The 138,295-nt window shown below is 37.2% G+C and overlaps 3 protein-coding genes and 1 pseudogene across 7 annotated transcripts in view; 2 read left to right on the top strand and 2 right to left on the bottom strand.

Annotated features, from left to right (window-relative positions):
- Nucleotides 1–344: 344 nt before the first annotated feature.
- On the top strand, nt 345–10,094 carry LOC308653310 (splicing factor 3A subunit 3-like; annotated as a pseudogene). Its single transcript has 2 exons — nt 345–393; nt 8,648–10,094. The product of its transcript is annotated as a splicing factor 3A subunit 3-like (transcript).
- An 8,752-nt stretch (nt 10,095–18,846) lies between these two features.
- On the bottom strand, nt 18,847–61,383 carry DCUN1D1 (defective in cullin neddylation 1 domain containing 1). 4 transcript variants are annotated; one of them, XM_081302795.1, is made up of 8 exons: nt 61,234–61,348; nt 54,541–54,606; nt 48,557–48,773; nt 46,642–46,810; nt 43,611–43,741; nt 23,896–23,978; nt 23,605–23,701; nt 18,847–21,198 (listed from the first exon to the last, which is right to left on the bottom strand). In XM_081302795.1, exons 3-8 carry the CDS (start codon nt 48,729–48,731, stop codon nt 21,119–21,121), a joined length of 735 nt encoding a protein of 244 aa, XP_081158921.1. In that variant the 5' UTR covers nt 48,732–48,773; nt 54,541–54,606; nt 61,234–61,348; the 3' UTR covers nt 18,847–21,118. The 4 variants fall into 4 exon arrangements, with proteins under 4 accessions (XP_081158921.1, XP_081158922.1, XP_081158920.1 ...); XM_081302796.1 differs by lacking the exon at nt 61,234–61,348 and adding an exon at nt 60,194–60,210; XM_081302794.1 differs by lacking the exon at nt 54,541–54,606 and having other exon boundaries at nt 61,234–61,383.
- On the top strand, nt 61,240–64,577 carry LOC308653311 (uncharacterized protein; the record flags this gene model as incomplete). The annotated part of the gene is made up of 4 exons (XM_081301913.1): nt 61,240–61,649; nt 62,094–62,208; nt 63,858–63,910; nt 64,458–64,577. Exons 1-4 carry the CDS (start codon nt 61,284–61,286, stop codon nt 64,575–64,577), a joined length of 654 nt encoding a protein of 217 aa, XP_081158039.1. The 5' UTR covers nt 61,240–61,283.
- Nucleotides 64,578–93,812: 29,235 nt separating this feature from the next.
- Nucleotides 93,813–138,295, bottom strand: part of MCCC1 (methylcrotonyl-CoA carboxylase subunit 1) — a 69,623-nt gene continuing 25,140 nt past the window's right edge. Inside the window, 15 exon segments of the mRNA XM_081300612.1 lie at nt 93,813–94,156; nt 95,302–95,373; nt 102,841–102,948; nt 104,294–104,431; nt 107,534–107,583; nt 111,989–112,075; nt 113,809–114,025; nt 115,677–115,786; nt 118,496–118,679; nt 125,349–125,476; nt 127,147–127,228; nt 128,493–128,604; nt 137,796–137,917; nt 138,008–138,009; nt 138,012–138,154. Of these exon segments, the coding sequence (XP_081156738.1) occupies nt 94,028–94,156; nt 95,302–95,373; nt 102,841–102,948; nt 104,294–104,431; nt 107,534–107,583; nt 111,989–112,075; nt 113,809–114,025; nt 115,677–115,786; nt 118,496–118,679; nt 125,349–125,476; nt 127,147–127,228; nt 128,493–128,604; nt 137,796–137,917; nt 138,008–138,009; nt 138,012–138,154 (1,684 nt within the window). The 3' untranslated portion in view covers nt 93,813–94,027.

Genomic DNA, 138,295 nt, shown 5'->3' on the forward strand with positions numbered 1-138,295 from the left:
TCTTGGATATCACACCAAAAGCACCTGCAACAGAAGCAAAAATGGACAAACAGGGCTACACATCAAACTGAAAAACTCTTTGAGCATTGATGGACACAAAAAATAGTGAATGGGAAAAAATATCTGTAAAACATTTATCTTTCAAGGGGCTAGGAAAAAAAACTCCTACAACTCAATAATAAGAAGAAAATCAACCTGAGTTTTCGAATAAGCAAAGGACTTAGACATTTCTCCAAAGATGATAAACAGAAGACCAACAAGCATGAAAAAAAAGTTCCATATCACTAATCAGGAAAGAAATGCAAACCCGAACCACAGTGACATATTACTTCAGAATAAGTAGAATGTCTACTGTTAAAGAAAAGAAAGAAAAAGATAACAATAGTTCAAGAGGTAAGGAGAAATGGAAATCTTTGCATACTCTTAATAAGATTATAAAATGGTAAAGCTGCTATGGAAACAGTATGGCCATGCCTCCAAAACTTCAAAGCAAAACTACTATATGATTCAGCAGTCTCACTTCTGGGAACGTATCTCAAAGAACTGAAAGTAAGTTCTCAAAAAGATACTTGCCATATCCACATTCATAAAAGCACTTTTTACAAGAGTCAAGAGGTGGAAGCAACCCAAGGGTCCATCAACAGATAAGTGGATAAATAATAGGTGGAGTATATACATCCAATGGAATATTATTCAGCCATAAAAAGGAAGAAAATCTTATCAAATGCTTCAACATGAACAAAGCTGGAAGACATTTTGAAAATAAGCCAATCTCAAAAAAGACAAATACTCTATGATTCCACTTATATGGGATCTCTAAAGTAGTAAATTCTATAGAAAAGAAAAGATTGGTGTGTCAGGCGCAGCACTGCACACCTGTAAACCCAGTGACTCAGGAAGCTGAGTGAAAATTTCAAGTTGAAGTCCAGCCTCAACAACTCAACAAGAGACTATCTCAAAATAAAAGATAAAATAGGGGGGTGGGGTTGCGGCTCAGTGGTAGAGCGCTTGCCTCGCATGTGTGAGGAACTGGGTTCAACTCTCAGCACCACATATAAATAAATTCTATTGACAATCAAAAAACTAATTAAAAAAGATAAAAAGGACTAAAGATGTAGCTCAGTGGTAAAGTGTCACTGGGTTGAATCCCCAGTACCCTGCAAAAAACAAAAAAAAGGAAAGCAAGAAAAAACAAAGGTTGGTAGTAACCAAGGGCTGGGGGCAGGGTAGTAGGGAGTTTCAGTTTTGTAAGATGGAAAGTTTTAGAACTCTGTTGCACAAGTTTGAATGTACTTAATACTACTGAACTGCACACTCCAAAATGGTTAACATGGTACATTTTACGTTGTTTATTAGTATAATAGAAAAAAAAAACTTCATGGACAAAGATTTAAATAGATATTTGCTAAAGGCAAATATGCTAATGGCCAATACTTAATCACTAGGGAAATGCAAATCAAAATCACAATGAAATTCTTCATATCCACTAAGATTGCTTTAATCAAAAGATAAATGATAACAAGTGTTAACAGGGATATGGAGAAAGTGGAACCTTCATAATGTAGCACTGGTAGAAATGTAAACTGGCGCAGCTGCTTTGGAAAACAGTTTGATTGTTCCTCATTTAAAAGTTAAACATAGAATTACTGTATCAGCAGTTCCAATCCTAAGCATATATGTAAAATCAGTGAAAACAGGAATGGCATAATGATGGTGCACACCAGTAACCTTAGCTGCTTGGGGCCAAGGCAATAGGATTGCAAATTCAAGGGAAACTTAGCAAGACCCTGTCCCCCCACCATACATACACAAAGTGAAAACAGGTACTCAAACAAATACTTGTGGATGGATGTTCACACCCCCATTATTCAGCAATTTTCTGCACTACATTAGGGATCAGCTAATTCTTTATTGTATAGGGTTGTTCTGTGCATTGTAGGATGTTTAGCAACATTGCTGGCACAACTAGATGCCAGTAGCACCACCCCATTCCAATTGTAATTAAGAAATGTTTAAAGACATTGTTGCAAATATCCTCTGGGGCAAACTGGCCTCTCCTTGATCTACAACACTATCCATCAAAATCCCAGCAGGATTTTAGGCAAAGCTTTTTTTTTTTTTAATAAGAAAATTTGATTCTAAAATTCATATGGAAATGCCAAGGACCAAAGCTGAAGAACTTAAAGCACCGATGTCAAAGCATAAAGCTGCAGTAGCCAAGGCAGAGTGGTACAGTATGTGGAAGATGACACATATTGTAAAAGACACGTGACAGTTGTTAGAGCAAAATGGAGGCACCTAAAACAAAAGAGAGATAAATAAAGCAGGGAAGTGACAAAAGAAGGGTTCTTACCCAGAACAACTATAGTAACTGATAGTAACCACAGTAATCAAAGAGCGCCAGAACCACACACTTCCACAGAGCCACCACAACCTTTGTGGAAAAAGTGCTTCTACAAAGACATCTGCCCAGCAACTGTCTGTTTAACCTCAGACTGATGCCACTGCTGTTATTATTTATTGAAGCCAAGGAGATTCTTGTTTCAAAATATCTGATGCAGGCTCTCCTATAATCCCAGCAGCTCCAGAGGCTGAGGCAAGAGGATTGCAAGTTCAAAGACCTCAGCAACTTAGTGAGACTCTGTCTCAAAAAATATATATAAAGGGCTGGGGATGTGGCTCAGTGGTTAAGCACCCCTGGGTTCAATTCCTGGTACCAAAAAAAGAAAAAAAAATTAGAAATCTGATGCAATCCTGCTCATTTTTGTCCTGGAGGCTGAAGCAGGAGGATGGCAAGTTTGGGATCAGCCTTGGCAACTTAGCGAGATCCATCTCAAAATAAAAAATAAAGAGGGGCTGGGGATGGAGCTAAAAGCAGCCCTGGGTCAATCTACAGCACTGAAAAAACAAGACAAAATAAAAACCCTTGCCCTTTGCCCCACGGTCTTAAAATATACCCATGGTTTACTTATAGCACATGTATTTTCACTGCAATGTTCTGCTATTCTCAAATAAATATCATTATTCCTTGGAGAATCTCTATTTTTTATTGAAGTTGACAAAATCACAGAAGAAAGTCCAGAAATAAATCCACACATATATGGGCTATTGATTTTTTTTAAGTACTAAGATAATTAAATTGGGAAAGAATAGCTTTTTTAACAAATGGTGCTGGAAAAATTGGACATCCCTAAAAAAAAAAAAAAAAAAAAAAAAAAAAGTAGAGGGGCTGGGGATATGGCTCAAGCGGTAGCGTGGCATGCGTGCTGGGTTCAATCCTCAGCACCACATACAAATAAAATAACGATGTTGTGACCACCAAAAACTACAAATAAATATTTTTTAAAAATTCTCTCTCTCTAAAAAAAAAGTAGAAAATTAGACCCTTATTTCACATACCATATGTATACATTAACTCAAATCGAGTCATAAACCTAAATTGAAGACCTAAAAGTATAAAAAATAAAAATTTTAGTGACCTTGAATCAATATTTAGTGTGTTTAGATTCAACACTAAAAGTGTTTCCTGTTGAAAAAGATTTGATAGAACTTTATCCAAATTAAATTTCAATCCCCGGAACAACAACAACAACAAAAGAATAGAAAGAAAGAAGGAAAAGGAGGGTGGAGAAGGAGCCAAAAAAGTAAACACAAAATACATATCTAATAAAGGACTTGATCCGGAATCTCGTTAAAGTGTTTGATAATCCAATAAGAGGAAGGCAAACAAATCCTATTCTAAGGATTTGAATCTTCAAGGATCTGTAAATATAAAGATGGGTGTTTTTTCACAGAATTGTAACAATGAGATCAGGCCCACTGCTGTCTCAAAGTACTTTTAATAATATTCTCTGTAAAGCAGTGGTATGTCCTGCTTCTTAGAAGTCAGGAGAAAGGCTGGGATAATAGAGACAAAAGGGATTCTGCCAACTACCTACAACAGATATAAAACCTAGCCTGTTCTAGTCATATTTTCGAAAGGGTTCCATTTCGGGGTGAATTGTCATTTTATGGATTATTTCTTCAAACTGAATAGGATCAAAAGCTCACCAAAATGGGTATCTCATGCTGAGCCAGTTGGTACTTAAATTGGAAACAGCCAGTTGTGATCTCAGAAGTGATAAGGTTCTATCAAAAGGACAAAAACAGTCTTTGAGAAGAGTCTGCATGCCAGAGCTTAAGCGGTTAAATCAGCTAGGTTGAGAGCTGGTACCCTGCATGATTGGATAAGCCCTCACAGCCATATCCTGGCACTAGCATCTCTAGACCAAGGGATGGCTCCTCTCCAGCCTGGTCAAAGGGAAAGGCATATTCCAAAACAGTGGGGTCTCTCATTCTAAAAGAAACCGACAAATCAAACAGGCTCTCTGAAAGGATCTGACATAAATAAACTAACTTTAGAAAACATTTTAAAGTAACTACTTTCTAGACCCCTCTTTCTCTATAGGAAATGAAAGATCTTTTGCTATGAAGAGAAGTTATCCTTCCCTTGTAGACGTAAAACACTTCATGTTGTAGTAACTCATAGTGGGCAATGGGTTTGGACTGAATTTCTATTTGTCTTCCTGATATATAAAATGAAGATACATTCATCCAAAACTATGCTGTTTATCTGAGCCTCTGAGGGATCAGGAGAGAAAGAGAAATCCCCAAAAAAGTCCTATTTCAGCCAATATGATTCTTCAGCCTCTGCTTTAACCCTTACAAGGAAAGTAACCTGAAGTAACCTGAACCAATCTGCATTCAGTGTAATGTTTCTTCATTCCTGTTAGTTCAAGTTTTTTTTTATTGGTTGTTCACAACATTACAAAGCTCTTGACATATCATATTTCATACATTAGATTGAAGTGGGTCATGAACCCCCAATTTTACCCCAAATGCAGATTGCAGAATCACGTCGGTTACACATCCACAATTTTACATAATGCCCTATTAGTAATTGTTGTATTCTGCTACCTTTCCTATCCCCTACTATCCCCCCTCCCCTCCCCTCCCATCTTCTCTCTCTACCCCATCTACTGTAATTCATTTCTCTCCTTGTTTATTTTCCCATTCCCCTCACAACCTCTTATATGTAATTTTGTATAGCAATGAGGGTCTCCCTTCATTTCCATGCAATTTCCCTTTTCTCTCCCTTTCCCTCCCATCTCATGTCTCTGTTTAATGTTAATCTTTTCTTCCTGCTCTTCCTCCCTGCTCTGTTCATAGTTGCTCTCATTATATCAAAGAAGACATTTGGTATTTGTTTTTTAGGAATTGGCTAGCTTCACTAAGCATAATCTGCTCTAGTGCCATCCATTTCCCTGCAAATTCTATGATTTTGTCATTTTTTATTGCTGCATAGTACTCCATTGTGTATAGATGCCACATTTTTTTTATCCATTCATCTATTGAAGGGCATCTGGGTTGGTTCCACAGTCTAGCTATTGTGAATTGTGCTGCTATGAACATCGATGTGGCAGTATCCCTGTAGCATGCTCTTTTAAGGTCTTCAGGGAATAGTCCGAGAAGGGCAATAGCAGGGTCAAATGGTGGTTCCATTCCCAGCTTTCCCAGGAATCTCCAAACTGCTTTCCAAATTGGCCGCACCAATTTGCAGTCCCACCAGCAATGTACAAGTGTACCCTTTTCTCCACATCCTCGCCAGCACTTGTTGTTGTTTGACTTCATAGTGGCTGCCAATCTTACTGGAGTGAGATGGTATCTTGGGGTGGTTTTGATTTGCATTTCTCTGACTGCTAGAGATGGTGAGCATTTTTTCATGTACTTGTTGATTGATTGTATATCCTCCTCTGAGAAGTGTCTGTTCAGGTCCTTGGCCCATTTGTTGATTGGGTTATTTGTTATCTTATTGTCTAATTTTTTGAGTTCTTTGTATACTCTGGATATTAGGCTCTATCTGAAGTGCGAGGAGTAAAAATTTGTTCCCAGGATGTAGGCTCCCTATTTACCTCTCTTATTGTTTCTCTTGCTGAGAAAAAACTTTTTAGTTTAAGTAAGTCCCATTTGTTGATTCTTGTTATTAACTCTTGTGCTATGGGTGTCCTATTAAGGAATTTGGAGCCCGACCCCACAATCTGTAGATCGGAGCCAACTTTTTCTTCTATCAGACGCAGAGTCTCTGATTTGATATCAAGCTCCTTGATCCATTTTAACTTTTGTGCATGGCGAGAGAAAGGGATTCAGTTTCATTTTGTTGCATATGGATTTCCAATTTTCCCAACACCATTTGTTGAAGATGCTATCCTTCCTCCATTGCATGCTTTTAGCCCCTTTATCAAATATAAGATAGTTGTAACTTTGTGGATCAGTCTCTGTGTCCTCTATTCTATACCATTGGTCCACCCGCCTGTTTTGGTACCAGTACCATGCTGTTTTTGTCACTATTGCTCTGTAATATAGTTTGAAATCTGGTATCGCTATACCGCCTGATTCACACTTCCTGCTTAGAATTGCTTTTGCTATTCTGGGTCTTTTATTTTTCCATATGAATTTCATGATTGCTTTATCTATTTCTACAAGAAATGCCGTTGGGATTTTGATTGGCATTGCATTAAACCTATAGAGAACTTTTGGTAATATCACCATTTTGATGATGTTAGTTCTGCCTATCCATGAACAGGGTATATTTTTCCATCTTCTAAGATCTTCTTCTACTTCTCTCTTTAGGGTTCTGTAGTTTTCATTGTATAAATCTTTCACCTCTTTTGTTAGGTTGATTCCCAAGTATTTTTTTTTTTGAGGATATTGTGAATGGAGTGTTTTTCCTCATCTCCGTTTCAGAAGTTTTGTCGCTGATATACAGAAATGCCTTTGATTTATGCGTGTTGATTTTATATCCTGCCACTTTGCTGAATTCATTTATTAGTTCTAGTAGTTTCTTTGTAGACCCTTTTGGGTCTTCTAGGTATAGAATCATGTCATCTGCAAATAGTGATAATTTAAGTTCTTCTTTTCCTATTTTTATGCCTTTAATTTCTTTCGTCTAATTGCTCTGGCCAGTGTTTCGAGAACTATGTTGAATAGAAGTAGTGATAGAGGGCATCCCTGTCTTGTTCCGGATTTTAGAGGGAATGCCTTCAACTTTTGTCCATTCAGAATGATGCTAGCCTGAGGCTTAGCATAGATAGCTTTTACAATGTCAAGGTAAGTTCCTGTTATCCCTAGTTTTTCTAATGTTTTGAACATAAAGCGATGCTGTACTTTGTCGAATGCTTTCTCTGCGTCTATCGAGATGATCATATGGTTCTTATCTTTAAGTCTATTGATGTGGTGAATAACATTTATTGATTTCTGTATATTGAACCATCCTTGCATCCCAGGGATGAATCCTATTTGATCATGGTGCACAATTTTTTTGATGTGTTTTTGTATTCGATTCGCCAGAATTTTATTGAGGATTTTTGCATCTAGGTTCATTAGAGATATTGGTCTGTAGTTTTCTTTCTTTGAGGTGTCTTTGTCTGGTTTCGGAATCAGGGTGATGTTGGCCTCATAGAATGAATTTGGAAGAGCTCCCTCTTTTTCTATTTCCTGAAATAACTTGAAAAGTATTGGTATTAATTCTTCTTTAAAGGTTTTGTAAAACTCCGCTGTATACCCATCCGGTCCTGGGCTTTTCTTGCTTGGTAGTCTTTTGATGGCTTCTTCAATTTCATCCATTGATATTGGTCTGTTCAGATTGTGTGTATCCTCCTGACTCAGTCTGGGCAAATCATATGACTTAAGAAATTTATCGATGTCTTCACTGTCTTCTATTTTATTGGAATATAGGTTTTCAAAATAATTTCTAATTGTCTTCTGTATTTCTGTAGCATCTGTTGTGATATTGCCTTTTTCATCCCGTATGTTAGTAATTTGAGTTCTCTCTCTTCTTCTCTTCGTTAGCATGGCTAAAGGTCTGTCGATCTTATTTATTTTTTCGAAGAACCAACTTTTAGTTTTGTTAATTTTTTCAATAGTTTCTTTTGTTTCAATTTCATTGATTTCCGCTCTGATTTTAATTATTTCTTGCCTTCTGCTACATTTGCTGTTGTTTTGCTCTTCCTTTTCTAGGGCTTTGAGATGAAGTGTGAGCTCATTTATTTGTTGGTTTTTTCTTTTTTTGAGGAATGACCACCAGGCGATGAATTTTCCTCTTAAAACTGCTTTCATTGTGTCCCATAGATTTCGATATGTTGTGTCTGTATTTTCATTTATCTCTAAGAATTTTTTGATTTCCTCCTTTATGTCTTCTGTAACCCATTGATCATTCAGTAACATATTTCAAGTTTTCTTTTAATATTTATTTTTTAGGTGTAGTTGGACACAATATTTTATTTTTATGTGGTGCTGAGAATCGAACCCAGGGCCTCGCACATGCTAGGTGAGTGCTCTACTGCTGAGCCACAACCCCAGCCCATTAGTTCAAGTTTTCTTATAAAAAACAACTATTTTGCCAAGGCCCAATGTAGTTTCTATTTTGAGGTAATTTAGGTAATTAACACAAGCAATGTAGTTCTATTTTGAGGTAATTTGCTACCACATTCATAAATTGCAAATAAGTCCAATTAGATCATTTAACTTATTTGTTCAAATTTGTCTTTTTGATGGTTACAAATATGAAGGTTTCTTTCCCTCTAGATGAACCCATAGTTCATCAGCTAAGGTGAGGAGGTTGACAAGAAACTGGCTACAGCTAGGAAACCTAGACTCGGTGGAAAGGGGCTACACAGATTTATCCCAGCTGTAATAGGGTTGGCCTACAGAAGTACACAAGCTCCCGTGAACAAAGTCACAGCACTATTAAGGGAAGGGAGGTATCATGGCGAAGGGAAGACGGAGACAACTCTGGAGCAGCAGCAGCATGAGGAGAAAGAATGGCTCATGGACGTCATGGCCAAAGAGATCCTCACTAAGAAGTCCACTGGCCAAGACCAGATCAATACTGACTACTGCACCTAGGCCATGCAAGATACGTATATGGAGGTCAGTGGGAATCTGGGGGATTTGTATAATGGTAAAGATGGATTATAAAAGGAGGAGCTTAATGCTATTTCAGGACCCAATGAGTTTGCTGAATTCTATAACAGACTCAAGCAAATAAAGGAATTCCATTGGAAGTACCCAAATGAGATCTGTGTGCCTATGTAAATGGAATTTGAGGAGCTCCTGAAAGCCCGTGAGAATGCAAGAGAAGAGGCACAAAACCTGGTGGAGTTTACAGATGAAGAGGGATATGATCTCCATGACTGTAACCTCAAGTACATTAATCTGAAGGCATCTGAGAAGCTGGATTATAGTACATTCCTGTCCACCTTTGACATTCCTAAAGAAAGGAAGAATGCAGTAGAGATGCTGCTTGAGTGCCTTTAGGATTACATGGATAGAGTGAAGCCCATTCAAGATGAGAATGAACTTTTTGGGAAGATTCAGACTAAGTTTAAAAGTGGAATAATGGTACCTTTCCTGGATGTCAGAAAGAGACAAGCAGTGCCTGACCCATGTGGAGCTCATCTTGACCTCTCTGCATTCTCCTCCTGGGAGGAGTTGGCCTCCATGGGTCTGGACAGATTGAAATTTGCACTCTTAGATCTAGTGCTGAAACGTGGTGGGACCCTAGAAGAGCAAGCCCAGAGATTATTCAGCACAAAAGTCCCTGAAATCCCTTAACACCTGTTTGCCAAAAATCCAAAATCAAAGTGAGACACTGAGAGGAACAAAGACATTGCTTTCCTAGAAGCTCAAATTTATGAATATGTGGAGATCTTGGGGAATAGCAACAGCTCATTCATGAAAATGTACAACACAAGCAATCAGGACAAGAGAAGAGCAAGAAGAAGAGGAGGAAGAACAGATTGGTGAGGGTGAAACTGAAGATGAAAAGAATGAGATCATTTACAACCCCAAAAAACCTGCCCCTGGGCTGGGATGGCCAACCTTACTGGCTGTATAAGCTTAATGGCCTACATATCAACCACAACTGTGAGATTTGTGGGCCTGAATGGTGTCATGCCCATGGCATGAGGTGATTGGACATCCCAAATGCTGTCCACTTTGCTAATGTGACACAGATTGAGAATGCTGTCTTCTTGGGGGCCAAGCTGAAATTGTAAAAGGCTTCAGAAACATGACAGCCTGACGCTGAGGAAGAGTATGAAGACTCTAGTGGCAATGTTATTATGAATAAGAAGATATGAAGATCTGAAGACAAGGACTACTCTGGAGAACAGCGTGTAGCTCAGCCTTTGGGCCTGTCCAGGCTTCCCTAGGATCTCCTTTTTCTATTTATCTCAAATGCTATAAAAGTAGCACCTTGTAGGAACAAGACATGCTGGCAGATTACAGGGCTGAGATGTGAGATGTAATTTATCTTTGGTTTATATTTTTAAAAATCCTGTGGGAAAATAAAACTAATCCCTTGTTTAAAAAAAAAAAAAAGTAAGGGAAGGGCTGGGAATATAGTTCAGCACTTGCCTAGCATGTGAGTTCAATCCTGAGTTCAATCCACAGCACCACAAAAAGTTAAGGGGAGACAGCAGAGAGGGCTTGAAGTGAAAAATCAAAGGAAGTAACTCCATCTTAACAGACTTCCTAAATTCTTTTGGTAATTTTGTAGGACATTAATGTTTTATGCCATTATTTTCTCCTGGTTAAGGTTAGAACGCAGGAACCACCCACCACCATTCTTTGTTGCTTAATAGAGGTACAACAGTCAGATCCCAAGCTACCTGTAATCAGCTACATGTGGGCTGGGCAGTAATTCAAACCTGAGTGCTACGCAGAATGGCCCTTTAACACCACTACTCATAAGAAAGCTTCTAAGGCCCTAAACTTTGAAAAATAATTGGAAACATATTCCTCCTACTTACCTTCTAGATATGACAAAAGTATAATTTACCTTCAATTCTATCAGATGGATTCCCCCTGCTATTTACCAACTTTCTTTCATCAAAGATTACAAAACAGGCTGGGAGCAGTGGCACAGACCTACAATCCCAGCTACTAGGGAGATTGAGGAAGGAGGATCCTGATAAGATGACCCTGACACAAAATACCAAGGGAATTGGGATAGGGATGTAGCTCAGCTCGATGGTAAAGTGTTTGCCTAGCCTATGCAAGGCCCTGGGTTCAATCTCTAGCATCTTAAAAAAAAAAAAAAAAAATGAAGGGCGCAATTCTTCGTGTTTTTAAAGGGAAATATTTTGAAGAGGGGAAATTTAGAGCTACATGTGCACAAAATATGTAACAATCCTATGAATCACCAGCAGCTGTCTTACCAAAATCAGGTGAAATTAGCAAATTTTCCAATGTCTCCAAAAGAATGCCAGTGTTACGAAGCTCCATTGTCTTTAGCTATGTATGCCTGTATTTATTTGTGGTGATAGGGATTGAACCCAGAGCCTTATATCCCCAGGCCATGTATTTACTTTTTAAAATAAATATGGCTATATAATCCACATATGTATGCCTGTATTTATTTTGTGGTGATGGGGATTGAACCCAGGGCTTTATATCCCCCCAGGCCATGTATTTTTTAAAATAAATATGGCTATATAATCCACAAGCCGTAAGACTGTCTTAAAGCATAAAATCTGTTTTTAGTGTATTCACTAGTTGTACAACCATCACCATTATCTAATTCCAGAATATTTTCATCATCCCAAAAGAAATACCTATCCATTAGCAGTCGCTCACTGTTCTCCACCTCTCACCCAAACCACTAATTCTCTCTATAGATTTGCTTATTCTGGACATGTCCTATAAACAGAATCATAAAATATAGGCCTTTTGTGACTATTTTTTTCACATAGCATGTTTTCAAGGTTCATCCACCTTGTAGCATCAGATCAATACCTTATTCCTTTTCGACGCCAAGTACTAACTACTTCATTGTATGGATTGCATATTGTCAAGTTAACGAACATTTGCATTGTTTTAACTTTTTAGCTACTATCAAATATAAAATGCTACCAGTGTTTATGTACAAGTTTTTGTGTGAACGTTTTCAATTCTCTTTGAGTACATACCTAGGAATAGAACTGGTAGATCACATGCTGTTTAACTCTCAAGAACAGCCAAACTCTTTTTCAAAGCAGCTGTACCAGTTTAATTCTCACCAACAATGTTTCCAATTTTTCCATATCCTCATTTTAAAAGGAACTTTTAAAAGCTTGTTACAAAAATTTAAAAACTTTCCTTTAAAAGGAAATTATACATAATTGTGGGATTCACTGAGACATATTTACACATGCATGACATAATTTGGTCAATTCCACACCCAGTATCTCCCCTTTTCCTCCTTCTGGTCCCCTTCTCTACTAATCTTCCTTCTACTTTCATGAAATCTGCGCCCACACTCCCCTCCCCCCTTTTCTCTAGCTTCCACGAGAGATAACGTAACTCTTTTGACTTTCAGAGTCTGGCTTATTTCACTTAACATAATGCTCTGAAATTCCATCCATTTTCTCCATCCATTTTCCTCCAATGTTGTCATCCTTCTTTTTTTTTTTTAATATATATTTTCTAGTTGGACACAAAACCTTTATTTATTTATTTTTTTGTGGTGCTGAGGATCGAACCAGGGCCTCACATGTGCTAGGCAAGCGCTCTACCTCTGAGCCACAACCCCAGCCCTGTCATCCTTCTTATTAAAGCAATCCTAATGGATGTGAAGTGATATCTTCTTGTGGTTTTGATTTGCATCTCCCTATGGCTAAGCATATTGAGCATCTTTTCCTAGGCATATTGGTCATTTCTATATTTTATTTAGAGAAATGTCAGTTCAAAACCTTTGCTCATTTGAAATTTTTCTTTAAGTTCTGGGAGTTCTATTTTTAAAGTATTAACATTAAGAAATTGTTAAAAAAATTGTTAATATTTATCTGTAAAAACAGAATTATGGTTATATTTACAAGCTCTATCTTGTATACATACATACTGAAGTTATTTACAAATTAAATAATTTGCTCTCTAGGCCTTGCTTCAAAATAATTAATGGTCATAAAGTGAGTGTCATAGATAAATCAAAATTGGCCATGATTCAGGGCTGGGATTGTGGCTCAGTGGTAAAGCGCTCACCTAGCACAGGCGGGACCGGGGTTTGATCCTCAGCACCACATAAAAAAAAACAAAACAAAATAAAGGCATTATGTTGTGTCCATCTACACCTAAAAAATAAGATATTAAAACAAAAAACTGGCCATGAATCAATCATGTTGAAACAGGTTCATTAGGTTAGTCTCCTTTTGCGTGTCCAAAATCTTCCATTAAAAATAGAAATACTGGCCAAATAAACACATGGAAAAATGCTCAACATGCCTGGCAATCAGGCAATGCAAATCATTGAGAATCCATCTGGCTCCAGTTAGAATAACAATCAAGAATATAGGGACTGGGGATATATCTCAGTTGGTAGAGTGCTTACCTTGCATGCACAAGGCCCTGGGTTCAACCCCAGCACTGGGGGAAAAAAAAAATCAGTCTATCTATAATGCTGGTGAGGATGTAGGGGAAAATTTATACTCACACATTGTTGGTGGGACTGCAAATGGGTACAACCACTTTTGAAAGCAGTTTATAGAGTCCTCCCCCCCAACAACAACAACAACAAAAAAACAGGAATAGGATCACCATATGACCCAGTTATGCCACTTTTGGTGTTGACCCCAAAAGAACTAAAATCAGCATATTGTAATGATACAGGCACATCAATATTTACAGCAGAATAATTCACAATAGCCAGTTATAGAACCAGTCCAGATGCCCATTGACAGAAAAATGAATTAATAAAATATAATATATAAATATACACAATGAAGTTTTACTCAGCCAAGAAGAAATAAATTATGGCTAGACACTATGATGCATGTCTATAATCCAAGCAGCTTGGGAGGCTGAGGCAGGAGAATCACTAGTTCAAAGCCAGCCTCAGCAAATTAGTGAGACCCTAAGCAATTTAGCAAGATCATGTATCAAAATAATTAAACAAAAGGGCTGGGGATGTCTCTCAATAGTTAAGCGCCTGTGGGTTCAATCCCTGATAGCATCTTAAAAAAAAAAAAAAAAAAAGAAGAGATGAGATTATGGCATGTCAGCAAATGGATGGAACTAGAGAACATCTTACTAAGTGAAATAAACCAGACACAGAAAGTCAAGGCTCAAACACTCTCACACATGGAAGCTAGAGTAAGGTAAGGGAAAAAAGCAGGACAGGGTCATATTTTCTAAGGGTACAGAGGGAAGATCAGTGAAGTAGAAGAATGGGGGCGGTGGGGAGATGGGCAGGAAAGGGGAGGAAATGTAGAATTAATTCAATGGTTACATTATGTCTAAAAATTCCATCTTTACATATATCTATAAAGCACCAACTTAAAAAACAAATTAGACAGAAAAGACCAGCATAATAGAGGAAGAGGAATAGTGGGAAGGAGGAGGGAATGGAAAAAGGCGGCACTGGGGACTGAGATGAACCTAATTAAACTCCATGCATGTATAATTATGTCAAGATGGACCCAACTACTATGTGTAACTATAATGTGCTAATAAGAGCATTTAAAAATAAAATGTACTCACTTCAACTACAAGAGCACTCTGAAAAGTGCTCAGCAATAAATGATATCAACTAAATGTCTATAAACTCAATCTTTTAATTCCCAAAAGATTAGGAAAACGAGATGTACACAGTAATTTATGTTAAGTTTTAATTACCCTTACCAGTCAGAAGCTAACTGGGTAGCTCTATCAAGCAAGGTACACAAGACACCAGCCACACACCAACAGTCAGCATCACTCCACCTCACGGCAATTGAAGAGATCACTGAGGGCACTACAGATGTAAGAATTACCAGCTTAGGTTACAGAAAATACTACCTCCACATTAAGTACAGATCCATGATGATTTTAGTAACTTAACTAATTCTACAGCAATCCCTTGGGCCATTTGAATACTCACCCAAATTGCACATTCCTTATATGAATTAGGATAGCCAGGTGTTAAGTTGTACACTTAAAATACATATCCACCAGGGGCTGGGGTTGTGGCTCAGCAGTAGAACTCTTGCCTAGCATGTTCGAGGCCCTGGATTTGATCCTCAGCACCACATAAAAATAAAACTATTGTGTCCAACTAAAAAAATAAATATTAAAAAAATACATATCCACCAGAATGGCAAAAGTAAAAAACAAAAACAAGCATTGGCAAGAATGTGAACTGCATACCTCGAATGTTATGGCAGGCAGAATTCTAAATGGTACAGATACTTTAGAAAAAAGTTTCACAGTATTTTTTAAAAATTAAATTTACAACACAATCTAGCAATTCCATTGCAGAGATGAAAATTTGTTCACACAAAGACATACACGTTACTGTTCATAGCATTATTATTAAAAGAGTAAGCCAATATCTTATCACGAGTTTAGAAAATCAAAGCATAGTATATCCAAACACTGGAAAAATTCGGTAAGCAAAAGAACTAAGTACATATAAAGTAAAACACTGATAAACCTCTACAACATGCTGAATGAAAGATGCAAAAAAGTACAAACTGTGTGATTCTACTTAGGTGAAATTTCTAGATAGGGAAACTTACACTTGAAAGCAATCAGTGAGTTTACCTAGAGTTGAGAATAGGAAAGAGAATTAACTTCAAAGGAGCACAATAGACTTTTTGGACCAATGAAAATGGTCTAAAATTGGATTGTGATGATTGTCTAACTACAAATTTGCTAAATTCTTGTATATCTAAATGGATTAATTTTATGGTACATAAATTATGTTAATAAAGCTATTTTTGTAATGGTTTTGATGCCAGGGATTGAACTCAGACTGGATTCATAGTAGGCAGTGCTTCTCAACACTGAACTACATCCCAGACCCAAAACTTTTAAACACCATTATAACAAAATCTTAGGAATAACTTTTAAGACTGACAGCCCATTCATTTCAAATAATTCCAATACAAAGACTTCTAATATACTACTAGGATTAACATTAGCAATTGCTTGAAAACTGAATGTTACTGATCAAATATTACTCCTTCAAGCTATAAGTCTTGTAATTGTGACAAAAATCTTCCTATTGTTTACATTAGGATCATCTCTTTTCCATTTTACTAATTTGTTTTTACCCTAATCTTATACCCTATAATATACCATTTTATAAAAATCTATTACTTGATATTGACCCAATTTTCCATTAGTTTTCTCAGAATATTTCATAACCTGAAATAAAAATCTTAGTATTTAGATTGAACATTTTTAAATACATACATTCTTTCTAAATATGAAAACAGGTATTTTCCTATTTTTTTCCTCCTCTTTTGCTCATTAAGTCACTTCAAGTGCTGTCCCTGATAAGTTTCAAACATCTCAATTGTTTCAAAATTCTTCTTTGCTTTGAATTTGATGGGTTCTTATTTTCAAAGCACTGTTGACTTCCATGCTCAGGATGGCTTGAATTTCAGCCAAGCACTGTTGACTTCCATGCTCAGGATGGCTTGAATTTCAGCCAAGTACAGATGTGTCAGTTATATGTTCCCTCTCAGCAGCCATTGAGAACATTTAACTATTAAAATCCAACTCAAGTCAACTCTCATATGAAACACTGAGTGCCTACAACAGATAAAAGTACAAAGCTAAAGATGAAGTAGAAGACACCCTGCCTGCTATGGCCCAGAGCAACCCCAAGTTATAGCCGTTAAAAACCAATGTAATAAATTACAAGATACTCTTATGATTTTGGCAAAACACAACTCCAAAAATTTTTAAATTGAAAATACTAACACTCAAAAGAGAAACTTGAAATACATTTAAATAATTTTTTAAATCTCAATTTTAAAAAAATAACCATAAAATGATTTTCCTTTAATTTCCCTTTGAAACTCCATAAATACAAAGGCCATACACCTTTTATCATTTTCTGATTGTGACAGATTTTTTTTTAAAAATCAACCAAAGACAAGTCACATAACACAAACACTGAACTTAGAGGAAAGTAGACAAATGAACTGATAAACAGGAAATGCCACTTTCCTAACAGATAGTAAAGATGATGGCAGAATGCCTGATAAAACAGTTTTATGTAACTGAGTTAAAAAAAAAAAATTCTATCTGCCTCCAGAATCAGGTATAAAGAAAATGTTCACTCAAAATGGCAATAAAATATAAGGATAAACCTGGAAAGGGAAATTAGTACAATTAAGAATTTTTTAATTTGATTACAAAATATGAATCCCTTCCCCTCAGAAATCAAAGGTAAAGGTGCCATGAAAATAACTTCAATTAATCTATGAAATAAAAATTATTGCTATGGAATTGTAAAAATGGAGGCAATAAGGAGTTCAGAAGTACACTCAAAAGTTTACAACCAATTAAATGAACCATAATTTGAACCCTATTTTCCATATTATGTAAAAATCATAATCCAGGTTTTGTGTCCTCAGTTATTCAGATATATATTATATAATTCACATTTTAAAGTGTTTTATCATTACATTTTCAAATTTGATAAAATCGAATTAAAACATTTAACTATTCAATATAAATCATTGTTAAAAGTATAAGGTAACATTAAAGGAAATTACTGAGATGTCATAAGTATTTCCTATTTAATATATACAATTTAATATTTAGAACTACATAAATTAATTCTTCCTAAAAGTTGATTCAGTTTTACAAAGGCATATTTTGTTGACTATAATAAATATATCCCCAGTACCACTTTTCTTTTTTATTCTAAAATTCTTTTCATTAGTTTTAATTTTCTTCTGTCATTAATATGCAAAAATTACAGGTCTACAGTAAATAGTCTTGAAAGTAACATGTTTTAAACTCTTAAGCAAAGTGCACATTAAACTAGCTACAACTACTCATACTTCTTATCATCGAATAAAAAATAAATAACACTTCACTTAAAACCTGAGAGGAGTAAGAATTCTCCCAGTAAGGATATTATGTAAAAGATTTTCCAGGTTTTTGTTAAATAAACGTACTTTCTCTCATTAAAACTTTTTTTTTGAGAATTTTTTAATATTTATTTTTTAGTTCTCGGCGGACACAACATCTTTGTTGGTATGTGGTGCTGAGGATCGAACCCGGGCCGCACGCATGCCAGGCGAGCGCGCTACCGCTTGAGCCACATCCCCAGCCCTCATTAAAACTTTTTTTAAAAGTCTAATGAAGAACACATACTTAACAATGCCATATTACACAACTATAGTATTGTTAATTAAATAAAGCAGCCCAGTATAGTTGTAAACATTTTAAATGTAGTAAACAAGACTTGGCATATCTTTTCTCCCCAAAACTTGCCATTACAATGCTCTTTATGAATAATTATTCTTCCTGGAAAAGTTTTCAGGTATATTTTAGTATTTTCAAAAATAATACACTGAAATAATATGTGAAAAGATTTAGTCATGGCAATTTCACTGAAGTTTTTATTGCCTCTGTTGGTAATATGACAGGGATTGTAAGAAACACAATTGAACTTACAGAGATATGCAGATGATATTTACTAAAGATAACCTTGATTCTCAAGTATTTTTATATGTGGGTACTTCTAATTTTATACATTTTACTATTTAAAAAGCATTACATTTTAAAATGTGTACCTGTTCTGACATTTGGCAAAAACGAAACTGTACCTGTGGGTCAGTTTGAAACAAAGAATCAGCATGGGGAGTTGACTAGAATGAAGACTGAAACACTTATGAATTAAAGCAATTCAAGTTGTGTGTGTATGTGTCTTCCTCTCTCACAAACTCGCACACACTTACACATACATACAACCATACGTGTAAGCATTATTTAGTACAAAATATCCCTGTAACCATTTATCCTCAGAATAATCACACCACATTAAATCAATTTTCTCTTTTCAGCCCTAGTAATAGTTTTGTTTAATTCTAAGATGCCATCATAGTGAACAACCTTAACTTTAATGCTACATAATTATATTCAAAGTTTTATGTATTTCTGTTTATAATTACACAGTAATTATAAATGTTTAGTACCAAACTGATGACAAACACTATTTTGTTGAAGAGGGCTTGCATTTAAAAGGAAAATTCTGTAAAATCCAAGGCACTAGGCCACAACCAATATCAGATTTTTATGAAAAACAATTTATATTGGGGGAAAAAAAGGCTAATGTGATCTCATTTCAAAACACAGCATACTTGAATTAGTCAATCTGAAAACAATAACATAACTTGAAATCTTTAAGACAGAAAATAAAACTTGAATCTTTAAGACAGAAAACACATATATGTATCATTTAGAATTTTTTCATAATTGAAGTTCCTCTTCATATTTACAAAAATTAAATCAGGAAATACTGAAAACAGCAGTATTCTTTTCCTTCTTTTGTTTTTCTTTTATAAAAACCAATTCCTGTAACCTGAACAGAAATTTTATAATTTTTCTTTCTGCAGACTTACATTCTTCAATTAAAGTTATGATTGGAATATTAATATAATATCTATGGGATAAGCTTTTTAGTCAATTTCCAAATCATGTAAATAAAAAGCAGTTTTAATGTCATTGTTTCTTAAAATCATTTCCACATCTGCATAAAACATACTGCTATTCTGAAGTACATACATACATTCCTTTTTTAATACTAGACTTTAGAGAGTACCTGGAAATACCAAGCAATATCTGTTCCTATTAAGAGACCACAGTCATCTAACGTTTGAAGTTCAGCATTTTTAACATGCCTTACGGAAATGTTTAAGAAACCAATAAACCCTTCTTCACATGTCAGTAAATAAGCAGAGAAATGAGCACTTTCAGCAGGAAAGCAGTTCATGGGTCTTGTAATAAAAAAAAAAAAAATGCATACAAGAGAGTATTCTGCTTTGATGTGAAAACTGAACTAATTTGAGTGAAACAAAAACAGTAAAAAGACTAAGTTTACAAAAATAGAAGCCAGATTGGTATTTTGCATCAAGTATATGCTTGTTTGAAAATCTTTGCTCCTGAAGTAAATATTTGGCAACCACAGTGATTAGCAGTTAAAGCAATTTCAACAAAATAAGAAGTCATCAAAAATGGACTACTTTTCTGAAAGAGCAGTACCTATATTATATAGATTGAACTTCATGGCTCATCACAACCATTTCCAAAATTTAATTCCTACTATCTTTTTATAAATTAAAAGAATTTCATTTGTGTTCCATAGTGCGATGACCAGAAAGAAAAAAACAAAAACAAAACAAAAAACCCTTATGCCTAAATTTAGAATATTGTATTGTGTGGCAATCCAAAACATTCAAAACAAATTAAATAGTTTAACTTATTGATAGGCATATAAGCATTTCAAAAGCATAATGAAATCCAATTATGTAGCGCATAATGTAGATGAGAGTGGAATCTAACATTATGCAGACATTTTCTAAATAAAAGCTCCCTGTAGGACCATTATATATAAACATGGGTAAAGTTAAATGCAGACTAGTTCTGTGAAACCTTTTTGAAATTATGAGTCTGAAACACATTTTTCAGGTAGGCACCAAGTTATCCTAAAAATTTTTCACGTTGGTTATTTTGACGTTTCTTTCATCAGATTCTCTACTCACATCAACAACACATGTGATTTGTCAGGAAAAAAAAAATATCCCCTCAAACCAAAACACCATTTCAGATCCAGTACACTTAAATATATCACTCTCATTGGAAGTGCTATCAGCATAGTCTTTGCAACTAGCCCAAAGCATATATTTAAGAAGTTCTTATAAATTGTTTGTGATGTTCATTATGTTTAATTCTTATGCCAAACTGTTTTCTGATGAAGACAGCATTGTGCTTTATGCAAGAATGGAAACCTCAAAATAATCACCATAAAGCTTCTAAGACTTATGGGAGAATAAACTAGGATGGTCCACAGATATAAGATGAAATCCACAACGTTGGAATTATAAATGTTTAGAGCGGCCCAGACTAGAAGACAAGCCCAAACCACCATTAGAAGAATGAAATACGATATGGTCCAAGATGTATCCTTAAAGTTTTGTCTCAACCCTCAGTTTGAATTGTGAGGATTGATCTTCAGTTCAGTCCAGCCAGCAGAAATTGACTGTGCAATTTTCCGTTGTATTTATTGTACAGACTATGTACATTCTAGAAGGTTCCTTTAGTGCTACACTGTTGTACTTTTTGTCCCAGCAATTTGAGGGCGTGCAAATTCGACAAAGTCATCAATGAGAACAGGCCATGCTCCTGGGAAAAAAGAAAAAACAAAGTAAGGCTAATATTTTAATAGATTCCTTTGGTGGGGTTTTTTTTTTTTTTTTTGGTACTAGAGATTGAACCCAGGGGCACTTAACCATTGGGTCACATCTCCTGCCCTTTCTTACATTTTGTTTACAGACAGGGTCTTGCTGAATTACTTAGGGCCTCACTGAGTTGCTGAGGCTGGCTTTGAACGATCCTCCTGCCTCAGCCTTCTGAGCTACTGGATTACAGTCATGTACCACTGTACTCAGCCTTTCTTTGGTTTTTAAAAAATATCTTCCTAAGAGTTAAATTATATCATTCTTATCTTTTACCACTAATAAGTCTTTCAAAATTCAAGCTTTGTAGTTTTTACCCCAAATATTCCTTGTATTCTCTCTAATCTGTTATTCCAACATATGGTTGCTCCCTAAGTGATAAAAATAATTCTTCTGGTAATCAATCAATACTATAGCATTCTGGTTTCCTGAAGGCCACTGAAGTCTGGCAACGGAAGTAATTTGATCAAAACTGGCAGCCTAATGGATGGCCATTAAGTGATGACATGCTGCCAGCGCTGTGAGCATAGCAGGAAGAAACAAGTTTCCAGGCATTTTGTGGTACTCTTAAAAAGAAAACTAACAGCAAGTATCAAAATCTATTCTATTTCATGAAAATAAATGACTAAGATTTTAAATTGCACATATGCACATCTCTACATATCCTCATGCCAATCTCCAAATCAGGAAGGTCTCTAATTTTGCATAAAACCTAACAGAAAGCCTAATTATCAGGCATATGTAAGATTAAACACAGTGAAGACAATACATGACAACAAAAATGGAGAGAAGACATCATTCCTGGTTAGTTTAAATGGTTCCAGGACACTTATAAAGAGGTCAAGACCAGCCATAGAAGATTTTTCTAATACTACCATATTTAGCAATCTCAAAAAGTCATCCTGCTAGGGCTGGGGATATGGCTCAGTTGGTAGAGTGCTTGCCTTGCATGCAAAAGGCCCTAGGTTCAATCCCCAGCACCAAAAAAAAAAAAAAAAAAAAAAAAAAAAAAGCCAGCCACCCTGTTAATTTTCGAGGGGGATTAGGTAAGTATGTGTGAATAAATCAATTTAAAACAACAACAAAAAAATGTATACAGTGGTAGTAGATGCCAGCATCATTTTTATGAAGAAATAGCAGAAAAGTACTCAATCAATGAATGTTTACTGAATACCTATAGCTAAAGTGCATTTCAAATTAGACAAAATCAGTGAACTTACAGAGCTTGCAAACTAGCAGAAAACAATAAAAATACATAGGAGTAAATATAAAAACACATTAAGAAGAGAATATATTCTTTTAAGTGAAAATCACTCATGCTTTTCTTATGTTTTTCTGGCAGACACGAATAATGGTTGGCTTTTTTTCTTTTCTTTTGCTGGGGACCAAACTCAGGGCCTCACACATGCTAGGCAAGTGTTCTACCACTGAGCTACACCTCTAACCCACTCACTGGATTTTAAAGAAACCAAATGATATAGATGGTAAAGAAAATGAAGGCACTGCATACATTTAAAATAGCATACATAGGGGTTGGGGGCATAGCTCAGAAGTGGCAGTCTTGGCTAATGCCCAGGACCTTTTGGCCTTTAAACTGGTCCTGAAGCAGAGATAAGTGAAGAAAGAATACTACTAAAGATAGAGAACTATATCTTGGGAGCTGGGGTTGTGGCTCAGTAGTAGAGTGCTTGCCTAGCATGTGCAAGGCACTGGGTTCGAATCTCAGCACCGCATATAAATAAGTGAACAAATAAAGGCCCACCAACACCTAAAAAAGATTAAAAAAAAAAAACATATCTTCATATGATAGGATAAATTGAACACTCTGAAGCCCCAAAACCAAAAAATAAAAGTTCAGGAGGAAAATTCAACTCTAAGAAAAACAGTTTCTGGATAGGAAGTTCAGGGATACGTGATAAAAAGAGATTAGAGGCTGGGTACAGTGGCTCATGCTACAATGCTAGCAGCTCAAGAGGCTCACAAGTTTAAGGCTAGTCTCAGCAACTAATCAAGGCCCTAAGCAACTCTGTGAAACCCTGTCTGTAAAAAATAAGAAGGACTGGGGATGTTGCTCAATGGTTAAGCACCCCTAGTTTTAATCTCTGGTAACAAAAAAAATTAGAAACAGGGCACACCTACAATCCCAATGATTCAGGGAGGTTGAGAGAGAAAGATTCCAAAATCAAGGACAAAAGGGGCAATTTAGTGAGACCCTGTTACAAAAAATACAAAAGGGCAGGTTAATTTACATCAGTGGTTAAAGTGCCCCTGGGTTTAATCCCTAGTAACTCCCCCACCACATAAAAGATGGCAAATTTAAAAAAAAAAAAAAAAGGGCAAAAAGTTTTATTACCTTCTTCATCGTAATTAGACATGTCATCTGCAATCATTGTACTGAAGTCTAAAAGAAGATTCCAAGTATCTTTTGGTATTGATCGTTTATGATGTTCCTATTGAAAAATAAAAACATTCATATCACTATAAAGAGTTAGAAAAAAATAGTCCAGATATAATATAAGAATGCAAATCTGATAATCAAAAATTTCTTATTCTATGTCCATTTACATGCTCTGAAATGAGTAATCATGCTTTAAAATGTTAATCATGGAGAAAATATATGGAACTATAGAAAATGTGAACTTACCAACAAAAATTTATTCCATAAGTCTAAGAATTTAAATCTTCCATTAAGCACTAAGTTCCAGTAGGCAATGGCCATTTCTAGATCTGTAAGATTAAAAATAAATTATGTACTTCCATAAATATTCTATAAATATTTGTCCCTGCAAAAGAATAAGAACTAAAGAAAGCCTTTTAAAAAAACAAACCAAAAAAAAAAACACACACACACTTGTATCCTGAACACTTACGTACTAAAAATTTCCTAAAGTTTGTACCCTGTTTTCTCATGATGAATGGTCCTTCAAGGCCTTCCTTCATAATAAAGTGATAACACTTTACCACTTACCTCACAGAACTGTCCTACAGTTTAAATTAGATCATGTAGTTCAGCCCTTAACTAGTCACTAAGTATTCAGATGTTAGTTAATGTATACCAAGGCAATTTAAACATTTTGAGCAAGATAATTCTTTGTTGTGGGGGGTTGTCCTATGCAATGTAGGATTTTCAGTAGAATCCCTGGTCTCTACCCACTCAATGCCAGTAGCAGTCTCACTCCATACCCAGTGGAGACAACAAAAAATGTTTCCAGATATTGACAAAGATTCCTTGAAAGGCAAATTTGTCCACAACTGGGAATCAATGATACACAACTAAGGACTACTACTCACAATCCTAAAAATCTCCCACTCCAAGTTGGTCCTGACCACAAAGAGACCATCAAGAATATTGATATAGGCTGGGAATGTAGCTCAGTGACAGAGTGCTTACATGAAGCTCTCAGTTTCATTCTTAGTACTGCAGGTAAGTAAAATAAAAACCAATAATTAATACATATGTATATACACACAAATACTATATGAAGGGACACTTGGTCTCAGAGCAGAGACAACTGAAGCAATACTACCAACATGATAACTACATCTGTTATATGACAGCATGAGCTAATCTCTTTCAAGGAATTAAAACAGAAAGTAATCTAATCTTTTTATGAGCAAATTTATATGTCCAGAACACAATCTGGGGACACATAAGAGATTAGGAAAATGCACACCCACAATCTGAGCTACTAGAGAAGCTGAGGCAGAAAGATTGCAAGTTGGAGACCGTCTAGGCAGCTTAGTGAAAAACTCTGTCACAAAATACGAAAAAAAGAAGCTGTGAATTTAGCATGAGTAAGGTCCTAGGTTTGATCCCCAATATCTTTAAAAAAACTGTATAGAATTAATCTAATCTCACTTTCTCTTATGAGATTTCTTAGAATGCTAGAAGGGGGAGGTATTCAACATCTAATGATACAGTATTTTCTCTATCATATGAAGAGAATCTGAAACTAGGATAATTAACAGTTAACTGATTAAACAACCATTTCCCCAAGAGTTAAGAGAATAAAGCCAACCTGAAGGAAAATCTCTCCAGAAACAGTAATATTCTATGTTAATAATTCCACTCCACTCAAATACTCCTTAGTGATTTGACCAAGATATGCTAAAGCTTGATTATCATATCTATATAGCTATGTCATCATCTCTGCTAATCCCCCTTCTATCCTTGTAGGAACTCAAGAAGACACTAAACAACTTTTATCAGAATTCCATTTAAATTTTCAGACTGGTTAATCCCCTTTATCATTCCTAGCCATTAATCCAAACTGCAAACCTATCTGGTAATCTACCTTTTCTATTATCCCAATTCCCGTAACTGGCTTTTTCCTCCCAGATTTTTGTTGTCCCTGTAGGTCCTCCTTTCTGATCCTCCAGTGCCCCTCGAATGCCCTTTACAATACAACTAAACTCTGCACCCTGAACTTTTTTAGAGAACGCACCTTCAATCCTCTTGTGTTATCTAAATCCTAATTTACAGCATTGCTTTCAAGTGACAGCTGCATTTCCCTCTCAAAAGAACGTGGACACTTTTCTTAGATCACCACTACCACCTCTAAATCACTACTCTTTCACCTTCATGCTTTATGAAATACCTAAAAACTAAATCTATCACTTAATCCCTTCTCAGCTCTATCCTTCTACCAAGCTCCTAATCAAATCTGCCACATTTGCTGACATCTTTGGTAACTGGTTCAGTCCTTCTTGATCCCATGTTCTGTCACCATTCTGAAGGTCTTCAATGCCCACGTGAAATGTCATATGACCACACACTCTATTAGGACAGTTCCTACCTCTACTCTAGTCCAAAAGCAAACGTTCCTCTAAAAGATACGCTGCCAAAAGATGACTGGAATTAACCAAACAAATTCAGTTAAACTGTAAGAGCTTTAATCAACATGCAAACATCAGCAGCATTTTTAATATGCCAATAAAGAACATGCTAAGAAAGCAAGCAATCTCACTCACAAAGGCTATAAAAGAAAATACACAGGATTAAATTCAACCAAAGATCTGAATCCCAAAATGTCAAAAAATGGTAAAACACCCCAAGTTCGTGGACAGAATTGATAAAATGTCCATAGCTACCTAAAACAATTTAAGGATTCAATGCAATCCCTATCAAAATAACAATGCCACTCTTCACAGGGAAAAAAAAAAACCTATTATTCATATGGAAACACAAAAGGTCTTATATAACGGCCAGGGATACACGACAGAGCGCTTGCCTAATATGCATAAGGCTCAGAATTAAATCCCAAGTACCGGGAAAAGGAAAAAAAAAAAAAAAAAAGAATAAGTAGCCAGAGCAATCCTGAACAAAAAGAATAAAGCTGAAGCCAGGAATGATGGCATATGCTTATAATCCCAGCTACTTGGAAGGATGAGGCAGGAGGATTGCAAGCTTGAGGCCAGCTGGGGTAACTGAGCAAGACATTGTCTACAAGAAAAGGTGGGTGGGTGCTGGAGATATAAATCAGAGAAACCTCTTGGACTCAGTACTGCCAAAAAAAAAAAAAAGAAAGAAAGAAAGAGAGAGGGGGGAGGGAGGGAAGGGAAGGGAAGAGAGGGAAGGAAAGGAAGAAAGAGAGAAAGAGAAGCTGAAGGTTTCATAATATCTGATAAAGTATAGTAATCAAAAACATCATGGTATTGGCTTAAAACAGACACACAGATCATTGGACATAACAGAAATCCCAGAAATAACCTCCTGCATCTACAGTCAACTGGTTCTTGCCAAAGATGACAATGGAGAAAGGGCAGCCTCTTCAATGCATAGTGCTGGGACAATTAGATATCCATATGCAGAAGACTAAAATATATCTCCTATCCGTTGCCATATGCAAAAGTGAACTCAAAAATGGATCAAAAACCTAAACAGATGACCTGTATAATGATGAAACTACTAGGAAAAAGAAGAAACACTTCAAGACATCCACACAGGAAATGACTTTTTCTAGATTAAGACCCCAAAAGCACAGGAATATAAAGGCAAAAACAGATAAATGAATTCTGTCAAATCAAAAAGCTTCTGCATAGAAAAGGAAAGAGTGAGGAGATAACCAAAAGAATGGGAGAAAATATCTGCAAACTATTCATGTGACAAATGACTACTCCCAGAATGCAAAAAAGAACTCAAATGCTGGGCACAATGGCGCATGCCTGTAATCCCAGCAACTCAGGAGGCTGAGGCAGGAGGATCACAAGTTCAAAACCAGCCTCAGCAACTAAGCAAGGCCCTAAGCAACACAGTGAGACCCTGTCTCTAAATAAAATATAAAAAGGGCTGGGAATATGGCTCAGAGGTTAAGTGCCCCTGGTAATAAAAACAAGAAAAAAAAACAAGAAAAAAAAAACCTCAACAATAAAGAAAAAATGAATAAATGACCTGACCAAGTATCTCTCAAAAGGACAAATACAAACAACCAAGAAATATGTGGAAAAAATGCTCCTTATCCTTAGCAATTAGGGAAATGCAAATCAAAATCACAATGAATTATCATGTTACTCTAGTTAGAATAGCTACTACCAAAAAAAGTCATGGGGCTGGGGTTGTAGCTCACTGGTAGAATGCTTGCCTAACTCATGTGAGACCACTTGATTAAATCCCTAGCACCACATAAAACTAAATAAAGATATTTGTATCCATCTACCCCCCCCCCCAAAAAAAAAGTCACAATTGCTGAAAAGAATGCAGAGAAAAGGGAAGTGTTCTCTTAAACTACTGGTGGAATGTAATATAAATTAGTGCATCAATTTGAAGAGTATAGAAGTTTCTCAAAAAACTAAAATCAGATCTACTATACATCCAGCTATTCTACTTCTGGGTATATATCCAAAGGAAGTGAAATTAGCATATTAAAGAGACTATCTACTCCCCATGTTTACTGCAGCACTATTCACAATAGCCAAGATACAGAATTAGCAGAGGCACACATCAATGGATGAATAAACAAAGTATGCTATATATACACACAATGAAATATTACTCAGACATAAAGAATGAAGTCCTGCCATTTGCAGCAAAATGGATGGAATTGGAGGATATTACATTATGTAAAATAAGATACAGAAGTGCATGTTCTCTCTCACATGTGGAAGTTAAACTTGAATTCAGAATAATAATTACTAAAGGCTGGGGGATAAACAGAGATTGAATAAATGTACCAAAACACAGAAGGAGTTCTGGTATTCCACAGTTCAATAAGACAACTACTGTTCACACTGACTTATTATATACTTTGTGAAGATCTAGAAGTAGTTCAAACCTCCAAATATTTAAAAAAGAGATAGAAATACTAATTACCCCAATTTGATCAGTTTTACACCATTATGCATGTATTGAAATAACACACTGAATCCCGTAACAATAAACAATATTTCATGTTAATAAAAATTTTAAGTAAAATATCCTGTAACTTTAACCATTATGCCACTTGTTATGATTTGGGTCTGGAATGTCCCTCAAGGTCTGTGTGTCAGAAGCTTGGTCCCCAAAGTAGCAAAGTTCAGAAAGTAAAGTTTTGGAGAAATGATTGGATCATGAGGGCTCTGGCCTTATCAGCAAATAAATCCACTAACTGGTGAACAGACTACTGGGAGGTGGTGGGCAGGTAAGGCATGGTTGGAAAAGACAGGTCACCAAGGCATATACTTTGGAGACTTTTATCACGTCCTGGTGTCCCACCTCCTCCCTGGATGCCATGAACTAAGCAGCATTTTTTCTGCAACACCCTTTTGCCATGATGTTTCTGCCTTGGGGCTGGTTGGTCAAGGACCCAAAACTCTGAAACCTGTGATCCAAAATAAATCTTTCCCCCTTTCAAGTCCTTATTGTTAGGTATTTTGTTACATGAAAACCTAAAACTGAAAATTGGTACCAGGAATGAGGTCATTCCTGTGATTATACCTGACCTGTGATTAAACCTCTGAAACTGGTTTGCAGGATTTTGGAAAAGTTTAAAAATGCAGGCTAGAAAACCCCTAGAATGCTGTAAAGAGAGTTTAATGGATCATTCAGGTGTGAGCTCAGAAGACAAAAATGCCAACAGGAACATGGACAGTAAAGACTATGTTCAAAAGATTTCATATGGAAAATAACTAGAAGCTACATGTGTTACATTCAAGCAAAGAACTTGTTTACATTTTATTCCCTGAGACCTGGGGTGAGGCAAAATTGAAAGTAGCAAACTAATCTAGCAGAATAAATTTCGAAACAGCATAGCAGTCAAGTGGTAGTACATGTGGCTTTTAGTTAGGTTCACTGTTGAGAAACCATAAACAAAAAGAGCAGAAACATTTGGAAAATTGGCAGTATTGCCAAATTTTGGCCAAACTGTAAATTTACACAACTTACAAGTGTGAAAAATTAGGGCCAAGCAATCTGTGTTTGCTTGAGATATTATCACAATTAAAAACAAAGAAGTATTTACAGAGACATCAGGAAAGATGCTTTGAGGCATCTCCAGAATTGGTTAAGACTCCACCCATGACAGACTCAAGAACATAATGAAAGCTCATCTGAAATATGTTGCTTTCAAAGGAGAGCTGGAACATCCTGCTCACAGAGGGCTAACTAGAAAGTTGTTTCCCCAGGGTTCATTTAACTGTGCTCAGCTACCCTGGTAGAGGCTGCTACAGTGTCCAGCTATTCTTCAGCTGTTGGCAGACTTTGGCATTGTCCACATGGTGCTGGTTTTGCAGGAATGCAAAATCCTGGAGTTTTAGTTTCATGAAAGAAGGAAGGCTTGGGAGACCAAGCAGTGTGTGTTGGGGCTGGGAATATCTGCAAGCAGTCCCTGAGAGGGTGATGTCTGATTCTGTCCAAGTGAAGCCAAAGCTGCAATAGACACCCTAAGTTAGAGACGCCAGAAACATGGAACATCTACCAAGGAACACTGCAGGGAATGAGTGGAGCCAGCCCAAGAGAGGTGCCATGTGGGCTGCAACCAGCAAGACCACCAGGGCCCATATCTGGCCACTTACATATAACCCTGGATATCAGACATGGAACTAAAAAAAAGACTTATGCTTGTCTTGCTTGGTTTCCATCTTGCTTTTGGTCCTATCCTTTCTATACCCCTAGTCCTCCCTTTTGGAATGGGAATATTTACTCTATGCCATTGTATGCTGGAAGTATGTAACTTTAAAGAATAGACACAAAACATGGATTTTTTTAAGAAAAGGTAGAATTGATTGCAGGGACAGAATGCATTTTGCCTTGTCAGACAAACATGGGCGTCTGGAGACAAGGGGAAGAATGTATGGTTGGATCTGGAATATTACCCAATGTCTCATGGGTTGAATGAATGCTTGATCCCCAACACAGCAATGTCCAGAGATAGGAATTTTGGGTGGTGATTAGATTATAAGGGTTCTGACCTCATAAGTGGATCTACTAACAGCTGGATGACTGGGGTGTAGTGTTAACTGTAGGCAGGTAGGGCACAGTTGGAGGACGTAGGTCACTAGGGATGTGCCCTTGGAGACTTCATTTTATCTCAGGCCCTTTTCCCATCCCACCACTGGACACCCATACCCTTCTGCCATGATGTTTCTACCTTGGAGCCAGTCAATCATGAACTGAAACCTCTGAAACTCTAAGCCTACTCTAAATTGTTTTGTTAGATATTTTGTTCACAGCAATGACAAGCTAACATACTACTCAAATTATTCTGACTCCTAAGCTTTAAACACCAATATTTCAGGGGCTAGAAATGTGGCTCAAGCGGTAGCGTGCTTGCCTGGCATGCGTGCGGCCCGGGTTCAATCCTCAGCACCATAAACAAACAAAGATGTTGTGTCTGCCGAAAACTAAAAAATAATAAAATTCTCTCTTTAAAAAAAAACCAAAAACAATATTTCACATATATTCTTAGTTACTGCTGATCTCTTGCTCTTTTCCCTTTTAACATTATAGTTTTTCTTCAGTCTCAAGATCCCTTCCTTTATTCACTTTCCATGGTACTTTATTTCAACCACTCTTTCTATATAATCCTCTTAACCTTTCCTTTGTCTTTCAGGACACAACTGCTCTCCAAAATTATAATCCTGAATGAGTACAATCTTCATTTCTCCTTGACAAAAACACCAATTCAACACTGATGCCACCGAATTAATACCATATAACTGTAGCAAGATGTCCACTGTTCTACCTACTAAAAGTGGCCATCTACAGGACTGGGGATGTAGCTCTGTGGCAGAGTGCTTATCTAGCATACATGAGGCACTGAGTTCTATCCTCAGTACTGCCAAAGAAAGAAAAACAAAAGTAAGCAAGTCACCTTGAAATGGGGGTGTTGCTCAATGGCAAAAGACATGATCAGCATGAATAAGGCTCTGGATTCAAACACCAGCGCGCGCACGCACGCGCGCACACACACACACACACACACACACACACACACCATCTTTTTATTCTTTTTAATCTCCCATCTAACCAGGTCTTGACTTCTGCAAGGACAGGTGAAACACATCCCCAAATTGACAGACTGCAACAAAGAGCAGGCATTCAGAAACTGCTGAATGAGCTGGGTGCGGTGGCACACGCCTGTTATCCAGTGGCTCAGGAGGCTGAGGCAGGAAGATCGAGAGTTCAAAGCCAGCCTCAGCAACTTAGTAAGGCCCTCTCTCTAAATAAAAAACTGAAAGGGCTGGGGATGTGGCTCTCAGTATTTGAGTGCCCCTGGATTCAATCCCTGGTACAAAAAAAAAAAAAAAAAAGAAAGAAAGAAAGAAACTGCTAAATAAATAAACATCTCATGGTTTTACAAACAAATGAATACTTTTTTAAACCTTAAATCTATCATTTCCCCTCAAACTCAATAGAAAAGGTACCTCATACCTCCTCCTCTTTTCTATTCAAGACGCCTTTCATCTGTTTATTCCTGCTCTGTTAGCATCTTCATTTTTTTTAATATTTATTTTTTAGTTGTAGTTGGACACAATACCTTTATTTAATTTATTTATTTTTATGTGGTGCTGAGGATCAAACCCAGGGCCTCACATGTGCTAGGTGAGCGCTCTACCACTGCGCCACAAGCCCAGACCAGCATCTTCACTTTTTAAGGAATCTTATATATTGATTAGCTAGCTGGCCTCTCTCTATACTTGGAACTTGCTGTTCCTCTGGCTTTTCTCACTCCACAGAAAAACATGCTTAGGGATCACCTATCTTTTAAAAATATTCCTTGGACCTCTTATCCCCTTTACTACCTACCCTATTACTTCTTCCCTTCACAGATATCCTGAAATAGTAGATGTGGTATTCTACTTTTATACATAATTTGTTTCTAAAACCATGTATGAAAGTCAAAATCAGATCCTCCAATTTTGGTTTCTTTAGGGGTTTTTTTTTTTTTTTTTGGTAACAGACACTGAACTCAGGGTCACTCAATCACTGAGCCACATCCCTAGCACTATTTTGTATTTTATTTAGAGACACGATCTCACTGAATTGATTAGAGCCTCACTTTTGCTGAGTCTGGCTTTGAACTGTTGATCCTCCTGCCTCAGCCTCCTGAGCCACTGGAATTACAGGTGTACGCCACTACACCTCCACTCAGATCCTCCAGTTTTAAGAGTACTAAAAAATATTATCAATTCCTAATTGTACCTCCTTTTTAGTCTTTGTAGTCTTTAAAAGTTCTATACTCAATATTCCTTCCAGGTTGTTTAATTCTGTCCTTCACTAACTCGACAGAGTGGTCTGGCTTAAGCACAGTAAATAATCAAATGAAACCAAGATTTGCTGTTGTTAATATACTTGATTTCACTTCACTTCAAATGCATTAAATTTATGAAAACTAAGACTAGTGTTGGTAGTTTTCTCCATTTTCAAATAATTTTTATAAAACAAGGATGACAGTAAAATACTCAAATACCTACAACCATAAGACATGTATAAATGCCTATTTGTCAGCTGATCACACTAAAGAAAGAATCTGACAAGTTAAAGAGTACATATGTATGGTATATGAAAGCTCAGGTTGCAAAAGAGGAGAAATTATTGTGGTCTACATTTAGGGTCCCACTGCTTCACTTCCCACACACTCTTTAATACTAGTAACTAGTATCTATCTTTGTTGCTCACCTTACAAAATTCAGTCATCAGATAATTCTGGTTGCCAAATTAAGTATTTTATTTTTTTAATTTTTTTTTTTTGTAGATGAACACAATATCTTTATTTATATGTGGTGCTGACGATCAAACCCAGTGCCTCACATCTGAGGGGCAAGCACTCTACCACTGAGCTATAGCCCCAGTCCTCAAATTAAGTATTTTTTATGTTCTTAATTTATTTGTCTGCCATATTTGATAAAACTGAGCACATTGGCTGAATAGAATTGTCACTTCCTTCAGCTTTGATGACAGTACTCTATCAATTTTTCTCTGTAATCTTAGGCCTTCTCATTCTCTTTCACTGGTTTAGCTTCCTCCATTCACTTATTAACTAATGCTGGCATTCTGTAAGGTGTGTGTTAATAATAACGACTTCTGCTTCCTTCAGCAGATCTTCAAACCTATACCTTTTTTCATGTTGTATACTCGACCACCTCTAATGATCACTAAATTAGAAAAATCTTCCAAGTTCTGAAAAACTCATAGCTACCTACCCTCAGGTCATCTTCAACTGGGTACTTAAAACAACTCAAATTCAGCAGGGCTAAAAATTAACTCATTTCTTACCTCCTTAGAACTGCTATTCCTTTCACTCTCAGTGAATGTCATAACACCCCACAATGTTTCTCAATGAAAAACAATTTCTGGGGCTGGGGTTGTGGCTCACTGGTAGAACTCTCACCTAGCAAGTGCAAGGCCCTGGGTTCCATCCTCAGCACCACATAAAAAATAAACAAAATAAAGGTATTGTACACAACTAAAAAAATAAATATTTTTAAAAATTTTAAAAAGAAAGAAAGAAAGAAAGAATTTCTGATAGGAAATGTTCCAAGCATTGTAGGCCATTTAGCACCCCTATGATGCCAGTACAAACCCTTGGTCACTGTGACTACCAAACAACAACCCTACAGATTTCCAAATATTCCCTAAAGGTATTGAAATTCCCTGGGGAAGACCCATTTCCTTCCTCATCTCACACATCCAACAGAAGCACTCTCGTTTTGTCTCTTAAGTACATTTTACATCTATTTCTTATCCCCAGTGGAGGGCCTATGTTAGGATACTCTTCAGTTCTAGCTTAATCCATGCAACAGCTCCATAACCAGTATCTTTTCATCAAGTCCTTCTATTCCTTTTAAAAGGACCAATTCTTAGAGATGGGCTTTTTTGAATGAATCTATTGTTACTTCTATGTTAAAATTCTCCAATGATTCCCTGTAGTATACAGAAAATATCTGTATGTGTAGTCAAATGAACTTACTTCTGAACGTGGTAATCCCTGCACTTGAAATGGGTTTTTTCTTTTGGCCTCGAAAATATGCATCCATCAAGGCTCAGAAACTATTATCTTATTAAAACAGCACAAACTCCCCTGGATCAAGATTTCAATGCTGCTAACTCCAGGTTCTCAGAGTAAGCAGTCAATAAATGTTTTTTAATTTAAAAGTCTTAAAAAGAGTAATAAATTAGAATTAAGAGCTGACATACATAGGATTAAATTGTACAAGGATGTTAATTACCCTAGTTATAGGGAAAAAATGCTATTTAGATATGAGTGACAAAGACAACAGGCTCACCAGACAAGAGGTAGCTGAACACAGTAATTTAGGAGCATGACTTTTGGTCTTGTAAACATCAACTCTTCCCCTAGTTATTGTGACACAGGCAACCAAGTTGACCTCTTTGTGATTCGTTTTAATATAAAGGTAATAGTACCTACCCTCGCTGGTTGTTGTGAGACTGACTTAATATATATAAAGCATTTATAATAGTACCTGATGAGTCCTTACTATTACCTCTATTTTAATCATTTTTAAAGTTATCATAGATTCTGAAGAACTGAAAAAGAACAATTCAGGATAAATTCTAAAAACAGTGTTTTCTAAAATTGAATAGCTTGCAGAATGAATCCTTAAATTTAATTTAAAATGCAAAAAGATACTCTCAATGTCGTTCTATTTTTTGTTAGTTTATTATTTTATTTTTTTCCAATATCATTATTTCAAACAAAAATCAACAATGGCAATGTGGGATTTCATAAAAAATGATCAGCTGGGTGCAGAATGAACATGGAAATGAATTAACAGTCCTAAGGGGAACAAAATGTCATCAACTGACTAGGGTGGATGGAATGATGATTAAAAAAATATTCACAATGCCTTAATTTTTTTAAGAAATACCTAAATTAGTACTATTTGCTGACAATATGATTCTATACATAGAAGACCCAAAAAACTCCACCAGAAACTTCTATAACTAGTAAATGAAGTTAGCAAAGTAGCAGGATACAAAATCAACACCCATAAATCAAAGGCATTTCTGTATATTAGTGACAAATCCTCTGAGAAGGAAATGAGGAAAACTACCCCATTTATAATAGCCTCAAAAAAAAAAAAATACTTGGGAATCAAGTTAATGAAAGAGGTGAAAGAGCTATACAATGAAAACTACAGAACCCTAAAGAGAGAAATCAAAGAAGACCTTAGAAGATGGAAAGATCTAGCTTGCTTTTGGATAGGTAGAATTAATATTATCAAAATGACCATATTACCAAAAGCACTATACAGATTTAATGCAATTCTGATAAAAAATCCCAATGGCATTCCTCATAGAAATAGAAAAAGCAATCATGAAATTCATCTGTAAAATAAGAGACCCAGAATAGCTAAACAATCCTTAGCAGGAAGAGTGGAGCAGGTGGCATCGCTGACAACCAGGGAGGGTAGGTACTATTATCTTTATATTAAACTACACTACAGAGCAATAGTAACAAAAACAGCATGGTATTGGCACCAAAACAGACTGGTAAACCAATGGTACAGAATAGAGAATACAGAGACTAACCCACAGAATTACAATTATCTTATATTAGACAAAGGTGCCAAAAACATGCACTGGATAAAAGCATCTTCAACAAATGGTGCTGGAAAATTGGAGATCCATATGCAACAAAATGAAATTAAACCCCTAACTCTCACCATGCACAAAAACTTAACTCAAAATGGATCAAGGACCTAGGAATTAAACCAGAGACTCTGTGTCTAATAGAAGAAAAAGTAGGCCCTAATTTTCATCAGGTTCAATTAGGCCTCAACTTCCTTAATAAGACTCCTATAGCACAATAATTTTTTTTTAATTTTTTAGTTGTAATTGGACACAATATCTTTATTTTATTTTTATGTGGTGCTGAGGATCAAACCCAGGGCCTCGCACATGCTAGTTGAGCACTCTACTGCTGAGCCACAATCTCAGCCCCTAGCACAAGAATTAAAAACAAGAATCAATAAATGGGATAGAATCAAACTAAAAGTTTCTTCTCAGCAAAAGAAACAATCTGTGAGGTGAACAGAGAACCTACATCCTGGGAACAAATTTTTACCCCTCACACATCAGATAGACCACTAATCTCTAGAGTAATAAAGAACTCAAAAAAGCTAATCACCAAAAAAACCACAAATAACCCAATCAACAAATGGGCCAAGGACCTGAACAGACACTTCTCAGTGAGAAGAGGATATACAATCAATCAACAAATGTTCATCATCTCTAACAATTACAGAAACGCAAATCAAAACTACTCTAAGATAGCATCTCACTCCAGTCAGAATGGCAGCTATTATGAAGACAAACAACAATAAGTGTTGGTGAGGATGTGGGGAAAAAGGCACGCTCATACATTGCTGGTGGGACTGCAAATTGGTGCAGCCAATATGGAAAGCAGTAGGGAGACTCCTTGGGAATCTGGGAATGGAACCACCATTTGACCCAGCTATCCCTCTCCTCATTCTAGCCCCAAAGGACTTAAAACAGCATACTACAAGGACACAGCCACATCAATGTTTCTAGCAGCACAATTCACAATAGCTAAACTGTGGAGTCAACCTAGATGACCTTCAGTGGATGAATGGATAAAAAAAAATGTGGCATATAGACACAATGGAATTTTACTCAGCATTAAAAGAGAAAAAAAATCATGCATTTGCAGGTAAATGGATGGCATTGGAGAAGATAATGCTAAGTGAAGTTATCCAATCCCCAAAAAACAAATGCTGAATGTTTACTCTGATATAAGGAGGCTGACTCATAGTGGGGTAAGGAGGGGAAGCATGGGAGGAATAGATGAATTCTAGATAGGGAAGAGGGGTGGGTGGGAAAAGGAGGGGGCAGGGGATTAGCAAGGATGATGGAATGTGATGGACATCATTATCCAAACTTTATATGTATAAAAACACGAACTGGGTGCCAACATACTTTATATAAAGAGATATGAAAATTTGTGGTATTATGTGTAATAAGAATTGCAATGCAAAAAAGTACATGTCTAAAGACATAAATTGGCATGAACATACTGTATATGCAAAGATATGAAAAATTGTGCTCTATATGTATAATAAGAATTGTAATGCATTCCACTGTCGTGTATTTAAAAAAAAATAAAATTTAAAAAATAAAATTAAAAAATTAAAAAGAGAAATCCCTACAGTTAGGGATAATATAACAAAAAGCATACAGAATGTACTCATAAGTAACTGGAGTCTACTCCTAGTTCTACCAACTATAAAGTTATGTGTTTTTAATAAGTCAGTCCATGAGTATTTTAATATAATAGAATAACATTTTTTACTTAGCTCAAAGGGTTGTTATGAGAACAAAATGAAATTTTATAGATGAAAATGCTCTTTTATTTTTTTAATTTATTTTTCTTTTTTTAGTTGTAGTTGGACACAATCTTTATTTTATTTATTTATTTTTATGTGGTGCTGAGGATGGAACCCAGGGCCTCACACATGCTAGACAAGCTCTCTACCACTGAGCCACAACCCAAAGCCCTAAAAATGCTCTTTTAAACACTATAAATCATTTCTAAACATGAAAGTAAAAAAATTTTTTTTTTCTTTTTTAACTCAGGGGTCTCACTACATCATCCAGGTAGGCCTGGAATTCCTTGGTTCCAGATCCTTCTACGTCAGTCTCCTGAATGATGAGTCTACAGACATGCACCACTGCACCTAGCTTTATAATAAATGTTTAATAATGTTTTATAATCAACTATAATCACAATGTTTAATAATCTTTTCAATCAACTACTCAGTTATAAGATTTTAACTGAACCGTAATTCACAATAAAATGACCTACAGACTTTATTTAGTCTAACAAAATTTCAGCATGGTCCTTAAAATGCCATGGCTGCTAAAGAAAATATATCATCTTTAAACAAAATTAATAGAATGACCAGTCTCACAGATAATAATATATCAACAGTGCTCTATATTAAAACAGCCCTCATCCGGAATATTGTGTTCAGTTTTTGTTTATTTATTTGTTTGTGGGGGTAGTTTACTGGGAATTTAATCCAGCAGTGCTTTACCTTTACCTTTGAGCCTCTTCCCCAGTCCATTTATTTATTTATTGGTTGGTTGGTTGGTTGGCTGGCTGGCTGGGGGGACTGAACTCAGGGGCACTCAACCACTGAGCCACATCCCCAGCCCTATTTTGTACTTTATTTAGAAACAGGATCTCACTGAGTTGAACTCTCAATCCTCCTGCCTCAGCCTCCCAACCTGCTGGGACCACAGGCATGCGCCACTGTGCCCAGCTTATTTTTTATTTTGAGACAAGGTCTCGTTAATTTGCTGATGCTTTCCTCAAACTTGCAATAATCCTCCTGCCTTGGCCTCCAGAGTTACTGGATGGTGTGCCACCATGCCCAGATTCATGTTTAGCTTTAAGAGCTCTCTTTTGAGAGAAACCAATGAACTGGAAATGTGTTTGGCGGAACAGTAACGGGAATGACAAACACATCCTCAAATAAAAACAAAACAAATTGGAACGCTGAACTGAGGGAAAAAAAAATACAAGGGGTAAATGATAGTAATCTTTAAATGGGGAGACTTCCTCTTTGTCGCACTAAAGAACAAATAAGAGCAATGGTAGAAGTTATAAGGACAAAGATGTTAGCTTAATAAGGAAGAACTGAGTAAGCACAAGTTATTTTGTGACAGAACAGACAACTTCCTAAAACAATGTTCATCCTGTATAGTCAAAAGGAGAAACTAAATGAGCATCAGGGTAGGTTAGCTTTTATAGAGGACTTTAAGAATCCCTTTCAAATTTAAAATGCTAACAAGTATCAAAAATGGCAGATGATTGAATCAGATGGTGCTAGACAAAGCCCCCTAGCCTGATGTCCCAAGAAATAAAGTTATATATGGCTCAGGGTGTAGTTCAGTGGCAGAGCCCTTCTCTAGCTAATCTATGAGGCCTGGGTTCCAACCTCAGCACTGAGAGAAAAAAGAAATGGAAAGAAAGTTAAGGCAAAAAAAGGAAAAACACCAAAACATTCATTGTAACCAGCATTTTTTTTTGGGGGGGGGGGGTACTGGGGATTGAACTCAGGGGTACTCAACTACTGAGCCACATCCCAACCCTATTTTGTATTTTATTTAGAGACAGGGTATCTCATTTAGCACCTCGCCATTGCTGAGACTGGTTTTGAACTCACCCCACCAGGCACGAACATAGCTATTTATAAACAAACCACAATGCTGTTACTATCACTCTGCCAATTTGCTTTAGGCCTCACCTCTTCTATGATTTTTAAAATTCCTCTATGCAAAATTTTGTAATCTAAGAACCCTGTGAACTCTTGCAAAGTTGTCAAGAAAACTGTTTCCTTCTTAATTAAGCTTTTCAACTAAGCAAATCATTATACTTAGTGACACCTAACACCAATGCAAAACAAGAGAAACTATGTCTTTTATTTTATTGTGCTTTCTTTTTAAAATAATACATTGTATATTTTAGTTTTAAGAGAAACTGAGCAAAAAGTACAGAGGTTCTTTTATAGAGGTTCCCATATACTCTCCTTTCCTTCCTCACCCCTCAATTCCCACCTTTGTGTGAGTGTGTGTGTGTGTGTGTGTGTGTGTGTGTGTGTGTGTTTGTGTGTGATATGCTTAGAGTTCAAACCCAAGGTCTTGTGTAAGCTGCGCAAGTGCTCTACCACTAAGCCACACCCCCCAACCCTATTCTATTTTTTAGGGTGGGGGGTAAATGGGATTGAACTGAGAGCCACATCTCCAGCCCTATTTTGCACTTTACTTAGAAACATGGTCTCACAGAGTTGCTTAATGGCCTTGCTGTTACTGAGGCTGGCTTTGAAACCTGTGATCCTCCTGTCTCAGCCTGCAGAGCAGTTGGGATTACAGGCGTGAGCCAACGCACCCAGCCTCACTATTTTTAACATCTTGTTTTAGTGTGGTATATTTTATGCAACTGATTAATATAAATCTATTATTATTAAGAATACACTGTACATTAGGATTTACTCTGCCATTATACATTCAGTGTTTTAGGGTTTTCTTAATTTTACTATCACTCTTTGCCAATTTGCTTTGGGCCTCACCTCTTCTATGTGATTAAATACACAAAACATAAAAAAAAAAAAGTTAAAATTGTAAATTTTAAGAGAGAGAATTTTAATATTTATTTTTTAATTTTCGGCAGACACAACATCTTTGTTTGTATGTGGTGCTGAGGATCGAACCTGGGCCGCACGCATGCCAGGCGAGCACGCTACCACTTGAGCCACACCCCCAGCCCAACAATTTTAATCTTCTTAAGCATTCAGTTCATCAATGTTAAGAATACTCATACTTCTGTGCAATCTCCAGAATTCTCTTCACTTTGCAAAAGAGAAATTCTTTATCTCTTATTACACTTTTTTCTTAAGTACAAATTTTTAAATCTAGCATCTTCACATAATCTTTTTCAACTTTTCCTGTAATCTAAAATTCCAATTAAAATATTCAACATCTATAAAAATTTAATTTTGCTTTATTTTTACCATATAATTTAAAAAACTTAGCTTCAACATCAAAACTACATATTCAGCCAGAACCACTTTTTTGTGCTCCTGTAAGAGGTAGAGTTATAATGAAGAAATAGATCCAGTTCTTTTACTTTGACATTAACAATTCTATGTTTAATATTACCAAAATACTGTGCTACATTTCTAGAGACCACAAAATACGTCTTTTAACACAAATTCTGAGGCTTTAACAGATTTTTATTTGCAAGAAGGAAAAGAAGAAGCTAGAAAAAATAGCCTGTTAACTGGTGCCTACAGATAAAGAGAAACTAACCCTAGATATCCCAGCTTATTTTGCCTGAAAAATGAAGATTTTTTCCTATAAGAATAAAATCTATCTTGGTTTGATCACTATACATTATATAGTGAAATGTATTAAAATGTCACACTGCATCTTATAAAAATGCACAATTACCACCTGTGAATTAAAAGTAAAAATCTGTTTTAAAAAGTGATATACTGAATAATCAGAAAGGAGGCTTCATTAAAAGTTTGATTAAAGATATTTTATAAACCTTTAATCAATTCAGTCATGTTTATATTCTCCAATATAAATAAATGTTATATATTTATCCTTTCCTCTCTTTAAAAAAAAAAAAAAAACATTTACTTTTTTAGTTTTAGGTGGACACAATATCTTTATTTTACATTTATGTGGTGCTGAGGATCAAACCCAGTACCTTGTGCATGCTAGACGAACACTCTACCACTAAGCCACCACCCCAGTCCCTCCTCTCTTTCAATCACTTCCTCAGTCTAATCCCTGCTTATATAATACATTTCTGAACATTTCCGTGCCCCCACTCTAAAATATAACAAAGGATTAGTATGAAAGACCACATTAGGGCTCAGTAGAGTGCTTGCCTACTATGGATGAGGTCCTGGGTTCAATTCCCAATAAAACAAAACAAAAACTCATTTCCATCAATGGTCAAGTTATTTAACCTTCCTGTGCCTCAATTTCCTCATCTGCTAATTAAGGATTAAAAAATGACTCATAGGGGCTGGGTGGTGGCTCAGTGGTATAGCGCTTGCCTAGCAGGTGTGAGGCACTGGGTTCGATTCTCAGCACCACATATAAACAAATAAAGGTCCATTAACAACTAAAAAATATTTAAAAAAAAAAGACTCATAGTACTCTATTTCTGCATATTGGACACTCAGAAGGTGACAAACTATTAAATCAAAGAATAAATAACTCATATAATTATTAAACATTACATTTAAAATGACAAACATCAGCTATGTGTGAAGTGTTTAGCACACTGCCAGGCACACTGAAGGCTCACATTAAATAGAAGTTACTGCTATCATCAAAATCTTCAGTAGGTTCACATTTCCCACATTCTCCAAGTTAAAGCTTTTGTCCCATTTTCAAAAGAAGCCTGTGGTTATTTAGTTAGTCTTATTGTGTCTCTCCAATTAAATCTCCAACAAAGAATTCCCACTGAAATCAAACTACAGAGAAGCCAACCTTATTTCTAAGATTTTAGATCCTCATTAATAACTATCCTCTCAATGAAATACCTTTTATCTTCCCATGTCAAGTCAAATATCAAATCTTTGAGGAGTTCATATCCCCCTGTTCAGAAAGCATTTCCCAAGCACTCCTGCTTTTATTCATTCCTTTCTCTAAAACCCGTATACCCATTTATTTTGTATTACCTGCTACTATCTAATCTTTTAGGTAATTTGTAAATTTACAAATTTTACTTTCATATCTCCTAGCTATCTGTCCCAAAAACAAATGTATGGATATTACATTTAGTATAAATCAGTTGATCTATTAATGAGATTATGTGGTTGAGTGGTTAAGTTGATCTTCACTGTTAACTAACAAAGTGTTTCCCTTATAATACAATTATACATGTTAATCATTTTCTTTTTCATCCTTTCTTACAGTTTTCAAATAAAAAGAATAAAGTTAGGTTGGGAATACAGCTCGGTGGTAGAACACTAGCCTAAGTATGTACATGCCCTAAATTCAATCCCAAGCACTACACACACACAAAAGTTATTGGTTATTCAATTATTCAAAAACCTTAACAATGCTATTTCTATAGGTCCTAAGATCCTAAAATGTCTTGAATGAATAAAATAATAAATAATTGTCAGTGGAATTTTAACAATTATTTATTTTCTGTATAATTTTTATTTTTTTAAATATCAGTGGTTCATATGATACCCTATTATCCAATGTCACAGTATTTTCTGACTAAAAGTTCAGTTTCTCATTTTTTTTTCCCTAAAGCTGGTATTTTCATGACTTTATGATCAAAACACATAACTTCCTATTACAAAGTGATACTATCAATGTATTTAAATATATTTGAAACATCAAATATAACTTTAAAATATTCTTACCTAATCCTTTTTGTCCTGGATTCTTTGCAAAATTAAAAGTAAACTGGTAAAAATCCTTAAATCGTCCTGGTTCTTTCAATTCTTGTTCCATCTTGGGTATTTGGGCCTTTAGTTTTTCTATGCTGTCACATCTACATTATAAAATTAAGTTTATAAAGGTTAACTTTTTCACTATAAATTTAAAATTTCACTTATTTATTCCTATGAGGGCTTATATTTCCTAAGACTTCTTTTTTAAAATATCAGAGAGATGGAATTTCATCTTTTTACATGACATAAATAAGTACATAGTCCTCCCTTATCCGTGGGGATACATTCCAAGACTTCCAGTGGATGCCTGAAAGCTTGGACAATACCAAATCCTACATACACTAAGCTTTTCCATATACATACATAACCATGATAAAGTTTAACTTATACATTATGCATAGTAAGATATTAATAATAAAATAGTCATACTACAATAAAATTTATGTAAATATGTACTCTCCCACTCTCAAAATATCTTACACTTTTTCACTTAAAGGAAGCATTTCACTTAAAGGAAGCAGCTTTCCTTTGGCATAAACAAATTGCCAACATCACTACTCTTGTACTTTGGGAATATTATTAAGTAAAATAAGGATTACTTGAATATAAGCACTGGGATACTAATAGTTGATATGATAACTGAGACAGCTACTAAGTGACTAACAGGTAGTAAATACAATGTGGATACACTGGACAAAGGGAAGACTCACATCCCAAGCAGGACAGGACGGCACGAGATTTCCATCACACTACTAAGAATGATGCACAACTTAAAATTTCTGAATTGTTTATTTCTAAAATTTCCCAATTAATGATTTGGGACCAGGGTTGATCATGAGTCACAGAAACCTCAAAAACCAAAACCACACATGGTGCAGGGAACTCTTATATGAGGTTAGCTGAGGGAAGAGGAGGTTGAGAGTGATGATATGTTAGAAACCATTACTATTTTTGAAGGAAATGGGTTATTACTTTTAATCACATAATTCACTGAACTATTAATACACTGACTTTTAGAAGTCAGTTTTGGTGACTAGGTAAAAAATGTACAGTATTACAAAACATATCTTAAACCATATTAGACACTGCTTACATGGTAATCAAACACATGTCTAGCTTTCAAACTAACTGGAAACATGGTCTCTTGCCTAGGTAAGGAAGCATTCCTTTTGAAAACTTGTTTCCTATTATATACAAAGTACAAATAAAAAAAACATCATCTGAAAACCCTACAACCTCCAACTGAATTATCTTAAATCAATTACTTTTTTCTACATTTGCAAAATATTCGAATTTCAAAGAGCTAAAAAGGTTCAAGTACCAAGCCTTATCTTCTTCATAATAGTTTTATGATAGAAATATTCCATTTCTTAAAAACTCCACAAATCAATCCACATTTGGAAGTTCATCACATTTTATATGAATTCAGTTTCAAATGAAAAACAAAAACATGGTTTCTTTAACTTCTAACGAAATCTGTCCCTGGCATCAATAATTCCAGCAAATTCAAGAAAGAGCTGGCTGGGCTGGGGTTGTGGCTCAGTGGTAGAGTGCTTGCCTAGCACATGTGGGATGCTGGGTTCAATCCTCAGCACCACTAAAGAAAGAAAGATGTTGTATCCATCTACAGCTTTAAAAAGAAAGAAAGAAAGAATGGGTAACTTTGGCTTTAGAAAGTGTTTGGTCAAGTAATTAAATTTATTATCTCTCAGATTTAAACCCACCCTTCTCTGTTCAACTTTGTAAGAGTGGGTTATAAACTGTGACTTCATTTCTCTCACCAGCTTGCTCATGTTAGGCTCTACCAAGAGAGGGCAATAAAGGTCAGAAGAGGAAGAAGGAACTTTTACCCTAGAGCTTGTTTTCTGCAGAGGGCAATGATTGTAGTGTGTGAAGAGGTCCCAGCAGGGCCCACCAGCAGTGGCAACTCTCACAGCTCCTCAGTAAGTGGCCTCTAACCAGTTTTTTATCCACCAGAGTGGAAGCTTCATCACAGGCATCCTGTTCCTACAGCAGCCACGCCCTCTACCTCACTGTCTTGCTGGTTATCTCTTCAGTTCCTAAATTCCTTTGTGGTTTATTCATTTCACTCAGCCACAGGGGTGATAACAGATATTGCTAATTCTGTTATAACCAGAATTTTCTTTTACATAGTAAAATAGTTCATTAAATTTTCCTGGTCAAATTACTGATGTGTTTTTTGTGTCTTGACTGCACCTTGCTAATTATGATGGCCCTCAAGCTCAAGAGTGTCTGGGTTCAATCCTGATTCTATTATTTCCTAATTCTGTAATTTCTTTGAACCCCACTTTCTTCATCTCCAAAATGAGGTTTTAAAACACTACTTCTCTCACAAAGTTGTTGTGAAGAGGCAGGTAAAGTACTTAACACAGTTACTAAAACAAAATAATGCTCAATTAATCCTAGCTATTATTTAAACAGTGGCCCACTGAAAACACAAAGGACAGCCTGTTATCTACCTATGACTGGATACTTTTATAATCTCATTAAGCAACTGGAGGTCATAATTAAAAGCTTCATCTATAACTTTTCAATCTATTCAAAGACATTCAGCTAATCATCTGTGAAGGCATAAGTGGAACAAAAGGCACTCAGTAACTTCTACCTTCCAGTTTTTAAATTCTAAAATTGTGTCATTCAGAGTTTACAGCCTCACACTAGTAAATAACTTACAAACTTGCTCATTTCATTTTTCCATGTTAAATACTGATGCATAATACTTTTAATACTAGTGAACCTCTCTTAGAAACAAATGAAGAAAATATAATGCAAATCAAATAGGTGATAGTAATTAAACAGGTAACTCAGCAAGCCCAGTTAAGAACTGCTTAACATAAATAGCCTGTTAGCCCATTTCTACTTAAACTAATCTTTGTGAGCCAGTAAAACTTTTAAATTTACATTTAAAAATTGATGACATAATTCAGTTCCTGAATCCTCACGTGCTATATCTAATTTTCTATGGTGGTTCTATACTCACCCTAATTCTGTCATGCCATCCATGAACTCCTGTTTGGAGAACTCGCACTGTGTTGCTGCTCTGAACTTCCATGCAATGATCAACACACTAATGCTGGCTGGATCAAGTGCGAGGTCATCACAGAACTGCTGTATACCATCTATTCCAATTTTATTTTCATCTTGAGGATCTTTAAAAATAACAATGCAATATCAAGTTAGTACCATAATTTCTTGTGCTGTATTCCTAAAACTGAAAAAGGTAATACTTTTATGTTCCATTCTAAAAACCAAAAGACATGAAGCAACATTACTGTTTTCTCAAAATTTAAAGTCTTTAAGGTCCCCCCCATAGCATTATTAAAGTGTACAAGAGTATGAGTATATATGCAGATGTGCACTTAATTTTCAAGTCTCACTCATCCGTGTGAAAAATAGCCAATATCTATATACTTACAGAAAATCAGATATTCCTACATATGGGCAAAGGATTCTATTCAGAATTATCCATATTTTGCTTAAGCAAACATTCTAAATTAACAGTACTACATATAGAAATTCTTTTTTTCTTAATGTTCATTTTATCACAACAATCACTTCTGAGTACCAGAAAAACTATAAACTATACAATCTTTTTTTTTTAACTTTTATTTATTTTAATGTGGTGCTGAGGATTGAACCAAGTTCCTCACATGTGCTAAGGCAAGTGCTCTACCAGTAAGCCACGATACCAGCCCTCAATCTTAATCTCAACAATATAAGGAAAATTTCTAAATAATAGAAGGAGAAAGAGGCACTCTTATACTGCCATCAAATATGACTTGCTGCCAGGCACAGTGGTGCACATGTGTAATCCAAGAAACTAGGGAGTCTGAGGCAGGAGGATTGCAAGTTCAAAGCAAACCTCAGCAGATTAGTGAGGCATTCAGCAACTCAAGTGAGGCCCTGTCTCTGATGTGGCTCAGTGGCTCGGTGCTTCTGGGTTCAATCCCCAGTACCAAAAAAAAATTTGTTAACATCTTCCTAAAATGAACCTGGCAATAACTCAACAATAAAAACCATACACATCCTTTGACTATGAAACATGAATTTTACATATCATATCTCACTTTTTTCAGAGAAATTTTGAAACTGTACACATATTTATGCATAAACACAGAAGATTCAGAAGGGATCCATACAAGGCTACTAAATATTGGTTACATCAGAAGAATAAGGAAAAGATAAACTATTATTTATTCTTTTATTTATTCACCTATTATATGCTATTAAACGTTTTTCCCCTTGCAATGCTGAAGATCAAACCCAGGGACTGGTACATGCTAGCTAGGCAAGCACTCTATCACTGAGTTACATTCCTAGCCCTGTTTAACTTTTTTTTTTATATATATTTTTTAGTTGTCATTGGACCTCTATTTTATTTATTGATTCGTGGTGCTGAGAATCAAACCCAGTGCTTCACACATGCTAGGCAAGTGCTCTGCCACTGAGATACAACCCAAACCCACCCCACCCCCGTTTAACTTTTTTAAAAGTACATATTACTTATAATTCTTTAAAAAGTTGTTCTGTAAGTTTTCTTAAAATATGGCTCAGCCGAGCTTCACAAAAAGAGGGGAAGAAAAAATGGCCCCTGGTTTTCCTTTCTCAGACTGGAAAACAGGAAAGGAAAGATGTGGCTCAGTGGTCGAGTGCCCCTGAGTTCAATCCCCAGTAACCCCCCCAAAAAAAAAAAATCTGTTAAAAAAAATTTTGGATGAAATTTTAGTGAAAAGAGGAAAATAATTCCTCCTCTCAGATCTCTCAAATAATTTCAAGATCTGCAGAGTTCTAAACATACCCACTCAATTTATATTCTATGTAGTATCTAATTTCTCACAACAAGCCCAGAACTTTGGAAAACTTGGATCAAAATATTTAAAGTCACAAGCACTCACCTTTATATCTATTGTATAGTTGTTCTAACTTCTTCCTGTCCAATGATCCTTTTACACTCTCTCGTATATAAAGTTCAGGATTTTGGAAAAAATTATCTGTTGCAACATCTAACTTCCAGTCATTTTGAGAAAGACAACTTACTGCTGTTTTTTCACTAGATTGTGTGAAGATCATAAACTGCCGAACTTTATCCTTCTGCGATGATTTCAACTTGTTCTATTAAAACCAGAAAATAAACTGAAACTCTATGTAAAATCACATAAGACTAAGTATTTCTTTATGACTAATTATTCCTAGTAATATTTTTCCTCATAAAACATTAAACCATTTTAACTTAAAAGTTATTTTTGATAATTATTAATCAGAAAGACTTTTTTAAAAATATTTATTTATTTATTTTTAGTTCTCGGCGGACACAACATCTTTGTTGGTATGTGGTGCTGAGGATCGAACCCGGGCCGCACGCATGCCAGGCAAGCGTGCTACCGCTTGAGCCACATCCCCAGCCCAGAAAGACTTTTTTTAAATTCTGAAAAAGATAAAATTTTAAAATTCTGAAACATGAAATTTGGTATAGTTTTGGGAAAAGACATTAGCACACAGGCAAAGGAAGCTCAACCACAGCATCTCTCCTATAGTGCATCCTGAGAACATGCATAAAAACTCCAGAAGGGAAGTGCAGCAAATCCTAAAACACTGACCAAAAACAAAGTTCCACAGGAATAAATAAAGAGTGGTGGGAGAGAAGGTGACACTATCTAGCTAATCAGTCAAATGACTCTGGGGAACAATGATTAACAGGTATTTGTTAATCAGGTGTTTGCTATGCTACCATGCTCCCCCAGCACTGTGTACCTTGTTTTCTTGTCATTTTTGGCTAATAAAAGTAATAGACATTCCTACATTTCTACCAGGAACCATAAAATTGATGGCTAGAATTTCCTCATATCTTCATCCAAATGGGAAGCATCCTTCCCACTGAGCTACTTTTTTAATAGGATTTTTCTTCTGTTTCCCCTTAAGGAATCACCACTTTGCCTTAGCAAGAGCCCAACACAGGCTCTTGCTCTCTCCAAATGGCCCTTATAAATGCAAACCTTCCACTTGCCCACACTGACGAAGTTTCTTTTCTCATCTGACCTGAACCTAAAACAAAGTGAGGCAGGGCAATTAGGCCCCCCACTCTTCCCCAGTAACAAGAACCATGTCTTCTCCCTCAAGACCCAGCTCAAAAATATTCTCTGTAGCTGGCCTGGTGGGTCACGCCTATAATCTCAGCAGCTAGTGAGGCAGAGACAGGAGGATCATGAGTTCAAAGCCAGTATCAGCGAAAGGAAGGAGCTGAGCAACTCAGTGACACATTATCCCTAAATAAAATACAAAATAGGGCAGGGATGTGGCTCGGTGGTCGAGTGCCCCCGAGTTCAATCCCCAGTCCCCCCCCCCAAAAAAAAATCTGTTAAAAAAAAAATCCAAAAAAATACATTCTCCCTCCTCTTCCACCCAGACTGGTTCCCCTGTGCACCTTGTACAACTTCCCCATTATTACTCTTGCCCCTCCTACCCCACACCAAGTGCCAGTTCTTCTACTCTACTTATGATAAACAAAGGGAAAAAAGTACTTGAGTAAGGCAAACATTAAGCGGTATCTTATTTTTTTAATCTGTATTTTGTTATTATTTTATGTGATGCTCAAGATCGATCCCAGTACCTCACATGTGAGAGGCAATCACTCTGCCACTGAACCACAACCCAACCCCCAAAGATGTATCGTATAGTTTAAGCAACACATCTAAGAACCCCAAAATCTCTAGTATGGTCCAAATCTAGAGATTACAAATCTTTTTCTTTTTTTAAGTTGTTGATTGACCTTTATTATTTACTTGTATGTGTAGCTGAGAATCAAACCCAGTGCTTCACACACACTACCACTGAGCTACAACCCTAACCCGAGACCATAAATCTTTTTTTTAATATTTATTTTTTAGTTTTAGGTGAACACAATATATTTTTTTAATTTTATTTTTTTATGTGGTGCTGAGAATCAAACCCAGTGCCTCACACATCCTAGGCAAGGGCAATAAACCACTTGAGCCACATCCCCAGCCCCATCCGAGACCACAAATCTTAATCCCATCTGGACACATGAAAAAGAACCCAGGTTGAAGTATTTGTTCACAAAAACACCCAGATCGAACTGGGAATGTGTGACTCAGTGGTAAAGTGCCCGAGTTCAATCCCCAGTGCCACAAAAAAACAAACAAGCAAACAAAAAACCCACCCAGGTTTTTAGTAGGAATGATTCAAAAACAAAGAATTCTCACAAATCCAAGTCTCTTTATTTTTTATTTTTTTAGTTGTAGATGGACACAATATCTTTCATTTTATTTATTTTTATGTGGTGCTGATGGAACCCAGGGTCTCGCATGTGCTAGGTGAGCGCTCTACCACTGAGCTACGACCTAAGCCCACAAATCCAGGTCTTAATCATCATTCTTCCCCCAGAACTGGGGACTGAAATTAGGACTCATGCATATTAGGCAAGTGCTCTACCACTGAGCTAACATCTAGCCCCAGTAACTTTTCCATAAAGTACACTGCTTGCTGTACATATTTATAAAGCTTTTGACAATCTCAAGAATGACAACCAAAGATATATTTCTACTCATCAGAGTAAAAATAAGACTGCGCAAAATCCAATGAAAACCAATCGTATCTCATGCAACATGAAATATGTTTATGATCAGTAGTCTGATCTGGCAGTCACACTCCTCTTTGTAAATATGTTACTGTTTAGAATTAGATTAAAATCTCAACCTCTGTTCTCCATTAATATTAAAGACATAAATTTATTAATTTGCTACTTTATCACTAATAATAACTACAACCTCTGGACGCCAGGTAAGTCATATCCCATTATATAACACATCTTTCAAAGATCTAGGATTCTTCCCTTTTGAAAACTCTCTCATCTTTGAGATTTATTACTCAAATTGGCAATAAACTCATAAGGAAATCAAATGCCAAGGAAGATAATTTAAATTTCTGAAAGTTAGTTAGCTGAAAGTAAACAAGACAGTCATTCAGATTTCAATTTTTATTATTGAAAATTTTTTAAAACATAAACCTTGGGAGCTGGAGATATACCTCACTAGGTTGAGTGCTTGCCTCTCATGCATAAGGCCCTGGGTTCAATCCCCAGCACCACCAAAAAAAAAAAAAAAAAAAAAACCTTTCTCCCTTGAGTCATATGGTACAAACAGGGAAGTACCTGAGGGTCACTGTGATCAGTGACTGCTGTACAATATTGTAGGAAATGGAGATTAACCTGGAAGTATACCAACCACAATCCATATCCTGGAAATTACTTTTTAATTAAATCTGATTTAACTTCTTGCATAACTTTCCCCCAGTCTCCTAAAACAATCAGGTTTATCTGAGGATTTATCACATGGTATTAAACCCAATACTCTAAGTTTCCTGAAGTTTTAACCATATTTGTTAAAGGGAAGCAGAAAAACAGGCCCTAAGGCTCTATAGAAAATATGAGGGGTGGGGGTGGAACAAGGATAAAAGATTGTATAACCCACACAAATAACAAAAGTAAACAAATTAATTATTTAATTTCAAGTCATATCTTATTTTTAAGTTTATGTAATGAAAACTATTTTAACTGGTTTATGTGTAATTTCCTGGTATCTGTGGCAATATCAATATATTTTAAGAAAAGAGGCCACAGTGACCCATTTCCAACACCATAAAGGCTAATGGATGATACCCAACAAAGAACTGATAGTAAGGATTCCAGACAGACCAAGGGTAATGGGCAATCCTATTCCTGCAAAGTCTGATAAGTATGCTCTACTTCTGCTCATTCCTGTCAGCTTTCCCTGACTAGAATAAACATTAACACTAATTTTCATATACTCAAATTCTGTAGTCTCAGAAGTAGATTATATATACTTGCCTTCTTCTCAAGCCTATTTAGGTGGACCATAACACTCTCACACCTTTTACCAGGCCACAAAGATGTACCAGGCAAGGTGATTTTGAGAGCAGAGCATCAAAAGTTTAAATTTTTATCAACTTAAAGACAGGAAAGGGATGACTAACCAGAGAATTATTTTATAGGCAATGAGAGGGTAGACAAAAAAAACTGAGATAGAAGAAAAAGCAAATAGATTTTCTCTATTTCTACTATAAACCCAGTAGGGATCTTCCCAAATACAAAAACATGTGATGACTACAATGATTCAGCACTCAAATGTAGTATACGCCTTTTACTTTAATACTTTTGAAAAACAAACTTGAGTGATCATTAAATAAAACTAAGCATTACACACTCAGTACTCAAGTGTTAAAATTACCTACATATTATCCAGTTTTCAAGGAAATTCAATAGTGTTAAGTATGAAAACTGTAAAACACAGGATATATTTCAATTAAATTCTAGCAAAAAAAAAAAAAAAAAAGAAAGAAAAATGCTATACCTTGTACATAATGTTAACTCTAATTTTATCAATATTACCAAACTTAAAAATAGTACCATAGGGCTGAGGATGTGGCTCAAGCGGTAGCCCACTCGCCTGGCATGCATGTGGCCCGGGTTCGATCCTCAGCACCACATACAAAGATGTTGTGTCCGCCGAAAACTAAAAAATAAATATTAAAAAATTCTCTCTCTTTAAAAAAAAAAAATAGTACCATAATAATAAAGTACACTTATTTGTTCATCCTTCCAAAATAAAAATGGCTGGATTATCATCACATTATTATTGTATACTAATACTTCTTCATTTTTATTCATTGTACTCAAAAAATTTAACTTGACATTTAAAGTAACAGTTTAGGGGCTGGGGATGTAGCTCAGTGGTGGAGCACATGTTCAACATGCATAAAGTCTTGAGTTCAATCCCCAGTACCAATAATAATAATAGTTTATCTGGGGGAAAAAAATTCAAATATAGCACTTTGGATGTAGCCAAGTATACAGTCAAATATAATTTAACACCAAATCTACATAGTATTGTGAATAGAAGAATGGCCCTATAGTAAAAAAAAAAAAATTATATATATATATATATAAATAAAGTTTTAATAAAGTCTTCCTACTGTTAAGTATGTCCCGGCACCAAAAACAATTAAGGAAAATTCCTAACAATTTCAAAACAGAAATCATTTTAATGAGTAAGCAATTATTTTTTAAAGCAAAAAAACAAGATCCGTTTGATTATTTATATTACTCTGAATTTTCATCTTCTCACCCTTAAATTTCAACTTCAGGCTGAACTCAGAAAGAAACAGACACTCATTTATTACTTTTCAAATGCAATTCTTTTTTTTTTTTTTTAGTTGTAGATTCACACAATATCTTTATTTTACTTTTTTATGTGGTGCTGAAGATTGAACCCAGTACCTCACACATGCCAGGCAAGCGCTCAACCACTGAGGTACAACCCCAGCCCCTTCAAATGCAATTGTAATTATTTGATGAATCTAGTTCATAAAAGTCAATGTTTTTAACAGTGAAACATTTTTATGATCATCCACAATTCCCAGGATAAACACTGTATGTCGACTCCTTGTGGTTATCATATAGTTAACAATTTAACTTCACAAGAAATTTTTAATAACTAGTTTTAGTCTAGAAAAATCTTATTTTTCATATATGATACATAGTATTCTGCAGATACAGCCAAATGTTACCAATAGCCAAAAACACTCATATACAAAAAAAAGGCCTTCCCACAGATTTATAGATCTCACACCAAAAGTGTAGGAAAAATCAATACAGTTAATGAAACTACCTACTCCTAGGAAGACTTTCGCCTAGGGGCAAAGTTCTACTGCAGGAAAAGTCAGGCTAAGAATCTAAGTAGGAATAGGTCTTCCTTCTATTTTTGCCCTCTACCTGCACAGAGAGACAATATAACATCATTAGTTAAGAATACAAACTCTCAAACTGGCAGGATTTTAATCTCACCTGTGCCTCTTAATTGCTGTGTGATTTGGGGAAAATCACTTAATCTCTGTGCCTCAATTTCTTCCTCTGTAAACAAGGTGTTAAAGATTACATGAGTTAATTCAAGTTAAATGCTTAGAACTGTAACTAGCATACAGTAAGAACTCCTTACAAATCCATAAGGAAGAAAAGTCCAGGGGAAAAAAAGGTTTTTTTGTTTTGTTTTTGGTACTGGGGATTGAACTCAGGGGCACTAAAACACTGAGCAACAACCACAGCTCTATTTTTTGTATTTTATTGAAAGACAGGGTCTCATGAGTTGCTCAGTGCCTGTCTTGCCATTGCTGAGGCTGGCTTCAAACTCTTGATCCTCCTGCCTCAGCCTTCCCAGCTGCTGGGATTACAGGCGTGCACCACCGAGCCCAGCAGAATAAAAATAAATTTTCTTTTCTTTTCTTTTCTTTTTTTAAGGTAAAGGGAAAAAAAAAAACCAGAACCAAAAACTAGCAGCTAATATTTATCTGAGCTTCTACTGTGTGCTAGGCATTGTGTTGGCATTTAATTAGGAACAATCTTACAAGGTGGTCTCACTGATCCCATTTTAAACAATGAGGAACAAGGTTCAGAACACACAATTTAAAGTCATCCAAAAAGTAGCAGAGCCAGGATTGAAATTCTGCAGCCAATTTCAAAGAAAACTGCTTTTCCATTTATTCTACAGTCTTCATGTGAAACAGAAAACAAAAGGCAAAATTGTAACCACTAACTTATTGTGTGCACTGGGGGGAGGACAGGAATTGTGAGCAATATTTCTTTACCTCCTTTTATGGAAAAGTTAAGTAACTGACCTTTCCCTTTTCAAATGTAAACAATTTGTATTCTCACTAAAAATTCCCCATTAAGCATTCTCCCACAACCTATCTGAAAGGATAATTTGGGGGTAGAAAGACTATTAAGTGTTTTGTTGGGAGTGGCAGGGAAGAAGATGATAAGATTATTTTAAAGACAATATATAACAGGAAGAAAAAATGTGTTTATGGTCCTGTTACTTATTTTAAAAATATGGCTACAATTACAGGTTGGAGGAACAGGTAGAAAAATCAAAAGTACTAAATAAAAGTCAAGGTTTCCTTTTCCAATAAAAAAGAAACAGAAAATGCATATACATATGCAGGTTATGGCCAGAAAATATAAGGAAATGTTTGCAATTTCAAATGTTAATCCAAAACAAAACCCTCACAGTATTCTTTAAATTATAATCTTTACAATACTTATTAGGACTTTGCTGCTTATCATTCTTGCACTGTAACAGTTAAAATTAACTTTTCTTTAAGAGGCAGTGTTCAACTACTGGGTCAAATGTGGAATAATGTGCTCATAAGTATTTTAAACAATGAAATATAGTGTCAATCCACCTAAAAAAAGTCAGAAATATTTTTTATACATGTAGATATTCAAGTGGCTCTGTAGAATTTCTCTCACAGATTTTTAAATAAAGTATCCCATTAATGGAAATTTAAACAATTTTCTCTTCACTACCAACATAGTGAAATCTCATCTCAAATAAATAAATTTGCTTTCCTTTCATTTTTCTGAAGAAATTTCCAATTAACACTATTATTGAGATACAAACAAACAAACAAAAAACTCAGAGTTAAATGTGATTTTTAAAGTTCCATAGGTACCTCATTTATAATGGCTAGCATTCAACAATTATACAATATTTTTTCATAAAGATAATAAATGACCCCTGAAAAATAAAATCCAATTATAAGAATTGATATTTACGCAAATCTTAAGTAGAAATATTAAGATCCTATTAATAATAAGCACTCTAAATATTTATTAAAATATAACAAGAAAATGGGCTGCAACCTATCTCTGCAACCTATCTCTGTGCTCAGTTAGAAAAGAACCATTTAGGGCTGGGGATGTGGCTCAAGCGGTAGCGCGCTGGTATGCATGCGGCCCGCGTTTGATCCTCAGCACCACATACCAACAAAGATGTTGTTTCCGCCGAGAACTAAAAAATAAATATTAAAAATTCTCTCTCTCTCTCTCCTCTCTCACTCTCTTTAAAAAAAAAAAAAAAGAAAAGAAAAGAACCATTTAAAAGTAAGGTCTTTTAAATTTTTTTACAATACATAAAAATGGTCTAATAATTCTCAGTGACTAGATACTAATTATATAAAATCAATTCAAAAAAGTCATGAAAGATTATTTTAGAGGCATTTTTCCCCTTGCATTTTTGCTACTATGACATACACCTAAAGTGGCTAGGTAAACCAGATAGTCAGCCTGTTTCTATCCACAAAGCAACTGAATCATATTTGGAACTATTTCTCTTCATCAAATGTCAAGGCTAATACTATTGCAACTTTAAAAACCACACATACTGAAATTTAAAAGGGGGCTTTCCCCCAGATTTTCCTTATGCTTAATAGGAGACCATAATCAAAACAGCCATTTGACTCAAATGAATTTTTAAATTTAAAACTTAAAAAAACAAAATTCGGGCTGGGGATGTGGCTCAAGCAGTAGCGCGCTCGCCTGGCATGCGTGCGGCCCGGGTTCGATCCTCAGCACCACATACCAACGAAGATGTTGTATCTGCCGAGAACTAAAAAATAAATATTAAAAAAATTCTTTAAAAAAAAAAACAAAACAAAATTCACAGTGTTAATTTTACTTTCCAACTTTTTTACCATATGCACAAAAGTGTTGTAATTTTCAACCATACACTAAATGCTTATTTCAGATCATTTTATATGAAACAACTGCTGCTTTTCAATATAAGACTCCACACCTGTACTGAAATGGTGCTTGCTGAGTTTAGAAGAGAGGGAGGGATGGGGGTTGGTGGGGAGATAAAAGTGTGGAACCAGAGACCATGCTTCTAACCCTTGCTCTGCCACATACCAGCTCTTAACCTACCTTGGTCAAATTATCTAGAACCACTACATTTACATCTCCAGATACTCTAAATAATGGTAGTAATACTATTTCATAAGTGGGAGTAGAGAATAATTTTAACCTAAGAAGCACACAGTATCTTCTCAAATGTCAATTTTCTTTTTTCCCCACAGGCCCAATTTTCTGCATATAGACATTAAACTCAGAACAACCACTGGAACATATTCAACAAATCTATGAAAGAGATTTTGGTGTGTTGTTTTTATTAACCATAGTGTAGGAAGGTAAACTTGATGACCAACTACTTTTTATTGAACATAGATAGTCATCATAAATAGAATTCAAAACAGTACACATAAGCTAAATGGCAAATAAAACTTTAAGAAGGGTCTTGTCTTTTAAAAGCTGTTTTAAAAATAATTATGATATTGTAAGAGGTCACTAAGTGTTGGTAGAAACAAAGACCCAGAATCCCTTAGTGAATTCCCATCTCTATTGGAATAAGCCAATATCTTCTCAATGCTCACCTTGTACCCACTCCCTAGCACTCATAGCTCATTTGCTCCATAACCCTATATTACAATTTACACACAGAGCTACAGTCACACTGATCTCACTATTCCTCAAATTCTCTCCATCATATTTTTGCATAGTTTAGTCCCCTCATCTCCTTAGTATGCTCAAAATTCACATCTCCAGTGTTACACACACGATTTTGCAACACCACTTCCACCACACACCAGCATTCCCAAACCCTTTCCTGAACACTGTGTTTTCAACATATAACTTAATACCTTCTAAACACATTTAAAAAGATTATATACTTGTTATTGTCTTTTCCTATTAAAAATGTAACCCTCACCAGAGCAGGGATTACTGTTCAGTGATATGTGTATGTGCGTGTGTGTGTTTAACACAAACAATCTCCTAAGTGCCTTGAAGAGTGTCTAGCACATAATGAACATTTAATAAACAACCGATAAAATCAATCAAGGCCCTCCTTTACTTGTGGATGTGCAAAGAAAAGTAAAGCAAGTTCTGAAAAGAGAACCTGGAACAGACTTACACATTTGGATTTATAAGTTCTGATTTCTGTAGAAAATATAAACTTAAATTTCAAAGTTCACACATTTATAAGAAGCCATTAAAAATACAGTAATTAATAACATTAACTACCTGTTAATTTGAATTTTGTTACTTACACATTCACTATAATACTGAGGTTTTCCTCTGTTTAATGTAATTTCAAACGCAATTTTCAGCCATATCGCTAGATTTCATGTAATTTAAAAGATTTATTTAGATGTACCACAAATGGGGGAAATGGAGGCTAAGAGAAAATAGTTTTCAGTTCTGTAACAATCTTACAAATTTGAACCTGAAAACCTCCTTCAGCCTGAATTTCTTCTTCTATAAAAGTAGGGAGGAGCAAATGAAATGATTTTTGAGGCCATTTCAGGTCTTGAAATTCTGATGCTGGGTGCATAAAAACCTAACAGCTTACACAACCTACATACACATTTAATAAGAATTATTACAATCATAAAATTGTAAACTCGGTAGAACTTTAGAAATCATTATATCTGACCCTGCCCTATTACAAATGAGTAAAAAAAGCAATTGAGAAATTTTGAACACTTTTTAGAAGATTATAATATCAAGGGGCTGGGGTTGTAGCTCACTCTGCCTACCATGTGTAAGGCACTGGGTTCAATACTCAGCAGCACCACTCTAAAATAAATAAAAGTATTCTGTCCATCTACAAAAAAAAAAAAAAAATCTTTTAAAAATAATATCATATGGTCTTGTTTGGGGGTTATTTTTGACACATGTGATAGGATGAGTAAGCTGACTGAATAATTTTTTTTCTTATAGAACATATTTCAGATGTCCCATCATTTAAGTTTATTCTAGAATTGACACTAATATGTACTGTAGAAATGGGCTGCACTACTCACATCAAAAATTTAAGATTAGCCCAAAAACTATCTAGACAGTTATAAGTTTATAATAAAATAAATTTTTATGGACCCATGTTGCATTTCTAAATGAATAATGGCATACCAAGACAATCCTAGTGATATGAAGGGAGTTCTGCCACAGTGTTCTAAATTAATGGTATCTTGTCACCGCCAGTATAATTACATGACTTATGGATATGTTCCAAAACTACCTAATTGAACATTAACCAAAAAGACAAAAGCTTACAAGAAGCTCCAACCCAAGCTGAACTCTTTATCTGAATCACATTAATCCTGAAAACCTGAACAAGTGATGAACATCAACATGGATGATCTGGAGACTATACTAAACTATACTACTGCACATTTCAATGCTCTTAGTATTTACCAGGGAATTGCATTTCATTATTTCAAGCTTTTTATACGCAACTGAATGTGAAGAGTTTTATTTATTGAAATTCCCGGTGGAACTCTGAACTTACATCGTACTATCCATCCAAACATTAACCTGTACTTCATAGGAAAGTTTTCTTACAAATCATAAAGTTTTATGAAACTTATCAAAGAACAGAACCCTGAATATGTGGCAAACTAGACCACTTATCCATACAGGACACCAAAATACTGACAAGTTGGAATGTTAGGGCTAGATACGAGTCGGTCAGCGAAAATAACGCACTAAAACCAAAGACACTGAGGCATTCCTTTAACACCGGCGCGCATATACACACTCCTCAAAGAGGCCTTTATGTTCCCCATAAGCAAAAGGACAATATCATTTTTACTATTCATACAGTAACCTGCAAGGAATTCCACTCAAGCTCAGACTGTAAAATGCCAAACATCGCTTCTGAAAAACAAAGAGTGTGCAACAGAGTCAGAGACGTAATTACCAAAGTAAACAATGAGATTATAAGGGTCTTTAAGCTTGGAAGACTTTTACCCCCCAAACGAAAAAGGGGAGTAACTTGATAAACTGTTTTTTAAAAATCACAAATGGTCCTTAACTGCTATAATAAAGCCATTACTCCTCCCACCCCAAGCAAATAAAATAGGTACTCCAAAGGCAGCAAGTCTTTTTTCCCTAATTCTATGAAATGAGAACAGGTTGCACTTCCGTACCCCCCTCCCCCAAGTTCAGTAGTCTCCCTTGTTTTCAGTAGAGAGGTAAATATAACCTCCACCAACTGGCCAGTAAAACTCTTCTTTTCCCCAAAGCATGGGACACAGAGGGAAATGATGGAGAGAGGAAAAGGTGTGATACCCCGCCCCAAGCAAAACTGCATGGGAGACTTGAGGGGTGCCAGAGCCCGAAGTGGAGGAGGGAAAGAAGCGCCGCCAAAGTCTTGCCTTCTCCCGGGCCGGGCAGAGAGGGAAGCCCCGGCTCCGGAGCGGGAGGGAGGCTCCTCACCCGGGACCCGGGACCCCAGTCCCCAACCAGACACAATGGAGCCGGCGAGGGGGCCGGGAAGGGGCAGGGCCGTTGCCCCCTCCCCTCCCCCCGCCCCAACGCCTCCCCCACCAGCGCCGGGCCCGGGCGAGAGGCACCGGGGCCGCTCCCCGCGCCCCAAACTCCCTGGGGCTGCCGACTAGGCCCGACTCCGCTCCGCCTCCTCGGCTCTCGCGTAGCGGCGGCGTCCGGGCGGGAAGGGGCGAAGGAGGAAGGGAGAGGCGGGGAGGAGAGCCCCCGCCCGGGAGCGGGACGGAGGCCGCGGGCCGAGGCTCGGGGCTGCGGAGTCGCCGCGGGGCGGGGGGCAGAGGGCAGCCGGGGCGGGGTGCGCGGCAGCGCCTGGCCCCAGCCGGCGGGGCGGGCGGGCGGCGGGCGGCCGCAGTGCCTCACCATGTTGGTGTCCTCCAGGCCTCTCCCCTCCTCCTCCGGCTCCGCAGCGAATGGACGGCGGCGGCAGCGGCGGCTCCTCTCACGGGCTCGCCGGGCTCCCGCTCATGCGCAGTGCGGAGCGGCCCCGGCGCGGCCCGAGGAGGCAGCCCCGGGCCTCAGGAGGCGGAGGGACGGGGGCGGGCGGCGGCGCCGAGCGCGGGGCTTCCCCGGGCGCGGGGGTCCCCGGGGCTGGGGGCGCGGGCGGGAGAGAAGGAATGGCGGGCGGCGCACGCCCTCCGTGCGCCGGCATCCTCCCGCCACGCCTGCCGGTCTCCAGCGCGGCGGGGTGGGGGCGCCGAGGGACATCCCACCTCCGCTTCCTACGCGGCTCTTTCCGCAGTCGGACCGCGGCGGTCGGTTCTACACCGGCTCGAAAGGTGCGATGGCCATTAACTTGAGAAGCTGGGGGCGACTGAAAGGGATGAATGAAGCGCTTGATCCATCCCAAACCACCCCTCCCCATCAGTACAAAAAAAAAAAAAAGAGTGGGGAGAAAGAAATAATGAAAACACTATGTTAGTGCCCCAACTCCCTGTTCCAGTATCTGGACTGCATCAGTTCACCCGCGTGAATATGCCAGGGAAGATCTTAATCTGGCCCTGTGTGAATCCTAAAATCCTTTAGGATGGGACAGTTTCTTCCCAGACCTAAGGGCCAGGAAGACCTTTAGGATAGCCTTAGAGTTCTGGGGGAGGATTGGGCAATTGAGGCTCCGCGCTTGAAGGCCTGCTGACTGCTTGCTCAAAATTGCCCCTCAGTTCAACCTTTCCAGGATAAGTTTTGGAAGAATTTACAGGACTTTTTTTTTTCCCTGAGGGTAGATGTCACCAGGTGGACAGTCCAAATGCGACCTACCATGGGTTCTAAGTCAGCTGGGGCAGAAGAGCACCAGGATTGTGAGCTGGGGATCTAGTGAACAAATAAGTGGTGCAAGGAGTACGAAAGACTCATTTGGAGTAGTCCCTATCCTTAAAAAAATGTCTCTGTTGGAGACAAGTCACCTTCCCATACAAAAGAAGGAAATAAAGGTAATATAGCAAACCTACTCATAAAATCATATCTAAGACTTGAGGCAAGAGTTTATGTTTCATAACAAGACCAACTGGTGTAGACCTGTTGTCATCACCAAAATTGTCCTCCCCCCACCCTAACACAGGCATGTCCTTTCAGATCCCCCATATCTTAACAACTCTGAATTTCTTATCAAATCAAAAAAATTTTTTTAAAAAAATTTGTGAGGGCCTCCTGGAACCAACCGTATATTGAGAGGCCCGTAGGCTCCACCAAGACAGACCTTTGGCCCCCGAAGACCATTCCTTCATTCATTCCACCAACATTTAGTATGTGCATACTAACGTGGTAAACTTCTTGCTAATCTCTAGGAAGGCAGTTCTACAAAGACAAGCTAGATTTGCCTCATACAGCAAGCCTGAAAAAGGACCCCATCCATGGGTGTTCCCCAGGAGTTCATCTAGCAACATAAAATATTAGGTTGACCTAAAACATTAACATCTAGGATCTTAACAAAGAGGATTCACTGTATCTCTTAGTCAGCTGTGCTCTACTTCATTGAAGTATAATAGCTTGTGGGTTTTGTCAAGCGGTTTTTTTTCCAAATTGCCCATGTCGAAGGATAGTTCTTAGCTTTCATTCTACTTGACCTCACTCCTACATTTTAAGGCTTCCTGTTTGAATTTCCGTCATTTTTTCAGAACTCAATTTTCTACTTTCCTCCTTCCTCTGTGACCACTGTCCTTTACTGGATGTACTCTTTGCCTTTTCAATGTTCAGCTTTCCAGAATCATCCCCAAATATCTTCCTGTATACACACTGTGTCATGTTCTCACATTCCTACAGTGGCTAGTTCTACCTATAACTCAAGTAGCCTCATTTCCCCTACTTCCAGCTCGTAAGCAACAGACCTAATACTAGTCATTCCACAGGCTCCCTCAGGCTCAACAAATTCAAAATCTTATCCCTGAACCCTCTTTCCTCTGGTATTTTTACCAGATCATCCAATTTAGAAATCTGAGAATCATCCACAACTCAACTCTTTCTGTCTCATCTGCCTTGATCTAAATTGTTAACCAAGTCTCATCAATTTCATTCCCTAAATAATTTCTAAATCTGCACCCTACCTTCTATCCCTTAGCCAAGTCTTTATCATCTCTTTCCCTCTATTCTCATTTTACCAGCTAGCCTCTTACCTAATGTGGTCCCTACTCTTTTCCCACTGTATCAGAATTGTTTTTCAGTAATGCAAATCCTAATTTGTTTCTTAAATTCTCCTAGGAATATCTTAGCATAAGCCTCTTTGGCAAGGCATAGATTCTCTCTTCTTATCTGTCTATTCTTGCCATTCCCCACTACCTTCTACACAACTGCAGCTCATGTTTCAGTTTTAAATAGCCAAACCTACATACTTCTTGATATTTCCTTGCTTTCACTCATTCTGCTTTCCTTGGCATACTGGCTAACCCTGACAGAGTTTTCTATAAATCATACACTGTTCTAAGCCCATCACACACTTGTAATTCTCAATTCCACCCTCTGAGCTATGCCTCGTTTTTATGCCCATTTTACAGAGGAAGAAACTGAAACAGAGAGATTCAATAACATGCCTAAATTTCCACAGCAAGTAAGTAGTAGAGCTGGAATTTAAATTCAAACAATCTGACTACAGTCTATTCTCTTAAGCACCACAATGTATTTCCTACCAAAACCTTAGTAATCAACTTAAAGACGGTCTTCTCTGTGATTTTCTCCTGACTCATTTCTGGGCTCCAGCAGTTGGGCATGTTTCTCCTTCAGTACTTCTATGACACCTTGTATATACTTCCATTACACTTATGACATCATATGATAATCATTTGCCTCCATGACCACCTCCCCTGCCAGACTCTGCACTGCTCCAGGGCAGAGACCTGATTGTATACCTATTTTGAGTTTTTAGTGTAAAGTGAGGTCCTGACCTATGTAACATATATATATGAGCTACAGAGTAGTAGTTGGATAAATAAAAGAAAGAAAGGTCTTATGACTATCTAGGGCTGAGAATATGGCCCAGTGGGAAAGTGCTTACCTAGCCCGAGCCAGACCCTGGGTTCAATCCCCAACACTGCAAATAAATAAACAAAAAGACTGTGCCTATATGGTTATTGTAATGGAATTTCTGTCCTTGGCAGATGTATGTTGTACCATATGGTCAGATGGTGAATGTAGTAGCGACTGTACCCATCACTGCACTTCCTAGCTACAGTACTGAATGTGAAATGGAGAATTATTACTCAATCATCATTGTGTGAGAGAAACATACTTGTTAAAATTGTCCTAGTTATTTTTAAAATGGAAAAGAGTCCTGAAGATAAAGCATACATTACAATGTTTGATTAACAAAAGGATATTCATTAACATGTTCTATTATTTTTTATGAGATTTCAAATATTTGGTTTAAGGTTTTGCATTTTTTCAAGTACAGAATTTCTAAAGATTATTTTTATAGTAATAATCTCAATATAATAATAAGAAATAAGATGGAAACATCTCACTGAAATCTACTCTTTCTTCTCCTTTCTTTTTATCTCCCCCCACACAAACACACACATACCCATACATATTCACTGTACACTTACAGTGACAAACTAATACAGAGTATTTGTAGATATGTGATATTTCAAAGTAAAACTTCTAAGTTGAAAATAATTATTGTTGCAAAAGCTTAAAAATTCACATTAGTAATATTCACTGATAAAATAGTTTTAGTTCTGTTTCAAGCAACAAATAAAACTGAGGATTCTATACTTTCAGAATCTGTCTTTAGCAGAAAGGAAGAGCAGAAGAAATCTGAAAAGACAGATTGCTGACATTTCTGATAGTTCATCTAACTAAAATTAAGCTGCAGGGTTAGGTATAGTTCAAAGGCACTAGGGATACATAGCCGCCAACCTCTCACACTTCACTTGGGTAGACTTAATTTTGCCCAATATTTACATTTACATTAATAGAGTCAGGCTTTCCTACTTATAAATATGTAAATGAGATTGATCAATGGAACTTATTTTGGTTGGAGTAAAACATGGCATTTACATCTTATCAATCCAGCATTATAACTTCTTTTATTTTTTCATGCTGGAACTTATACATTCTAAGCATACACTCTACCACTGAGCTATCCCGTCAATCTCCAGAATTATAACAATTTCTCCTTCTTCTCCTTTTTCAGTGCTAGTGATCAAACCAGGACCTCGTGCATGCTAGACAAGTGCTCTACACTGAGCCATATACTCAGCCCTACAACAATTTTTTAAAGATTTTTTTTTAGTTGTAGGTGGACACAATATCCTTGTTTTTTTGTGTGTGTGTTGTTGTTTTAATGTGGTGCTGAGGATGGAACCCAGTGCCTCACATGTGCAAGGCAAGCGCTCTACCACTGAGCCCCAGCCCCAGCCCCCCCACAACGATTTTTCAAAGGGTAAATCAGACAAAGTAGATCTCGGGGTCACAGGAAGTCTCATGTGGAAGTCATAGACCCAAATTCATGCCCAAATAATCAGAGGGGGGGGCGTAAAATCAAAAGTTTTCGACTTTCCCCCTCCCCAAAAGAACATTACCAGTAAACTGATGGAATGACTGCTTAGGACTCTTCCTTCATGTTCTGAATCATTTGAAGAAGAATCCTTAATCAGTACAAAAGGAAAAACCTCAAGGACTGTGTAAAAAAACAAGATTCCAATGGGTCACCTTCTAAGAAAAAAAAAAAAAAGGAAATATTCACCAGAGCCAGTCTGACACCTCAAGGTACATGTGGATCTGTTGATTTTAGCTGCTCCTCACTCATGGTAGAGGAATGGACTTGCCGTAACAGCTGGGACTTCAGGATCAGCAATGGGAAGTTATCTGAGACAATCACTGATGATGTCACAATGTTCCACTGTCCCACATTATCCATCCTAGAGCTTCCTGCTCAGCCCAGCTTGTCAGTCCCAGATGAAACCACACTCAGCCCAGGACAGCTTGTTTTGGTTGTAAAGAATGAGTTCACTGAAACCATACTGACTGAAACACCCAGAGAGCAGGGTAGATGATCCTTGTAGAATCCTGGGTATTTGGATACTTTTGGTACATGACCAAGGCATTTTCCACTGATGACAGAGGGATGCTGGTATTGAATCACTCCCTGCTTTCCTCTCTTTATTCAATAGGTGGTACTTAAGGCATAAAAATTTTTCTGGGATTTGGTATTTCCAAGCATAAAATGAAAAGATTAGAATTACAATAATTTTCCATCAAACACTGATTTTAATTGATCCCTTTCTAGTAGACTGCTATGAGCTTCCCTCACAGATCAGGAAAATATGGCCAGTTACTTTCATCCATTCATTCCAAGTATATAAAGTGTCTATGACAGCCCTGTCTGACAAATATAAGACAAGCCACAACTGTAGAGCAAATATTAAATTTTTAATTCTCTGATAGTGACATAAGTAAAAACTGTTTGTTTTTGATATTTCATTTAATCCAAGATATCCAAAATAACAGCACTTTAACAGGTATTCAATGTAAATAATTATTGCAATATTTTACCCTTTTTTTTTAAGTATGAAATTTGATGAGTATTGTTATGGTTTGGATTTTTTTTTTTTAATGGTTTGGGTCTTAAATGTCTCCCAAGAGTTCATGCATTGAAGACTTGATCCCCAACTGATGGCATTATGGGGAGATAGTGGAACCTTTAAGAGGAGGGGCCTTGTGGAAGGAAGTTAGGTCATGGGGTCCTAACATGAAGGGCAAATTGGGACTCCAGCCGCGGCGCTCTCTCTCTCTCTCTCTGCTTCCTGACCACCAGAAGGTGAGCAGCTTTCCTGCCATATGTTTCTGCCATTATAGACTATCTCACCAAATGATTATGGACTGAAACCTATGAAACTGTGATCCAATATAAGCATCTCCTTATAAGCTTATCTCCAATATAAGCTGACTGACACAAATATTTTATACCTAAGGTACATCTTAATTTGGACAAGCCACATTTTAAGTTCTTGGTTGCCATATATGGTGGTGGCTCCTATTTTGGTCAGCACAGCCTAGGCAGTGGCTGGCCTGAAGTAAATGCTCAACAGATGGAAGTTATAGTACTCTTACCTTCAATATCAATGAAAACCAAAGTAAACCTGAGATATTTATATGTAATCAATATTAGGCACAAAAATACTTAGCACTGGGGAAATTAATCTCCTTCGTTGGAAAGAAAATTTGGCAAGAGAGCAACGTCTTCTTCCTCCTTCTTCAACTAAGAGGTGCTTTACTACCGAGCAACATCACCAGCCCTTTCAATTTTTGTATTTTGAGACAAGAGCTCACCACATTGCCCAGGCTGGCCCTGAACTTGCAATCTTCCTGCCTTAGCCTCCTGAGTTCCTGGGATTACAGGCATGTGCCACTGTGCCCACTAAGAATTATTTTTTAAAAATAAATATCTCACCATGGCACCTGCCTATAATCCCAGCAGCTCAGAAAGCTGAGGCAGGAGAATTGCAAGTTCAAAGCCAGCCTCAGCAATTTAGAGAGACCCTGTCTTGAAATAAAAACTAAAAAGGACTGGGAATGTGGCTCATGTGGTTAAGCACTGTTGAGTTCAATTCCCAGTACAATAAATAAATAAATATCTCAGAGCTGGGCTTGTAGCACAGGCCTGTAATCCCAATGACTCAGGAGGCTGAGGCAGGAGGGGCAAGAGTTCAAAGCCAGGCTCAGCAAAAGTTAAGCTCTAAACAACTCAATCAGTCCCTGTCTCTAAATAAAAATACAAAATAGGGCTGGGGATGTGGCTCAGTGGTGGAGCATCCCTGAGTTCAATCTGGTACCCCAAAAATAAAAATAAAAAATAAATATCTCTGGGATAATCATCTTCAGTGTACAAAACAAACTAGGAAAAACATCCATACAAATTTATAAATGTCTTCTAAGCACCCATAATTTGCCTGGCTCTGAAAAAGTCATTCTTTTTAATGTGATTTCTGCACAAGGATTTTTCAATCAAAAAACAATACATGAAACAAATACATTTCCAAAGTACTTCAGGGCTATACGGTAAATAAATAAATAAATGTTATCTTCTCCATTTCCTTCAGAAAAAAATGTCATTTTCTCCATTTTGTTCTTTCCTTTCTTCCTAAAGGAAAATGGAGAAATTTTAAAGAAATTTCTCTTTCCAAAGAAGTTACTTAGGACAGGTAAGGAAAGAAGAGTTTGGGGGAAAAGTTTTCTTTGCAAATATAAGATTTAAAAAATGTATCAGGGTCAGATTAGCCTATTACACCAGGAAAGAGAAAAAAATATGAAAATTACAGAATGCTTATATTATGACATGATCATTTTGAAGAGAGAGAGAGAGAGAGAGAGAAATTCAATGAAGAAATCAAAAGGTGAAGGCTGAATGGTTTAACAGGAGACCAGGGAGAATCCTTCAGGACGTTGGTCAAGGAGACCCCTAGGTGAAGGTTTTTAAAGGTAAAATGTAACACAGTAGCACTTCATTGACCAAAAGGAAACGAAAAGGCTAGGGCCACAAATGAGCACGATGAAACAAGATAATTAATTTTAGAAAATTTGAAGAGGTCCCTTGATTTGGTTGACATCCAGACCATAAATGGGACATGTAAGAAATGGGTGTTGAGTAGAGAGGAAGGAAGTACCAAGCCTCATGGTTAGGCCTGCTGGGTGAGCACTTGGGGAGGCGTTGAGTGCAATGGGCAGATCAGGTCTGGCTGGATAGAACAGCAGGCATGGGAGGGGTTGAGAGAGAGGAAGAGATTATTTTCAGTCTTGATCGATAGGATACAGCCCTACAGAGTAAGAGCATAGCTGTGGAATGTGTAAGAGAATACCTGGTTCAGTCTGTGCAAATGCGACAGGACTGCATACCTTGGGTGAAGTCTGTGGCACAGAGCCCAGGTTCTTAGTCTACCTCCCTTGAGCCAGGTGTTCTGTTTGGTTGGTTGATTTTGTGCTTGAGAAGGGTCTAAGAGTTAATTTCAATCCTTCAGATGGGGGATTTTTTCAAAAGAACTAATAAACTATTGATAGTCATTTATGAAGTCATTGTAGTTATAATTTTCAATGTTATCTCCTTTATTACTTGAAGTTCAGATCCTTCTTTTCACATTTTTTATTATTTTTATATATTACTTTTATATAACTTGGAAAGTGACTTGTGACATCAGCTTGGAACTTCTGAAATAGGCCTCTGGGTTATGTAAAAGAATCATGGACTCAAAGTACATTCTAGTTTGGCCATACGACTGGGTAAATCACACCTACCTTCTTTAACACTCAATTCCCCTGACCTGGCAATAAAAGGAGAACTTTGGATTAAAATAAACTTTGGTTCCCTTCCAACTTGAAATTTGAACTTTCCTCAAAATTCCAGGAAGTATAATTGTTTTCATTAAGTCATCTATTTCGATATTTGTTGAACATATACCAGTTAGCCACAGTATGAAATGTTAGGACTATGGAGAAAGAACAAAACAGTCCTGACACCCCCGTCCAACCTTCTCAACCCAGGAACTCAGGATCAAGCAATGGAAATGTAGGGGAGGTGAAAAAGTGTGTCTGGGAAGGTTGTACAAGAACCTCTGGGGAGCCCAGGAGACTGTGAGCATAGTAGTGGCTGTGTTTTGTTACAGAATTTGGGCTTTGAGTGACCTGGATCTGTGCTTAAACCAGTCTGTGCTATTTATTCCAAAGGTGACGATGGCACATTTCTCAACCTCTCTGAATCCTAGTGTCATCATTCGTAAATGCCTACCTTGTAGCATTGTGTGAAGAGTAAATAAGACAACTTGTATGCTAGTGGCAGACCCTAGACAACTTTGACAACTAACGGCTGCTCATTTTAGAAGTGACATATAAATGGAGCTCCAAACAATGAACAATAGTGAGTCCCTAATGGAGGTCACTCAGTTTGGCTTTCAGAAAAAGAAAGTCATTTTAAATATTATACACCATGAACAGTTGAACAATTTAGAAATAAGCAAAAATTTCAGTTGCAAATTAGATGTCTCTTTAGCCAAGATGGTGGGGTATAGTTCAGTGGAAGAGTGCTTGCTTAGCATGCATGAAGTCTGTAGTTTGATTCCCAGACCCCCCCCAAAACAAAACAAAACAAAACAAAATCCCCTAGATGTCTTTTTTGCCCCAAAGCACCCTCAACTCAAGAACTGGTACTTAATAGACTAAAAAATAATCCAAATCTGCCACAATCATAGGAATTATTAAGGTTACACAATGGGACAACATTGGATAGATAATCAGTTCCCTTTAAACACCATGCCAACACAGATTATTCTGACAGTTGACTTGGTTCTAGCATTTGGAAACATTTTGACCACAACAGCCAACTTGATTGGTTACAAATATCTTCATACCACTATCACATTTCTTCTCTAAATCTTAAGGGGCCATGATAAGAAGTTATGATGATGATGATGATGGTCAATGACTACTTAGGAAACATTTTTTTTTAACCTTGCCGGGATGCAAAATAGAGTAGGAGGCAATTTCTTTCTCTCCTATCTGTAGTCAATGGAACAATTTGACTCTGAGGCACTTAGGTCCTGACATGTCATCTGTCTCTGTTCATTCAGTGTCAATAGAGGACTCTGGACAGATCCTCAGATGAGGCACTGATCAAATGATTGTCAAATCAGTAGATAAAATCTGCTTTAGCCTTTAATGATAACTTATGGAACTTGTTTCACAAAAGGAAAGAGAAGCATTTGAATAATTGCAGAAATTACAATAATGCAAATTATCCCTACATATGTCTGTAGAAGTAAGGCAGATGTTGCCATTCCATGAAGACACTATTTTCCTGATTCCAAACATCACACTCCCTCAAAAAAGACATTAAAAAAAAAAGAACTACAGAGTAATATCCGTCTTAAACAGAGATGCAAAAATACTTGAAAAGATATTGACAGACAACTGGGGGTGTAGCTAGCAGTAAAGCACATGTGTGAGGCCCTGGATTCAATGCCCAGCAAAAATTCAAAAATTCAAAATAAATAAATAAATAAATAGAACATTTTAGAATGAGCACACACTCAGTTGAATAATGTACAAAAAGAATTATACACCATGATCAAATACCCAGGAATGCAAAATTGATTTTATAGTTAAAAACAATTAGCATAATGCATCACATTAATAGAATAAAAGACAAAAAGCTTACCATTTAATAGGTGAAGAAAAAAAAAACCTTTGACAAATTCCAATATTCATTCATGGTAGCAATTCTCAACTAGCTAGAAATAAAGGGAATTCCTTACATCTGGAAGGCATCTACAAAAAAAAAAAAAAAAAAAACAACTTCACACCTAATCCCAGCAGCTTGGGAGGCTAAGATAGGAGAATTGGGAGTTCAAAACAAACCTCAGCAATGGTGAGGTGCTAAGCAACTCAGTGAGACCTTGTCCTAAATAAAATACAAAATAGGGCTGCGGATGTGGCTCAGTGGTCAAGTGCCCCTGAGTTCAATCCCCGGAACCTCCCAAAAATTAAAAATAAAAATAAAAATAAACTTGCACCAACTTATTGGCAAAAGACTGAATGCTCCTCCCTAAAACAGAAACAAGGCAAAAATGTCTGGTATCACCACTTGTACTGTTCATTTTCCATTGCTGTAACAAAATACTCAAGCCTAGGTAACATATAAAGAAAAGAGAGTTATTAAACTTACAGGTTTGGAAGCTGAAATCCAAGTAGTATGCATAAGATTTGGTAAGGGTCCTTTTGGCTGCATCTTATCATGACAGATGGCATCATGGTAGGAGGATGTGTCAGACCGAAAGATCACATGGTGAGACAGGAAGCCAGAGAGATAGGGGAGGGGCCAGGCTTGCTTTTTATAACAATCCTTTCTTAAGAACCAACAGGGATCCCACAAGAGCTACATCAGTTCTTTCCAAAGGTAGTGCTACTAATGATCTAACCAACTCCCACTATTCAACATTGTATTGAGGTTCCAGCCAGCTCACTAAGGGGGGAAATGTTAAGGCATGCAGAAGAAAAAAGAAATAAAATCTTTATTCTCAGATTACTTTGTCCTATATGTAGAAAAACTTAAGATGCCCCACCACTGGCTAAAACTGCTAGAACTGAAAAAAAAAATTAGTTCAGCAAGGCCACTGAATACAAGATAAATATTTTAAAAATCAATTGTAGTTCTATACGCAAGCAACAAATAATATGAAATTAAGAGAGCAACTTAATTCACAATAGCATGAAACATAATAAAGTTCTTAGGGATAAATAAAAGAAATGCAAGATTTGTACATTGAAAATCATAAAACCTTGCTAAGAGAGATAAGGAAGGTCTAAGTTAAGGCTAGTCCATGTTCATGGGTTAAAGAGAGCTGATTTTGTTAAAATGGCAATTCTCATCAGGTATGGTGGCACACACCTATAATCGTAGCAGCTCAGGAGGCTGAGGCAGGAGGATTGTAAGTTCAAAGCCAGCTTAAGCAATTTAGCAAGGCTCTAAGCAACTCAGCAAGACCCTGTTTCTAGGGCTGGGGATATAGCTCCTTTGGTAGAGTGCTTGCCTCACATGCATAAGACCCTTGGTTCAATCCCTAGCTACCCCCCACATCACACACACACACAAAAGACCCTCTTTCTAAAAAAAGTAAAATAAAAAATGGGATGTGGTGTGGTTAAGCATCAGTGTGTTCAATGCCTGGTACCAAAAAAAAAAAAAAATTAATTTACCCCAAATTAATGTATAGGTTCAAAGTAATCACTATCAAAATATCAACAGATTTTGCAGAAATTAAGGAGTTTATCCTAAAATTTATATGGAAATTCAAAGGACTTAAAAAGAATAACAAAGTCAGAGGACTTGTATTTCCTTTCAAACTGTAGGAAAGCTATGGAAATCCAGATACTGTAGTCCTCGCATAGACAGACATACATTAATTGCACACAGAGAAAACCAGAAATAAACCCTTGTATGTATGGTTAGTTGATTTTTTTTTTTCCTTTTTTGCAGTTCGGGGATTGAACCCAGAGCTTTACACTTGCTAAACAAATACTCTACCACTGAGCTATATCCCAAGACCTAACTGATTTTTAATCAAGGTAACAAAGCAACTCAATGGGAGGAATAGTCTATTCAATAAATGGTGTTGAAACACATGGATATCTTATTTAAAAAATGAATTTATAGTTCACTTTGTACCATTAAAAAAAAAACCCAAAAAGCCAAAAACTAAAATGTGGATCACAAACCAAAATGTAAGAGCTAAAATTGTAGAAAGCATTGGAAAAAATATTCATCACCTTGAGTTAGTCCAGGAGTCCTTGAACATGACCCCCAAACACAACCCAAAACAGAAAAAAATGATAAACTGGACTTTATCAAAATTTAAATTTTTATACTTACAAAGACATTAAGAAAATGAAAAGACAAGTCACAGACTACAGAAAAATATGTGCAAACCACAAACCTAATAAAGGTCTTTTTAAAATTTATTTTTAAAATTTTTTATTGATTTTTTAAAATTAATGACAGTAGAATGCATTACATTTCTTATTATACATATAGAGCACAATTTTTCATATCTCTGGTTGTATATAAACTATGTTCACACCAATTCATATCTTCATATATGTACTTCGGATAATGATGTCCATCACATTCCAACATCCTTGCTAACCCTCTCTGCCCTATCTAGAGTTTGTCTATTCCTCCCATGCTCCCCCTCCATACCCCACTATGAGTCAGCCTCCTTATATGAGAGAAAACATTCGGCATTTGTTTTTTGGGGATTGGATAGCACTTAGCATTATCTTCTCCAAAGCCATCCATTTACCTGCAAATGCCATGATTTTATTCTCTTTTATGCTGAGTAAAATTCCATTGGGTATATGTACCACATTTTTTTAATCTATTCATCTACTGAAGGGCATCTAGGTTGGTTCCACAGTTTAGCTATTGTGAATTGTGCTGCTATAAACATTGATGTGGCTGTGTCCCTGTAGTATGCTGTTTTTAAGTCCTTTGGGTATAGACCAAGGAGAGGGATAGCTGGGTCAAATGGTGGTTCCATTCCCAGTTTTCCAAGGAATCTCCATACTGCTTTCCATATTGGATGCACCAATTTGCAGTCCCACCAGCAATGTATGAGTGTGCCTTTTCCCCCACATCCACGCCAACACTTATTGTTGTTTGTCTTCATAATAGCTGCCATTCTGACTGGAGTGAGATGGTATCTTACAGTAGTTTTGATTTGCATTTCTCTAACTGCTAGGGATGATAAACATTTTTTCATATATTTGTTGATTGATTGTATATCCTCTTCTGAGAAGTGTCTGTTCAGGTCCTTGGCCTATTTATTGATTGAGTTATTTGTTTTCCTAATAAAGGTCTTATATTCAGAATATAAAAAGAAATTTACAAATCAATAAGACAAGAAACTTATTTTTTTTTTGTACTAGGGATTGAACCCAGAGGTTCTTAACTGCTGAGCCACGCCTATTTTTTATTTTTTGAGACACGGTCTTGCTAAGTTGCTGAGGCTGATCTTGAACTTGAGATCCTCCTGCCTCTGGGATTATGGGTATGTACCATTGCACCCAGAAAACAATTTTTAAATGGATGAAAGATTTGAATGGCCATTTCACCAAGAAATATCTGAATTTTTTATACCTTTATTTTGTTTATTTATGTTTATGTGGTGCTGAGGATGGAACCCAGTGCCTCACACATACGAGGCAAGCACTCTACTTCTGAGGTACAACCCCAGCCCCAAGAAAGAGATCTATTAGTGTCTAATAAATGTATGAAAAAATATTCATAATTAGTCATTAGGGAAATGTAAAATAAAGCCATAGTAAGATAATACTACATATCCACCAGAAAGCTATATTTAAATTTTGGGCCTTTCCAAGTTTTGACAAGCAGACAGTGAAACCATAACCCTCATGCATTGTTGGTAGAATTTAAAATAGAAATTGTTTTGAAAAACTTTCGCAGTTTCTTAAAAACTTAAACTTACCATACCACCCAACAATACCAAGATTAGGTATTTGGGTGGGTCGTGGTGGCTCACACCTGTAATCCCAATGGCTCCAAAGCCTGAGGCAGAGTGATAATGAGTTCAAAGCCAGCCTCAGCAATTTAGTGAGGTCCTAAGCAACTCAGCAAGACCCTGTCTCCAAATAAAATATAAAAAGGGTCTGGGAATGTTGCTCAGTGGTTAAGCACCCCTGGGTTCAATCCCTGGTATTAAAAAAATGAAATAGAAGGGCTAGGGATGTGCTCAAGCGGTAGCACGCTCGCCTGGCATGTGTGCAGCCCGGGTTCAATCCTCAGCACCACATACAAAGTTGTTGTGTCCGCCGAAAACTAGAAAATAAATATTTAAAAAAAAATTCTCTCTTAAAAAAAATGAAATAGAAAAAACAGTACTAGGTACTAGGTATTTACCCCCAAAATGAAAGATGTGTGTAAGAATGTTCATAGCAGCATTGTGCATAATAGACAAAAACTGGAAAATATTCATATGTTTATCAACTGGTGAATGGACTAAAAAAAGATGGTATACTTACACAATGGAATATTAGTCAGCAATTAAAAGGTGATATAATATGGTTCCTTTTCCCCTTTTGCTTAAAAATTAGAGTCTCTCTGGGTAGAAAACAAGCTAGGAAAGTGAGCTACTGGCTTCTAGGTGGGGTGGAAGCACCTTTATATAAAAAATTCTTCAGACACAGAAAGGATTTCCAATTGCTTTTATTGGGTATTGCAAAACATAAGAAATATCCACTGATATCTTCCTTTTTAAGACACCGAAATGGGTTACAAATTTGGGATTTTGATGTAATTAAAATTTTCTAGGCTTAAAAGATGACTGAGAGAAAAGTATCAATGTTAAGGGCAAGGTAAGCATTGTGTGCAGACCTGTCCTTTTCCCAAAAAACACAAAAGCAAGATTTGTGCACTGAATCCTAGCCATAAAATTTCTACTCCAACCTCCCGGATCACTTTGTCACACCACTCAACTGATGTTCTGGGCTCTAAAGTCAAGCCTCAACTCTCTCTTTACCATTGAGGTCTCAGTCAGCTTCACTCACCACGTCTGGCTCAAAAATAATTCCAGTGGTCACTTCCGGTCTATATCATCCAAACTCTTTAGCTTGAGCTTTAGGAACTCCATTCTCTGAACACATCCTGTGATGACTTGGAATGCATCTGAGCTACATTTCCCTAGACTCCCTTTCTTGTATGTTTCCTACTAGGGTGGGCCATAAGGAAGATTTGGGGCAATTTGGAGGCAAAAGGGAAGCAACAGCCACTGGAGATCATAAGCATTTTGGCTGACCTGCTGACTCATCTCAATGGATAAAGCAGTGGGCAAGCCTGGCTTCTGTCCTTTGCCCTATATCCTCCTTCAGCTTCTCCAGCTCCCAGGACAGGTTTTGTGTTCAACCTTGTGGCAAGGGGCCCTAACTTCTACAGAATAGTGTACACAACAGCGTCAGAGGTGACAAGAACTGACATGATGGAATTTAGTCCATACTTTCAAAGTTCCAGTTGATGCTTGGGTTCCAGCCTGCTCTGGATCTTCCCCATTTCCCATTCATTGTTACAGTTTGCATGTGGACTTCAAGCTCTGACTTTAGACATGGAGATAACAGTCTTACAAAGCTTAATCGGCTCCCGGCTCCCGCAATTGATTGCTTAAGGTCAATTCTCAATATATATAATTTCTTCGTGGTTCTGCTTCTCTCTCAGGAACATCATATTCCCATCTCCCATCTCTACTTTCCACAAGCCTCCTCCTCTTTCAACATTCAGCTCCTCCATGAAGCTGTCCCAGCTCCTAGAGTCAGAAGTGTGACCCCTTCAGTTGTGCAGCCCCAACTCCTAGTGCTAGAGGTAAGCCCCTGTCCATATTTGTGCAGACCCAATTCCTACAGATAGAGGTGAGCCCCAGCTCCTAGAGCCAGAGGTGAGCACTGTCCCCCTTTCCCTTCAGCCCCCCACCCCAAGGGCTAGGACCATGTGTTGTACATTTTTAGGGCTTCCAGAGTATTAGTTGAACAGAACTGAATATCCAAGGGGGAAAAAGAAGGTTGGCAGGGAGCTGTGGAGCTTCAAAAAAAGCTATCTACTTGACAGAAAATTTAAAATGGCAGTAAGTATTCACCCTAAAATTTAACTACTAGTTCATGCACTTTTATGCATATCCCTGATAATGAGAAGGGTCAATATCTACATTGTTTTATATACCCAGGTCCATTTATGGGCACCTTGAGCCTATAATTTAATTGGTAGAGCTATACCCCAACTGTATATAAACATAGCAATATAAAAGTTTTCCAGAAATTGTTTAGATGAAGGATAAAGCTTTTTACTGCCAACAAGTTGAAATTCTTTCCTTTTAAGTGGGATTATGTCAGTTCGGGGTGGTAATACGTATTACCCAAGCTCATTTTCAACTATATGTGGTTTTTGATTATGAGAGAGAGAGACAGGAAGAGAGAACATCTTAAAAAGGATATGTGGCTTGTTAAACCCACAAAGTTAATTCTAACACCAAAGTCCCTTTTGATAGAAATAATTGAAAAGGATCTAGAGGAGTGAAGAAGTTGGGAACTTCTAAGTATTAATAGATATTAGAAACTGAACCTTTAGGCAGGCACAGTGGCACATGCTGGTAATTTCAGTGACTCAGGAGGATTTCAAGTTTGAGGCCAGCCTCAGCAACTTAGTGAGACCCTGTCTCAAAATAAAACTAAAAAGGGTTGGGGATATAGTTCAGTGGTAAAACTTTCCTTAGTTAAATTCCCAGTTCTAAAACAATAAGAAAGGGAGAGAGAGATAGAGATAGAGATAGAGAGAAAGAAAGAAAGATACTGAGAAGAAAGAAACTGAATCTTCAAAGTATTAAAATTTTACTTCTTTCACATGGTGTATAATGTAAAACCAGAATCAAATAATGGTAGCACCAGATTATTTATTAACAACAATGACTTGAATAATTAGTAATATAATGAGGTGTGTAGGTCAGCTTTTTGATGCTGTGATCAAAATGCAAGTGTGGAAGAGGAAAGATTTCTTTTGGCTCATGGTTTCAAAGTTTTAGTCCATGGTCAGCTGAATCCAACACAAAAACATCAGGTGGAAGAGGATGGCAGAACAAAGCTGCACAGCTCATGGCAGCTGGGAAGCAAGAAGCATATGAAAGGGAGAAGGTAAGGGACTAGGGACAAGGTAGTATTCACCAAGGGTAGGTTCCCAGTAACCTACTTCTTCCAACAATGCCCCCACTTGCCTGTAGTCTCCACCACCTCCCAGGAGTCCATTCAAATCATTAATCCATCAAATGGATTAATCCACTGAAGAGGTCAGAACCTTCATGATCCAATCACTTTCTAAAAGCTCCACGGGGGTATTGCTGTATTGGGGACGAAGGTTTCAAGACATGAGCTTTTGGGGCACATTCCAGATCCAAACCATAATGTGAGGTAAACCAAAAACAAACAGTTTCAACAAAGAAGGACTACAACCAGGGAAATGGTTTGGGAGAGTATTTCAGGTTTATATGATCAATTTCAGTGCTTAAATTCTTTTCAAAATTCAAACCAACTTAAAACAAAAAGGAGTCACTTTCAACTTGAAAAACTACAAAAAACTGATCTTTCATATTCTTTTATTTTGTCATTTTTCAATTTGTTTTGTTGGAAATTTTTCTAAAAGCTAATTTTTTAGTTGTAAATGGACACAATACCTTTATTGTATTTATTTATTTTTAATTCGGTGCTGAGGATCGAACCCACTGTCTCACTCGTGCTAGGCAAGCGTTCCACCACTGATCTACAATCCCATTTTGATTAATTCAACCCATTGCCAAGAAGGTAGGAATTGGGGCACTGCCAGATGTTGCTGCTTCTAGCTGTTGGAATATATAAGCTAAGAAGTCAACTGGTTTCCACGTAGTGCTTTCAATTTGCACTTAGAATGAATAAACTCATCCAAGAGAATTCAACATTCCACTGGCCCTAAAGAAACTCATAAAATGAGCCATTTCTGTTTTATTCCCCCCAAAAGCACAGATTTTAAAGTTCAGGCAGGAGTGAAGTCAAGTGAGACAGTATCTCACTAGACAAAACTTATTGTTGACATTTCCCTTCCAGGGACACACACAGGCCAGATACTGAGACCTGACAGCAGGACCCACTTAGAGGCAGGCTGGCTGGGGAACTGAAGGATGTTTCAAGGGGTGTGTGGTGAATCCTGAGGCTCCAGTAATATTTAGTGTTTTGATTTCACAATTGAAAATAGACTAAGCCGGGCGCAGTAGTGTACCCTGTAATAATCCCAGCTGCTCAGGAGGCTGAGACAGGAGGATTTAGAGTTCAAATCTAGCCTCAGCCAATAGCAAGGTGCTAAGCAACTCAGTGAGACCCTGTCTTAAAATAAAATACAAAATATGTCTGGAGATGTGGCCCAGTGACCGAGTGCCCCTGAGTTCAATTCCTGGTACCCCACACACACACACACACACAAAAGAAAAGAATCTAAATAAAGTATAATACTGTTTTATGTTAAAAGTTTTCAAATAGATACAAAGGTAGACCTAATGACATAATTAACTCCTATCACCCATCACCCAACTTCAACAACTATCAACTCAAAGGCCAGTCTTTTCTATATCCCACTCATTGCCAAGATACATATAATTTTGATGCAAATTCCTACTATCATAATGCTTCATTTGTAAGTATTTCAGGATACATTTGTAGAAGAAGGTTTCACAGTAAAGGTAATTGATTAAATTTATAATAGACTAACTTTTGTAATTTTCACAACTCAGAAAAAAAAACAGTCTACGTGATCAGATTTTTGGTACAGAGAATAGGGACAGTGTAGATCCTAAATTTCTTGAATTAAATTGCAATAAAAATGGCATATATAGTATAATTAGTTAATTGCAAACCTTAAAGGCCTACTAAAACTCTTTTTTGACAGTTATAATTTTTGAGTACTTGAGAAATGGGTTCTACAAAGAGTAACCTACTCTGTTTATTTATTTTTATGTGGGGCTGAGGATCAAACTCAGGGCCTTACACGTACTAAGCAAACGCTCTACCACTGAGCCACAACCTCAGCCTCACAGTTTTGGCACAATATGCAGAGACAGACAGACAGACAGACAGACACACACACACACACACACACACAGAAAAAAAAGAAAAAAAAAGTAAGAGTACATCCCCAGTAAAAGAAAACTGCATACTATGAATCTTTTTTTTTTTTTTGATACCAGGGCTTGAACCCAAGGGTACTTAACCTCTGAGCCACATTTTCAGGCACTGCCTCCCCCCCCCGCCTTTTTTTTTCTTTTGGGGGGGTACCGGCCATTGAACTCAGGAGTACTTGGCCACTAAAACACATCCCCAGCCCTACTTTGAATTTTATTTAGAGATAGAGTCTCACTGAGTTGCTTAGCGCCTGGCTTTTGCAGAGGCTGGCACTGAACTCACAATCCTCTTGCCTCACCCTCCCGAGCCGCAGAGTGCACCATGATGGCCAGTCATTATGAATCTTTTTTTTTTTTGAGAGAGAGAGAATTTTTTAATATTTATTTTTTAGTTTTCAGTGGACACTGCATCTTTATTTTATTTTTATGTGGTGCTGAGGATCAAACCCAGCACCCTGCGCATGCCAGGCAAGCGCGCTACCGCTTGAGCCACATCCCCAGCCCTCCATTATGAATCTTAATATAAAAATTAAAAGGATTATCTTGGATCAAATCAAGATAAATAATTTTTAATATCTACATGTGAAGGATGTTTCTTTTAGTAACAGTTCCCTAACCTGTTTCTTTGTCCTCTTTTTACCGAATTCTACTTCTTTTTTCAGAGTATATAAATGAAATACATGGATTTGTAAAAAAAAAAAAAATGCATCCTTGGGCATATGACGCCGATATGAAAAAGAAAACCAGGTACACCACAATGTAATACTTAAGAATAAAAAATGGTATTATAAATAATAATATGTCCATTTACTGGGAAGAGCTAAGGAATAGTTATACTGCTTTTCTGTTATTTATGTATTTATTTTTTATTGGGGATTGAGTAAAAATGAGGTGCTTTATCACTGAGCTACATCCACAGCTCTTTTTATATTTTATTTTGAGACAGGATCTTACTAAGCTGCTAAATTGCTGAGGCTTGCTTTGAAAATGTGATCCTCCAGCCCAGCCTCCTGAGCTGACAGGCATGTGCCACTGTACCTGGATTGTTTTTTTAAATTAGGTTTTCTTTCTTTCTTCTTTTTTTTTTTCTTTTTTGGTACTGGAGATTAAACCCAGGTGCATGCTAAACATTAGTTCTACCGTGGGGCTTGGAATGTAGCTTAGTGGTAAATCATATACATACTCAAGGCCTGGGTTTGATCCTCGGCATCTTCTTCACAAATCATAAAGACCATGTAGCAACACAAAACATGTTTATGATATTTTGGTAAAAATCAAGATGAAATTTATGAATGCTATGATTTTAAGTATGTAAAAGAATGCCTATAAATAGAAGGGAAATACTTTTATGTCAGTGTTGTAAAATTATGCATATTGTAAAAAATATAAAGCAAATAATTACTATTTTTTTTTTGTGGTCCTGGGGATTGAACGTGGTGCTGGGGATTGAACCCAGTGTATGCAAGGCAGGCACTCCATCAAGTGAGCTATATCCCCAGCCCTTGCCACCAATTTGCTTTGTATTTCCTCTTTAACATCATGTAATTATAAGTTTAAAAAATTTAAAGGTAAAATAATAGAACTTTGGTTAAGGATATTAAATTTAATTTTTTTTCCTTTTTGAAGTCTATATCTAGTAACATACATATACATATGTATGTGTATATACATATATAAATATATAATAGTATATATATATAATAGTAGTAATTAAAGTAATTATAGTATATATATATATATAATAGTAGTAATTAAAGAATAAGATTAATTTGTTTAAAAAAATGGTAAAGCTGGGCATGGTGTTATACACCTGTAATCCAAGCAACTCAGGAATCTGAGGCAGAAAGATCACAAGTTCAGTCTCAGCAATTTAGCAAGACCCTGTCTCCAAAAAAAAAAAAAGAAAAGAAAGGACAGTTCAGTGGGGTAAATTGTACCTGGGTTCAATCCCTAGTACAAAAACAAATAAATAGATAAATAAAGTGAAAATGTAAGTATTTACTTCTCTTTTGTCTTAAATATTAAATGATAGTACAATAATATTTAATAACATAGTATACCTTATACATTTAGGTCTTTTTTTAAATTTTAAATTTTAAATATATATATATATATATATATATATATATATATATTTAGTTGTAGGTGGACATAATACCTTTATTTTATTTTTATGTGGTGTTGAGAATTGAACCCAGTGCCTCATGCATGCTAGGCAAGCACTCTAATGCTGAGCCATAACCCCAGCCCCATGTTTAGGCCTTTAATACATATTGGCTGAACAGATTTAAAATCACTCATTCTTTTGCTCATTTATTTAACACATATTTTTTATATGCCTTTATTTATTTATTTTTATGTGGTGCTGAGGATTGAACCCCATGCCTCACAGACATGCTAGGCAAGTATTCTGCCACTGAGCCACAACCTCAGGTCTAACACATATTTATTGAAGACCTATTTCACCCAATGAAAAGGTACTTTTCCTCACTTAGAAAAGGGCCAAATGATTTTTTTAAATTACGAAAGATGACGAGTATCCATGAATATACAAGAAATATTCGTGTACAGCTTAACAAGTTGCTGTCAAATGACCCCCTAGGGTAACCACCTACTCAGCCAGATCAAGAAATAGAATGTCACCAGCCCAAGAGCACTGACACTTCTGGTCCTGATCTTGACCCCTGTTATGCCCCCGTGGCCACCAGAATACGGCCCTATACTCTGAAAGCTCCATAACCCAGTCATTTGATTTTTTTTTCTGTTGTTTTGGTTTTGGGTACTGGGGGTTGAACCCAGGAGTGCTTAACCACTGAGCCACATCTGCAGTCCTTTTTTTTATATTTTATTAGAGACAGGGTCTCATTGAGTTGCTAAGTGCCTTGCTAAATTGCTGAGACTGGGGCTGGGGTTGTTGCTCAAGAGGTAGAGCACTCGCCTAGCATGCACTGGGTTTGATCCTCTGCACCACATAAAAGTAAAATAACAATTTAAAAATAAAATAAATATATTGTGTACACCTATAGCTAAAAAAATAAATATAAAAAAATGAGTAAATTGCTGAGACTGGCTTTGACCCCCCCCCCTCCTTTTCCTGCCTCAGCCTCCTGAGCTGCTGGGATTACAGACGTGCACCATTGCACCTGGCTTGATTTTTGTAAAATTAAGATCTCTTTTCACTTTTGTAACTAATTTTATACTCATAATCTCACATTTTCTTTCTTTGTGTATGTGCATGTGTGTGTGTATGCGCGTGTGCTGGGGAGTGAACCTATAGCCTTGCCCATTCTAAACATGCCCCCTACCACTGGACTATATTCCTTGTCCTGACATCTGCATTTTCCCCAGCACATGGGTGTTCTACTGCTGAACCACACCTCCAATCTTTTTGATTTTTTATTTTGAGACAGGGTCTCCCTGAATTGACCAGGCTGGCCTCAAACTTGCCATCCTCCTGCCTTGGCCTTTTTGTAGCTGGGATTAGGGGCAAGGGCCACCAATGCCCTGCCACCCTGATGATATTTTCTTATATACAGTTCCCCCCAAATCGTATTTGCCTCAGAACCCACAAAACCTGGATCTGTCCTTAGAATCACTCTTCTCACTATTAGGTATTCTTTGCTTCCACACAGATGGCACAATATGAAAATGTCCATTTCCCAACAAAAAATGTTCCCATTATTTCAATGAGCGCTAACACTTGGCTGCTCAGGGAACTACTTTGAGAGAACTGTCTGGCCTTTCACTGTTCGGATTTCACCGCAGGCCCTCAGAACTGGAAATGTGCACCTCAGCTTGGTTAGCTTCTTTGTGAGACAATGACCCAGGAAGGGAGAGCCAGGCAGCCCATTCATCTCCCCGGCCTGTCCTCCAAGGTAGAGTTGCTAACTGAAAACCAGCTTGGTTAGGAACATAGAATATCTACATTGAATCTGAGCCATTTGCCAAAATTGAAAAATCAAGAGATTTCATGCAAGAAGTTGGAAGCCACGACCACCCTGGGCCCACTTTCCAGCCTGGCCTGACCCAGCCTGAGCTGCCAGGAATGGAGGAGCAGCTGATTTCCCAGGCCTGCAGGTCCCAGGGGCCCTGGCCAAACTTCCCCCTCCACCCCAAGTTACTTTACCTACTGGTGTTAACAGCGTGCTTCGTCCCTTTAGGGTTTCTCATCTGCAATCTTGTTCTGACCTTTTATCTTATGCTAATACTTTAAGCTGACAAAGGTACAAGTCCCCCCCAGTACCAAACACTCCAAGATGACTTTCTTGCCAATATTTCCAGAACCATTTACAATGGTACTAGCAAGTCCTCTTCCCAAAAGAAATTAAATTATGCAAATGTACCGAAAACAAATAAAATTAGTAATGTGCTTGTCAACTGAAATAACTTACTGCCAGAAGCAGGAAGAAGGAATTAAGCTAACCACAGAGCTGCAGTTGTTGAATAGTAGTACAGCTCACCAGGAGGCCTTGCAAAAACAAGTTGCTGAGCTCCAGCCCCAGAGATGCTTTTTTTGTAGGTGTAGGGTGGGGCCGAAGTTTTACATTTCTAACAAGTTCCCAGGCTTCCAATGCTGCACTCAAATGGGGTCCACGGGCTGGCAGCCTGTCAGCTTGTTAGAAATAGAGAATCTCTTAGCCCTTCTCTTGCCCAGTGGAATCAGGACGGGCAAGTGGTTTGTGGGGACATTGCGTTTGAGATGCACTGGACTAACTCCTTATTCCCAGACCTTCCTGGTAAAAATGACTTGGGGCATTTGTTAAATACACAGATGCCAGACCTCTCCCTTAGCAATTTTAATTCAGAAATTTGCTTTTGGCAAGCACTCCAGGAGATTCTTGTCATCAGGGAATTTTAGCTAAAACAGGCTAATGATAGAATTTATAAACCTAAAGAAAAAGTATGTTCATAAAATGGAGATGAGCCCCGGGTCGCTGGCACACATCTGTAATCCCAGTGGCTAGGGAGGCTGAGACAGGAGGATCAAAGCCAGCCTCAGAAAAAGCCAGGTACTAAGCAACTCCGTGAGATACTGTCTCTAAATAAAATACCAAAAAGGGCTGGGATGTGGCTCAGTGGAGTGCTCCTGAGTTCAATCCCTGGTACCCCCCCCCCAACTGAGGTGGAGCCAGATGGGCGACAAGGAAACAAATTTAGGAGGGATGCCAGTTTGAATTATAATTAACATAAAGCCTGCTTTCAATAATGAAAAAAAAACCCACAATACTTTTATGATATAGTTGATAATGATAAAAGGATAATTGAGTTCAAGAAGGTCAAGTCCCAAGTTATGTTCCATAGGTGGATTTTTGTTGTGGAGGAAGGTTGGTTTGAGAATGAAAATTCTTTTCTTTTTGGGGGAGGGGGGGCAGTGCTAATGGCTGATCCCAGGGCCTCCCGCCTGCTAAACATGTGCTCTCCCAAAGAACTACACCCCAGTCCTTTGAGAATTATTTCTAACCTAATTGAAAGGTTTAGCAAAATGACACTGAGGGGTGATACGTTCAGAGAATGGAATTAGCCACTCGTAGTGGGGAGAGAATTCACATCTACCCTGTGATTTGGAGGTTCCAGAATGGAGTGAGGGAGCCCACACTGTACTTGGAACTCACCATAGGAGACTGTTTGAGGCACTGAGGTATTTCAATTCCCTGGGGATCCAGCAGATGGGAAACAAATGTCAGGGTGGCAGGGTAATCTTGCATATCAGGGCTGTCACCTACTGAAGGCTCAGGTGACCCAGTGGGCCAATGAAAAACCAGTCTCTACCTCAGAGCAAAGCCTGTCCAAGGAAGGGGGTGTGACCTTTGTCCCTGGAAAGACCCACAGAGCACTCCTAGGCACATACCCACCTGCTGCGCCAGGTGTCCCCGACTCAGTCAGGCTAGGTGGGGACCCATAGCAACCCCCTAGCAGCCACCAATCAGCATGAGACCAGGAAAATACCTGGGATGCCAGATGACCCTCCCAGTAGTTTTATGGTGGTTGATAACATGTTGGGAAACCATGTAGTTCAGCACGTACTCCCCTCATGGCCTAAACCTATCAGTTCAAACAAATCGTCCTCTTGTTCTAGCCAATCACCCTTACCCAACTTGTTCCCTCCAGTGAATGTGCTAATCATGTTTTAGAATTGTTTTATGATTTTTTCCGTGGTGTGTGATGATTTGCTAAGAGATGTTATGATGTATGTGAAGTCCCTGCCTTCCCCAAAGAGAGTATAAAACTGCTGCAAACCCTGGGCTCGGGGCCTCTTAGCGTCACTAGTTGCTGTGTGCGTGTGGAGGACCGAGCTAGCTCGCAATAAACACCTCTTTGCTGCTTACATCAATCTTGGTCTCTGGTGATCTTTTGGGGGTCCCGAATTTGAGCATAACACCAGAAGGAATGGGGTCTCCAGGGTTATTCTCAGGGGTTGGGGGAGGTTGGTCAAGACTGCTTTCTCCCAGCCTAGGGTTTGAGCACCCTGGGCAGGGCTTCCTGGAATGTCCTGTTCTACTCAGGATATGGTGGGGAAGAACTACTAACCCCAAGAATGCAGCATCCTGGGATGCCCTCAGGGAACAGTTTGCATTATCTGGAAAGAACCAATGGCCCAAGGCTGCCTGCAGAGGGAGCGTAAATCAAAACTTTTGGGGACCTCTTTTCTCCTCACCTCTCACACACAGTTTCAATCACTGGTTTCCTTTCTTCCTGAAAATTTTGAAGCTTAGTGTGAATACCTGGGAGTGCCTTTTTTTTTTTTTTTTTTCTTGAACCAGGAATTGAACTCAAAGGTGCTTAACCACTGAGTCACATCCCCAGCCCTATTTCTATTTTTTTTTTTTATTGTTGGTTGTTCAAAACATTACATAGTTCTTAATATACCATATTTCACAGATTGATTCAAGTGGGTTATGAACTCCCATTTTTACCCCGTATACAGATTGCTGTGTCACATCAGTTACATTTCCATTGATTTACAAATTGCCTTTCTAGTGACTGATGTATTCTGCTGTCTATCCCATTCTCCACTATCCCCCCTCCCCACCCCTCCCCTCCCCTTCTCTCTCTCCACCCCCTCTACTATAAATCGTTTCTTCCACTTATATAATTTTTCTCCTACCCCTCCTTTCCTCTTATATGTAATTGTGTATAACCCTGAGGCTCACCTTCCAATTCCATGCAATTTCCCTTCTCTCTCCCTTTCCCTCCCGCCTATCATCCCTGTTTAATGTTAATCTTCTTCTCAAGCTCTTCGTCTCTACCCTGTCCTTGGTTACTCCCCTTATATCAAAGAAGACATTTGGCATTTGTTTTTTAAGGATTGGCTAGCTTCGCTTAGCATAATCTGCTCTAATGCCATCCATTTCCCTCCAAATTCTATGATTTTGTCATTTCTTATTGCAGAGTAATACTCCATTGTGTATAAATGCCACATTTTTAATCCATTCATCTATTGAAGGGCTTCTAGGTTGGTTCCACAATCTTGCTATCGTGAATTGTGCTGCTATGAACATCGATGTAGCAGTGTCCCTGTAGCCTGCTCTTGTTAGGTCTTTAGGGAATAGACCGAGAGGGGAATAGCTGGGTCAAATGGTGGTTCCATTCCCAGCTTTCCAAGAAATCTCCATACTGCTTTCCAAATTGGCTGCACCAATTTGCAGTCCCACCAACAATGAACAAGTGTACCCATTTCCCCATATTTTATTAGAGACAGGGTCTCATTGAGGTGCTTAGGGCCTTGCTAAGTTGCTAAGGTTGGTTTTGAACTCAAGACTCTCCTGTCTCAGTCTCTCCAGCTGGTGGAATTACAGGTATGCACCACTGCACCTGGCTTGAGAGTGCTTTTTTTTTTAATTTTAATTTTATTTTTTTTTAGTTGTTGATGGACGTTTATTTTACTTATTTTTATTTGGTGCTGAGGATCAAATCCAGCGCCTCACACATGCTAGGCAAGCGCTGTACCCCTGGGCTACAACCTTAGCCCTTGGGAGTGCTTTTTGAGCTCTTCTGGGGGAAAGGTGTGATAGAAGTGCAGAGTATTACTATCAACACTGTAAATATTTTAACAACAACCGAAGTGCCTTGATAAGGTAGAGCACAGATGCACATTTCAACTTGTAGTATTCCTAAGAGAACTAGTTAAGGGTTAAGAAGAGTAAGTGTATGGGAGTGAGGAGAGAATATGATCACAGAGGAAAAATGAATGAGTTGGGCTGAGACCACCCTGCTCTGCTGCCCAGCAGAAGTGATGATACCCACACACACTGGGGCAGACGCCAGCCAGGAAGGCTTCCCTACAGCGCCAGCTACACATGCATATGACAACTGATTGGGGCAGATGGAGTAAGTACAGACTCAGCCTTCATTTAAGAGGCAAGCTGCCCTTGGGCATGTGGCTGTCCCATCAGACACAGGCTCTAGTGACAAGCCAGCCTGGCAGTCGACTGGAGGCAATACAATCTGCTTGTGGTTGACAGGTGCCTGGGTGACACTGAAATAAGCTAGGGCTGGGGAGAGGGAGGGTAGAGAGGGCACAGGGTGATGCACGTCCAGGCAGGCGTTTTCACCACTCTGAGGACCTGGCATTTTTGCTGGCAAGAGTAACCAGTTAAACTGAATTTAGTCCATTCTCTTCAGTGCTCGCTAGCAATAACTGGCTTTAGAAATGAATAACTACTAGTAACTACTAGTTGAGCATAAATGACATTCTAGGGACAATGCTAAAGGCAACAGCTATATTTTCTCATTAATTTCCCAGAACAATCTTGTGAGGTACATCGGCCACCTCAATTACACAGACAAAGCTCAGAGAGGTTAAATGACTTGCTGTAGGCAATATGAGTAGTAAGAGACAAAGCTAGGCTCTGACTGCAAAAATTTCAACTCCAAGGCATTGTTTTGACTACAATGTTATGTATTCTCCCCCAGGATTAAAAAAAATCCTGGGGGAGAATACATAGCATTGTAGTCATGAATCATCTGGTTGTAGTGACACATACCTATAATCCCAGCAGTTTGGAAGGCTTCAGCAGGAGGATTGCAAGTTTGAGGCCAGCCTCAGCAACTTAAGGAGACTGTCTCAAACAACCACCAGAAACTGGGCCCAGTGCTGCAGGCCTGTAATTCCAGCGATTTAGGAGGCTGAGGCAGGAAGATCACAAGTTCAAAGTCAGCCTCAACAATTTAGTGAGGCCCTAAGCAACTTAGATTCAGTCTCAAAAAAAAAAAATAAATAAAATAAAAAAAATAAAAGGCTGGGAATGTGGTTCAGTGGTTAAGCACTGCTGGGTTCAATCCCTGGTACCAAAAAACAAAAACAAAAATAGAAAAACCAACCACCACTACCTACCATGGGGCTGGGGTGAGGCTCAGTGGTAGAGCATGTGCTTAGCATGTATGAGGGCCTGGGTTCCATCCCTAGAATACCACCACCAACAATAATAAAAGCAACAAGGCTCTGTAACTGTATTGTTCTCTTAGTTATGGTAGTCTTGAACAGATGCCCCCAAAATGTTATTGTCAAAGAAACGAGCAAACTGCTTTTTTCCAAGTGTATGACTCTATTTGGGGTCCTTAAATATTTTGTTTTTGTTTTTGTTGCTAGGGATGGAACCCAGGGCCTAGCCCATGGTAAACATGTACTCTTCCATCTATTTACACCCAGCCCAGAAGAACTACTTTTAAATCAAGGAGATGGGCACCAAGGTCTGTCTTTCTCATCCCAGGTCTCCACATTGAGTGCCTCCTTTGATTGGCTTCCACTCTTTCTTCATGCTCCAATCTGAACTCCAGACTGTGCACATTAAACAACTTGGAAAATAGTTGTTTGAAAATCTCTAGTGGCTCTAACTGCCTCCAGAATAAAGTCTGGGACAGGAAAAAAACCCTTTTCCTGCTGGGCAGCTGCTTTCTCAGCCCCTCTCTGCCAAACCCGTTGTGGTCTGGTCCATGTCAGATCACTCTGTGCCCCCAAACCATTGTGGCTTTCATGCCTTGTTGTTGTTATTAGCTTTTGCTAGTCCCTCTGCCTGCCATGGCCTGGGCTTGCCACCTTCTTTCTCCATCTGGCAAATGGCTAACCTCCAAATCCTGGTTCAAATGTCACCGCCTCTCCCAGCTTCCAGACCCAAAGTGGAATTACTGTACTCACTGGCCCCCCCACAGGACAAAGGCGGAGTTATCACTTGCTATCAATTATATGTTTCTATATTTTGGGATCCGATTTCCCATTACAGCGAGGACTGTTTTTGTTTCCAGAGGTCCTGGTAGACAGCAAGTCTTCTGGAAGTGTCTGGAAAATAAACAGGCATTCATTTGAAGGGAATTATGCTCACACAGCACCACAGCTAGGGTGATCCTAAAGAATGAATTTCACCAATGTGGAGTAATCAGGCTAACTGGCTTCAATTCCTTCTTATCCACATATCCCATCACAGTTAGTCACTTAATGAATGGAGAGTTCCACCTAGTTTCACTGAAGGATCCAAATAGCATTCTTTGAAAGGTAGCAAGCAGCAACCAAAATTTCCATCAGAGCACATTTGCTTATCCTTCTTATAGAGAAAACTTGGTGGCTGGAAGTGTAGTTCAGTAGAAGAGTGCCTGCTTTGCATGCAAAAGGCCCATGGTTTGATCTCCAGCAGCAAAACAAACAAACAAACAAATAAATGTTGGAAAGCAGAAAAGTCTGTTGCTAAAAATAGTTTGAAAAGCCCTGGTTTAGATGTGCTAGTCCTTTGGTACCTCATGCTTAGGTATCTGTAAGAACTGTTTCCTAACTAGTTTTCCAGCCTCTAGTCTTCTCTTTCTCCATCCAGCTTGCATACTGATGTGAGATGAAATTTAAAAGAATATTTTATTTTAAAAATACCATTTGAGGGGCTGTGGCTGTGGCTCAGCGGTAGTGCACTTGCCTGGCAGGTGTGGGTTCAATTGTCAGCACCACATATAAAAAAATGAAAAACAAATGTCTATCAATATCTAAAAAAAAATTTAAAATATCATTTGAATTATAAATGTTTATGTAATATGTTACAAAGCATAAATCTGTAACAACCAGTCACAGCCCAATTAGAACATCAACAGTGGTTGTAAATACTAAAATCAACATTAATCACTAAAATCAACACCTAAAACTAATAGTTATTTTCCATTTAAAATTTTCAATTCGATTTTTAGAAAATTTAGTTTTATCACATGTATACATGAGCTAAACAGTAGATTGTCAGGTTGCTGACTCTGGAAGTTTGAACAGACAGTACTCTATTGTGTTTCTTGGAACATGCTTATAACAAAGCATTATGATTCCAACATTCATCCATGTTGACTATTAATCTGCTTATTTTATTGCTGAACAGCATCCAATGTGCGACTATCCTGTTTTCTGCCAACCAAGTCAGTTTCTAAAGCTTTATTTTTATAGATGTGAATATGAACTTTTTTTTCTTTCTTTCCAGTGCTGGGGTTAGAACCCAGTACCTTGCACGCGCCAGGCAAGTGCTCTACCACTGAGCTATATTCTGCAACAAACATTCTTGGTGCACAAATGTATTTTGGCATTTCTAAAAGTGGGATGTTAGCTATAGGATATGAAAATGAATAATCGTGTAAAATAATGTTAGTTTTCCTTGAAGGGCTCCAGTAGCCATACACTTTTTTTCCCAAAATGTCACTACTTTCCCTGCTAAAAAAATAATTGTGTATTCCCAATCAAAAACCAAAACATATCAAAACAAAAAACCCAAACCTGATGTTCCATGCCAGTTAATCCGGCCCCAACTGATATTTCACTTTCTTTGGCACCCCTCCCCCACCCCTTCCCCCTCCCCTCCCCCACCTCTTCCCCCCTCCCCTCCCCCACTCCTTCCCCCTCCCCTCCCCCACCCCTTCCCTCCTCCCCCCTCCCCAGAGGCACCTCCCACTCTGGTGCAGATCTACTCTGGCATGGAACACATCTTGCTCATTTTCAACAATGACACACTGCTCCTTATCATTGCTTATCTACAACTTCCACACCCTACTCCTGCCCCCTGGGTCCTCCATGAACCCTACCATGATCACATCTGTCCACAGAACTCTCTCACTCACACCAGCTCCTAAAATACCTACTTCTTACACCAGACAGGGCAGCAGCCTTGCCTCCACCCACATTTTGGGGATATGGAGTTTCAGGTTGCCTTGCTGGGGAGATGGACATTCTAACTACGTTGTGTAACATTTATTTGAGTACTCAGCATTTCTAATTTTAGTATTTGGTACCTTTCTCCCCACAGTCTTGCTGACACATTTGCTTCCATGGTACAGAGAAGATAGATTAATTTTGGAGTTGATGTTTTCCCACATAATATAACTTTTGACATGATTATGTTTTTATTATGTTTTCCCAATTAAATTATAGGCATCTTAAAGGGCAGAAACTATCTTTGTATTTCTTTGGATTCTCCACAGCATTTAACATGGTCTTATGTGTTCAGCAAACACAATTCAAGAGATATTTAACACTTCAATGAATATATCAAAATGCAGAAGGCTGCATGTTATTAGTAACATAAAATCTAGTCAAAAGGATAAAAATGAAATGGAAACTTTCTATTATTTTCATTAAGAAAAATGTTTCTCAAGAAAAAAGTATGCTGGGGTTGGGGCTGTAGCTCAGTGGCAGAGCATTTGCCTAGCATGCGTGAGGCACTGGGTTCAATCCTCAGCACCACATAAAAATAAACAAATAAAATAAAAGCATTCTGTCCACCTATAACTACAACAACAACAAAACAAAACCCAAAATAAATAAATAAAAAATAAAGAATAATAATAATAATAATAATAATAATAAGAAAGTATGCAGTACCTTGGCTTTCTGCTCTTATCCATTCTATAAAATTATGTTTTTCAAATCTACTCAAATTAAATATTAATAAATAATATATTGTAGCATAGTACACTTTTTTTTTACAAGCTGAGGAAAGGACAGTACAATAAAGGCAGAAGTGGTCTAGAGAGAAACTTTCTAGACTAGAAATAAATAACATTCATGTCTTTCAACTGCCTAATAAGTTACTATTTTCAATACAAAACCTTGGTTGAGTTTAGTTCTATGGCATCTGTCTCTAAAATATGTTACTCTCAATTTTTATCACAATCATAACTGGGAAGCAATTCATTTAATTAAATGACCTTTTCTGTTTCAATCATTCTCTTTTGATCAAGGTGCCACTCCTCCTTCCTTAAAGATACTACATTGTATAAAATTTGAGGCAGAAACAAACAACACTGGCTTCCAGTAAAAACCTAGAATTCAATTTTATTAGTATGAAATTTTCTGAGATAATTTGTTGCATTTGTGACCCAAGAGCATGATTCTCAAATATGAAACATTTTAGCACAATCGCACAATCATTTATTTAGTAAAACTGTTTATGAGATCCAGGGAAGAACAGGAGGTGCTTTCTGCTTTTAGTACACAAAAGACACTGCTCAGTTGACCATTTCTTTGATGGAATTTATACTGATTCCCTTTGATCAGATTCTTTTTCTTCAAACTCTACTAAAGGAGCATGTCTGTTGGCCTGAGAACCTTCATTGTAGAATACTTTCTTTATCGTGCCATCCTTTGGAGCTTTTATGGTATGCTGCAAAGACAAGACATGACAAATAATGGTTGCAGTACTAACAAGGACTGAATATATAACAAGTCAAAAAGTCTGACAAAAATGAAAAATGTGAACAGTTGTTTTGAAATTGTGTAATACATACACAGTTATGAAAATTATGCTGTGAATGGATAATTATGAATGTAATACACTTCACTATTGTCATGTATGTAAGAAATAAAATTTTTTTTTAAAATTTAAAAAGAGAAATTGTGTAATACAGAGAAAACATAGTTTTCTCTATTTTGATCTCCAGTCCTATCCCCTTTTCCTTTAATCCCTTTCCTTTACTTTATTGATCTTCCTTCTATTTAAAATATTTTTAGTTGTATATGGACACAATACTTTTATTTTATTTATTTATTTTTATATTGTACTGAGGATTGAACCCAGTGCCTCACACATGTGAGGCAAGTGCTCTACCACTGAGCTACTTGTGCTATTTTTAATTTGTGCATTATAGTTATATAAAAAATTGGAATGCACTGTGATCATATTCATACATGCACACAGCATAATTTGGCCAACTTCATTCCCCAGTTCTTCTCATATACCTTCCCTCCTCCCTTGCCTTTCTTTGCTGGTTTTTACTCTACTGATCTTCCTTCTGTTTTTGTGAGATCCCCCTTTTCTCTAGCTTCCACTTAAGAGAGAAAATCTTTGTCCCTTGACTTTCTGAGCCTCACTTTTTCCACTTAGCATGAAAACCTTCTCAGGTGAATGTAATATTTGTTCAGGGATGAGAACCATTCACCTACAATTTCCAACTGTCTCAAAACCTAGACAGCTGATTTAACTTGGAGGTTTTCACTTTGATACTAATGCTTGGCTTGCTAAGTTTAGCCTTAGAAAATACTAATGGTTAACATTCAGCTGGGTTATTGCCTGATTCCAAGCTAATGATAACTCCATAATCAGAAAAGGACAGGTGCAATTTCACAAAATTAAAATGAAAATGTATTTACAAGAAGGATGGTTTAGTTCTGTTTCCTGAAATGAATGCTTAGCCAATCCATGGCTTTTGGTATTTAAAATGATATTTACTCATAAAATAAGGCAAAAGAACAATTAGGTCTGAGAGTTTGCAATGTTTACTTGGCAACTGAACTCATGATTTCACATACCTCCATCTTCATGGCGATCATAACCATCAGAGAATCTCCAGCTTTTACTTTGTCACCAGCTTTTACAAAAACCTAGGAATTCAGAGTTACACATTTAATATTTAAAACAGAAAGGTTCTTCATAGTCTCTATTTTTAATTTATTTTTTTTAATTTTTGGGTACCAGGGATTAAACTCAGGGGTGCTTAAGCACTGAGCCACATCCCCCACCCTTTTTTATACTTTATTTAGAGACAGGGACTCACTGAGTTGCTTAGGGCTTCGCTAAATTGCTGAGGCTGGCTTTGAACTTGTGTATGATCCTTCAGCCCCAGCCTTCTGAGCCACTGGGATTACAGGAATGAGCCACCATACCTGGCTCCTTCCTTGTCTTTAGAGTTGGCATTTAAACATACAAAACAGAAGTATGTGTCCATGTGGTAGTGTTGTCTTCCTAAGTCAAATGTCCTGGCATAAACTGGAGATTTCCAGGTCAATACAGCGTTGAGGCACGGCTGCCAGGGGACAGCCCTGCCAGCCACAATCCCTACCTCCCAAATCATCTAGTCTTGCTTAATAAGACACTTTATATATCTTGGTATTCTTTAGTTTTTTTAATGAATGTACAATTGAGACACATCAATACAAGGAAGGACTAATACGTGTAAATGTCTCTATCACAGACAGGGATAGAGGGATAAATGAGGGCCTTGACTATTTTTTTTTTTTTTTTTTTTAATTTTGGGGTTGTCTAGGATAGCTGTTTCAAGTCCTCAGGGAGTGTGTAGTGGGTATGTAGATAACCCTCATTTGAGAGAATTAAATTTATTAGCAACCCCAGAAAAGTATTTCTACTTTCTCTTTTACATGTTCAAATGAACTCAAGATCCTATGTCTCACTGACTTTTTGCTTAACAAGGTTACCAAAAAGTTCTTGGAAACAGTGAAGTTAGGTTCTAAAGTCACAAGGCAGAGCTAAATTATGAAAAGGAGGAAGCGCAATCAAAAGCTCCACAAATCATCCAACCCTGGGTGATGCTTTAATACTGCCCAATGAATCACTGTCTGGGGTTAGGGTCAGTTATGGGAAAAATGTCTATCTTTAATTATTATTATTTTTTGGTACCAGGGATTGAGCCCAGGGGAACTCAATTTCTGGGTCACCTCCTCAGCCCTTTTTATTTTTTGAGACAGGGCCTTACTAAGTTGCTGAGGATGGCCTCAAACTTGTGATCTTTCTGCCTCAGTCTCTGGAGTTGCTGGGATTACAGGCATGGGCCACCATGCCTGGCTCTATTTCTAATTATTAATTTTTTTCTTGAGATAGGGTCTCACAGTGTTGCCAAGGCTGGTCTTGAATTCTTGGGCTCCAGCAATCCTTATTACTCAGCCGCCTGAGTCACTAGGACTACAGATGCTGTCCACAGCACTTAACTGAAATGTCTATTTGTAAAGTAAGACTAGGGTGGGGGATGTAGCTCAATAGTAGAGCACTTGCCAAGCATGCACAAGGCTCTAGGTTCAATCCTCAGCACTGCAAAAATAAATAACAATGACAAAAACAACAACAGAACACCATCACACACAAACACACACACACACACACACACAACCAACCAATCAAACAAACAAACAAAAAACCCTTTAAGACTAACTCTCTGCAGGGATGCTACACTGCAAGAGGCCTGTGGGAACCAAGACTGAACTGGCTAAAGGCAGATCTAGGTCTCTTAGATTAAAGCCCATTGGGAGCAAATATTCCCAGAGGACAACAGTGGGTAAGAATCACCCACATTGTTTAAATACTTCTTTTCTTTTTTGGGTACCAAGAAAATACAGTTGAATTTTTATGACTTAAATGCATTTGGGAAAACTCTTTTGTATTCCAGTGTATAAAAGGAGACTACTGATCTACCACTGTTTGAAGTTATATCAGTCTCTGCTTTGGTTTGAATATTTGTGTCCCTGAAAATTCATATGCTGAAATCCTACCCCGCAAGGTGACATTATTTGGAATTGGGCCTCTGGGAGGTGATTATAAAGAATTATTGCCTGTTTTCTCTTTCTCTCTCTCTTTCTTTCTTTCTTTCTTTCTTTCTTTCTTTCTTTCTTTCTTTCTTTCTTTCTTTCTCTTTCTTTCTCTTTTCTTTTGTACTCGGGATTGAATCTAAGGGTTCTCTTCCACTGAGCTTCATTGTCAGTCTTTTTTTATTTTAGATAGGGTCTCACTAAGTTGCTGAGGGCCTCATTAAGTTGCTGAGGCTGGCTTGAACTTGTGATCCTTCTGTCTCAGCCGCCTTGTGCCCATGTGTCAATTCATGACAAAATTATTTGCCATTAAATTTAACATTAAAGCCCAGCCTTTTTGGATAATGCTTGGTGAATGTTTCATTTTAATCACAATTTGAATTATGTATACACTTTTACTTATTGAACCCAGGGCCCTGAGCTACACACCCAAATTATTTGTACTTTGATATAAATTCCCACCTTCAAAAACAGCAGCAGTAGGGCTGGGGATCTAGCTCAGTTGGTAGAGTGCCTGCCTTGCATGCACAAGGCCCTGGGTTCAATTCCCAGCACCATACACACACACACACACATGCTGAGGGCCATTGCCAAGTAGGAATGACGCATCAAAATTTCCTTGCTAGCATACCCCATGTTCAATGGATTTCGCTGTTGACATTGCATGTAAGGTGACCTTGCTCAAGGACCAAGGTGGATCCGGGTTTAGAGCTGATCAGTTTGAGGAAGTATCCCGCTCCTTGAGTTTAAGGCGTTCCAGGTTTAAGACAAGTTTAGGGCGTTCCCGGTTTAAGACAATAGGGGTTTTAGGGAAGTTAGAGGTTGAAGATTATTGCTACTGGGATTAGGGCATTCCTGCTGCCTGAGCTCCCGTTGAGTTCTCGTGAGATTCAGAAAGTATATTGGAAAAGAAAGCGTCGTGGAATAGGTGAATTGGGCGGCGGCAGAACTGGGATTTCCCCAGAACGTGTGTGTAGAGGCCGGTGTGAGTTCGGGAATAAAGAATTGCTGTTTGAATCTACAAAGCTGTGAGTGGCTCGTGATCTTGTGCCCAGCCAAGACTGCAGCATTTGGTGGTCCATATGCAGAACGTCTGAAACTTGGAGGTAAGTGAAATTGCTCGCTCCCGAGGGAAGGCGAGAGAATGGGTGACCATTTCAAAGAACAATGTGTTCTTGTTTTGATTTATTTTGTTTTTGTTTCAAGTTGCCTGTTCTTAGAACTTTCTCAGGCAAACTGGGGAAAATGGTTGACTCAAGGTTTGAAGTTGTTCGCCTCCGAGGAAGAGAAATTGTTAGAGAAAGGAGGCACCCCAGTGAGACCAAGAACAGCTAGGACATATGTTGATACAATACAAAAATGTAGCCCATGGCTTTTTAGAGACGAGTTATTAAGTATATCAATGGGACCATCATGGTATCCTGTAGAAGGATTTTTCTTCAACAAGAAAGAGATGGCTAGTTCTGTTTACTACATTTGTCTAAGATCTTGGTTTTTACAGACATCTGATTAATTTACAAAGCTAAAGTGTTAAAATATCAACCACTAAATATAAAATCAAGTACTCTTTACTTATTAAGTTCCATAAGGTAATAATATATTTAAACATTATGTGTGTTTTCATAAATTGGTAAATAGAAAAAAGTTTAATATTGCTTTGGTCTGTGTCTTTGCTGAAACAAGGTTACTAAGTCTTAAGATTCTATCAGGTGTAATTTATATACAAAGAGTATAAGAAGTTTCAGTTGATTTATAAAAAGGGTTAATGGTTAAAAAAGAGATAAAAAGATTCAAGATGTGGAAATATATTTTAATATAAAAGGTTAAAGGAAAAAGAAATGTTTCTAGATGAGATAATCTCTGGTAATGTAAAAAGTTGTAAAATGCCATTTAAAAAGATTTTGAGGAAACTAGACTTACTTTAAAAGCTTGAGAAAGGAAGAAAGAAGAAAAAGATATTGGTACATGGCAGATTGAGACAAAGCTTCTTAATGGAGGGAAAAAAAAAAGCCTTTGGTTGAAGGGCAGCCATGTAAACTAACATTTAAGCGATTTAAACAGAATCGAAGCCTCGTTTAAAAGAGTGAAGCTGTAGGTGGTGAAAAGGTACATTTAAAAGTACAGTATAGATGATAATTGGAAGGCTTTAAAAGGTTAAATTGAAGGTGGTCAAGATACCTTCATGGTGGAAAAAAGATTGCTTTACTCATCAAACTATTAAAATGTACTTATTAAACCAAAAAGAGGGAGATGAGATAATCTTTGTGTGGTAAAGTAAAAAGTTGTAAAATGTCTAAATAAGTTGCAAAAGGCTTTAAAAGGTTAAATTGAAGGTGGTTAAGATGCCTTCATGATGGAGGGAAAAAAAAAAAACCCCATGAAAATGGGAAGATAATAAGATAAAAGATATTTAGATAAAGAAGATTAAAAATTTGAAGTGAAAAACTTTAAAGACAGAAGTATAGAAAGTTAAAAAGAAAAAAAGATAAAGAAGATGTAGAAAGATAAAAAATATGTAGGAAGACAAGAATTTTAAACCCACAAAATAGGAAACAAAAGAAAACTAGGAGGAAAAAAAAGCAACTAAGGGTGAATGTACAAACCTTAGAAGAAAACTAGAAGATAGAAATAAGATAGAAAATGGTTGAAAATGTCAAATAAAGGTATTTCAGATAGAAAATGCAAAAGGCTAAGAAAGGAGATTATTAGTAATTTTTTTTTCAAAAAGCCCATCAACTTTAATTTCTGGTGGTGCAGAAATTAGAAGTCTCAGATGAGGGTGTTAAAATTTATAGACAAGAGCCAATTTAGAAAACATTAAATTAGAAGGAAATTGGTTTAAAACCACATCAAAAAAATTAAAAGGACTAAAGTTAATTCTAAAAACTAAGGCAGAATGCTTTTGAAAGACTTAAATTTAAAAGAATCTTTAAGTGGTATATATCCCCCAAAGATAAACTTAAAATAACCCTTTTTACTCTAAACTTTCTAAATTTGGATTCATCAGGACTTAGTGCTGCGGAAAGACATATGTATCCAAAAAATGTACATAAGCCTAAGGTACTTTGGAAAGATATTCTAACAGGACAATGGAAAGGTCCCGACCCAGTTATTGTCTGGAGTCGGGGTTCCGTTTGTGTTTTTCCACAGGGAGAACAGCAGCCGATTTGGATTCCAGAGAGATTAACTAAAGCAATTTCTACAGAAAAAGAAGATGATTTGACTCAAATCCATAACAGCTGATATCCAGAGCTCCAGCTTGGCTATTCTTACATCTGCGACAGTGATTAACCACAGTGCTTTTTTCAATATCTATTTTATTATTGCATTTTTCCCACATCATAAAGTTCTATTTTATTTTTTGAGCTCATACAAACCTAGGTTAATGTTTTTCTGATCAGTTTTATTTTTTGACTGTGTTTTATTTTTTGACTGTGGAGTTTTTAAACATTGCAATGGAGATTTCACCTAGGTATAGCTACAAGGCCTTTATTTACTATTGTCTTATGTGTTGTATGTTGTGTGCACACTTCTGTTTTGTGTTGTATGTCTGTATGTGTGTATGTCCATATTTCATTTATGAGGAGCGCTCATGAAAAAATGGATCCGAATTTTTTTTTATTCACGTGATTTAAATGGTCTTATTTAAATTAGGTAAACAGCTGTTAAGGATTGTTTTTAAAGGTGGTTAACAGATCTGTTTGTTTGCTTTCACCCTTCCTTTTCATTATATTTAATAATTCTGTTCAGGATAATGTCTCTTTAGCATCATTGCCAGAATTCCCATCTCCATCCCAGTGCCGGTAAAGACTAAGATAAAACCAAACTACAGCTTCTATGATAGCTATCACAGTAAACTGTATAAACTGATGCATCAATGAATATAACTCAACAAGTATGCTCAATCAAGGACTTGATTTACTTTGGGAGGAAATGGACATATTGATAGAATTCTCCGATTTGAACTGCCTGCAGAACTTGCCTGGACTATATATCAGTTGCATGCATTGTGAAATATCGTCTGATGCAGCGAATTATGGTACTGCTGGCATACCTTTGCTGATGGTGTCACCAGTGACGCAATTTTTCCAAAGGAACCGTCAATTGGTTTGGTGTCGTGGCATTTCTGTATCCTCCTCCCTTCTACTAGTGATGGTCTAAAATTTGGGGGCCAACAGAGGTGAGGCAAAGAACCCCATCCCCCCACTGGCACCAAGGCTAAATTTGGGGGCCAACAGAGGTGAGGCAAGAACCTCACCCCCCCACTGGTGCATAGGCCTATCCACAAGCATGGCTGAATGCTGGACCGGTAGTCAGTGACGGGTTGATCTGATTGCAGTGGTATCAACCTAAGACAGGAAGCTGACGCCTAAAGGTCAGTTTTCCCATGACGGGTAAGAACCATATGTTGAATTGGACAACCTACCAGGCACGGTCCTTAAGCCACATTGCTTGTTGTTTAATTAATCAGAAGGGGGGAGATGCTGAGGGTCATTGCCAAGTAGGAATGACGCATCAAAATTTCCTTGCTAGCGTACCCCATGTTAAATGGATTTCGCTGTTGACATTGCATGTAAGGTGACCTTGCTCAAGGACCAAGGCGGATCCGGGTTTAGAGCTGATCAGGTTTGAGGAAGTATCCCGCTCCTTGAGTTTAAGGCGTTCCCGGTTTAAGACAATAGGGGTTTTAGGGAAGTTAGAGGTTGAAGATTATTGCTACTGGGATTAGGGCGTTCCTGCTGCCTGAGCTCCCGTTGAGTTCTCGTGAGATTCAGAAAGTATATTGGAAAAGAAAGCGTCGTGGAATAGGTGAATTGGGCGGCGGCAGAACTGGGATTTCCCCAGAACGTGTGTGTCGAGGCTGGTGTGAGTTCGGGAATTGCTGTTTGAATCTACAAAGCTGTGAGTGGCTCGTGATCTTGTGCCCAGCCAAGACTGCGGCACACACACACACACACACACACAAAAAGCCATGCATGGTGGGGCACGCCTGTAATCCCAGTGACTGAGGAGGCAAAGGCAGGAGGATCACGAGTTCAAAGCTAGCCTCAGCAAAAGAGAGGTGCTAAGCAACTCAGTGAAACCCTGTCTCTAAATAAAATACAAAATAGGCTGGGGATGTGGCAGAGTGTCCCTAAGTACCTGGTACCAAAACCAAAACAAAACATAGCAGCAGTCTTGGGCTGGAATGTGGCTCAAAGTTAGAGGAGGTGTTTGGCATATACAATGCTCAATAGGCCATTCACTTAGCATGTGTGAGGCACTGGGTTCAATCCTAAACACTATATAAAAATAAATAAATAAAATAAAGGTATTTTGTCTATCTATAACTAAAAAAACACTAAAAACAAACAGTAATCTTTATCATATATTAGGTAAATAGATATTTTCAACTAAGATTGAAATACAGAACTTGAATCTTAGTTTCTTGAACAAATGCTTTCCAATAAGCCTGATTTAGAGAGGGAAAAGAATATATATGACGAAGTTCAACAAAGGCAGTAACAAGGCCTACAGATGCCATGTGATTACCTTTTCAATGGTTCCAGTCATAGGAGCTATGGTACCTCCCTGAATTCCTTCTGAGCTTGCTGAATACAAATATTTGGGTATTGGAATGCCGATCTCGATACTTCCTTCCTATAAAAAGAAAATGATCTGAAAATGAAATCAATAAAATATAAATCAAATCCTATCACTGTGTTTTACTAATAAACCTGAGGTTAAGATGCTTTTCAAGTTATTTGTTAACTGTTAGTCATCAGTCATTTCTTACAGTGGGTTATAATCAGAACACTGGGTTCTAATCTAGCTTTGTGACCTTGAGCAAATCACTAAACTTTTCTTGGTGTTGGTTTCCCATTATGAAGGAGTAATGGCATACACATCTCACTAGGAATTAAAGAATTAAAGCATATAACTGTGGGTAACAGCCACTGTCTGGAAGCGACTTTTAGGAGCACCATCACAATCAAGTGCTTAATCTATCCCAGGAACTTCACACACACATACACACACACACACACACACACGAACACACACGAACACACGTATATGCGTGTTCGTGTGTGTGTATAATCTATAAATATATATGTAAATTATGTTATTAATCATTACAACAACTCTACAAGGGAAATAATGATGGTCCTACTCATAGATTCATAAATGGGGAACTGAAGTCCAGTTTAACTGTGCAAGGTCATATAGCTGCTAAGAGACAGGAACAGATTTTGAATCAAAGCAGCCTCACATTCTAGAACTCTTGTTCTCCTTTACTCCATGTTCTGCCTTTACCATTGTATTTTAATAGTCAACTATGGAAAGGAGTGCCTGGAAAGTAGGATCAACCTTGACTCCATGTATATAAGTTTAATAACTATAGACTACTGAAGTCATCTCATCACCAAGGACTGTGATCTATAAAAGGGTTCCCAAATGTGAGAAGACTCCAAAAAGGCCAAAGTACATCTGATCATGCATTTCCCTTCTGCCCAGACACGGGGATAGGGACGCACCAGGCAGCAGCCTCCCAATCAAGACCATGCACAGCCTTCAAGAGACCACCATTAACCCCACCTGCCTTCCTACTGCCCTCAGCCCAGTGGACTCTTATCCCAGTGGTCATGTCCTCCGAGATCCCCAGAATTTCCAGTGTCAGAAGGATAATGGCTGGGGAAGCCCTATAAGAACACTGCCCACTGACCAGGGGAGACTCACAAGGAGTGTGCAAGTCTTATTTTAGAATTCCAAGGAAGAGAATGATTATGCATTGAATATTGAGAACCTATGTGAATAAAACAGTGAACAGAGAACTTACAGAAGGTTAGAATGTGGCAAAGAGACACATTTGGAAAGGGAAACTGAGGGAAAAATGTTCACCATGGTGGCTAAAGGAAGTGGAATCTTTTTGATATTTCAGTGAAATGCCTCTGGTCAAGCAATTCTGTTCCAGACCCTAAGGGTGATATTATAAAAAGAGACATACCATGGAAAATAGGTAAATAGTGTTTTCCAGGATAATTAGTTTAGTTTTAGTAGCAACTCCATTAACAAAACATTTCAGGTAAGTGCAGTCTCCTTCACTATAAAGATCACCAGTGACTTGGAAAGTTTTATCCTCAATCTGGAAAAAAACAGAAAAATATAATCTTTGAAATAAGTGCACTACTGTACAGAGTTAATAGAATCAAAATACTTAGAAACAACAGTGAGATAATTAAAAGAAAAAAAAGGCTATACAAAGCATAACACCATTGATAAAGTTTCATTTAAGAACAGAAAGAATAGCAATAAAAATATAAATCAAATTAAGCAAAATTATTGAAATTCATTTGGGTATATTACATGTTAGTATTCATTTCTGAGTACCTGAGTTTATAGTCAAATTTAGTTTTCCTATGCCAGTGTCAGTAATATGAAAAGCTAGAACTACATAATTAGATGGTATTTCTTTCATTTCATCAACATGTAGATCCAATTCATGAGCCTTGGTTATGATTTAAGATGACAAATTAGCAGAAGATTGACCACAATTTTCTCACTTTAAGAGACTATGTGCCAAAGAACAGATTTCAAATGTAATGTTTCAAGGAAGCTGACAAAAAGAACATGAAAATTTGTTTAAAAGAATATCTTCTCTCATAGACACTCAAGAGAAAAAATTTTTATGCATAGAAAATTCGCTTAAATCTCTGTACTTTTCATTTCATTCAGTCCAATGATGTTAGTGTAGAAATCCTATGGCTATTCTTTTCAAACATATTACGTAGACTAAGGTGAAATAGGTCATATTGCCATTTTTATACATTGGTTCTCATCTATCCTAAGTTAAATATGACATTTTAGTCTGCTTTGTAACCTTCTAAAACAGCAATTTGAATGTTTGACAAATTCTCATGATGTAAAGGTTAGATTGGAAACATTTTTTTTAAAGATTCACAAAAGCACATTCTAAATTTGTGGATTTAGTTTCATGAACTGAGATAGAGCAAATTGGCAATTACTAGTTACCAAGGGATAAGAGAGGTCCCCAAACCAGAAGCACCAATATGAGTTACAACTCTCATATACTAAAGTAGGTAGACTTCTCGTGGTGGTATGGATCTCAGAGAAAGAAAACCAGTATATCTCAAAATGTTGGGAAGTCTGACACATATTGATAAATCCATTTTGCAGGATTTGAAATCTCTTAGCTAATATTAAAAATGATCTACTCTGTCCCTGAATTTGTACCTTATTATAGGAATTTGTTTGAATGCTTACATTTTAAACCTTTCTAGCATTTAATTTTGTCAGTGTAATGGACTTGTTATTATTTTGGTACCAGGGATTGAACCCAGGGGTGCTTAATCACTTAGCCACATCCCCAGCCCTTTTAAAAATATTTTGAGACAGGGTCTTACTGAGTTACGTGGAGCCTTACTAAGTTGCTGAGGCTGGCTTTGAACTCACAATTATCCTGCCTCAGCCTCCCAAGCCGCTGGGATTACAGGTATGCATCACTGTGCCTGGTTTAATGGACTTATTTTAATTGAGGGCTGTCATAACTTTACATTGGAGGTACTAAAGTAGATTCCTTGGGGTTCCCAACACCCATCTGAGGGGGGGGGCATGAAGTCAAACTTTTTCATAATAAGACTAAGATACAATTTCCCTGTTTTACCCTCATCCTTTCATGAGTACGCAGTGGAATTTTCCAGGAGCAATAAAAATATAAATCAAATTATGCGATACTATCTTTCTGATGGCTAATGGAATGTGTTCTTGGATAATCATAGGTTTTAAAGTTCTGTGGTCTATAATGCAATAGTAACAAAACAAAAACTGGATTAAAAAATAGGCAAAGAACCTGAATAGACATTTCTCCCAAGAAGGTTTATAAATGGCCAATAAGCATATAAAAAAGCTGCTCAGGTTGGGGTGTAGCTTGGTGATAAAGCACTTGCTCAACATGTATGAATTTGATTCCAGTACCCACCCCCCCACACACAAAGTTTCAATGTTCTTAGTCATTATGGAAATGCAAATTAAAAGTCAAAATGAGATACCACTTCATACCCATTAGGATGGCTATTATTAAAAAAAAATGCATGATAACAAAAACAAAACAAAAAAAATTTAACAAGTAGTAGTCAGGATGTGGAGAAGGAATCCTTGTGCACTGCTGGTCAGAATGCAAAATGGTAGAGTTGTTAAAGAAAACAATATGGCTATCTCTTAAAACATGAAAAATAGAATTACTAGCTGGCTTCAGTGACACAGGTCTCTAATTCCAGCTACCCAGAAGGCTGAGGCAGGAGGATCACAAGTTTGAGGTTAGCCTGGGCAACTAAGCAAGACCCTGTCTTAACAAAAATAAAAATGAAAACGGTTGGGATATAGAATCTAGAATATTTGAGTCCCCAGCACTTAAAAAAAAAAAAGGTAGAACTTGTTCTCAGGAGTTGAGGGGAAAAGGGAATGGAGTTAATATTGTTTAATGGCTACAGAATTTCAGTTTTGCAAGATAAAATAAGTTTTGGGCTGGGGTTGTGGCTCAGTGGTAGAGCGCTTGCCTGGCACATGTGAGGCACTGGATTCCATCCTCGGCACCACATAAAGATAAATAAAGGTATTGTGTCCACTTATACAACTAAAAAAAGGTTTAAAAAATAAGTTTTGGAGTTGAATGGTTGTACAACTATGTGAATATATTTTAATGCCATCGAGCTGTATGCTTAGACATGACTAAATGGTAAATTTTGTTATGAGCATTTTACCATAATTAAAAAATAAAAAATTCCCAGTTAAAATTTCTAGATGGTAAATTTTGGTATAGATGTGACTACCATAAACAAAAGATCTTTTGGGGAGGTGTCTCAATAATTTTTCAGAGTGTATAGGGTTTCTGACACCAAAAACTTGAGAACTGCTGATTTTGAGGCAAACACATACATAACTTTAGGGCTTGCTAGATGTCTGATTCAAGGCTATTACTTCTTGCCAAGTTTTTATTCTTAAGGAAACCATGGCCAAACTGAGCAAACAAAGAGTTAGAAACTATATATGGGGTAATTTCTCCAAACTGGTCTGAAATAAAAGCACATAACATTCTTCTAACTACAGTTACAATAGTCAAAGGCTTAAGAGAAATCAGAGATTTAAAAAAAAAAAAAAAACACTCGTTCAGTAGGAGAGAAGCCAGAGTTAGCTCTGAACTGTAGAATAAAACCTGATTAAAGCTTACCTGCATGCCATATGACCCATCATGGTTATATGTTACAGCTATTGCTACATCTTTATGGAAAAGGGGGAAAATTAAAGAAAAATTAGAAGACATTCACTTATTCAATAACTGAGATGCCAAAATCTCATTTTCAATCTTAAGATAATCAGCTGTTCACAAAAGGATCATCATCTTTTAACTCCCTGGAAATAAAGGCTTTTTCTTAGAAAAGCATCTGGCAGGCAGGTTTCAATGAAGTTCAACTTCAAACTTTTCTTTTTTAAAAATTCAGTTTTAGATATTTTTAAAGTTGTAGAATATTTTCTATATTTGCCCTACAATGAAAAGTCTGCAGTGTCATAGCAGAGAATACAATGAATTGATAAATAGAAGTTCTGGTTTAAGACCCAAATTTCTGATTTCCTCTGTGGTCCTGACTTGAGTCACTAAATCCCTGAGCCTTTTTTTTTCTGAGCTACTTAGTGGGTATGAGAATGTAACAATGATTACATAAGTGAGAGAGTGCTTTATAAACAGTAATAGACTATACAAATATAGGAAATCATTCATGTTATTACATGAATATGGAATTGATTGAAGACTACTCTAGGAGTTGGAAATCAAGTTTTGTAGAAGCCTAGGGGTGCGGCTCAGGGGTAGCATGCATGCTTAACATACACAAAGCCCAGGGTTTGAGCCTTAGCACCAGGAAAAAAAAAAGTATCATGGGGAAGCATATAGGTCAAAATAATTTCATTACCTCCTGACACTTCAACCATCACTTTCATGCTGCCAGCTCAAATCTGTTTCTATCCCTGACTTTCCTTCCTTCTCTAGAACTCTGATTAGTCAACTGCCAGCTGGATGCCACACTGGCATCCTAAAACGATCATGATGGGTCCAACAAATCATTGTACCCTCCTGGCCTATGAGCTCCATGACTAGCACCACTTTTCTTCTTGTCATCTGTACTTACAACCTGTCATCCTTGCCTCATCTTTCTTTGGGCTTTCTACCTCCAGCAGTCCCCATATGGTTACCAAATTCTTTCCTCTGCGTACCTGTCCTGTGCATGCTTGCCTTTCCATTCCCATTGCTCTACCTTGACCCAGGCCAGGCTGTCTCAGGTCTGAATGGCTCTGAGGAGATCCTCCAGGATTTTCCTGCTTCCTATCTCAATCCTTCCAGCTTATGCTTCCTAGCTTGTCCCCAGTGCACTCAAAACACTTGGCCTGGTTTGACGGCTCCAACCTCTCAGCCTTATTTGCTATCTCTCCCCTGCACACACAGACTTCTGCTCAAAAAATAAATGGGGAAATGGGCCAATACTCCTCATTTGTGCCTCTGCTCATGGCTCCTCCTTCACCATGTTGCTGTCCCCAGCCACAATAAAACCCCATGCCTGCTTTCTTCACACCATGCTCACTGTCTTTGGGAAGTCTGCCTGGCAGGATAAACTCTCTCCTCTAAACATTTATATTTCTGCATATAATGATTCTCCCCTCATCCTGATTTATGATCAAAGTGAGTTTTCTCTTCATGAGTTGTTTAAAAAAAATTTAGTAATAAAAGCATTCACAAAAGTCAAATACTAATACACAAAAACTCCAGGGTCTGCAATGTTAACCATACCCCATCCATCTTCCCAATACATTTCCAAATGGTGAATTCTTTTTATTTTTTAAATTTTTTTTTAGTTGTAGATAGACATAATACCTTTTTATTTATTTATTTCATGTGGTGCTGAGAATTAAATCCAGTGCCTCACGATGAGTGCCAGACAAGCGCCCTTACCACTGAGCCACAACCCCAGCCCCATGGTGAATTTTTTGATAGAAAAAAGTGCACAAAGATATTTTTTCCCTCTTCTCCACTTCACTCAGCATATCTATATCTTCAAAGATTTTTGTACTGGGTGTATGAAAATTCTCCACACCCATTTTGTCAACATGCTTTAACTTTCTTAGAAGAAAATGCCTTGAATTACACCCGATCAATGTTCTTTCAACTTATAAAATATGAAAAATAGTTAACTGATACAAATGCCAGTGGAATCATATAAAAGACACTGCCGTTGACTCTAAATTCTTTTAAAGCATTATAAAGTGATTAAACTTGTTTCTCTCTCCCTTACATATTTCTTGTTACTCACCAGAGAAACTTAACACCCTCATGCATTTAATAAGATATGGAAATCTAGCATGGCATGAGGCAAGTATGCATATGTTCCTGGAGTGAGGGTTTCAAGTGCTGGCTCCACCAGTTACTTTCAGTGTCACTTTTGAAAGATTACTTATCTCTCTATGCTCTGGCCTTGGCTCAAAGAGATCAGTAATTTACAAAGTTGACATTAATAACACTGATCTCACTGGCCTGTTCTGAAAATGTAAATGAAATAATCTTTGGAAAGTGTTTAACAAAGTATCTAACACACACCAAATAATCAATATATCTTAGCTGTTATTATTATTGAGGGTCGGGCATGGTTCTGTAAAACATGGCTAAAAGTAACAAAGTAAGAAAAAATTTCAAGCCTTGAATACAGTATTTGAAATACTTGGTTATTCTCACTGAGATCATGAAAAGTTGATTCTACTTTTGATTTTTAAATGCTTTGGGGCTCTTAGGGCTCTTTTGGTGTATTTTCCTATGGTCATTGCTGATTAGCATTTTTCAGAGATTCACCATAATTTTCTTTTCTTTTTTTAGTACTGGGGATTAAACCTAGGGGAATAAACACTGAACTATGTTGTCTGCCCATTTAATTTTTTATTTTGAGACAGTGTCTTACTAAGTTGCTGAGGACCTTGCTAAGTTGCTGAGGCTTGCTTCAAATTTTTGATCCTCCTGCCTCCCAAGTCTCCGGGATTACAGGCATGTGCTACTGTGCCTGGCTCTCTATAACATTTCTAAAAGCTACTACTACACTCAGACCTGGATTATTTTTGTAGAATACTGCCAAAGGGTGTAGTGAACAGGAGTCATATTAGCTTTTCAATTATGTATGCATTATTTTAACATGAAACTTTTTTTAATTCTAAAAAATTCAGCATAATTTAAAACACTACTTATTGCTTAAATAAAGATTCTAGCCAAATAACAATTGGTTGATCTAGTGAATTACAATCCCACATACAATTCTTCTGTTTAATTGAGGTTTAATTGAAATTTTACTGCTTCTGATACTTCTATTCAGCATATAGGATTCTAGAGAAAGATATTCCCCAAGTTTTGGGGCTGCTTTTTTAGAATGAAATGAGTAAACACATTAGCATAAAATGGACAGGGAAATCATATGCACAATGCTACTATGTAAAAGATATTTCCAAACTTTCCTTATGATAGCTTAAAAATATACTGATGCATTTAAGGTAATGCACATGATAAGAAAATAGCTAAAGATCTGTAATCCAAGTAGTTTCTGTGAATGAAGAATTTGTTACTAAGTGAGTGAATGTCTAGAGTTGAAGTAGAAAAGATCCTACTCTGTTTAGAAAAAGAGGGAGTAACAATCAGTAGGCAAGAGGATTTGGCTCCACCTTGTACATAGATTTTTTTTAAAGGGAGCTCTCATAGTTAAGGGATACCTCACAAGGACACCAGATGACTGCTCCCATCTGGCTTCCCATGTAAACTGTCCTACAGAAGAAGGGATATGGTCACCAGCCATCACAGGATACTGATCCCTCTGGTATGTGACCCTGGGTATAAATTTATTACCTGTCTTCTGGCTTAGATATCAGCCTCTTCTGACTTCAGTTAAAATAAACCAGTCCTTACTTTGAACCACTCAAATTAGTTTGTAATAAAATTATTCTCCATTGGAAAAATCATGGGAGTCAATATCAGAAAGAGTGGGCAGTCAATAATGCTGTGCCATCTATTATCCTTGAGTAAGTGACTTCACCTCTGTGCCTCAGTTTCATCATCTGTAGGTGGGAGTAATATTGACTCCCCCTCATTAAGTTGTTGTGAAGACAAAATCTCACATGTGATAAGGCACATAATAAATTACAGCTCTTTAGCAATCCACTTCTACCTCAAACATCCAAAACATTGCCTGAGCAATGGGTAATCCTCCCTCTCTGACACAGTTTTAGATATTGTTTTTCTTATTTTTAAAAGTAATACACTTTTACTGAAAAGCAAAAAAGTACAAGGAATTGGGGAAAAATCCTATCATCCTATGATAAACTTGCCAATATTTTGGTATATTTTATCTCAGTTGTTTTGCTGTGTATGTTTTATGACATATTTTAAAATATTTACAAACATAGAAAAGTGTAAAGAAAAATAAGAATCATCAATTGCACCACCAACAACCAATCAATTCTAATTTTGGCATATTCCCTTCCATTGTTTAGGGCAGGTATTTTAAAAAATGTAATTGGTGATGACCAGGCTGAACTGTCTTTTTTAGTTAAATGTGAAATATTTCTATGACTCATATTTCTCTTTTAATAAGGTATTTCTTACCTTTTTTACCATCTCTAAGAGTCATGTTTCTGGTGTATGAGATGTTAAGCCTTCTTCCATTGCTGAATGAAAATGGAGAGAATTGATCTAGAAAAAAATTAAAATTCCAAACAAATTTTAAAATATCAAGCCTACTTAATTTACCTTACAAAAGAACATAAACCACAGGTCCTAAACTGTTGAATCAGTTATTTTCTTTGTTCTTTTTATTGTTTTAAATTTAAATTAGGTACTTCCATTTCTGTCATATATTCATTTATTTGTATTTATATACCCATTTATATCTTAGAAAATTTTATACAAGAAATCCAAGCTTCTCTGGGAGAATCAGAATATTTGCAACCTAAACTCTCATTCTCTGGTGGCATAAACTGCAGTGGCCACTCCCTTTTGACAGGGCAAATGCATTCCAGGTCACCAAAATCTTTATCACTCACTATTTTTCTTTCACCTGGTATCTTTCACAGTTCTACTTTACTGATATAGCACTTACAGGTGTTTGAGGGTACATTCTCTGTTGGACAAAGTAGCTTAATTAAATTGAAGTCATTATATTTAGAAGCACATATCTGTACCAGTTATAAATTTAAAAAAGAAAGCAAGAGGACACTCCATTCTAACAATGTTAAGTTCAGGCTTAGTAATTTCACATGGGGCACATTTAGATGCATTTGCATTTAATAATAAATGAACAGAGTAAAAATCTAAAGCAGAGCTGTACATTTTTTTAATATTTATTTTTTAGTTGTAGTTGGATACAATACCTTTATTTTATTTATTTATTTTTATATGGTGCTGAGAATCAAACCCAAAGCCTTGCACTTGCTAGGCAAGTGCTCTACTGCTGAGCCACAATCCCAGCCCTAGAGCTGTAATTTTAAGCCTTCAAAATAACTGTCTTGAATGCTGGGCACAGTGGCACATGCCTGCAATTCCAGCAACTTGAGAAGCTGGGGCAGGAGGATTTCAAGTTTAAAGCTAGCCTCAGCAACTTAGTGAGACCCTGTCTCAAATTAAAAAGTTAAAAAAGCTAGGGATATGGTTCAGTGGTTAAGCACCCCTAGGTTCAATCTCTGGTACTAGGGGGAAAAAAATTAAAAATAAATAAAATAAAACTATTTTGAATCAATCTAGAAATTAAAGATCTTCAAAAAAGGATCTTATAAAAAGATAGGCATATATAATACTCCTAATAAGAAAAGATAAATAGGCTAGATTTAAATTTTTTTTTTTTTTTTTTAAATAGAGACAGAGGAATGACAGAGTGGACCTCAAGAAGTAGTGAACAGGGCTGGGGATGTGGCTCGAGCGGTAGCACACTCGCCTGGCATGCGTGCGGCCCAGGTTCGAGCCTCAGCACCACATACCAACAAAGATGTTGTGTCTGCCGAAAACTAAAATAAATATTAAAAAAAAAACATTAAAAAAAAAAAAAAGAAGTAGTGAACAACAGAAGTCACAGGCATCAGCAAGAGGTAAAGAAAGAAGTAGAATCAAAGAGCATTCTGCTATCATGTATAACTGATTAGAACACATAAATGAAAAATTTGAAAGAAAGAAAGAAGTAGTGTTTGAAAAGAGACCCATTTCTACAAGGTTAGGGGATTAGTTAGGCTACACTTAGCGTATGAAATTGTGTTTATGGGTTCATCCATGATCTGTGCAGAGCTCTCCTTCACACTAAAGAAGACATCTGCAGGGAATGATACCAGTCACTGAGAGGAGAAAAGGGAGGCAAGAGTGACATACAAAAAAGGAAGTGTACCCAGTGATGATTCATAAAGTGTTTCAGGCAGAGGAAAGAAAAATGCATTCTGTACCTTGTGTCTGGAGTTTGAAAGCATTGGTCATAGCTTTCTCTTTGAGGATGAGACCCAGAGCTGCCTGGCATAAATATTCTTTGGCTACAGCCCTCTGACTGGGCAGCAGTTCTTTGTGGTGTTGAGGGATGAAGTCAGTGTGCACATTACCAGCTTCAAACTCTGGATGGCCAGACAGGCGCAATAGGAAGTCGATATTGGTACATAATCCCACGATCTAGGAAGAGAATAAAGCCCAGGTCCTACTGAGTGGGGGAAACAATCCAGTTGGAAAAGCATCTTTTTTTGTTCCCCCTAAATAGTTTCTACTGTGGACAACCCTTAGAAAAAGGAAAAAACTATAACGGTATCATGTGGTAAAATGTACTTTCATCACATCTACCACTATATATCTGAATTTCACACTTCAAGCTACATTTTAATAAGATAAAGGAGATGGCAACGGTGTTACAGTAGGTAGTGTAGAGACATTTAATTGACTCAGATTAGGAAACAGGTAAAAGTTAAGAAACAGCCTAGGGCAGTGGTGCATACCTATAATACCAGCAGCTCAAGAGGCTGAGGCAGGAGGATCATGAGTTCAAAGCCAGCCTCAGCAACTTAGGGAGACCATAAGCAACTTAGCAAAACCCTGTCTCTAAATAAAATATAAAAAGGGGTTAAGGATATTGCCCAGTGGTTAAGCACCCCTGAGTTCAATCCTCAGTACCAAAAAAAAAAAAAAAAGTTAAGAAACATAAATAAAATTTATTTGCAAGATACTGAAGAATGGTTGCACATTAACACTTCCACAAAATAAGATGACTGCAAATATCAGGCAGGATTGCTACACTGGGGAGGGAATAGGATTCAATGGCCTCAAGGGAACTTCTTTCCAACCTGAGAATACAAATTTTACACATTGCTTTTTAAAAGATATAAAATTAACCCTAATCTACCAAATAAAGAGGATCAGAGATTAAACTAGCTGTATGAGTCTTGAGTGAATTAATTCATTCATTCATCCATTTCTTCATTTACTTAATAGCCATTTACTAAGCACCTTTTAGGCATCCAGGCCCCGGAGACAGTGAGGAATAAGTAGATGAAGTCCTTACCCTCACAAGCGCTTATTTTCTAGAGAGACTATGTATAACAAACCACATATCTAAACAAACATCTAATATAAACTAGTTTTTTTTTGGTTAGCATGTGACATTTAAACTAAAAGGGAATAGAAAACAGCAAAGGGTCCTATTTTTAAAGGGAGAGGCTGGGAAAGGTCACTGTGAAGTATGGAGGGCTGATGACAGGGATCCCTGAGATCAATGGGGGATGAACATTCTGGAGGAGAGGACATGACTCCATGTGGGTGTGCCTAAGGAGGCAAGGAGGCCACTACAGTTGGAGCCACAGAAATCAGAGGTTTGATCAAATTAACAATGTAATAATGTTAAGATCATGGGTTAATAAATCCTTCCATGAAGCTAAATCAATGTGTTATGATACTTTCTGCCCTAATTAATATGCTACAGAAATATAACCAACTGTCAAAAGGATGAAACTGAACCTAATTATTTTCCTTTGGATAGGAGTTACTGGACTGTATACAACACTCTTATAGTTGCCTTATTTATAGAATGACTAGGATTTCACTAAAATGTAACACTGACACTGATCCTAACAGTTTCACTTCTGCAATCTTTCTTTTCTGAAATCAAGAAGTCCTCAAAGACTACTCTGATCGATTGGAAATTTCCTCATGGGAACTCATTTTGTTTGTGACATACAAGCAGCTGGTGGAAATAAGGTGACAAGACTAAGGCTCTGACAAGAACAAAGAATGACTTTTGATGTTGACCAAAAGCATCAGGCTCCAGGTGACTCACATTGTACTGACGAAGGCTGTATCTCAGTTTTGTCAAGGCCACCTGACGATCTGCAGCCCATATGACCAGCTTCGCGATCATGGGGTCATAGTGTACTGAAACTTCATCTCCTGAAATTGAAAAACCACAGAACCTTTCAAAGTCCAAATTTGAAGAAATAAAATATGAGAAGCAAGACATTCTGCCTATGTACATTTCACACCTAGTCCTTATAAACTCCTGCAGGGTGGACTCAAGAGGGTTTTAAAAACTTGTCCAAACTCTAATGAGGATGTGGCCACCCTAACATGTTAATTTAGTAACATGCAGGCTGCCTTCCCCTTTCTTATCTGTTTTTGAACCTTTTTTCCCTTTCTTCTTTTGGAAATCAATGGAAACTCCTACTTCTCGCTCACTTCTGTTTTTTGCATTTCCCCCCCTCTACGCTTTCAGTTTCCTCATCAGTAAAATAAAGATAATAATTCTTCTCTCCTGGAGGGTGTTGGGAGGAGTGAATATAAAGTGCCAAGTGCTGTGCCTGGCAAAGCTGATAAGCAAGTAGCAAGCAGCAAGCTTAGTAAGATTACAGTCTAGAGAACAAGAACCATGGCATATCCCACTTGACAGAAATGGTTCGAATTACAAGGATGTGGTGCATCATACAGATTGTTGTGGGACCTTTTCCCCATTTTGGCAGGTCGTTTGACCTCTCTGAACTCCAGGGTCCTTACCTATAACATCAAGAAGATGCAATTTACTCTCTTATCCATATACCCACGTATCAACACATATTGAACACCCACTAGGCCTCAGCTTGAGCAAGGTGCTGCAAATATAATATGAAAAGCATAGTCCTTCCCTTCAGAGTCTTACAGAAAGAGCGACATGAGACAAGGAGTAAAATATCACAGGAGTACAACACGGGCAATGCCCATGGAATGCATGAACGATTTCAGGTACGCAGAACAGAGGGCTGGGAGCAGTTTCCTAGACTAGATGACCCCTCTCAGGACCAAGAGGAGAATATGGAAGCCCTTCTCAGAATTACATCTGTGCTCTCCTTTGAGCAACTTAACTATGTAGCAAGCTCTGCTTGTCCCAAAGGTCCCTTCTTCCTACTGCAGTGTTCTTTTGTTTCCAATGTGCTCTGCAATATGTTAAAAATGCCATTAACTACCAAATCTTGCTGTGGCTTAGCCAATTTATTATGAAGAAGTATTAATTCCTCATTTTGGCTTGCAAGACGCTATATGATTTGCCCTAAATCATATAGCTGTATCTCCAAATACCCACCTTCCTGACCTTTTCTTCAGCCATAGTTCTTTAAATACAACTTTCACCTTCTCTTTTCTTCACTTTTCATTATGCTTATTAAATCTTGCCTACTTAAGTTCACTTAGGACTTCCTCTTAAAGCAGGTCCTGATGATATCAACCTAATACAACCTCTCAGTCCTGAGAAGTGCTATAGCTCATCATTGTGTAACCTACTCTGGCAACTGAAATGAAAATGGCAGTAAATAGCCATCTTAATGGCTCAGACTCTGAAGCTAGATGCCTGGGTCTGAATCTTAACTCCAAAGATAACATTGAAGTTAAGTCACTTAACTCCTCTAGTGACTTAGTTTCTTCATCTCAAAAATGGGCACAGTAATAGTACTTGCTCATGAGGCGGGTGGGTCTCATGTTAAAAGAGGCCCACACCGAAAAATCACCAAGAATAGATAGGAGGCACTAAGGAATTCTTAGTTATAACTAATGTTATTTAATCGTATGCCCAACTATGAAAACTCTTGCACTATTCCTTTCCAATGTAATTTATTTTTTATTATTATTGTTTAGCTTGTACTATTTATACTTGACTTTAAGTTCCTTGAAGGCAGAGTGTCTATATTGTAATATAGACACTCACAGTCAATTTTAATCACTTTTAGAACTAGGCAGAGTAAAATAATAAAACAATAGATACAACATATTTTTTATTCTAATTTGTTATATATGACAGCAGTATGCATTTCAATTTAGATACATAATTTTTCTTGGTAAAGTTTTAACAAGTATGTCACATTTCAAAACAAGAGTACATTGTTTAAAATACTAGTTAATGCTTTTTATTAAATTTTTTTTTAGTTGTAGTTGAACATAATACCTTTATTTATTTATTTATTTTTATGTAGTGCTGAGGATCGAACCCAGGGCCTCGCCCACGCTAGGCAAGCACTCTACCACTGAGCCACAGTCCCAGCCCCATAGTTAATGCTTTAAAAATAATTATTATAGGGGGCTATAGCTCAGTAGCAGAGCACTTGCCTAGCATGGGTGAGGCACTGTGTTGGATCCTTAGCACCACATAAATAAAATAAAGATATTCTGTCCATCTACAACTACAAAAATAGTTGTTTTTTAAAAAATTAACTATTATAGAAGGAAAAAGTAAAACTTGATGAGAAATCAATTAAATCCCTTACTTTAAAACATGCCAGATATTTCCATAAGACTCCATCCCAACATATATAATGTTCCAAAGCCAGGCACAATGGTGGTAACTCTAGTCCCAGCTGAGGCAGGAGAATCACTTGAGCCCCAAAGTTCAAGGTCAGCCTGAGTAATAAGTAAGATTCCATCTCAAAGGAAAAAAAAATGCACTCGAAGTTTAACAAGAGTGAGACTTTTGGGCTGGGGTTGTGGCTCAGTGGTAGGGTGCTCACTTAGCACATGCAGAGCCCTGGGTTCAATCCTCAGCACCACATAAAAATAAAAAAAATAAAAGGTATTGTGTCCAACCACAACTAAAAAAATAAAATATTGAAAAAAAGAGGAAGACTTTTCATTTCATATTACCTTGCTGTACTCCAGTTTCAATCCGAGTGAAAGGGTCTGCTTGAGGGGTAGAGAGGTGCACCAGTGGTCCAGCCCCTGGCATGAAGTTATTGTTTGGATCTTCTGCATATATTCTAGCCTCAAAGGCATGGCCTTGCAGAGGTATTTCTTCCTGTCTCAAAGGAATCTTCTCTCCTGCTGCAATCTGATAATAGATGAATAATGCCTCTTAGGAAAATACCAATTATAGCAGTTACAAGACTGAGTAAGTCAATGGTCCTGTTTGTTTTTTCCCCTATGGAAAGTGTACAATGGACTTTGCAATACAGCAAAATGAAAACTATGATTTTATCCATTCACTTGAGTATTCAGCAAAACAGGATTAAAACACAGATGGAGCTTGAGAATCATGTATTAATTGCAATGGGTTTCTAGAGATTTTAAGTGGAAAAAGGCAAACTGATGGCTAATTTGCAAATATAAAAATCAACATTTGTAGCCGGGTGCAGTGGCACACGTCTGTAATACCAGCAGCTCGGGAGGCTGAGCCAGGAGGATAGTGAGTTCAAAGCCAGCCTCAGCAATGACGAGGCGCTAAGCAACTCCATGAGACCCTGTCTCAAATAAAATACAAAACAGGGTTAGGGATGTGGCTCAGTGGTTGAGTGTCCCTGAGTTCAATCTCCAGTTCCAAAAAAAAAAAAAAATCAACATTTGTTTAATATAATCAAAACCAAATTTCTTACTGGCAAGATATTTTTTTTTTTAAGAGAGAGAGAGAGAGAGAGAGAGAGAGAGAGAGAGAGAGAGAGAGAGAGAGAGAGAGAATGAATTCCAATATTTATTTTTCAGTTTTTGGCAGACACAGCATCTTTGTATGTGGTGCTGAGGATCGAACCCGGGCCGCACGCATGCCAGGCAAGCGCGCTACCGCTTGAGCCACATCCCCTGCCCCCTGGCAAGATATTCTTGGTTTTCATTTTAAAACATTAGCACTCCAGTCTAAAAATCAATAAATCAATCTTTTTTTATAATAAATTATTAGTTGATGTTTAGAACTACATTCACAGACATGAAAGAAATATGCTGGTCTTAGTCATCCTACGTTGTAATCGTTGTCAGCAAGTGAGTGATAAAGGGAAAAGGAAACAGCATTTTTTTTTTTTAGTCCATCCCTCATCTCCTGAAACTGTGTGTTGTTTTTTTTTTTTTTTTTTTTTTTTTTTAATTTGTGGAAGGATACAAGACCTCTGTCTTATCTATTTTTATGTGGTGCTGAGGATGGAACCCAGTGACTCACACATGTTGGTCAAGTGCTCTATCACTGAGCTACAACCCAAGCCCCAACATCATGGGCTTTAAGCTTACTAAGTTTATGTGTGATAATAGATTATAAACAGGATCATCATTATTATTTATTACTACTATAATTATTACTATTTTGGCTCTTACGTACAAAAACAACGAATTTCTCTTGTCAACTAGTACAACTTGGAAAAGGCTAATGGAGGATATTTGGTCACTTTCTCTCTTTACTTTCTTCTTCGAGTGTTTCCTCAAGATGAGAAAATGACAACCTGAGGAAGCAATATAGATACAGGAGAAAAGACTCTAAGTAACTTAGCATAATCCTGAACTAAACAGGTAAGCTTAAAATAGAAGCAAATGTTTCATCTCTTTGAACCTATAAATCAGGAACCACAGTTGTTTAGAACAACAACAAAAAGGAACTGAGTGCCTTTATGGTACAGTATTTCAACTCTTATCACTTGGGTTCAAACTTTGCCTCTATACTCATTGTGACCTGGGCATGTTTTTTGTCCTATTATTCCAGATGTGGAATACCTTTTAAGACCTTAAATTGAGCAACAAATATACCACTTACCAATGGTAACTTTGAAATAATTATTATGTTTGTAGAGTTCTATTCTTTTGAGGAGAGTAATAGGTAATGAGGAGAGTGTTTGAAATATTTTAAAATTCATTGTGAAAATGGCATAAATTTTACTGCAGAAGTTACTTTTACTAAACGCTCAACTGGACAAAATAGTACATATATAACTGATAATGTAATATAAGAAATTCACACATGAAAGTATTTTATGGAACTAGGTTGTGATTTTATTTCAAGAAATGCATTGTATTCCAAACTATAAATGTTCAAAAGCAGCTGTCCTATAAACAGGACACAGGAACAATGTATACTCTTAGCAATATATTGTGCAATATATTGCTGCATACAAACTCTAATATGTTGCTACTTGTGGTAATTTTGTTGATAAATTGTGATCTGTGTTTCCCTACTCTACAGAATATATTAGAGCCAGGTGCAGTGGCATACTCCTGTAATCCCAGCAGTTTAAGAGGCTGAGGCAGGAGGATCTCAAGTTCAAAGCCAGCCTCAGCCACTTAGGGAGGCCCTAAGCAACAGATCCTGTCTCAAAATAAGAAATAGAGGCTGAAGATGTAGCTCAATGGGTAACCACCCTGGGTTCAATCCCTGTACAAAAGAAAAAAAAAATAAGAATGTATTAGGGAAAACACTGATTCCGAAAGCTTGAGGAAAATGAGGAATTCTTTTAGAGTATTCTAGCCTGGAGGAGATTTTTGAAGAAATATTAATACTTGAAATAGACAATGCATATTATTCTGCAGAAAGTAAGCATGAATTTGAAGTACTTAGCTAGATGAGTTAAATACTTTTAGGAATTATTATGTTTTCATAATAAAAGTATCATAAGCTGTCCTCCATAGAAACTACTGGTCAAATGATGAAGATTTGGGTATGTCTAGTATCAAAATGCAATGTCAAGAAATTATTTCCTGGAGCTGAAAAGTATCATATATTTTTGCAACAATAACAAATGTCAATATTGAAGATAAATGTTTTCAAATTCATCTTCTAATAAAGATGACTCAAAAGTCATGCATGACATTCAGTTTCTTTGAAGAATGTTTGACAGTGGTTAAAATGATTATCAGATATTTTTTTTTAAAGAGAGAGTGAGAGAGGAGAGAGAGAGAGAGAGAGAGAGAGAGAGAGAGAGAGAGAGAATTTTTAATATTTATTTTTTAGTTCTCGGCGGAGACAACATCTTTGTTGGTATGTGGTGCTGAGGATCAAACCTGGGCCGCACGCATGCCAGGCGAGCGCGCTACCGCTTGAGCCACATCTCCAGCCCGATTATCAGATCTTATGGACACAATTCACTGAAACAATTTATAAGAGGTAAGTCCATAAGATTTGGTTACACATTCTGGGCACAGTGAGGAATATGGAGATACTGCTATAACTTTGTGTTTAACTTGGAAAAAGTTCTCAAGAAGGACCCAATGATGGTCTTCTGCTTGGGAGTAAGGTAGTTCTATAAATGTTAGAAGTGATAAAGAACCCAATCATGCTTTTTTCCTTGACAATTTATTCAGTCAGTATGACTTGTTTGTATACTTTGAAATACTGGTTTCTATCAGGGGAGATGGCATATGCCTGTAATCCCAGCAGCTCAGGAGGCTGAGGCAGGAAGATCATGAGTTCAAAACCAACCTTGGCAATTTAGTGAGGCCCTAAGCAACTCAGTGACATCCTGTCTCTAAATAAAAATACAAAAACGGGCTTGGGATGTGGCTCAGTGATTGAGTGTCCTGGGTTTAATCCCTGCTCTCCACCCTCCCCCCCCCGCCTCAAAAAAAAAATTGGATTCTAAGTTAGAAGCACCACGAGGAAAAACAAGTCAGTGGGTCATATGATTACAGATTTGATACTAATAACGAAATTCTCATTGCAAAATGGTTAGATAATAAATATGTCATTGTTGGAGTAAACTATGACCTGATGAAACTACTTGGCAAAGTTCAATAGTGGAAATAAAAAAGAAAGAGTAGAGCCAGTGTGCCTCAAACAAAGGCAGTAGGCACCTGTAACAATCTCAGTGGTGCTATGGACAAACATGATTTGTTGGTTTCCAAATATTCCACTTCTAATAGAGGTAAAAAATGGTTTTGGCCTTTGTTCACTCGAGTAATTGATATGTGAATCATAAATGCATGGATTATTCACAGAATTGTGAACAAAGATGAAGAAAGAACTCATAAACTTGTTGGATTTCAAAAGAGACATCTGCTTAGCATACCAAAAGGATGCAATGAGAAACCATCATGAGGAAGAGACTGTAATACTCCTAGACCTATTAGTGTCCAAGATGATATCCTATCAGTTGACAAGAGCAGCTGTATTACTCTCAAATGGCAAGAACAGTGATGATACCAAAATGTAATGTAAATTTGTTCCTTTCCACCAAAATTAATTGTTTAAGAGGTCATAAAAATTGCTTCTTTGTAATGTATTATTTGTAATGTATAATTTTGTAATGTATTATTTGCCAAATGTCCTATTCATAAGATGGCTTATATATGTAAAAGATACTATACTGTCCCAGTGTCCTACATGTAGGAAAATGTATATTCTGTTCTTCATGATAATAAAGGCTATATAAGCCCTAGACTATGATTTCCAAGCCATTTTAATGCACCTTTGTCAATGTTGTTAAAATATTTGCAGACTTGAAAACTTGGGACTTAATGGGTTAAGCTCTCCATGCTTCAGAGAAAAATGTCTGGTGTACAGCAAGCACTATGTGTTAGCTGGTATTATTTCATTTCTACCTTTTAATGAAATTCTCTTTAACATTTTAATAAAAAGTTCTATGTGGTTTTTTCTTTGTTTTTAAAATTTTTTTTTAGTTGTAATTGGACACAATGTCATTATTTTATTTATTTTTTGTGGTGCTGAGGATCGAACTCAGTGGTAGGCAAGTGCTCTACCACTGAGCCATAATGCCAGCCCTATGGCTATTATAATTTCTTAAGTTTCAGAAATAATGCTGATTTCCCTGATATCCAAAAGCTTTCTGCTTCCCTAATCCTTAGAAAACTTTATCCTTTATGATTTCAAAGATCTAGACTTTCTTGGTTATTGCTTTAAAGAAAAATAACCTCCATTTCCTTGAATTTGGGAAACATAAGTACTCTTGCCAGAAATTTTCTAATTCACTAGTTTTTCCTGATGTTCACTAACACTTACTAGCCTGATGTATCTGTTTTTTTCATTAGTTCTCAAGGCTAAACAGGCTTAGAAGAATCTTTTGGTTCCTTAAAATCACCAATCATCCCCAAGGAACCAGCAAAAGGAATATCATATTATTGTCCACAGGAACCCTGAAAAGACAAAATTATCAAAATAATCAAGTCTTCAACATCACAGCACGTGAAAACATAATTTAGATTCAGTATATACAAAGAACAAAGAATCATACAGGAGTTGAGAATATTGATACTGCTTAAAGTTTGGGAGGCTAGTGGCTGGGGTTGTTGCTCAGTGGTAGAACACTTGCCTAGCAAGTGTGAAGCACTGGGTTTGATTCTCAGCACCATATATAAATAGATGAACAAAATAAAGGTCCATCAATGTCTAAAAAAATTTTGGGGGAGGCTAGGGCTGGGGATGTAATTCAGTTGTACAGTGTTTGTCTAGCATGTGTGAGTCCCTGAGTTCAATCCCCAGCACTGCAAAAAACAAACAAATATATTCCTTCATATTAAAAAAGGAGGAATGAGGTAAAATAAACTGAAGAGAACAAAACAGACTAAGCTATTATTATTAACATTTGAAGGATATGCTTTAGGGAACTTGGGTTTATACTAATGCTTCTCAAACAATCCACAGTAAAAGAATAGTAATGGGTGTATTTTTCTTTTTTTTCCCCAATATCTTTATTTATTTATTCATTCATTCATTCATTCATTCATTCATTCATTCATTTATTTATTTATTTATATGTAGTGCTAAGGATTGAACCCAGTTCCTCACGCATGCGAGGCAAGCGCTCAACCACTGAGCTACAACCCCAGCCTCTTTCATTTCTTTTAAATATTTTTTAGTTGTAAATGGACCCAATAACTTTATTTATTTATTTTTATGTGGTGCTAAGGATCTAACCCAGTGCCTCATGCATAATGAGGCAATTGCTCTACCACTGAGCTACAACCCCAGGCTTGTATTTCTTTTTGTAAAATATAGAAGACACATCCTACCAATGTCAAATGCTTTAAAAGTTTCCAAACATTAACTCTGAATAGCAACTATGAATGAACATTTACTCAAGGGCTTGGAACAGTTTATAAATCAAGACTTTATGTGGATCATTCTATTGGTCTAGATCATTCCCTGGGCTCTTAATTCCCAACTCTGCCTTAAATTCATTTCATCTTGGCTAGCATCTGTCCTGCCTCTAAAATCGAATGATGGTATGGTCCAGAATGCTGTGGCCTTAGATAGACCACAAAGCTTTGACCTTGAGACCATGTAATGAACCTAAACTGCTGGCTTGCCTGGTGCCTAAGTGGAATTAGAAACCTGAGTCCCTATAGTGCCAACAGTGTCATAGCATCAACTATAACTTTACTTTTTATCTCTTATTTTCCTGTCTTTATCACAACCACCAGAAAGTGAACCCTGTCCAAAGCGATGCCTCTTTTCGGAGGCCAGAGACTTATCTTTATTTACTACTACTACTACTACTACTATTATTATTATTATTATAATATATGTGTTGCCAGGGGTCAAGTCCTGGGCCTCATGCATGCTAGACAGGTGTTCTACCACTGAATGGCATGCTCGCTCCTTCAAGACTAATCTTCAATAGAAAAAATATTCTCGGGGCTGGGATTGTGGCTCAGCAGTAGAGTGCTTGCCTAGCACCGGCAGGACCCGGGTTCGATCCTCAGCACCACATAAAAATAAAGGCATTGTGTTGAGTCCATCTACACCTAAGAAATAAATATTAAAAAAAAAAGAAAAAAGAAAAAATATTCTCACCCTAAGCTGCCACTCCACCAAGTCAGTTCCTGTGATCATCTCTGTAACAGGATGTTCCACTTGAAGCCTTGTATTCATCTCCATGAAGTAGAAATTGTGTTTTGAGTCCATAATAAACTCCACAGTGCCTAGAAGATAAAAAATCAGTAGCATATCAAGATCTTCCATGATGTAGCAAATCAAGTCCTACGGATGTCTCCATTTAATGGTAAACATTTTGCATTTAATGAAGAAAACATCTCACATTTTGCAGCAGCAAATGAGTGTCAGTTAAAATAGGGAGCTGCATAAGATTTAGCAATGGAAAAGTATATTTGGGGCTGTGCCTAAATTATGAATCAGTTTCAGCTGTTGTAGTGAGAGCATGATTGGACCATGTGTTACTGCACTAGAGCACCAAGATCCTCAGAGCCTCATGCCAGGACATCCCACCTCATTCCAACTCTCTGGAGAAAAACACATTTTTTTCCCCCTGATTGTGGAAGTTACTTTGAAGTTTCCTTTTGCAGATGACACACTGAAAGGTGGTCTAGCAACTAAGCCATATATTAATGTTTTATCTACCAGCACTCCCCCCCTTTTTTTTCCTCCAGTGTTGGGGATCCAATCCAGGGCCTCAAACATGCTAGGCAAGCTTCCCTTGTATTTATTAAGGTGATATTTTAAACAACAAACTTTAATTTAAGTGTAGGAATATATGAGGACTCTGTGACTTTCTATTCAATTTTGCTGTGAACTTAAACTGCTCTAAAGGGTTGGGGAATGTAGCTCAGCCTAGCATGCATGAGGCCTTGGGTTAAATCCATAGCAATGCAATAATGAAACAAAACAAAACAACAACAACCCCAAACCAAAAAATTACTCTAAGTTTATTTTTAAAAGAGCAAAAAATGGCACCAGGTATGGTGGCATGTGCCTGTAATCCCAGCGCCTCGGGAGGCTGAGACAGGAGGATCTTGGGTTCAAAGCCAGCTTCAGCAGTGGCAAGGCACTAAGCAACTCAGTGAGACCCTGTCTCTAAATAAAATACAAAATAGGGCTGGCGATATGGTTCAGTGGTCAAGTGGCCCTGAGTTCAATCCCCAGTACCCCCTGCCTCCTCTCCAAAAAGAACAAAAAACGAAGTCAGTAATTTCATTTGAAAATAGACTAGAGGTCTGGGGCTGTGGCTCAGTGGTAGCGCACTTCCTGACATGTGTGAGGCACTGCATTTGGTTCTCAGCAACACATATAAAGAAAGAAAGAAAGAAAGAAAGAAAGAAAGAAAGAAAGAAAGAAAGAAAGAAAGAAAGATCTATCAACAACTAAAAAAAATATTAAAAAAACAATAGAATAGAAGGGCTGGGATTGTGGTTCAGTGGTAGAGCACGTGCCTAGCACATGTGATGCACTGGGTTTTATCCTCAGCACCACATAAAAATAAAAAATAAATAAAGATATATAAAAATAATTAAAAAATAGAACAGAAAATATCAAAACTTACCATATATAATCAGGACAAAAAATGATTAGTGAAATGTTTGTTTCAAATATATGTATTCAATCACAATCACCTATGTGTGTACACTGGGTCTCAATATAAAATGTTTTTTTTGGGGGGTGGTGGTGCTAGGGATTGAACCCAGGGCTTTTTGCATATGAGGCAAACACCCTACCAACTGAACTATGTCCCCAGCCCTAAAGTATATTTCTTACTGTGGATATTGTCAAAGAAGCTTGAAACCACTGATTTAAATATTATGTTTCTCTTTCCTTCTGATACAAAGATAAATTACTTGTGACTCTTTGGTTAACATACCTGCTCCAACATAATTTACAGCTTTAGCAGCTCTGACTGCAGCTTCTCCAAGTTTTTGTCTTACTTCAGGTTTAATACCAGGCTATGAAAAAAATATTTTAAAAATATTTTCTTTAGTACCTTTACTTACTAGAAGTTCCACTAAAATGTCGTATTATATTTTAGGTGTCAAATAACTATATTAAAAAGATAAAGATAAAAAGCTAATGTTATATACTTCCTCAAGAAACACTGTACCAGTGTAACTGTCATTATACCAAAAGTTAATAGTTCTGCTTGTGATTTCTATGAATCTCAGGTATTACTCAGCATATTTGCTTACCTTTATGCCTTGCATGTACAGAATAACTTTTATAACTACATGAAAAATTTTAAGTATTAATATGAAAACTTTCAATGACCCTCATATGACTTCAGAATGACAGAGTAATCTGAATCATGTGCCAAATTATTTCTTGAAATAAAAGGAAACCTTAAAATTCCAAACTAATAAACAAGGTTCACAAAATGAAATATATTATCAGTAAGTAAGCAAAGTTTTTTTTAACATTTTAAAACACTGCTCTATAGGTATACATTTAAGCAATCACTGCTTTACTGAAATTATTGTTGACATATACTTCAAATGGTATAATATACTCTGCAACAGAAATTACATTGATTAACTAGAAATCTCACATTCCTGACTTTTGGAAATACATATTGAAAAACAAAACAAACAAACAAATAAAAACAACAACCACAACAAAAAAAATGTATCTAACCCAAGGCAGCAGCAGGACAAAAACAAATATAAATCCAAAAGTACATGGTCCTCACAGTTGGTCTTAACCCAAACAACAACCTAAAACCAAGACTTGGAGAGACTTGGAGAGATGTAAAAAAAAATTAATTTTAGGGAGCAAAGGAGTTGGCCCACTTTCCTCCTCTTTATGGTAGGAAGATGGCTAATATATCTTAGGAACATCCAAAATAGTTGCTAAAAATGTTCTCTATAAAAAACACATTCAATTAACCAGACCTTTCCATTCTATTGCTGTAATAAATCTAGATAATTACAATTTAAAATGTGCTCCGAAACCTCACTATTTAGCTCACTCTAAGTCAGATACTTGGATCAGAGTAGATTTTCCCAGATTCCACCTAGAAGGAACATGGCCCATTGTATGTAGCCCAGGTCACTAATGCCGTCTTCAACAGCAGTGAGTCCCTATAATTACATCATGCTGGGAAGCTGTCATCCAGCAGGACTTGGAGGGGTAGGAGTCACTAGCTTCACAGATTTCTGATGTAAAGTAAGATTTACATTATGGAGAAGCTTACTAACTTCCTTTCAACATCCTTACCGCTGGGGCCTCCTCAATGATCTTCTGATGTCGCCTCTGCACACTACAGTCTCTTTCAAACAAGTACACTGCATTGCCATGGTGATCTCCAAATACCTGGACTTCTACATGCCTATTTAAAAGCAAACACACACGTACTTTAAGGGTGAAAATATTACATTAATTAACACTGTTGGCCACAGTGACCAGGATTCCTTGATTTTTACTTTCTTTAAGAAAAAGTTAATTTTTGACCTTAGAATAGAGGTTATGGATTTATAAACAGAATTACAATCTCAAGAAAATCAATGAAAAAGTTGCCAATTGCATGATAAACACTAAAGAGAAAATATTTACATATATGAAATGACTGGCAAATAAGGAAAAGACTAAAAATAGAGGAGACTAAAAATAAGGGTGAATCACAAAATGTACAAATTGTCAAGGAAGAGACCGACAAACTTGGATATGTTAAAAATCACAAACTATTCATATTTCATATGTCTTCAGAAGACCATGGAACCTTTTAATGACTAGCTCTTATGGTCAGAATTTATAAACTATGGAAAACCGAAATAAAAATGGCTCAACCACAAAAGCTTTAAGAACTAAGTGAAATGATAAATAAATAAGCATAGATCATTAGTATTTTAAGAATATAGTATGGACTGGAAATATAGTTCAGGAGAAGAGCATGTGCTTAGCATGAGCATGGGCCTGGGTTTAATCTCCATAGCCTTCCCCTACAACACATACAAAAGCACTTTAATGTTGAGAATAAAATAGTGAAATTAAGATAAATTATATTAAGAGTGAATGTATGCACTACTTTTGAAAATAAGGTTAAGGCAGGCCATTTGGTGATCAGCAGGTTTGTTTTGACATGCTCACACAAGAGTTCAGCTCACATCTTCATCACCATAATATGGAAATGAGTGGTTGGCAATTTTTTCCCCTCAACTTTTTGAAATAAGAGTTCACAAACATAGGAAAAATTAAGCTAGGAAGTCTTGTAAATGTAGCACAACAAGTCATTTCTATTCATTTTTGTTCACTTTGTGAAGCACCTCATTTTACTACTTGAAACAATTCATTGTCTTCATATATTATCTTTCTTGAATATTCCATTTTAAAAATTTCCAACTCATCTAACATATTCTCTTGACAAAATACTTGGAGCTAATTTAAAAAAAAATCTTGCTTTGTTAACCATTTTCTCTTCATTTCATTTATCCAGAAGCTAAAATCATCAAACACATTGTTGTTCTTGCTATTATTATTATTAATATTTTTGTGTGGTACTGGGGATGGAACCTAGGGTCTTATGTGTGCTAAGTAGGTGCTCTACAACTGAGCCACATCCCAAGTCCCCTTGCAGTAATCAGTTAGATCAATTTAGAATAAGAAAAAAAAGAGATTTTATCATCACTCACTCCTTTTCTAATTCTCTTCCTTTCTTATGTAGACCTGAGTTTCTGATCTTTATTATTTTCCTTCTCTTTGAAAAGCTTCTATTAACAACTCTTGCAAGGCAGTTCTTCTCACCAGAAATTCCCTCAACTTCAGTTTCTCTTACAAAGACTTTATTCAGCCTTCACATTTAAAGGATGATTTTGCTGGATACAGAAGCTAGGTGGGTTTTATATTTTTTCTTTTAACACTTCATATTTCATTCTACTTTCTTCTTGCTTACAAGGTTTTTGATGAGATTGCTTATCCTTGATCTTTCATAGGTAATGTGCCCCCACCCCATAACTTTCTTCTATTTGTTTTTCATTTCCTGAAGTTTGAATATCAAATTTGGTGTCCTCTTCTAAGCTTTCTGGTTCTATAGTTTGGTGTTTGTCATTAATTTTGGAAAATTCTTGGCTGTTATTACTGAAGTAATATCTGAAGATATTTTTCCTGCTCCTCTTTCTCTTCTCCTCGTGATATTCAAACAATATGTTTTACTTTAAAAAACTCTCACAGTTCTTGGATATTTCATTTTTTTCATTCTTATTTCTCTTTCCATTTCAGTTTGGGAAGTTTCCATTGATATATGTTCATGATCACTGATACTTTCCTTGGATATTCACAGTCGAGGCTACTGATAAACCCATCAAATGATTGCATTTCTAGGATAGTGTTTTTGATTTCTACCATTAAAAAAAAATTTTTTTAGCACTTTCATCTGTCTGCTTACCTAATCCATCTGTCTTTGTGTGTGCACACGTGTGTGTATGTATGTGTATGTGTGTGTGTGTGTGTGTGTGAGTGTGTGAATGTGTGAGTATGTAGTACTGGGGATAAAATCCAGGGCCTCATACATACTAGGCAAGCACTCTACCACTGAGCTACATCCCCAGCCCTACCCATCTGTTCTTGAATGTTGTCTGCTTGTTCAATTAAAGCTTTTATATATTAATCAGTTATTTAAAATTCCCTATCTGATCTTTCTAAATTTATGTCATTCCCAGTCTTGTTCTGATGCTTCCTTTGTTTTTTTCAGACTGAACTTTTTCGGTCCCTTAGCATGTCTTATAATTTTATTTGTTAAAAGTAGGACATGACAAAATGACCATACTACCAAAAGCTCTATACAGATTTAGTGCAGTTCCAATCAAAATACCAATGACATTCCTCATAGCAATAGAAAAAACAGTCATGAAATTCATCTGTAAAAATAAGAGACCCAGAATAGCTAAAGCAATCCTTAGCAAGAAGAGTGAAACAGGTGGCATCACTAAAACAGACCTTAAACTATACTACAGAGCAACAGTAACAAAAAGAGTAGGTATTGGCACCAAAATAGACTGGTAGATCAATGGTACAGAATAGAGGACACAGAGACTAACCCACATAATTATAGTTATATTAAACAAAGGCGCCAAAAACATACATTGGAGAAAAGATAGCCTATTCAACAAATGGTGCTGGAAAACTGAAAATCCATATGTAACAAAATGAAATTAAACCCCAACCTCTCACCTTGCACAAAACTCAACTCAAACTGGATCAAGGACCTAGGAATTAAGCCAGAGACACTGCATCTAACAGAAGAAAAAGTAGGCCCAAATCTCCATTATGTCAGATTAAGCTCTGACTTCCTTAATAAGACTCCTATAGTGCAAGAATTAAAATCAAGAATCAATAAATGGGATGGACTCAAACTGAAAAGCTTCTTCTCAGAAAACAAAAACAAACAATCAGTGAGGTGAGTAGAGAGCCTACATCTTAGGAGCAAATATTTACCACTCGCACATCAGATAGAGCACTAATCTCTAGAATATATAAAGAAATCAAAAAAGCTAAACCCCCCAAAACAAATAACCCAATCAATAAATGGACCAAGGATCTGAACAGACACTTCTCAGAAGATGATATACAATCAATCAACAACTATATGAAAAAATGTTCATCATCTCTAGCAATTTCAGAATGCAAATCAAAACTACTCTAAGATTTCATCTCACTCCAGTCAGAATGGCAGCTATTAAGAATATAAACAACAATAAGTATTGGCAAGGATGTGGGGAAAAAGGTACACTCATATGCTGCTGGTGGGGCTGCAAAATGGTGTAGCCAATATGGAAAGCAGTATGGAGATTTCTTGGAAAACTGGGACTGGAACAACCATTTGACTCAGCTATCCCTCTCCTTGGTCTATACCCAAAGGACTTAAAAATAGCATACTACAGGGACACAGTCACATCAATGTTTACAGCAGCACAATTTACAATAGCTAAACTGTGGAACCAACCTAGATGCCCTTCAGTAAAAGACTGTATAAAGAAAATGTTGTATATATACACAATGGAATATTACTCAGCAATAAAAGAGAATAAAATCATGGCATTTGCAGGTAAATGGATGGAGTTGGAGAATAAAATGCTAAACGAAGTTAGCCAATCCCAAAAAACCAAGGGCTGAATGTTTTCTCTGATATAAGGAGGCTAATTCATAGTAGGGTTGGGAGGGGGAGCATGGGAAGATTAGATGAACTCTATATAGGGCAAAGGGAGGGAGGGGGTATGGGGGTAGAAAAGATGGAGGAATGAGATGGACATCATTACCCTAAGTACATGTATGAAGACACAAAAGTGGTGAATATACTTTATATACAACCAGAGGTATGAAAAATTGTGCTCTATATATGTAATATAAATTGTAATGCATTCTGCTGTCATACATAACAAATTTGAATTTTAAAAAAAAGTAGGGACATGAGGGCTGATGTAGCTCAGTTGGTAGAGTGCTTGCCTCACATGCACAAGGTCCTGGGTTCAATCCCCAGCATCACACACACTAAATAAATAAAGTAGAACATGATATATCAGGTAATAATATCTGAGGTAAAGAGAACTTTAGTGACGTCTTCCACTAAAATGATTAGGAAGTAGGCTGTGTTAACGTTTGTAGTGGCTGTAGATTATACCAGAAGTTTCAGTTTCTTCTAGTGTTCTTGTTTCATTTTTTTTTTTTTTCATTTACTGTTTTTGGCAAACCCCAAGCCTTCTTAATTAGAGCCTGCATTTTATAGCTCCTTCAATTATAACTCACTGTTACTGTCCTGGAGCCCTGGTGACATGTGTCTTAGTCTGTTCTGGCTGCTCTAACAAAATATCTTAGACTAGGCAATTTATAAATAGCAGAAATGTATTTCTTACAGTTCTAGAGGAGAGAAAGTCCAAGATTGATGTGCTAGCAGATTCAGTGTCTGGTGAGGGCCTCTTCCTCATAAATGGTGACTTGTTACAGTGTCCTCATATGGCAGAAGAGAGAAGAGGCAAATGGTTTCTCTCAAGCCTTCTAGAAGGGCAATAATTCCTTCATGGTCTAATCACCTTCCAGAGTCCACAGGTCTGAACACCATCACTTTGGGAGTCAGGTTTCAACATAAAAATTTTTGAGGGACATAAACATTCAGACCATAGCAATGTGGTAGTAGGGTGTGGGGGAGGAAAAACAATCTATAAATCTTATGATGAGATGGTCTTTTAGTGGGCCTGTGTTTGTGTTGAGACTTTCAGAACTGTTTCTTAGCCTTTTAAAAATTTTCTCCCCTTATGTGAAACAGAAGGGCTAGAGGAGTTAGAGCTGACTAGCTGTCATTCCCCCAGGCCAGAATAGGCTCTGGCAACATTTTCCTGGAAGTTAGGAATCCTTTTGTTGGGAAGAACAGAATGCCCTGAGTCTATTTCAAAATAGTTACTTTCCCTCTTCCCACTGTCCCAAATCATAAGGAAATTTTCCTTGGATTTTCACTGTGAGAATTTAATGGATCGGACTATTCCCTGAAGACCTTAAAAGAGTGTACTACAGGGATACTGCCACATCGATGTTCATAGCAGCACAATTCACAATTGCTAGACTGTGGAACCAACCCAGATGCCCTTCAATAGATGAATGGATTAAAAAAAGTGGCATTTATACACCATGGAGTATTACGCAGCACTAAAAAAATGACAAAATCATGGAATTTGCAGGGAAATGGATGGCACTAGAGCAGATCATGCTTAGTGAAGCTAGCCAATCCCTAAAAAAACAAATACCAAATGTCTTCTTTGATATAATGAGAGCAACTAAGAACAGAGCAGGGAGGAAGAGCAGGAAGAAAAGATCAACATTAAACAGAGACATGAGGTGGGAGGGAAAGGGAGAGAAAAGGGAAATTGCATGGTAATGGAGGGAGACCCTCATTGTTATACAAAATTACATATAAGAGGTTGTGAGGGGAATGGGAAAATAAACAAGGAGAGAAATGAATTACAGTGGATGGGGTAGAGAGAGAAGATGGGAGGGGAGGGGAGGGGGGATAGTAGAGGATAGGAAAGGTAGCAGAATACAACAGTTACTAATAGGGCATTATGTAAAAATGTGGATGTGTAACCGACGTGATTCTGCAATCTGTATTTGGGGTAAAATTGGGAGTTCATAACCAACTTGAATCTAATGTATGAAATATGATATGTCAAGAGCTTTGTAATGTTGTGAACAACCAATAAAAAAAAAAAAAGAATTTAATGGAGTTCTAGGAGTTAAAGTGGAATATTCCATGAAAGTGGAATAGAACCTGAATCTGTGCCCCACGGGGTCTCTCTCTTCAGGCTAGTCCACACTCAGCCTCCAGGCATTTGGCAAGATTCCCATTATGTGTTGAGCTCCAGAAGCTTTTGCTTCAAGGTTGATCTCAGCTGTGCTGCACTGAATTCATAGCCTGTCCAGATTTCAGAGTGTTGGGGTGCTCCGTGGCATCTCTTCTCTAGTGGTCTAAATGTTGCTTATCCCTAGTTTTGTTCAGTTTTTCCCTTGCTTTCTGGATGGAAGCAATGACCTCTAAGTTCTTTACATTTTGGAGCTGAACCATTTGTCAATTTCCAATTGTAAATTCTACACTTCCACTGATTCTCCCTCATCTTTTAGCTGTTACAAGGAAGGAAACACTATAGCAGGAACTCCAGGCCATGAGGGAACACACAGGAGCCATACAAGGGACACACAGCAGCTCTTTTCTGCATTGTCAGAAGATGGAAACACCTTATCTTTGGCTACTTAATATATAAAGGAAGCACAAGAAAGATTGGGTTCTTGGGCTGGGGTTGTGGCTCAGTGGTAGAGTGCTCGCCTACCATGTATGAGGCACTGGGTACGATCCTCAGAACCACATAAATGTGAAATAAAGATATTGTGTCCACCTAAAACTAAAAAAGAAATACTAAAAAAAAAGAAAGAAAGATTGGGTCCTCTGTTGTGATTTCTGTAGTCACCCAATCATTTGTTTTTTCTTTTTCTGATGGACCCTTTTCTGTGTTGCTTTATATACTTGGTGGTTCTGGAACATAGTGTTTAGAAGTAGTTGAGAACCAGGAGGTGCATTAAATTCCAATGGCTCCAATTCAGCCACTGTTGAGTCTGGCTGATTCTATCAGGAGTGCCTTGAAATTTTGATTTTCATATATATATATATATATATATATATATATATATATATATATGAAATATATATATATATATATATATATATATATTAAAGAATTTAACTTATTTATTTGTTTTTATGTGGTGCTGAGGATCAAACCCAGTTCCTCACCCATGCTAGGTAAGGACTCGACCACTGAGCTATAACCCCAGCCCCTCTTATTTATATTTTTAATCCACCATTTTAAATTTGAATTGAATACAAATTGAGGAATAAATGTGATTTCTTTTTTTTTTTTTTTTGACCTGAGAATTGAACTCAGGGACACTCGACCACAGAGTCACATCCCCAGCTCTATTTTGTATTTTATTTAGAGGCAGTCTCATTGAGTTGCTTAGTGCCTCACTTTTGCTGAGGCTAGCTTTGAACTCACAATCCTCCTGCCTCAGCCTCCCGAGCCACTGGAATTACAGGAGTGAGCCATTGTGTCCGGCTAGAAATGTGATTTTTTTCCCCCTTAAAATATATACTTTTATACCTTCAAAATATACTTTGAAGATGGTTTCCTATCTCAGTCTCTCAATAAGCTTCACAGTTCTGATGACACTTTTCTCAGGTGTCAGCATCACTCTGATCAGCTTCAGGCACTCTGTTAGTTCAATAGGTAATTATTTAGCAGTATATGTATATATATAGTATGATTATAATATTCTATTGTTACTGATACAAATTACAGAACAGAAATGCTTATATTTATATTAGGAAAATAAGATTACAAGGTATTTTATTGTTTATCTCCTGTATTTTCTTGAAGTTTTAAAAATGTATTCATATTACTTCTATATTTAAAAAACATAAAACAATAACTATTATGTGGAACGTAGTATGCCAAGCAACATACACAAGAAAATAAAATGCTATATATCACCATGTTGTTTATTCCCAGGAATTTTCAAGCTACTGGGAGAATAAATTATAATGTGAGGCATTGTATGGCTAAGATTCCACAAGTGAAGAATTCACATCTTCAAGAAAAAAAATAATGTAGGCATTGAGTTATAGTTATTGAGATAGATAGTTCATGCTTCTATAACTCTTAAATCAAGAGCATGCTAATTTGGATGGCTAGCCTGTTCCTTGCAGAAGGAAACTTTTAATTTACCTTAGGACCTCCTTCTTTTTTGCCTTATTTCCTACCAAGAAGTGGCATATGCTGAGATCTCCTATTTTTTTTTTTAACTATCAAATGATAACTATATTTCATTTACTGTGTTGTGCTCAGGTATAGTTCCATGTTTTACAGAGCCTGAAACAAAAATAATTTGGGGCCCTCTTTCAGAAAAAGAAGGTAAAATGACAAATCCATAATTAGGTAGGGAGTCCTGGAAGAGGCTCATCCAAAAGAAGAATCTAAAACTTCAAGTTCATTAACTTAAAGGTAATTCTCTTTCTGGTCATGGCTTCCAAATGTATTATTCTTTTCATTCCACTTGCAGGTCATATATATTTTTAAAAATTGCCATAAAAATCTATTAAACAGAAAACTTATTTTATCTGATTTTAAATAACAGACATAAAAACAGAATTTCAGCCAGGTGTAGTGGCGCATGCCTATAACCCAAGCAACTTGGGAAGCTGAGTCAGGAGGATTGCAAGTTTGAGGCCAGCCTCAGCATCTTATTGAGGCTGTCATTAGAATTAGAAAAACAGCAAATACTTAGTATATATAAAATACTTAAAATCTGGCACATGGTAAATACCTAAATGTTAGCTGCTAGCATTATTATTAACTTAACACAGTTCAATCTGGAAAACTGTCTCTACCTCAACTGGTGCTCATAAAGTTCTATAAATATAGCTTAATCTATTACAATAATTTTTTAATATTAAAAAACCCTGAATTCTACCACTAGGAAATATACTGAATGAATTACTGATACATCAATATCATATAACCATTAAGCCACCATTAAAAAGAATGAGGTGATCTACATTTAATGACATAGAAAGAGGCCTATAATGTGTTAGTATATGATATGATATAATATTACTTTATATAATATTACACAAGATTTTGTTCATTATTCTTTGTATGTATTTTTTTCCGCATATATATGCATAAGTTCTACTCAGTGGTTATGTCAGAGTTGGGACTGGAGAACTTCCTGGACTCATTTACTATTATAATTTTATATATTACAGAATGTATTAACTTTATAATTTATTTTATTTTTTAGTTTTTTTTTTAAGATGGGCACAATATCTTTAGTAATTTTATTTATTTTTATGTGATGCTCAGGATTAAACAAACCCAGTGTATCACATGTGTGAGGCAAGCGCTCTGCCACTGGACTATAACCCCAGCCCCTTAATTTTATAATTTAATTAAAAAAATCTGAGTCAGAAAAAAAAGCTCAGCCCACCTTGGCGTGTCCACAAACTTCTCAATCAGCATAGCGTCATCATTAAAAGACTTGTTAGCTTCTCTTCGCGCCGATTCTAACTGCTCCTGAAATTCTTTTTCTGATCTAATGATCCTCATGCCCTAAAAAAGGAAAAGATGGCTATGACTCTGACATAAATTAAACAAAGAAGACTATCCTGAAATGGCAAAGACATGCATCCACAGCCTTACTTTCCTCCTCCTCCGCGGACAGCTTTAACCATGACGGGATAACCAATTCTCCCAGCGTGTTCTTTCAGGCACTGGTCAGCCTGGTCCTCACCATGATAACCTTCCACAATAGGCACTCCGGCAGCAGCCATTATGGATTTGGATGTGCTTTAGAGTAAGAACACCAAGATGCCCCAATTCTATAAATCTTTCATAAGAACCACAAATATTATAATGGAATTCTTTTTAAAAAGCATGCTATAGGTAAAGGAAGGACTACAGTGTGAGAAAACAAACATTGATACATAA

This window comes from Spermophilus citellus (genome assembly GCF_964194105.1).
Source record: "Spermophilus citellus genome assembly, chromosome: 7".
NCBI lineage: Eukaryota > Metazoa > Chordata > Mammalia > Rodentia > Sciuridae > Spermophilus > Spermophilus citellus.

Coding starts and splice junctions, on each gene's coding strand:
- DCUN1D1 (XM_081302794.1), bottom strand. Junction 43,742..46,641: donor GATGGCATGACAGAATTAGG/GTGAGTATAGAA, acceptor TTTATAATGTAG/ATGTGACAGCATAGAAAAAC. Junction 21,199..23,604: donor GTCTAATTACGATGAAGAAG/GTAATAAAACTT, acceptor CTTTTTTCCCAG/GAGCATGGCCTGTTCTCATT.